The sequence below is a fragment of the Typopeltis vanoorti genome, chromosome 14, assembly GCF_054136105.1.
Source record: "Typopeltis vanoorti isolate ZY-2024b chromosome 14, IOZ_Tvanoo_1.0, whole genome shotgun sequence".
Classification (NCBI taxonomy): Eukaryota; Metazoa; Arthropoda; class Arachnida; order Uropygi; family Thelyphonidae; genus Typopeltis; species Typopeltis vanoorti.
This window is the reverse complement of record NC_143562.1, coordinates 48,255,457-48,399,635: the sequence shown is the minus strand read 5'-3', so window position 1 is coordinate 48,399,635 and position 144,179 is coordinate 48,255,457. Positions and strand designations below refer to the sequence as shown.

General features: G+C 35.1%; 1 protein-coding gene across 1 annotated transcript; it reads left to right on the top strand.

The window, feature by feature from the left end:
* The first annotated feature begins 24,233 nt into the window (after positions 1 to 24,233).
* LOC150099437 (cytochrome P450 4c3-like) lies at positions 24,234 to 104,755 on the top strand. The gene is made up of 8 exons (XM_090404351.1): positions 24,234 to 24,355; positions 82,674 to 82,864; positions 85,898 to 85,967; positions 94,427 to 94,535; positions 95,336 to 95,509; positions 97,573 to 97,639; positions 98,674 to 98,853; positions 104,577 to 104,755. Exons 1-8 carry the CDS (start codon positions 24,234 to 24,236, stop codon positions 104,753 to 104,755), a joined length of 1,092 nt encoding a protein of 363 aa, XP_090260477.1.
* Positions 104,756 to 144,179: the final 39,424 nt, after the last annotated feature.

The following is a 144,179-nucleotide window of genomic DNA, read 5'->3' as shown; positions in this document are numbered from 1 at the left end:
TGTCCTAGCCTTGGATAAGTGAGAACAGGTGACTTAGTCAAAGCCAAGTTCAGGGATTGGTAGGCACACTGTTGTTCCTCCCTCCCCCACACACACATACACGTGAATTTTAAACCTTTCTTTGTCAGCCTTACTATGGGCTCCATCGATTTAGAATACTCAGGAATGAACATTCGGTAGAAGCTAACCATACCTAAGTATCTCCGAACTTGCCTCACAGTGGTGGGGATTCTGGCCTTCAATAAAGCGGTTACATTGGTCTTGGTTGGAACTGTTCCAGTCTCACTCACCATGTGTCCTAGGTACTCCACCTCCCTTAGGAAGAGGTGACACTTTTGAGCACTTTAGAGAAAGACAGGCTCCACTCAATCTATCCAGAACTCCCAAGATTTCCCTGTGTACCTTTAAATTAGACGAGTTGACTAGCAGATTGTCCTGGAAGCATATGGCCCCTTCCCCAATATATCAGAAAGGATATTAGTTATGAATCAATCGGGAACCTTGGATTTTGTCGGGTCTCTCGATCCTTGCAGTTCTTTCCACAGATCATTCCTTCTTCTTCTTCACAGTTGTTTTTTTCCATTGGCCATCATGGAACTCATAATAATGAATTATCCCCCTGCGATGTAGACGAGAACAGCTCTGCTTAAGTTGGTCCACGTGGTCTAGCTTTACGATCAGCTTCCGTTGATTCTCCCGCTTTATTGATGAAATATCCCCCACTTGGCTCGCTACTCGCGTAACTGACTCTAGACATTGTTCTGTTGATTGCACTCAAGTATTCATCTCAGTGTATTTCTCGAGCTTTGCCCCTCGAGTGATCTGCGCCAAAATTGAGAGAAAAAGAAGCCCTAGAGAGAGAGAGAGAGCAAGATAGCGGCGTCAATTTTTTTATATCGTACCTTGATATAAAAGGTACACCTATAACGATCCTACAGCGTCATACCTGTCCGCCCGGCACTACTCCTTTGCACGTGGTTCCGGTCCTTCTACTCGCTTCTCCCCGCAAACTCCTGGGTGCAACTTATTCCGTGCCTACGTTACTGCCGTGGGACACTTACTAATCCAAATGTCTTGTTTGGGAACTTTGAACTCACTTTTACATAATAACATAATTCTCATCAAATTTTTTTCCATTGTTAAATTTACAAGAACAGGTAATATTTTGTTACCTAGAATAGTCCAATATTAAAAGATGTTTATTTAAAAATTTTCAAGCAATTAACATCTCTATTTATATACAAATATTTCTCTCATTGTTTTGATGCTTGTAAAATCCTGAATGAGATATTTCACAACGAAATCTCTTCATTCAAGATTTAACGTTGGTAACATCATGTACTTTATGATAGTTTTGTTTGTTTTCATTAAACAGGAAGCTCTCCGTTTATATCCCCTGTTCCAGTAATCTTCCGTTCTTGTAGAAAAGAATTCTCTTTGGGTAAGTAATATTGGAAAATAAATAAGAGTCAGAAGATATGTACCCACTGAGAATGTTAGGACATTTTAACACGAAAGTGAAGTAGGCAAATATTAATGGAGAAATGAGATGTGGATCACAGCATTGGTCAGAATAATATGCAATATTGTCTACTGATGCAAGATTTTAAAAATTAATCAAATAATAATAATAATGCGAAATAAAAAGAAAGTGTTAAGTGAATAAAATTTTCTTTATTAGTACTTTACAGGATTATATTTAACTAAAGTATTATTGATACAGGTAAATTTTATAATCTATTCTGATAAAGTCATTGCCCCATGTGTGTGTGTGTGTGTTTGTGTGTGTGTGTCATTATTATTAACACTGGCAATAAAGTCTTGGTGAAAACAAAAGTTTATAACGAATAATAACTACTACATTTGATGTCGACAGCATATAGTTATTCGTGCACTTCATATTTGAATATGGTAAACCCTAATGAAATCATTTGAACATTACCAATCTAATATATTAGTTAGTTCAGTTAAAATTGGATTAAAAGAGAAAATTTCAGTGAAATGTCTATGTTTAACCTATTGGTGATAATTAATTAAACGATTCCTAAGAGAGAGAGAGAGAGAGAGAGAGAGAGAATGGGGGGATATTTCTTTCTAAACGTGAATGGAATTTTTGATCCTTTTTTTTTTTCATCAAAGAATTAACGAAATACATAATAATCTATTCAACTACTGTCATTTGCTATCAACCTTTAAAACAAACTAAAGCAAAGAAATCGAAAAATTAAATTAAATTACAAAAACTTTTTGAAGATTCATGTGCTTTCTGACAGACATTCCAGTTTAGAATTAATTGATTTCAGACGATCACATAATTCCTAATATTTCAGACGATCACATAATTCCTAATATTTCAGACGATCACATAATTCCTAAGGATACAACCATTGGCATTCACATTATCCAAATGCATCATGATGAAGTATTTCCCAATGTAAAAGTCTTCGATCCAACGAGATTCGAATCAGAAGAAAGCAGTAATCGCCATCCTTATAGCTATCTTCCTTTCTCTGTTGGTCAAAGAAACTGCATTGGTAAAGTAGAACACTTCTTATTGCACATTTCTTAGAAAAGTGTGTTAATTCCCAGCTTGTTTTTATTATTATAATTAATTATTATTATTATTATTTATTATTATTATTATTATTATTATTATTATTATTATTATTATTATTATCCATAATCACACGCCATATACAAACAAGGATAAAGAAATTTAATCAGCAATTACAGACCCATAGCAACACTACCAATTATAAATCAAATTATGGAGCGGATCATACTGAAGAAACTCACAGCATACACTGAGATATGTCATATTATCCCCAAAACACAATATGGTTTTCAGAAAAAATAAGGGAACAACATCTCTCTTGGAAGACTTTACAGACGTAATTAATACCGCCTTAGACAAAAACAAAATTGCTGCGAAGTCTGTATCGATTTAACTAAAGCATTTGACACACTGACACATCAAACCTTGTTAGAAAAGCTGAAGCATGTTGGAATAGACGGGCCTCTTCACAGGTGGTTTACCAACTATCTTCAAAATAGAAAGCACATTACAGTATCGGTTCAAACCGAAGCAGAGAGCTACCCGTATCCTGTGGAGTACACAGGGAGCTGTTCTCTCCCCAGCTCTATTCAACATTTACAAGCATGATATTAATCAGCTACCAATCAAAGGTAAGATATTCCGATACGAAGACGATACAGCAATAATATCCATCCATAATAACGCAAGTATAGTGCAAACAAATATGCAACCTGACATAAATCTGATCATAGACTGGCTCACGAAAAACTCCATACACCTAAACTCAGAAAAGACAAAATTGATGATATTCAGAAATCCACTGACTCGACCAGTTGATAACAAATATATAACCATCCAACATCCACTTTCCAACACAGAAAACATACAGAACAGCAAAACCACTACAATCACTCAGGTTGAAACAATACGATACCTTGAAATTTACTTCGATGCAGATATGAACTGGAATAGCCACATAAACCATCTACACAACAAACTCCGTACAATAAGTTGCAAACTCTACAGGTTAAAAGACAGTTCCCATACGCCTAAAAACACTAATATACAAAGCACTATGCCAAAATATACTAAGATAGGCTATAACAACGTATGCTTTCTGTGCTCTCTACAAATTAAATAGATTAATGTCGTTACAGTACAAAATGACAAAACTTATCTTCTGGGAACAAAGAGAAAATCACGACCTTATAAACATTGCAATGTCAGAACACAAAATACTGACAGCAAAACATTTATGCCACTATGCAGCCTTGCTTAAACATTATTTCGATGCCAACTACAGGACAGTTAGAAATACATACCGTATAACAAGACCTCAGACTACTAATTTTATCACATATAAATACAATAATCACTACGGAAAGGCCACGCGAAACTTCTACATCTCAAACAAGATAAACAAATTACCTTTTGAATACAGAAACCTTACAAACTACAATTGACTGAAAAGAGCTCTAAGGGCATACTATGAACAAGAAACACGCACCCAAAATACCATACAAACTTAATGAAACATTGTATTCGTTCAGGCTTCCAGTTCAGCGACGCATCAATACATTTCAAGTTTTTGTGTGTGTGTGTGTGTGTGTGTGCGCGTGCGCGCGCGCGTGAATTTCTCAATCATCGATTTCGTAGCTTCCCAAAACAAAAAACAAAAAAAAAACAATACATAATAAGGAAATGGTGTCATCCTCAGATAAGCTTACAAATAAGCTTCAAGGATGAAAGCAAAGAAATTAGTTCTCATCCAAGATGTATCATATGTAACCAAATGCATGTAATGTACGTATCACATGAAACCAATGTACGTAATGTAAATATCACACATAAACAAATGTAAGTAATGTATCATACGTAAAACAAATGAATGTAATGTATATAATAATTGTAACAAATGTATGCAATGTAAAAAAAAAAAATCTTTTAAAAGTAAATCATGAGTTTACAAGTTTGTGAAAATAAGGAAACATTGTATTCAGATTGCATACGTGTAAATACTGTATAATAATCACACCTTTTCCAACTTGGAAAACAAAATATCACACAACAACATGTAATATTATACAACTTATGTAACTCTGAACAATATAATTGTAAATTATTATTATGATTGTTATATATATATATATATAAAAACTGTTATCATCATTACTATTTAAATCTCATTATATGTAGCACAAAGTGCTGAACCTTGTAAAATAATATACTGAGTAGATGATCATTGTACATATGTAAATATTTGAAAGAACAATAAAAAAAATTATTATTATTATTAAAAAAAATTACTATTTTTATTATTATTATTACAACAACAACTACTTCTACTACTACTCAATACACACCAGGAAATAACCGAATCCCAAATGGCTAAACACAAAATATTGAGAAGAAAGAATCTAAGAGAAAGCTATCGCATAACCCGATCAAACACAGCCAAGCGTTACAACAATTTGTATAATCCACTGTGAGGGAACATCCTATACTCACATAACTCAAATTTGCGTATAAATTAAAACATCTGAACAGTTACAAATTCTATCAGCACACTTTAGAACTGCAAGAGTTACCATACATTTTGCATAAAACATGTTAGCAAATGCTAATAAAAAGGAAAAAAAAAATGGTTTATTTAACCCACTGTCCTCAGAAATACAAACTCAAGCTTCGAAATTAGTGGATTATCCCGCCTCATCATCCTTTTACTGCGAATATTAGCACTAAATGATTTCTATAAATGATTTAAATATTTACATTACCCTGTTATGCATGTAATGTAATCTACAATTATTATTATTATTATTATTGGAGCAACGTGAAGGAAACTCGTATTCATTATTATATCATTTCCATTCCTTGACTTCACTTTAGACACACACGCACGCACGCACGCACGCACACACATAATCAAATATACTTAATTATTCAAATAATGTTTTTAGTCTTTATAAACCTTATTTTTAGTGATCCAGAAAATGAAGTATTTATTGAATAATAAACAATGAAATTAATAGTAATATTAAAATTACTAAATATAGCGTAATAACATTTCTAGGTAAAATGTTACAATTACTATGTATAATGTAATAATCTTATTATATAATATATCATTATATAACCTTATCTATCACTCCTATGACTCGAGGTTTTCCTGGCTGTATCCCTGTGTGTTCACGGTGGCGGTTTGCGAGATGAAAAACGCTAGAAAAAAACCTTGCTGTTCAAGCCCAAGACCGGCTAACTTGGCAATGGCTGGGAAAGGTCCTCAAGTTCCTCACATCTTCGACGGGTATCGAGCCGGGAACAGTCCAACCGCAGTCATATGGTTGCGAAGCGCAAAACCACTAGGCTAATAGCGCGGACTCATTATTACTATGCATAATGTAATAATATTACTATGTAATGTATGAAAATACAATGTAATAAACATTCCTCTTCCTCATTTATGTAGACCCACACTTCACAGTGTAGGCGTTCGAAGCCGAAATCCTATGGAATAAGTTGATTAATCCTTATTATTATTGTTTCACTTCCAGGGAGTCCATAGAGGGAAGACACCACTCTACAGCTCTCTGTTTCTACCACTCATTCCACCAACTACAACAACGTCATCTACCGTCTAGCACCACCACTATCATTTCACAGACAATTACAAAAATCCATGCCCCACGATGTGATTCAAACCCGCAACCTTTTGGCTGGAGCGCAGATGCGCTAACCACGCGGCCAACCAGACTAGCCGATTTTCTATCTTTATATCTCTATATTTATATCTCTACATGTGTGTTCATTGGCTGGTTTGTCTGTTTCCGACCAAAGGGCTTCATCTATACTGACTGAGCTACTGGAAGCTCTAATAAAACATTATTATTACTGAAAATGTTTGTAAATAATAAATTTACTTTGTACTGTATGATTGTACGAAACAGTAGGAAATATAATATTTTAATTGTAAATGTCAATACAGCGTATAATCATACTTTCTCAAACTTTGAAGAAAACATTGATGTGGACTGCAACATGCAATATTGACTTATGTAATCCTGAATTCTGTGTGGTAAATTATCACTGAGTTTGTTATTAATAATAGGAAGTCGTGGATGATTATTTTATACTATTTTTTATACCATTTAAACATTGCACTGAACCGCAAGTAGTAAAATGTACAGTATTATCGTTGTCTAAATTCTACAGGTATGTGCATGTAATTACATGTAATTTATTTGCAAGGTAATAATTCGTGTATTAAAAAAAGAAACATTTAGTAATTTAAGATTTAAATTACTAAATTTAAATTACTGCCAGATTTAAGGTGACTAGGGGTGCACTTCAGGGTTTATTGTAGAACCATTGTTGTTCAATATATTAATGACATTAAGAAGGATCTAACAGGAGATTTTCAATTGTTTCCTGATGAGGCAAACATAGGCAGGGCAATCAGACATGCTACTGATATTCAGGACTTACAAAATTGTTTGAATAAGCTCGAAATTGGGGCAATTAAAATGGCGATCAGCAATGTTAGTAAGCGTAAAGTGATGCACTTTCTCGTGATGATATTTCCAACGGCATATCATTCAAGAAACCGATGAAGTTAGAGATCATGGCGTAATGGTAGATAAGAATTTGAAGTTCAAAGGTAACATAGGAAATTTGCAAATAGAGTTCAGAGGATAATTGTGATGTTGATACGAACATTGACATGTAAGCATAAGGAAGTCATTTTGTCTCTTTATAAGATCTTGATACGACCACATCTGGATTAATGTGCGCATATATGGAACCGGTGCAATGAAGGATTACAAAGATTACATCTGGATTATCGGATTTAGATTAATAAGACAGCTTTCCAGTGTGTGGATTGTAGACTATTATTAACACGAGCAAGTTGGGTGATATGATAGAGGTGTATAAACCTCTGAAGATGTGTTAGAGGATATTGCCTGATGAATTTTTTCGTTATAAGGAACGTGAAGAAATGACAAAATTTCATCGGTGAAATTTAAGTGAGGATAATAAAGGGGTGAGAGCAAGATTCTTCTCTCACAGAGAATCGGGTGAGAGGAACAATTGCCTGTTGAAGTCCTTAGTCAATCATTATGAATGAGTTCATATTCTAAAACAAGTAATGGTAACAGACGCACGTGATCTCGACCTTCCTCTGAGTTTATTTCCTGGAGGTTTCTGATGGTGATAATAATTTATGTATGACTTAATAAGGTTATTAGAATATTATAGTATGCATATTTATGAATACTAATTTTTGTACTATGGATATAAAGTTTTTTCCTAATTTTGTGAGTAAAGGAGTCAACAAACTTTAATAAAATTTCCAAAGATAAACTTTGGATTAGTGAGGGGATAGTTTTTTTTTTCTACTCTTAAAAACCAATAGGCTGTAGGTTGAAATGCAACTTGGGGTTTTAGTGTGTAAAAGCTTGCGCCAGTGGAAAAATGTCTTAACTGGTGTAATACCTGAAGCCGTTCGAAGTGTACTGAAGGCCTGAGGTGACTTGAAAATTTTCTATATTTGGCGTCAAGATCAGTGTTTCGCATTACTTAAAAAATAAATGAAGAAAACAAAAATATATTATATTAAAATTAAAAATAACTGTCTGCTAAACAGGCACAAAAGTATTTGGGGACTACATCATGGGCAAAGATGATGTCAGCGGTTACAAAACGTCATGTGCGATTGTGTTCTTTAGCAGCACCAGAATGTTTGTTGTTTTTATCTTCTGACATTCTGTGATGTGTGTGTGTGTGTGTGTGTGTGTGTGTGTGTGTGTGTGTGTGTGTGTGTGTGTGTATAGCCTAAAGTGATTCTGCAATTGCGTTCTAGAAGGGACCGTATTGTCTGCAAATGAAGTCTGTTCTACTAGATGGTATTTCAGACAACGAAATAGAATTAAAAACCATGCCGTCTATATAGGTGATTTTGGCTAAATCATCTTCAGTTGGAAAGACTGGATTCTATCCTTGGGTTTTGTGTTAACCACGGAGTCTCCTCATCCTTCGGACTTCATTCTGAATGGTGTGTAGCAACAAATTTCCTTCTGTGTATCACGTGTACTTAACCATAACTACCATGAGCAACAACAGGGAAGTTACAGCGAAGACCTTAGTAATGGAGAAAGTTCGAATGTGCTCTTTCCAAACTCAGAACACTTTTTCTTCGTATCATCATCATCTGATAGCGAACTCAAAAAAAAGTTGTAAACGTACAGTGTACATTTTTATAAGAGCAGTTTACTTTAAATTACTACTTATAAAAAACGGAATTAATTTTAAGCGAGTAATTTTGATGACATTATTTAAAGAGATCATAACGGTATTTTCCAAAATACGGATAAAATATTAGATAACCAATAATTGAAAATTATGTTGCAGCTACAAATGGCAGAGATCATTAGAAACTCAATTGATTTCATTAAAATTATTTGTTCAATTAAAGTTTTAAAACCATTTCTTAAATTGAAACACTCTTCATTTTATGTTTCAGGTCAAAAATTTGCTACTTGGGAAATGAAGATTGCTTTAACTAGCATTCTTAGGAAGTTTAACCTCAAGTCTCTGGACCCTCCAAATAAAGTGCATTATTTGATAGAAATTGTACTTCGGCCAATGAATAAGCTTCGAATACAATTTAGCCCAAGACGAAGAAATGCGATCAGCTCTTAATCAACACTTTAATATTAATCTAATAGTCTATAATCAGTCTATAATCGACATTAACAGATGGTAATAATAATAATAATAATAATAATAATAATAATAATAATAATAATAATAATAATAATAATAATAATAATTTTTTTTTTAAAAAAAACATTTTATTATGTCTCAGTATAAGTTACATACAATAATAATATTTACAGTATTTGCAATAAGGATTATACAGAATTTTTTTTTTTTATGTCTCAGATGAATTGCATACATAGTTGCTGTAGTAATTATATATATATAATATTTATAACGCATTACAAGTGTGTATAACAGATACTTGCAAGTTAGTAATTTTCTTCCTCGAAGCTTAGCAGAGCTTATCTGAGGAAAATAATAGATGACAGAGGGTGGTGGTTTCATGGTTGTGTTCCTATACTGGTCAAAAGCCAGGTGTTCATTTTACTGTTTGTTGGTAGGTGCTTGAAAGACTTCGACTACTATTACAGTTTAACTTTTTTTTTTGTGTAAATAGGGTTGGATTTAGACAGGGTGTGTTTGTTTCTTTGTGTTCTTGTAGCGATAGTTTTTGAGAGGTGGGGGTTGTCATAGGTTTGTGTGTGTGTGTGTGTGTGTGTGTATGTGTGGTGGGGGAGAGAGAAACAGGAATTGCTCTAATTTTCATTCTCGCTATAATACTTATACAGTGCCTGTTTCAGCTCTCTGTATGTTCTTAGGTTTCTATTGCCGAACAGCAGTTTGTTTATCATGTCAGGTACGTAGAAGTTTCGGGTGGCATTGCCGTAGTGATTGTTGTACAGTTTGTTGACTGTGGTCTTGTTATTTGATATGTTGTTCTGGTTACTCTATATGTTGGGCTGTAGTAGTGTTTGAACATGACTATGTAGTGGCATAAGTGTTTCACCTTAAATATTTTGTGTTTTGTCCGTGCTTCCTGCATAAGGGTGGGTTGTTCCCAGAATATCAGTTTTATCATTTTATCTTGCAACCATTGTAGCCTGTTAAGTCTGTAGTCTGCGCAGAATGCGTATGATGCGATTGCATATCTTAAAATGTTTTCACATAATGCTTTATAGATTAGTATTTTTATGAGGGTTGGCGCAAAGTCTTTTAATCTGTATAGTTTGCCTGCTATTATCCTAAGCTTGGTAAGTAGGTAGTTTGTATGGCTATTCCAACTTTGATCAGAATCGAAGTGAAGTCCAAGGTAGCGTGTTGTTTTCACCTGTGTGATGGTTGTGATTTTAGGTTCTGCACTTTGTGTATAGGAGGATGAATGTTTGATTGTGAGATATTTAGTTTCTATGGGCTGGGTTTGGGGGTTTTTGAATATCATTAGCTTTGTTTTTCCTGGGTTTATATATATGCCGTTTTCGGTTAACCAGTTAGTGATTTGATTGATGTCGTGTTGCATATTTTTGTAAGAGATATTTACGTTGTTGTGAATGGATACTATGACAGTGTCGTCTGCATACTGGAAGAGTTTACTTTTTAGGGAGAATTGCCTTATGTCGTGTGTGTATATGTTAAATAGAATGGGAGATAGGACAGCACCTTGCGCTACTACACAGGTTACATGTACCTCTTTGCTGTGTGCTGATCCTATACGTGTGATATGCTTTCTGTTTTTCGTGTATGCTATAAACCACTAGAGTATACGACCTCCAATTCCGATATGGGTAAGTTTCGTTAACAAGGTTTTATGTGTTAGTGTGTCAAATGCTTTTGTTAGGTCAATGAATACCAGTAATGTTATTCTGTTTTTATCCAATACAGCGTTTATTAGATCTGTGAAATCTTCCAGGAGTGTTGCTGTTCCTTTATTTTTTTGAAAGCAATATTGTGTTTTGGGTATGATTTGAAACATCGGAAACTCTCCACAACGTATGTGGAGAGTTTCCGATGTACAATGCGCTCCACGATTTGTTTGATTACAGGCAACGGGGCGATAGGTCTGTAATTAGTTATAATGTTTCTTTTTCCCTGTTTGTGTATGGGTGTGATTAATGCAGTCTTTAGTGTTTCAGGTATGTGTCCCGTTTCGAAGATTTTATTTAACAGTTTTTGTATAACTGGAAGTAGGTCGGTCGAGTGTTTCTTGATGTCTTTTGGTCTGATTCAGTCTATCCCCGGTCCTTTGTTAGGATTAATTTGTTGAATTGCCAGTGATAGTTCTTCTTTTGTTACTGTGGGGAACCACATCGACTGGGTTGCTCGTGGACCTAGTGGAGAAGGTTCGTTTGTGTGAGGAAAGGTTGTTTCTTGTAGCTATTGGACAGAGTTCACGAAGAGCTGATTAAAGTTGTTTGCCAACTGTTTGAGGGATTTGGGGTCGCAGGCAAAGCTGTGTTTTATTGTTTCTGTGGCAGTGGTCCTCTGTATATTGTCCAGCATTTCATTAATCAGGTGCCAGGTTTCCTTTATGTCATTCTGTGCTGTTGTTAATTTGTTGCTTTAAAGTTTCTTTTTACCGTTCGAATCTGGGTTGTTAGGAGATTCCGTTTTCTTTTGTATTCAGCTTTTAAAGCGATATTGTTCGGCGGCTTCTTAAGTTGTTTCCATAGGGCATCTTTTCTTTGTATGTCTCTTAGTATGTTGTCTGTTATCAATGGATTTTGTTTCGTTTGGGGCCGTATTTTTATTTGCGTTAATGCTTTGTTGTATATTTTGTTAAATGCAAGTTAAAAATTATATACAGCTTCAGCAGAGTCTAAAGATGCTATCTGCATCCAGTCTGTTTTTCTGATTTCATCGTTCACTATTGCTTCGTTTACAATGCTATGATACTGTTTTGTAGTCTCAGTGATTTTTATGGGTTCTGGTTCAGTGTGTAACTGCAATGCTGTGAAATAATGGTCTGTTAGTTTGCATGTTATGACGGCTGATGTGTGGCTGTTTGGAGGGGCTCTTATATTTATATGATCAATGCAGGTTGTGGTTATGTTATATGCCGATAATAGGTCTAGGTATTGTTGTGTGTTGTTATTTATGTTCCTAATGTGTATATTAATGTCTCCTATTATTATCAAGTATTTTGAGGTGCCTACTTTCGTGGCTGAAAGCCATCTGTTTAGTTCTTCTAGGAATTTTGTGGTGCTTAAGTTGGGTGGTCTGTATATTTCGTTTAATATCAGGGAGTTTTCTTGTTTGATGTTTTTAATTTCGATGCATATGTTTTCTGCGTATTCTAATTTATAGTTTATTTCTGTTACTTCTAGTTTATGTTTGGTAAATGTTATTATACCACCGCCTCGTTTTCTTTGTCTGCAGTGTTTGTGTTGTTGGAAGTGTGGCATTTGGTAGGAGGATGCCTCTTCGTTTGTCGTGGATACTTCAGTCAGTATTAAAATGTCTATTTCGTCTATATCTTCCTTCAGATAAGCTTGCAAGTTAAGCCAGTATTTTTGAATGCTTCTGATGTTGATGTGGAGAATAGATAGTCCTTTTTTGGGGATTGTCAGTTGTTTCCATTCTGATATTGATTTCAGAATGTGGCAATTATCATGTTCCGGGGTGATTACGTCTGCTTGATGGTGTGCATTCATGTTGGTTGGGGTGCTGGTCCTTCTTTACGAGTTGTCAATATTCCTTTCAATGTGACAGCCTGTTGAGGTCGTCTACGGATTTTATGTTGATTGGTTTTGCGTCTTGTGTCTTTCTAAGGAATATCTTGCTGTCTCTTATCTATATAAACTGTTAATTGTTTTCTGTTTTTACTTTCCTTGCTTGGTAGAATATTTTCTGATAGTGTGGGGTAAGGTATTCAGACAAGTATATTGGGGTGTTGTCGTGGTCTCCTTTCAGATCCTTTAATACTGGATTTTTAATCCTGCTAGCTTTTCTAAGTGTAGTTTTTGTTAGGCTGTTGGTGAATCGCACTACGACGGGAGAAGGACGGGTATTATTTTTTCTTTTCCTTTTTTGTGGTAACCGATGCACTGAATCCATGTCTCTTGATTCAATGGAATAGCCGATTTTTTGGCTTAGTTGTATTACAGTGTCTCTTAGATGTTCCGTAGCTATTTCTGGGAGACCATTTATGAGGAGGTCATTTTTGTGCTGCTGTTGGTTTGCGAGCTCGTACTGTTGCTTTAGATTGTTTAGTTTTTGCCGTAGTTCCGTTGTCTCTTTAATTAAATTATGCTGTCTTTCAGTTAGCTCTTTGACACAGTTTTTAATTTCTCTAACTGTCTGTAACATACCTTCTATCGAGTTATTATTAAATTTAATAAATTTTTCATTCCCCAATAATAATAATAATAATAATAATAATAATAATAATAATAATAATAATAAGTATATAAACAGAATTAATTAATAATAATAGCAACATGTAGATTGCTCATTTCTTATTAATATCAAATAATATCATATGAAATGAAACTTAATGACAGTTAATGTAGTAAGTAAAATTAAATATGTTATTATAGCAATAAAACAGCAGCTGTTGTAGTTTGCAAATATGATAACATATAAACAATTAATAAATTGAAATGACTGTTAAAGTTGAATTAGTTGTTTTTTGGGTGATGCAGTCTTACCAATTCATCAACACTTCTTGCGCCATCTATGTTCAATAAATTGAACCAAATTGTATTATTTAACATATAAAAATTAGTAGATTATAAATAATTGAATACGTATAGCCAGAGAAATAATACAACAGAAATATGATAAAGTGAAGTCACAAGGCGTACAAATGATGGAGTTATATTTCACTATTAGTCTGAAGAAAATTATCTCGATTCCACTCACACAAACAAAAAAAAATAATAAATTCTGAAGGTATTTGTACGTATATATATTGAAAATATGAAAATCATGTATGATATAACTTATTTCACTTAACTTACGAAGCAGATCTGAACTCTGCTGTTGTTTGTAATATAAATTGTGAAAATAATTAAATATGGTTGGGTTTATCAACTGTATTTCATTCATATTAAAAAAATAAAATAACAAACATCTTTATAGCCAACAGAAGATTCTGATATAAGCGAATTTATTTGTGATTAGAACAAGCAGTTTTTCTGATTAAATGTGTCGTAACCAAATTGCATTACTACGGAAATGTCAAGTATTTAACATAAAAGCTTTCACACATTCATCATAAATAATGTAATAGTAATATATTTTAATTAATAAATTGAGAATTAAGGGAAAACACTGCTTATAATTGTGATTTCATATTATTAAGAAAAAGAATATATAAAACCACCAGTAATTATATATATAGTTACTGGTCGTTTTATAAAAAATCCTGATGTAATTTCTGCTATTACATCAGAATTTTTTATGCTATAATTAGACAGCAAGAGCTAGTTTTGCATTTTCGTGCTGGGATTGCTATGGCTAGTTAGATGCAGTTAAATGTCTCAGAAAATGTGTGATTCAAGCTTTGAATAGAGAAGGTTATTATCGTGAAATAACTAAAAGGTTGTCCTGTAGCCAATTTACTGGTACTGCTGCTGTTTAAATTAGAGGAAACTGGTCTGCTCAAAGGAATAAGGGGACAGGAAGAAAGCCACTTTCTACACCATGCCATGTTCGAGTTCTAAAGTGTCTCTGCCTCACAAATCTCCATGAGTCGACTGGAGTACAGACACGATACTATAAAGAACAAACGGGAGTTGTGGAAAGCTCTGTAACTGTCAGGACAGGACTCATTACAAGGACTGATAGCCATGTGCTCTAAAAAAGAAGCCCTTATTAACTAAAAAAATTAGGTCGGTTCTATTAAATTGGTTCAAAGAGCATGCCAAATAGAGTCCTGATCAGAGAAAAGAGTAAGTTTTTTCTAACGAGAAGAAGTGTAATCGGACGCTGACGGTAGACAGACAGGTCGAAGACGATCAAGGGAAAAAAATTCAACTCACTGTTTGCCGTCAACATTTACATTCTCAACCAGTCAGATTATTTTGAGCTTCATGTCGAATTATGGTGCTGGTCAATTGCATCTCACAAAAGGTTCAGTGAATGCACAAGTGTACTAGAAAATTTTCGAAGAATTGCTGTACTATCAGAGGCCACTTTACCGAAACAACGAACTGCATCTTTTTGTCATAGGGCAAAAATTATAAATGATGCTATTATAACCGTAAAATATACCGTACGAATTGAGTTTAGTACTCAAAAAAGCTTTAGTGTTTGTTGCAGGTTATTAAGTGGCTCAATGAACAGTCAATTCAGCGACTGCCAAGGCCAGGAAACAGCCCACATCTCAAACCCATTGAGAATTTGTGGTTCCAAATGCAATTGAAATGCACGAGAAGATACCAGAAACACTTCTACCCTTCTGGAGCTCCAAGAAGCCATTATACATGTTGGGTATAGAACCATGAATTGGCAGTTACATCCATCAGGAAATTGATTTTGTCAATTTCCCGTTGATTCCAAGCCGTAATAAAGGAAAGAGGACCCATGAAATACTAAACAGCAAAAAGTGAATTATTAGTTTGATTGTTAGTAGAACTGTGTAGTTGAACTAAATTTTGATACCGATATTTGTTTTTTCATTGAACATATCGCTCTGAACTCCATTATGAAATATTTGCATATTTTTCAAGTTTGTTGTCAGTTACTAATTATATCACACATTAAGAGCCAAATATTAAATCGAAAATAAAACTTTTATATTACCTCCTTCCTTAATCGTGATAATTATTATGTTATTATCCCTTTCCAAATAGACATTGAAATTTAATTACCAAATAACATGCTACAGTTACGGTTTCTATCAACATGAGTGTATGTACGTAAGTTTATGTTGAAATGGAAGCGGCTTCTTCATGATGAGCGTTAGCTCTTCATAAAACGTAATTGAGTAATTGATTAAAGACATATATATATACTAATAAAATTCTTTTCAGAAATAAAAAACTTAGGTCTTTCAAAAAACATTATACCTATTTGTAAAAGCTATAAATAAAATATATATGTATAAGTTAGAAGTCAAAATAATTTTTTATTTCCAGCTTTATGACTTTTATTGATTTATGATTAGCTTATTAAAAGCGCATGTTTTCGACATTATTTTTAGCCATTGATAGGTAGGATATTAAAAATAAACGAATTTATTCTTTCGCTATGAATTAACTTACAAATAATTGCAAATCCTAAAAATGTACTAGCAATAATGGTTACCCGAAGGCGCTACTGCAGAAAACAGTATAAAAAGACTCCGAGAAATTATGAAGGAAAATGCCAAAATTATTATAAACTAATATTGATAATCATTATTCCATTTCAAAACTTTTCAAGATTCAGTTCATTGTTTAATTGGTTATAAAACGACAACGGACGTTTACTATTCTGACCGTGAATACGGACTAAGTGAACTGTAGACTTCGCCATTGTAAAGCTGCAATTCATATTAATAATATTTTCATGTGATTTCAAATCTCGAAAAGAATGCACATTTATGGTATATTTAATACTGTAGTTATATTAGTGTGTGTGTGTGTGTGTGTGTGTGTGTGTGTGTGTGTGTGTGTGTGTGTGTGTGTGTGTGTGTGTGTGTGTGTGTGTGTGTGTGTGTGTGTGTGTGTGTGTGTGTGTGTGTGTGCGTGCGTGTGTGTGTGTGTGTGTGTGCGCGCGTGCGTGAGTGCATGCGTATGTGTGTGTGTATATATATATGGTGGGGTGGTCCGAATATATTGAATAAGGACTCGTGGACTAACAGGGCCATAAGGGGCAATCATCTTGATTGTAAGGGAAGCAGCACTCCCATGGACCCCTAGCTGGATCTATCCTCTCCTACTACTACTTTTAGGAAGACCCACTTACTTTAATCTTTCCTATAAGGCCTTTTCAGCGAATTCTTATTTTATCATCCTTATGGCTCTCGAGTACTCCAAATAGAGTAATCGAGGGCCATGGGGTCTTTTCATTTATGGCCTTACAACTATGCCCTCTCTGCAAACCTTACTATAATTCTTCTATAATCTACTCTTTCCCCATTCAGTATACCCTATTCCTCCTCTGGGTTTAAATTCGGAAGGAGGCTAGTTGAAGATTTAAGGTAGCAGCCCTATCACTGAACTATTCCATCGTCAGGCTAATCCCCTGACATGGAGTACATAATTCTACTAGTAAGCTGACAGAAAAAGATAATCGGATTGAATCTATAGGAAACGACCCTGGAATGGAAAAGGTAAAACAAAAATGGAATCGACAAAATATAATACACATAGCAAATTGGAATGTAAGGGGAATAGCATATAAAGAAATAGAATTCGACCAATTATTATACGAAAGAAATTTTAAAATAGCAGTAATCACTGGAACAAAAAAGAAATTACAAGCAACCATGAAAACTGAAATTTTAATGTGATATACAGTGGATTCGACAGAGACCAAAGCGCACAAGCAGGAGTCATGATTTGGATTGTTAACTCCCTTTCAAAACAGTTAAAACATTATAAATTATGGAATGAAAGAATAATAGAAGCTAGAATAAATATAGATAGAGGCTATTTAACAATAATTGGTTTATATGCCCCAGAAGAGGGAAGACAAAAGGATAATATTGATTTTTATAATCAGCTACAAAACATATATAATAAAATAAATAAAAAAATTATGACATAATTTTAGGAGGAGACTTAAATGCAAGAATTGGAAACATGAAAATTAATAATGATATAGGACTACATGGATAACATACTCTAAACAGGAATGGTAAAAAATTGTTTTACTTTGTAGTTTATAATAACTTAAAAATAATGAATTCTTTCTCTAAATATACAGACAAACATAAATATACTTGGGCAGTAAGAGGATGAAAATCAATATTAGATTACTTTATATTAAATGAAAAGACATCAAAATTTTCACTAGATGTTAGAGTTCACAGAGGGTATGAAATAAGCAGTGACCACTTCCTTGTTAAAATAAAATTAAGATTCCCACCTAAATGGCTACACGTAACAAGAACAGAAAGAAAAATTGAAACATTTGTTTATAAATCTAGACTATTGAATGACACAAATGTACAATGGCTATATGAACAAAGAATTAACCAATATCTACATAAAATAAAACAAAATTAAGAAATAGAAATATAAATAGAATGGCTTAATATAAAAACGATACTAAATGCAGCAGCAAATTAAAGCTTAGGAAAGACCAAAAAATGCAGTAAAAGGAAAAAACTGAAGATCTGGGATGAGACAATGAAAGAAATAATCAAAAAGAAAAAAAGAATCCTATCACAAATGGTTAAGCAGTAAAAGATTAGAAGATGAAATAGAATATAAAAGAATAAGAGCCATAGCTAAAAGAGAAGTCAGAAAAAGACACAGAGAATCATGGAACAAATTTGTTTCTAATTTAGAAGATGATTTATATAAAATATGACCCAATGTATATAACATTTTGAAACACTTAAATGCAGATACCAAAGAAAACATAAAATTAAACACTGAATTGAAATTAGAAGAATTTCTAAATTTCTACACAGAATTGTGGACAGACAAATATTTTAAAAAAGACAACTGTCAATTTTTTACCATTCCTGTTTAGAATATGTTCTCCATGTATTCCTATATTATTATTAATTTTCGTGTTTCCAATTCTTGCATTTAAGTCTCCTGCTAAAATTGTGTAATAATTTTTATTTATTTATTTTATTATATATGTTTTGTAGCTGGTTATTAAATATCAATATTATCCTTTTCCCTTCCCTCTTCTGGGGCATATAAACCAATTATTGTTAAATAGCCTCTATCTATATTTATTCTAGCTTCTATTATTCTTTCATTCCATAATTTAACGAAACAGTTAACGAAAATGAAAATGAAATAACTGAAGAAGAATTAGAAATCAGCCTGAAAGAAACAAGAAACGGAAAATCACCTGGAGAAGATGAACTAGGTTCAGAAGTATATATCAATGTGCAGGAACAAGATTCAAAGAAAGATTCTTATTATTTTTAAATAAAATTTATTCAACTGGTATTCCCCCCAATAGAATGGAAAAAAGCAATTGTGGTTCCTATCTTTAAAAAAGGTAATAGAGAAGACCCTAAAAACTATAGAGGTATCAGTATACCAAATTCCTGTTACAAAATATATAGCAGAATCTTAAATAGCAAACTAATGAAATATTTTGAAAACTTTATTTTAGAAGTGCAGAAGGGATTTAGAAAAGGACGATCATGTATAGACCCGGCCTTTTGCCTAAAATTAATAATATAGAAAAAAAGAGAATGCAATTTAGAAACACATATTGCATTTATTGACTTTGAAAAAGCATTTGACAAACTTAAATGAAACAATATTTAACATTTCAAAAGAAAGACAAATAACAAATAATATGCTAAAAGCTATCACAAGTATATATGAAAATAATCAAATACAAATAAGATTATCGTGTGTGTGTGTGTGTGTGTTTAATCAGTAGAAAAATAACCCACATTGCTTGTCTAAGAGGCGTAACTGTGATCCTAAAACAGTCTGTCAGGAATGACATCGCCGTTCCCTACCCATATCTCACCGAATTGTGCACATGAAATTGAAGCGGATCGGTATTGGAAACCGCAAACCTATACGGAAACAACTGATTTCTGCGAAGACCAGGAACGTTCTTCTACAGAGGTTTCATGAACACTGTGACGTGAAACTGCAAATTGGAAAAAGCCATGTGGTCCAACAAGTCACTGTACACCTTGTTATGGAACGAAGGTAGACAGAGAGTTTTGGGGATATGTCCCATGAAGCAATGTACCCAGCTTGCCTTGTAAACTCAACTCAAGATTTTCTGCAGGTGGTGTCCTGGTGCGGAGCCTGTTCTTCTGGTACGAAACGGCTCCCTTGAAATTGCTGGAATATCGTATATCCTCCACGAATGTCTGAACATTCTTGACGATCAAGTCCATCCTACAACGTAAATTTTTTTAACCAGCAGGTGATAATTGTTTCGTGAACGACAATGCCACTGTCTATCGTGCAAGAAATATTCAAGAGTGGTTCAGCGAGCATGCAAGCAACTTATACCATCGTCACTGACCACGACCAATTCTCATTAAAAATAATTGAAAAAGGAATCGGCGGACAAAGGCCTCTTCCTTGAAATCTGAGCCAGTTAGAAAACTGTCTGCTGAACGCATGGTATGTTGTAGATGAACATGCAACTCAGCACCTTGTGGAATCTATGCCAAACTGCATATGTGCTCTAATTCGGGCTAAAGGAGGCCCACATCGGTATTAAATAACGTTTGTCATTCAGGAAAAGTGTATACCTATAAGGAATCCCATTTCTAAAAATTAAAATATTTCAAATTATAAAATAACACTTCCGTATTCTCATTACAACGATAAAAAAATTCTAAGTTCAAAACTAAGGTTTTACTGTCATAACTCATTTTTATTAGAGGAAGAAGAGAAAGAATATATATAGATCTATTGGTTTATTCATTGCCAAAAATATCTCACTTATACACAGTTTCTTACTTGACTTGTCACAGGATATAAGCTAAGCAGTGCCCATAGCTTATTTGATATTTCCTTTTAATAGTATTATAGTTCACAAATGTACGAATACTTGATTTGAGTTTAAAATTCAAAAATTTGCTCGTTAACAAATATTTTATGAAGTTTTCTAAAATTGAATTAATCTATAAAACTGAAAATAGTATACATGTCTGGTAAGATAAAATCATACACCTGTTATATCAGTTTATTAAACAGTTTATTAGACACGCGCTTTTAATATCACGGGTATCAGAAATTTGTGTGCCACATATTACGCATTAAACATTTAAGTACTGGCTATAGAAATGACCAATTTCAGTATTAAAAAAACGGAAATGCATATTAATAAATACATAAACAAACCTGGTCAACAAGTATTTCATAAATGGTGTGAAAAGATGTGGATTCTAGATCACAGGTACATTTTAATACAGCCTGTCCCAAACAAGGTCTCAAAACATTGAGGAAAAGTGTTTTTAAACGACATATTAATTATGTTTTTAATTAACCTCCTCAAAATGATTTTCTTCGACATCTAGACGCTTTTGAAGAAGAATCAGTAGGAACATCGAGACAGGATATATTAATTCGTTCTCGTTGTTTAGGTGTTTCAAGTTTTGCTTTTGGACAGTATAAACATTTTATTGAACACACTCTGAAACAAAACTAAAATGAGTTGAAAATGTGTTTTGATTTTAAAAAGGTAACTAACATATCTAAACATGAACTTTCTTCCATGTTTCCAGACTTTTCGGATACCTGTATATGTGCACTTGAGATCAAATACTTTAGGATTAATCAAATGTCTTGACTGTTACTTTATTAAATGATTACTGTTAAATAAAATCTGTCCACTGCTATTCTAGCCTTCCAGTAGGTCTTTTGTGAATTTAGTTTTCAATTTCCTGATGATTTGACTGCTATATTGAAACCAATGTATTGTTAAGCATTCCTTTGGGTTTTCTTTTTTTCCATTCATTTATGGGATTTAGCTGACATCCTTCAGAAATATTTTCATTTATCAAATTTTTATTTATTAACTATTTTTTTCTTAATATTTCATTTGACGTGATTTATCTATCAGCTTCAAACATGTTGTTTTGTTTCCCAAGACGTTTTCCTGAACATGTCTATCTTTTCTATGTGTATGAAACCGTGGCGTGTTTACAACATACCAAGATGTCCATTGAAGTTAATGCAGCATTTCGATATCCTTGATCCAACCTAGGTCAGTATACCATTTAATCTGATTTTCTTAATTCTGACAAAATGCTGACCGAGTAGGTAAAAGGATTCCATTGGATGTCCAAGCGAAAAAAAAAAAAAAGAAAACTTATTATCAGCAGTGGCTTGAGAAAAAACCGCAGCTTCTTTCAGAGTCTAAACTTAAACTAACACTACTTTCGAAACCAGTGTAATTTTTTTGCGTTATTCTTTATTCTTTAATTTAAACAATTGATTTTCCTTTGATATCCTGTTTGATGCCTTAGCAATTTCCAACAGTAGTATCTCAATGTATCCATTACCGTTATCCGATTTAGCTAGAACATTGTTGTTAATATAAGCAATTGACTGAGATGTGACCTACCATTAGTGTTCCTATGCTACTTCCTGAAAAGTTTAGCTTGTTGATAAACACTTTCTGCGAGATGTTCTCAACTTCTTAAAAATTTTCAATACCACTACAGAAATGACGATAAGTCGGTAAGTACACACATCAGATTTAGGACTATTATACTTCTCTTATATTTCCCTGGGATCGTTTCTGAGCTAAACCTCAAAGTACACATTTCTGCAAACCTGAACATTCAGAGCTTCTGATATTCCGTTTGTTCTAATCGCCTAATTTTTATCCTGGTTAGGCAATCGAAATCGATCCTCTAGCTCTATTGCATTAGCATCTTTTTAAAGCTTCTCTTGTATATCAAATGACCATTGGATCGAAAAAGTTTTTGTTCTTCAGCATTTCATTTCAAACAATCTTTCTAAATTGGAACGTTCATGTATTTCGCCTCTTTGCAGATAAGCACAGCATGATTTCTGTCACCAACTGGTGGTAAACAGGGTCATATTCATAAGTATGAGCTACTCTTCACGATCTAACATGACATGTTTCTGAGTTCTTTATTTTACAAGCGGTTTGCGAAAATTCTCTGAAGAGATCAGTAACCAATGTTCGTATAATTTATAGCAGCCATAACAATTACCGGTTTAAAATACTTTTCTCTACGTGTTATCTTAAAAAATGACATCGGTTGAAAAGGACGTATTCAATTTTTGTTAAAAGAAGTTATTTTAATTCAATTTTAATATTGCTATTTAAATTTAAATCTTATAGTCTAAAATTGAAACCCCACAATCCAGAAATTCTTCTCTACAGATCGAACATGGCAATTTTTCCAGATACTTCACGCATGACAGATATAGTGTATCGTTTTATAGAATGCATCAAGGTATTATGTTAACTCCAGATAATAGGCACTCCAGTCATACCATCCACTATCCGACAAACTGACTCTGGAATGAAGGATAATGAATGTAGTGGACAGATCTGATGTACTGTGAGGTAATGTGAAAGAACAAGAAATGGTAGGGGATCTTCTGAACTGAAAACTGTGTACCATAAGTAACAGAAAAGAAATGAGAGGAACATGGACAGAGAAATCAGATAATTCAGGATGGCGTGGGTTACTGCATGAAAATTATGGAGAATAGATACAGAAGTGAATGTGTTAGTGGGCAAGAAAGGGTAGAGATGTCCTGGGATGGAATGAAACGTTACGGTCTCAGGAGAGCTGTTGGTTCAAGAAGAGACTGAGGAGTGTATTGAGAAAATAGACCAGAGAACTTGTGTAGGTAGGACTTGTTATGACATCAGAAATGGTCTATGTTTTATAGACCATTTCTGAGTATCTGAAATAAGGCAAGTGAAACTGTTGCAATGATCGGGTTTATTCGCCCCAAAACCATCGGAATAAGTGAGACTTGGTTGAATAAACTTGATATCCTGACAGGAATAGAGATGGACGATTATGATAGTTTTCGTGGAGACAGTCAGAGAAGAAAGGATTGAATAGGATGAATTGTTTTAATGGTAGCAGAAGAGATATCCATTTAAGGTGAAGATATAAGGCACAAAGAGTGGGAATGGTTTTGTAGCAGTATGCTGCAAGGTAGATGTGGAGACGATGAAATATTTACTTGGGTATTGTTGCAGATCTAGTGTAACGTAGAAGGCAGTGAGTAAGAAATGTATACACAAATTTGTCTGGTAAATATGAAACGAATTATTATTATGTGTGATTTCAATTATGTTAATATTTATTGAAATGAGATACGATGATGTATCTGCGAGAAAAGAGAATGAGTTTTTGAAATTTCTGAGAGAAAACAACCCTAAGCAGAACGTAACAGACGCCACACGTTTCCAGCAATATCTTGGAAAGGCGAACTGGATGAAAGGGAGATTAATGCTTCTTGCCGAGTGCTAGTACTCAAGAACTATATACGAGAGAAAAACTAGAATGTATTCCAAACGTCAGCAGGGTAAATACGTAGGATGTGAAAGGTCTGAAATAAGGGATGAGTCAGGCACTCTGGAAGAATTTACTATGGCAGAAGCAGCAGCACAAATGGCAATAACCAGGTGCGTGACATTTCTTTGTATAAGTAATGTCGTGGAGAGGTAGAATACCTACTTGGTGAAAGTAATAACAGGCCAGTACGAGCAACGGTTAGGTCATGAGGCTGAAAAGAACCCTACTGAAATTCTTTCGATGGGTGTCGAATAGATTATATTGTTTGGTCAAAATAGTAGAATACTAACAACTGCACAGAATATAGTTGATTAAAGATTTCATCAATGTATTTCATTCTTCTGAATGTAACATCGTGCAGATGAATGCATTGGGAAGGAAGGAGAAGGAGGAAGAGGAGAGAGAGAGAGAGAGAGAGAGAGAGAGAGAGAGAGAGAGAGAGAGAGAGAGATGGTGAGTGAACAAGTAGTATATGTGGAACTAAATAAACCAACATTAGTACGGCTATAGGGCTTGATGGAATACCACGTGTTTTAACATGGCATGCCGCTGAGTTATGATAGTTTTTGATACGAGACTTGCATTGGATCGAGTTCCAAAGGCGTACAAAGAGGGTAACTCTTTCCCCTTCATAACCTAGGTGATAATAATAAAACTATTATATCTAGAATTGCAAAGGCCTTTAATAGATTGACATGTGACAAGCTGGTAATTTAACTGCTAAGAATGAAGTTGGAGAGTAGATTAGTGCGTAACTTAAGAGACTGGTTGACTGACAGGATTCAAAAAGTTGTGAATGCAGGAGCTATTTCCCAAAAGAGGAAAACTACAAGTAATGAGCCCGAAGGGTGGATGTGTTCGGTTCATTGCTGTTTAAGTTGTATTTAAACGATATTGGGAGGGGATTAAAAGGTTATATGCAAGTATTTGCAGATCAAGCAAATTTGGGGAGAACTATTAGGAGTGAAGAAGTTGTGGTGGCTTTGCAAGAGGACTTGAATGAGCTGTCTAATTTGTCGAATGAGTGGGTTACAGGTTCAGTGTTGTAAAGTGTCAAGTTTAAATTTTCGGAAACAAAAATTGGGGAGGAAGAGTATATAATTTGTGAGAATTTCTGGCAGGAAGTAGTGTAGATGAGAGATCATGAAGTGATTGTGGATAAGGACCTAAAATTTTGGGGAAACCATTTCTAAAACAGTGAGGGAAGCATAGAGGTTTATGGCAACGAAGTGAAGTATACTGAGGTGTAGAAGTCAAGATGTTATAGTTCCTTTGTATAAAGCTTGATCAAGCCACACATGGATTACTGTGCACAGATTTGGTCACCTACGTTTCAAAATGAATGAAGCGATATTGGAAACGACCCGAGGCGAATGGCAAAGATCGATTGTGATCACTAGAGTGTTGAGTAAATATGTTTCAATCACATTCCTTCTCCTACCCAACAGTCCCTGTAATTTGCACTTCCTCAATCTTTCGGATATGAATAAGGAAGTGCAGTTTAGACATCCTCAATCCTTCTGATTGAGAAGTGCAAATTGAAGAGACTATCGGATAGGAAAAGAAAGGGAATATGATTCAGACACATATGCGTTACTAAGAAGTTATTACAATCAATGTGAATGAGGTTTTAAATAGAATAGGGTATACAGGGGTAAAACTAGAGGTCATTTCGGAAGTTGTATAAGGGTATTGTGAGCAAGACGGTAGGAAGTAAGTTTTTTGCTTCCATGGAGATGTGATGATGATGATGATGATAATAATAACCATAGCTATTTTATTAATTAAATTATTTTGGCACTATATTTCGTGTTAAAGACCAAACAGACCAGTGAACATTGAGATATCTCTTTATTCAAATAACACAGTTCGTTTCATAGACTGTCATATTTCCAATATTTTAACAAATCAGTAAAACAGAATAAAGCTATTATTGGAAGGTGGTAAACAGGAACATTCTAAATTAAAGTGAGATGAATTTCGAGAGATTAAAATTAGGGATTTATATATACATTTTTTTTTCAATCAGAAAATATATATTTTAAATCTATTCGTAGGGAAGTTTTCGGCCTAATGAATTATGAGGCACACGACAACTGTACCTGATATTTTTTAATTTGGAAAAAGAAGAAAAAGACGAATAAATTCTTTCCTTTCAGTGTATTAAACAGATTTCTTTTTTAAGTGTGTGTGTGTGTGTGTGTGTGTGTGTGTGTGTGTGTGTGTGTGTGTGTGTGTGTGTGTGTGTGTGTGTGTGTGTGTGTGTGTGTGTGTGTGTGTGTGTGTGTGTGTGTGTGTGTGTGTGTGTGTGTGTGTGTGTGTGTGTGTGTGTGTGTGTGTGTGTGTGTGTGTGCCAGCTATGTTAACGATTATTGCTTTAGAAAGTAATACTGAAATGATGAAGCTAAAATTTATTAATCGCATCGCAAGTTTTTGCACTTGTCAAATGCGCATTGACACAAACAATTTTAACTTCAGAGGTAATTTTTGTGATTTCTATCGCGAAGTGTACTTATTTATTATTTTATGATGTAAAATATTTCTAATGTCAGCCTACCTCTATAAACTGCCAAAATACTTAAAACCTGCTGTGGTACGTACATTTTCACTCCGATGTGCGTGGATTTAAATAGTGTTATTAAACTGCCCTCTGAAGGAAGTTAATGCCTCATGTGCCTCATGGAAGGTAATCTTCGCATTATATTATTTTTATTGTATATATGGATAGCAAAGAAAGAAATAATAAATAATATTTGAAAAATAAAATAAACTGATACAAATCAGTAATGTTCTTTAAAAGACTTAAATTCTACTTAAAATTTAAATCCACTTTTGCTAAATTTATTATTATTATTATTATTATTATTATTATTATTATTATTATTATTATTATTATTCCCATAATTGATACACAGTCAAAACAAGATATCATTTAAACAACAATTTGACTGGTGATACAGAACAATTCAGATTATACTAAGAATCTAAGAATAGTCCGTCAGGTAGCGTTGTAAAATATGGACTGTTCCAGGTAATACTGTTTTTTTGTAGGCCATATGGGGTCACTTCGATCATGTTTAATTGCTGTAAATAATTGGATAGATTCTTTGAATTTTCACTAAGTGCACCGATAACTATTCGGATGACTTTGGTGTGTTTAAGCCACAGTCGGCCAATTTCAATTGCCCTATCCCGATATTTAGTAATTTTTTTCCAGTTCTTTGTTGTTAATGTTTATTATTGTTGTTAATTTGTTGTTAATGTTTATTAACTGGCATCTGATCAGTGAGATGCTAGATTTTGTTCCCAACACCACCGTCTCCGAAACCATAAAACACAGCTTCATGAAAGACGCAAAACCTATCCAACAACTTGCAAACGACTTTAACCAATACTTTGCAGACTCTATCCAAGAACTGCACAGCAATATTCCCCCAATCACAATACGAGACCCTCCACTTGGGCCAAAATCAAAACAGTCATTATGGTTCCCAACCATAAAAGAAGCAGAACTCCTCTCTGTAATACATCAAATCAAACCAATAAAGGCCCAGGAATTGATGGTATCAGACCTAAAGATATAAAGCAACGTGCAACTATCTTAAGTCCTATAATACTAAAATTAATAAATAAAATATTTAAAACAGGACAGATACCAACTATGCTAAAGACCGCCATATTCACACCCATATACACACACGGAAAAAGAAATTTAATCTGTAATTACAGACCCATAGCAACATTACCAATTATTAATCAAATTATGGAGCGGATCATACTGAAGAAACTCACAGCATACACTGAGATATTTCATATTATCCCCAAAACACAATATGGTTTTCAGAAAAATAAGGGAAAAAAATCTCTCTTGGAAGACTTTACAGACGTAATTAATACCGCCGTAGACAAAAACAAAATTGCTGCGGTGTGTGTATCGATTTAACTAAAGCATTTGACACACTGACACATCAAACCTTGTTAGAAAAGCTGAAGCATGTTGGAATAGACGGGCCTCTTCACAGGTGGTTTACAAACTATCTTCAAAATAGAAAGCACATTACAGTTTCGGTTCAATCCGAAGCAGAGAGCTACCAGTATCCTGTGGAGTACCACAGGGAGCTGTTCTCTCCCCAGCTCTATTCAACATTTACAAGCACGATATTAAACAGCTACCACTCAAAGGTAAGATATTCCGATACGAGGACGATACAGCAATAATATCCATCCATAATAACGCAAGTATAGTGCAAACAAATATGCAACATGATATAAATCTGATCATAGACTGGTTCAGAAAAAACTGCATACACCTAAACTCAGAAAATACAAAATTAATGATATTCAGAAAACCACCGACTCAACCAGTTGGTAACAAATATATAACCATCCGTCATCCACTTTCCAACATAGAAAACACACAGAACAGTAAAACCACTACAATCACACAGGTTGAAACAATACGATACCTTGGAATTTACTTCGATGCAGATATGAACTGGATAGCTACATAAACCATCTACAAAACAAAAACTCCGTATTTTCCACGAATAAGTGGCAAACTCTACATGTTAGAAGACATAGTTCCCATTCGCCTGAAAACACTAATATACAAAACCCTATGCCAAAATATACTAAGATACGCTATAACAGCCTATACTTTCTGTGCACCCTACAAATTAAATAGATTAATGTCGCTACAGTACAAAATGATAAAACTGATCTTTTGGGAAGAAAAAGAAAATAACGACCTTATATACATTGCAATGTCGGAACATAAAATACTGACAGCAAAACATTTATGTCACTATGTAGCTTTGCTAAAATATTATTTCGATGCCAACTACAGGACAGTCAGAAATTCATACCCTATAACACGACCTCAGACTACTAATTATATCACATATAAATACAGTAATCACTACGGAAAAGCCACGCGAAACTTCTACATCCCAGATGTAGATAATCAAATTACCTTTTAAATACAGAAACCTTACAAACTACAATAGCCTGAAAAGAGCTCTAAGGTGGGGGGGGGGGTGGGGGGGGGGGGGGGTGGGGGGGGGGGGGGGTGGGGGGGGGGGGGGGTGGGGGGGGGGGGGGGTGGGGGGGGGGGGGGGTGGGGGGGGGGGGGGGTGGGGGGGGGGGGGGGTGGGGGGGGGGGGGGGTGGGGGGGGGGGGGGGTGGGGGGGGGGGGGGGTGGGGGGGGGGGGGGGTGGGGGGGGGGGGGGGTGGGGGGGGGGGGGGGTGGGGGGGGGGGGGGGTGGGGGGGGGGGGGGGTGGGGGGGGGGGGGGGTGGGGGGGGGGGGGGGTGGGGGGGGGGGGGGGTGGGGGGGGGGGGGGGTGGGGGGGGGGGGGGGTGGGGGGGGGGGGGGGTGGGGGGGGGGGGGGGTGGGGGGGGGGGGGGGTGGGGGGGGGGGGGGGTGGGGGGGGGGGGGGGTGGGGGGGGGGGGGGGTGGGGGGGGGGGGGGGTGGGGGGGGGGGGGGGTGGGGGGGGGGGGGGGTGGGGGGGGGGGGGGGTGGGGGGGAAAATTAAAAAATAGAAGGTTAATATGGCAAAATCAAATATAAGCATAGTGAAGTACAAAAATTTAATAAGGAAAAAATATTTTGTCGTTTAATGCTTTGCATAAAGCTATTTTAATGTTTGACTATTTATTTTATTATTTTATTTTATCAAAACGTTTTCTGAATTACTTCGTTTAACTTTATCTATTACCATTTGAAATACAAAATTTCCCTTTGCTGTATTCTGTACAGAGAACCCTTCATGAGTACACTAAAAGACACACTTCTAGGAAAAAGTCAAGGACATCACAGTATGAAGGACAAACATCGATGACTGTAGTAGTATCCTACGGGACGTGCGAACAAATGCATACGATTGCTATCAATAATTTTGGACCATTCTTCCTGTAGGCATGCACAACTTAAATGCAAGGAGATCGTGGACTGTTGTAGGGTAGAAGACCCTTGAGCATGTACAGTGCAACATGGTAGCTCTTTGCACCACAGATCGACGGTGCACGTTGGCTTGAGTAATGCGAGGCTTTCGTATTGCGGTCCTACTATGAAATGTTGTGAGCCTCGCTTCTAAATGTTTTGTGGAGATTCGTGTTCCAGTCGATACCTGGAAATCCTCATTCACCATGTCGGCCGATGAATGACGCTTTTTACATATTATCCTTCGTATCACCCTACGGTCACATTCGGTGAGTGTAGTGGGTCGTCTATTGCGGGTAGACTTGCAATTGAATCCCAGAGCTTCCATCTCAGTGTGGTATCACTGATTGTTGACCTACGATGGCCCAATTTATCAACAATGTTTCGAACAGATCGGCCTGCATCATGACATCCCATCACAACGCCTCTTTCAAACTTAGAACGGCAATTACACAGGAACACAGTTACGCTGACTTGTAGTATCATATTCCTCTATTCTCCAATTTATTTCAACTACAAACACGTCACTCGTTACATTATACGATGCATCTTACTCACTGGGATGTCCAATGACTTCTTTTGAAGCAATGTACTTTCGTCAGCCAACTTGGCGACCGCTTTTTAGCCATTACGTAGTGACTGTGTATTTACTTATTCATCTTCGTCTTCCTTCTTGTCTGTCAAATAAAGGATATTAGCATTGAATCTTTTGAAGTAAGTGGAATTCAGCATTTTTTTATTAGGCATTTGTGTAACAAATCAAACTCTCGATAAGTAATATAATTATTTACTTATATTCTCCAAACGTTATCTCTCACAATCAGCAGGTGTTTTAAATGAATGATAATCGTTACCATTACTACACTGACCTTTCTGGAAAAACCTTGAGCTATGTCAAGTTTTTAAAGTCTTTCGTGAACTGAGATCCTTGGATATGGTCCAATTATTCAGTTCACGGATAGGGTGTTTTTTTTTTTTCTCTTTGAAGATGGAGAAATTCTTGACACAAGAATTCCGGACTATTGGAATCATTGTGTAATCTTGTAATCATTTTGATTACAGCATCAAAATGTACTTCAAAAAGTGAAGTCGTCAATTTTGAATTATGCACATACGAAAAATGATTTTCAGCAAGTTCCATCTATAAAATTCTGAGAAAAAGTGTTGTTCCGCATTCATAATAAATAAAATAAATCCACTAACACGTTTTATTCCCCTATATGGAGAAGGTGGGGCAGTCTGAGTCCCATCGAACTTTTTGTAAACTGAGGGAGAAATTCAATCTCCACGGGTAGGTGGTCAGCGATATCTATTTGAAGACTTCCGCTAATTATAAAAGAGATTAGCTGACGGGAAGGTTCACACGTGCTGCAATCTCGTGGTCCCTAACCATAACACAATATTTTTAATATCTGATTTAGCGTAGAGTTTTCGGGAAAGAAAAAAAAATCGCCTTGCCGTGCCAGTGATTGACTAAATTGGGAACAGGTCGAAAAAAGCTCCTCTACATAAGTGGTTCTCAATCTTTTTATGCTTCACGTACCTCACCCTCCCGGAAATGTGTATGTAACTGTCATACCTCTTGTATAGATAGCTAAGATAGATTTTATTTGCATTGTTATACTTTAAGTATAACAATGGGAATAAAATAAAACATATGCATACACATTAAATTTTGTATTCATAAATTACATATATCGATAAACACAAAGAGTGAGATGACAGTTTAACAAATCTTATAAAGTTATAAACATTTTACTGGGTAATCAGTGAGATGGTTGCGCTTGTTTACGCTTCACAGTTCATGAATGGTTGGGGTTTGCTAAGCTGGAGTCGCAAGTCATCTTCAACATCCAGCCTGTTCCAATATTTATTTTTAAAGCAGTTAAATATGAAAAACCAGTTTCACTTAAACAAATTGTGAAAGTTGACAAATATTTGACTGCAGTTTTCGACATTGGAATGGAGTAGGAATATTCGACAAAGTCGAATATTCCTACTCCATTCCAATCCAAAAACGAATCAATGGCTTTTTTGGAATGAATGTTTTTTAGACTATTGTCACAAGATATCTCATTCAATTCTTCTGTATTGGACAATGGACACTTACATTTTTTCAAACTAAATGTGAAGGTGTCGCGAATCCATTCTTGCGTTTTATTAGTGGATCGAAAATACTGCCTTATAAGAATTTTAAGAGTGCTTAAGTGAACGACTATTTGTTGTCTGATGTCTTCAAAGTCTATAATCGTTTGCTCATTTTCTTTAAGAAATAACTCTAGCCGCTGAGATCGGTAACGGATTTTTTTTTAATTCCGTTTTACCGGAGATATTTTTAAACTATGGCCTCTGTTTTCTTCTCAACATCAACATTATCTCCTTGCAATGATAAGTTACAAATATTCATTTTTTTCAACAATATCAGCTAAATAAGCTAACCGTAGAAGCCATTCTATTTAAAACTTAAAGATACATTCTAAGTCTTGTAGTCTCTAAGAAAGTCGAAACTCGTGGTCCATGAAAAAAGGCATACGTCATTGTGAAGTTCAAATAAACGGCAAAGAACATTTCTTCGTGACCACCAACATACTTCTGTGTGAAGCAATAATCTCTAATGCAGGCTGCCCATTTCTCCACAGATAATTGCAAAAAATCAAAACTTCAATGGTCGGATTTTGATGAAATTAATCATTTATACACGTTCAAGTTCCAGAACTCTTTTTAAATCGTCAGGGAGAATTTAGCTCTCAGCGCTTCACGGTGAACTTACAGGAATGAACTTACATTCTGGTGTAACGTGTTTTATACGAACTGCTAGTCCTGTGATATAACCACTCATTGCTTTTGCTCGGTCAGTACATACAGAAATATACTTTTTTTTTCAAGGTTTTTTCGGGCAAAAAAATTTATCAATCATATTAAAAATATCTTCACCCGTAGCTGAAGTTTTGAAAGGTTTACAAAATAAAATATCATAACTTGTACATATTTGGTCTGATGTATTACAATAAATAACTTTTATTATTAAAAGACCAGAAGATAAATGATAAAATATATATACAAAGAGCCAACAAGTTCCATTTTCTATCATTCACATGCTCCGTAATAGAGCCTTAAGGTCGATTTCAAAAGAAACAGAGGTACAGAGAGAACTGTCACTAATATCTAACACTCTATCGCTTAATGGATACCCTTCTAACATTTTAAACAAATGGCTATTTAAAGATAACCACCAACAACGTGTTACAGTACCCCAATATGTGTCCACAGCTGTCATTCCATATATTAATTCAGTTTCCACAAAATTGGCAAGAATTTTAAAAGCTCATAACATCAGAGTGGTTTTTAAACCAACTACCATGATCAGACAAATCTTAGGATCACCTAAAGATGAGGTACCTTTCTTCAAATATCCTGGAGTATATGAAATTCCATGCACGTATGGCTTTTCTTACATTGGTCAGACTTCGAGAAGTTTTGAAATAAGACAGAAGGAACATGTGGGGGATGTCAATCATAATAGAATCATCACATCTGGTTTAGCACATCATTTCTCAACATCAAATCACGTTATAGATTGGAAAAACAGTTCTATGGCTTACACCGAGAATGACTACAAATACAGAACTTTAAAAGAAGCAGCTGTGGTATCACGCACAGGCAATAATTTAAATAGAAATCAGGGCATTGTTCTTAAAGACATATGGAAAAACCTCATCATCTCTCTCAGTTCAACAGAATTACAATATGCAAACAACTACACAACACGTGGTCATGTACCGGTATCTGACTGAATCTTTCGAACACATGCACGCCTTCAAACAGAATGATCAAATGTAACGGCCTAACAGTTACTAAAGTGTATGTTTTTTGAAATGTAACTTAATGCATTTGTTTTCACACCAGTTCAGCCTTGAAAATGCTAGACAGTGGCTAGTGAAACTTTTTGGCTCTTTGTATATATATTTTAACATATATCTTCTGGTCTTTTAATAATAAAAGTTATTTATTTTAAAATAAAATATCTTCAAATATTGCATCCTGGAATTTTCCACGCACAAAAACAAGCAACTGAATTAGCCCAGCTACGCCTATCGACTCATCCACTTGTATAGCAATCTACGGGCTACACTTGAATAGCTTGCATGAGTTGGTCCTTAATATTACAGGCCATATCTTTCATTCTCCTGGAAACTGTGTCATTTGATAAAGCAATGGTTCTGACAAGGTTTCCCTCTTTTTGGCCTAACTTACAAGAAGCTATTTCTTCCACTGCTGGAAGAATGAGTGACTCGCCTATTGTGTGAGCCTTTTCGGCTTTCGCAGTTTGAAAGCTTACTTTGTAAGAAGCTTTAAGTGCAGTTTCATGTTCTTATACACCAGTAAAATGCTTAATGACGGTTTTTCTACCACTCAAGTCTTCTACAAGCCGTTCAAACTAGTTAAGGACTTATTTTTTAAATGTTCACTTTTTGTTTTAAAGTGTCGCCGTAAAAGAGACGGTTTCATAGAATTTTGTGACATGACCTCAGCGCAAACAACGCACTGTGAATTTATTTCTACTAAATTTTCTGTCCATGTAATGCCAAATTGTAAATATGAGTTCACGATATTTACGTTTGCTTTTTTTTATCGCTTGATTGTTTAACATTCTTTTAGTTACTGCTGAATCCACCTCTTTACTCACATGGGAAGATGACGTAGTTGTAGATGTAGAAGCAATAGACTCCACGTTACTTTTCGTCTTAATTATTCATTTATCCATGTTTCGACGCACTTTAGAAACACGTTCATTTAACTTCACAGTAAACTGACGAATAAAAAGCACAGCAAGTGAAATAAATCACAACAAATACGTAGAGCAGTAAGAAGTACATGCACTCACTTAGAAGGGATGTTTTGATTGGGCGATTAGTTGCTTGGGTCTCAGGTAGGGCAGGGGAGGAGGATTGTAGTTCATGTATGGACATGAACTACAATTCATGTCTATGTACAGACATGAACTACAGCGCTGCGCTTCGTTACTCAGTTCTCAGAAATTAATCAGTGTTGAACTTAACCACTTTGTTACTAGATCTAGCGACTTTTAAGCTCTGACTGCATACCCTCAAAAATTTTACCACATACTCCTAAGGGGTACGAGTACATCACTTTGAGAACCCCATTCTCTAGATAATTATTATGATATAATATAATATTAGCCGGCCTGGTTGGCCGAGTGGATAGCGCATCCACCCTCCATCCAAAAGGCTGCGGGTTCGAATCCCGCCGTGGGCATGGATGTTTGTGTTTATCTGTGGAAATATCAGTGGTGGTCGGCTGTAGATGGCGTTGGTGTAGTTGCGGTCAGTTGGTGATTGAATCTTGGAGACGGAGTTGTAGAGCACGTGACACCTCCCTCGATGAGTCCTTGGACTCCCTGGAGGTGTCAAAGAATAATAATAATAATAATCGAACCTTGATCATTCAACGGGCAGCCCAACTCTGTAAAGTGAAAATGCCATATGTCCACTGAGGTACACAGACTCTCAGTTACCGATTTTCAAAAAAACGATGAAAAGAAAAGTATTGTTATACAGAACGAAATGCATTCTTGGAAACCCAGGTTTTTAACACCTTGTTTCAAACATCGACCACAGAACTCACAATATTACTGACAAAATACGAGTGTTAGGGTTTATCATCACTAGATGGTGGATTTTGTTTAATATCTTTTCTTCTGAAAAGCTTTGATTCATTCGTCGTCTCGGCTCACAATTAGTAAAGGCTTGAAGAATGAAGATTGGTTAACAACTTGTCTTCAGAAACTTAACTAGTCCTAACGCAGCTCCACCTACTTCCCTTGTGGGGAACGAAAGATGTTAGAGGATTTATATTTTCTTGAAAATGAATTCCTTTGTTTGTATAGATTCTCATCATATTAATTTGTCCTATAGTAGATTAAATTAACTGTGGTTCTTGATCCTGTACGCAATACTTCATTTAATTATTAATTCAGCAATTCAAGAATAGCATGTATAAATAATACTTATTTTTCTTTATGAGTTTATCAATAATTTTATGTTCTAGATGAAGCTTTTTTTAAAATTTGAAATGCGAAGTGTATAAATAATCTGCTTCCAAATGTATGCTCTATAAACAAAAATAACTGATTACCATTCTTTACTAAAAAGACAATTTGCAAGTGTTAGAGCTAATTAGTTATATTTCTGAACTGTACAAACTGCTCATTGATGAAAATTGAGTTTTGACTGTGATGCTCCTCATATGTACCTGAACAAATTACAACTTCACGACTTTACTAAACTGTGGAAATAAATATCATCAATTATGTAGTAAACACGTTATGATGTAACTGATAAGAATCTCTCTCCTCACTCTCCTTTATGAAAGCACATCGCACACATGGAGCCATCTAGTGTCCAAGAGAAAAACTACATTTATTTATTTATTTAAAAATAAATAAATGTGTTCGAATTTCACATATTATTAAAGTGATTCAACAATTATTCTTATAAAACAAACGCTGACTAAAGAACTTGAATAAAAAGTTCATTAGAAAAAAAAAGACATTCGCATTTCAGAAATCTTCCAAGTTTTATAGCCACTAACGTGGTTCTTTAAATTCTTTACATTGTTTAAATAAAGATGCTAAGTCAACGGTAGAACTGCTTGTTCTTTATTTTAAATGCATTTAATATTTACCAGTTTTATTTGCTAATTAAAACAAATTTAGAACGACATTTTTTTCTGATTTCACGGTTTTCTGAATTTGTGATCAATCCTTACCTCACACTTATCACACATCGGGTGTGAATGACGAGATCAGTAGAATGAGAGAGAGTCAGACGAATTACTTATTCATGCATGCGTTTTATTTCTATTACGTATGGAATAAGTTTGAAGGACAATGAAGGTTTACATATGAGGAAAGAATAGCTATATGTACAATATCAAACGGATGCGAATTAAACATGTAAGTGTTTACTGCAATTCTTTTGCTATTTTTTATACTATTGGTATATTCAGTTCCTCAAACACGAACATCCGAAATTCTGACAAGATTGAGAAATTCTGACACGATTGAGATGTAGACTTATCTAATTCTTATTTTATCAACATATCAATCTTGTCAGAATTCCATACTCTAACTAACACCCACAATTACACACTCGAACCAAAGACACAACGTGGAGTCAGTGACAGATGTGTCACCCTTGGAAATTTCAAGGATTCTGTACTTTAACTCTAACCATCATCCAGAATTCCATACGCAAACAAAACCCTCATCTCACGTCACTGATGAATACTGCCACATTCCAGAATTCCATAATTAAACTATTACTCAATGACAATGACAATAACGTCCCTTTCTACTTCAAATCAATGACGTCACTTATTTACACCAAACGCACACATTTACACACACACACCCATGACACTGATATGACTTCTCCCACCCCATTTACACTATCCCTATTTGGTTTAAAGTAACCAACCAATCACGGCACGAATCCTTATCTTATCTTGATATTGATTTAGTTTAAAGTGACCCCACTACTACTAAACTACCATTCCTGCTATACACTGCTTCATAAGAAATCAACCACTCCCATGGGCAACATGCATCGTGCCATATAATGAATCACGTGCATGTAATTAGTACAAATTGGAAGAAGATGCTGCTAAGTCAATGAGACAGGTGAAAAGAAGAGAACTGACCGAGATTGAAAGAGGTGTTGTGATGGGATGCCATTTTAAAGGCTTATCTGTTCTGCAAATTGTTTACAAATTTGGCCATCCCATCAATAATCACTGAGATGGAAGCGCAAGGAGTCAACTGCAAGTGTTGCTCGCTTTGGACATCCCACCACACTCACCCAACGTGACCGTACAGTGCTACAAAGGATAATATATAAAAACTGCCATTCGTTGACCGACACGTTTTGCATGTCCCACATTATCGGAACCAAGATGCAGCATCGTCTTCTGTGGTGCAAAGAGCGTGTACAGTGGGACGTGGAAGTTTGCAAAGTTGTGTTATGGAGCGACAAATTACGTTACTCTTCAACTGAGAAGATGGAGGGTGTGTTGGATGCCTGGTGAATGTCTTTACAAAAGTGCGTAACCCCAACTATGAAATTCGAAGGTGGAGGTGTGATAATAGTTCCTGATAGAAAGGTTTGGCCTTGAACTTGGGTTTGTGGTGCTACGAACGTTCAACTCCAAGCGGTATCTGAACAATCTGGCAATGCAATGGTTCCAACTTTGTGGTGTTTCTTCGGAACTGACCATTGTTTCTTTCAGCAAGACAAGGCGTGTCATAAGGCTGCTGTTGAAACGTCGTGGTTACAATATTTTAAAATAAGAATGGAGTCGTCCCCATGCCGAAAATACATCATGAAATTACGTATAACATATTTAGTTAAAGATTTAGCCTTTGGGAATGATAAAAATAATTATCAAAAATAATTATCATTTGTATGATTTGTAATTTATGACTGGGTTTTTAAAATGCAATATATAAAAGGCCATTCTTAACTGTGACAAGAATGATAAAAAGATAAAGTGAAACGGAAGCGTTCATATTAAGTTTCTTGAAGGAGACTCAATTGTTTCTATTCTTCGCATTGAATCATAATATGCTTTTATTTGATTAAGAAATTTTCATGGTCCATGCGAAATATTAGAATTACAGTTACAGATACATTTGGTAATGAAAAGACGAAAGAAAATCTCAAATTATGAAGCATGAAAGAAGAGGAAAGTAGAAAGTTTATGTTTAATTCTATGATCCAATCTAACCCAAAAAGAATGCTCTTGTAAGCCGAATCAAACGGTGCATTTCTGCTCTGTCCCCCCCCCCATTTATTATTATTACTGTTATTAGTAGTTGAAACTTCTATCTCAGTCCTCACCTGCATCCCAGACACAGCACTGATGTGCTTGTAGGTTCTTTCAAGCTATCATCGGATTAATATAAAAAATAAAGAAGAATTGAGAATAATCCCATCCCTTAAAGTGTGTTAGCATATAATTACATGCTTTTAACTGTGGGTTAGATAATCTTGAGTTCCATGTTAGAAAGTTAACATGGAACTTCAGTTTTCCAAGAGGCAGTGTGAAAGTGATGATAGCACTAATCGTTCCCGTGAAGATATTTTTAGATCCACTCGACGAGATTCTAAACAGTCTTTTTACTACCTGGTAGACTACACACTCACCAAACTGCTTCTCAGAACGAAACATGCACACCAATGACAGCCTCCACAGCTCAGTAGGTTTGAGGATGCTCTTTGATTAGAAAGAAGAGGATTCGAATACTTCCAAAACATGAGGTACCTTTCTCAGAGCTTTTCGACCTTAAGATAACATAGCCAATCTCGTTCTGGGGTTTTAACTCTCGCATCTTACAAAACAGACGATTAGAAAAAACTCAACTAACAGATATACTGCACAGGTCTCATAACCTGAGTTTATTCGACCATAAATCTAGACCAACTAACCACTCACATTCTTCCTTTTACTTTCATCCCACTTTATTATTTCCTTTCATTTTATTTTGAATTTTATTTATGCACAGAAACAGTAATAAAATCTTTTTAAAATTATAAAAAAAAATCCGCAAACCTCTTTTATTCTTCTCAATGGAAGTAGACTAGATCCTTCGGGGTTACTGCGGTTGTCAAGATAATGGAAGCACCTACAGATTTTTGGAAAATGTTATATGAATAAGCTGTAAGCCCGCCTCGAGCTGTTAGAACACCATGAATTCGAAGTGGAATAGATTGCTACAAGTTATGCACTATAGCTAATGGAATTTGAGACTATTCTTCCTCAAAAATATGTCCAAACTCTGCCAGTGATGTTGGAAATAATGCGGTTGAACCTTGGAAAACCGATTGGAGACGATGTCTTGTCCGTTTCCATATCTTCTCGTAATCTTCGATACTGTGGAACAAGGAACAAGCGTACTGTCTACGTATCGAGTACGTAGACAGTACTGTATTATTAGTTGAAAGCTGATGTGCTTGTTTCTGTGCATGCTGTTCCCAATTCGAATGTGAAGGGGATCAAATAATGATTGCAATAGTATAAGAAGTAGTGTAATATGAAACAAACCTTACAAATAAGTTGATAAATGCACGTGCAAACCTGAAGGTAAGAGAATTTACACATATTGAAAAGATGAAAATTATGTTTGATATAAATTATTAACTTAGGAAACAGATTAGAACTCTTCTTTGTAATGTAAACTATGTAAAACAATTAATCATGGTTGGGTTTATCAATTTGTATTTTATTGGTATTAAAAAAATAAAAGAACATCTTTATAGCCAACAAAAGATTCTGATACAAGCCGACATATTTGTGGTTGGAACAGGCAGTTTTTCTGATTAAATATATCGTAACCAAATTGTATTACTAAGGCAATGTCAAGTATTTAACATAATCGATTTCGAACTTCTGCATAATTAAAGTGTTAGTAAAAATGAAATTAGTACGTTGACACTTAAGGGATATTACTGCTTTGATTTGTATTTTTCTTTTATTCAGAAAAAGTTATCCATAAAACCATCTGTTTCACGAATATACACAAGCAAAAATGTCCACTTCTCGAGTACTTTCTATTTTCTTAAAGAAACAGGAGGAATTCTTTCATCCTAGCTAAGTTGTGGAAGTCGGTTAGCATCCTGTTTACCTGTTATTGATAGCAGAACGCATGGCTAAACACCAATAATTTTAAAGGTATCCGGCAGAGAATAAGACGGACAGCTACTGCCATCACCAGATCCTAAACCTTAACTCGAACTGGTGTTTGAAATCATAAGTTACAGAGTTCATATTTCTGTGATATAGGATTAAAATCCGAAGTCCCTAGGAAGGATAAAATAATCTATTCGCCTTGACAATGCCATAACTCAGCATAGGAACTTTTTCTATTTATACGTATGCATTGTGAGAAAAGTTAATCACTTTTTTAACATTGTTTAAAAAAAATAAATAAATAAATAAAATAATAAGAATAAAAGAAATAAATGTCCTCCCAAATTCTTCGATTAAAGAACGTTCGCTTAATGAAAAAAATTTCTTATTTATATGCCTTTTTATTTAATATAATACGGTTATGTTGAAATGAAGGAGTCTTCGTGAAAATAAGAGTCAGTTCTTCATAAGGCTCTGTTTCTATACAAATATACCTTTCTGTGAAACATATAAATAAAATATATAACTAAAAGTTAGATATCAAAATAATTATAATTTATAACCTATAGTTATAATGGCAAATACTAAAATTGCAATTTTCTAAATTACAAATATTTAAAATATAGTATCAATAATGCCTAAGAGATGGCGATATTGTAGAAACCATGTCATAACCAAGACTGCGAGAAATTACATGAAAGAAAATGCCAAAATTACTTTAAACTGCTATTGATAATCATTTTTTTCCATTTCGAAACTTTTTAAGCTTGAAAGGTATAAATTGTTTGTTTAATCGGCTTTAAATAACAATATTTTTTTAATTATTTTTATTTTGTATATGTGCCAAGTAAACTGTAGCTCCATTATTTTAAAGTTGCAGGTAGCCCAGGAAGGCAATCCAGAAACTTATTCATATACACAAAAAATGGTGTTTTCAAGGATGTCTGCCTACTATGAGACAGGTATTGTCTACCATCTAAAGAATGACATGAATATCTACGGCCACAGCCTGTTTGGTTGAAGAGTGCATATGCTGTGGAATTGTAACGTATTGAATACCTAATATAATCGCCAATTCTCCAAAGCGAATATAAATTGAAATTAAGTCATAACTTGGAAAAAGATCTCATAGATGTAGCCACTAACTGATCACTGTTAAGAAGACCTGTAGTACTCGAGACAGTACACCTCAGATAAAATGAAGCATTGGATACTACCGTACCAAACGTCACGAACGATATGGAACAATTACACTATGGAACAATAGATTAATTGTTGATATTCGGCTTGATTGGAATGTGGGAAAATTCTTTGGAACTGATTTGTGTAGAAATTTGGTGAAAATGAATAAAATTATAGTTGTCTTTGATAGAAATAAGAATTATTAGGTTTCTCTGCTAGAACTGATACTTTCAAGATAACTGCTTTTGGATAATACTTATGCCAGTGAGAAATTGAAACAAGTGCATTATGTCTGTTAATTGCGTATGTTCTTTTAGCTCGTTTGCCTGTTTTGTAGGAGGGAATAATAAGCATATAGAAATTTAATTTTTCCATTCCAGTTCTATTATAAACAATTTATTGTTGATTGTGTGTGTGTGTGTGTGTGTGTGTGTGTGTGTGTGTGTGTGTGTGTGTGTGTGTGTGTGTGTGTGTGTGTGTGTGTGTGTGTGTGTGTGTGTGTGTGTGTAAAACACACACACACACACACATGAAAGGTTGCTAAACCCCCTAATTCATTGGGCAGTGATTAGGCTTAAAATTGTTATTTTATATATTTTTCCAAGTTTTTTTTTAACCTAAACGGAATCTTTGCCTGCTCGAATGAAGGATAATGAATCTAATGAGCAGATCTGATGTACTGCGAGGTGATGTGAAAGAACAAGAAATGTAGGGGATCTTCTTAACTGAAAGCTCTATAGCATAAGTAACAGAAAAGAAAAGATAGGAACATGGACAGAGAAATCAGATAATTCAGGAAGGTGGGGGTTACTGCATGAAAATAATGGAGAATAGATACAGAAGTGAATGTGTTAGTGAGAAAGAAAGGGTAGAGATGACCTGGGATGGAATGAAACGTTAGGGCCCGAGTAGAGCTGTTGGTTCAAGAAGAGACCGAGGAGTGTATTGCGAAAATAGACCAGAGAACTGGTGTAGGTAGGGCTTGTTATGAAATCAGAAATGGTCTATGTTTTATAGACCATTTCTGAGTATCCGAAATAAGGGAAGTGAAACTGTTGCAATGATCGGGTTTATTCTCCCCAAAACCATCGGAATAAGTGAGACTTGGTTGAATAAACTTGATTTCCTGACAGGAATAGAGATGGACGATTATGATAGTTTTCGTGGAGACAGTCAGAGAAGAAAGGATTGAACGGGATGAAGTCTTTTAATGGTAGCAGAAGAGTTATGTCCATTTAAGGTGAAGATATAAGGTACAAATAGTGGGAATGGCTTTGTAGCCGTATGCTGCAAGGTAGATGTGGAGACGATGAAATATTTACTTGGTATTGTTGCAGATGTAGTGTAACGTAGAAGGCAGTGAGTAAGAAATGTATACACAAATTTGTCTGGTAAATATGAAACGAATTATCATTATGAGTAATTTCAATTATGTTAATATTTATTGGAATGATACGATGATGTATCTGCGAGAAAAGAGAATGAGTTTTTGAAATTTCTGAGAGGAAACAACCCTAAGCGGAACGTAACAGACGCCACATGTTTCTAGCAATATCTTGGAAAGACGAACTGGATGGGAGGGAGATTAATGCTTCCTGCGCAGTGCTAGTACTCAAGAACTATATACGTGAGAAAACTAGAATGCATCCCAAAAGTCAATAGGGTAAATACGTATGGTGTGAAAGGGATGAATTAAGGGATGAGTCATGCCCTCTGAAAGACTTTACTATGCCAGCAGCAGCAGCACAAGTAGCAATAACCAGGTGCGTGACATTTCTTTGTATATGTAATGTCGTGGTGAGGTAGAATACCTACTTGGTTAAACTAATAACAGGCCAGTACGAGCAACGGTTAGGTCATGAGGCTGAATAGAACCCTACTGAAATTCTTTCGATGCCTGTCGAATAGATTATATTGTTTTGTCAAAATGGTAGAATACTAAAAACAGCACAGAATATAGTTGAGTAGTTGAGTAAACATTCCATCAATGCATTTCATTCTTCTGAATGTAACATCATGCAGATGAATGCATTGGGAAGGAAGGAGAATGTTGAAGAGGAGAGAGAGAGAGATGGTGAGTGAACAAGTAGTATGTGAGGAACTAAGTAAACCTAATGTTAGTACAGCTATAGGGCTTGATGGAATACCACATGTTTTAACGTCGTATGCCAGTGAGTTATGATAGTTTTTGATATGCGTCTTGCATTGGATCGAGATCCAAAGGCGTACAAAGAGGGTTGCTCTTTCCCCTTCATACCTAAAGTGATATGAATAAAACTATTATATCTAGAATTGCAAATTCCTTTGATAGATTGCCATATGACCAGCTGGTAATTTAACTGCAAAGAATGTAGTTGCAGAGTAGATTAGTGCGTAGCTTAAGAGACTGGTTGACTGAGAGGTATCAACAAGTTGAGAATGCAGGAGCTATTTCCCAAAAGAGGAAAACTACAAGTAATGAACCCGAAAGGTGTGTGTGTGTTCGGTTCATTGCTCTTTAATTTGTATTTAAACGATATTGGGAGGGGATTTAAAGGTTATATGCAAGTGTTTGCAGATCAAGCAAATTTGGGAAGAACTATTAGGAGCGAAATAGTTGTGGTGGCTTTTCAAGAGGACTTGAATGAGCTGTCTAATTTGTCGAATGGGTGGGTTACAGGTTCAGTGTTGTAAAGTGTCAAGTTTAAATTTTCGGAAACAAAAATGGGAGGAAGAGTATATAATTGGTGAGAATTTCTGGAAGGAAGTAGTGTAGATGAGAGATCATGAAGTGATTGTGGATAAGGACCTAAAATTTTGGGGAAATCATTTCTAAAACCGTGAGGAAAGCACAGAGGTTTATGGCAACGAAGTGGAGGATAGTGAAGTGTAGAAGTCAAGATTCAAGATGGTATATTTCCACTGTATATAGCTTGATCACACATGGATTACTGTGCACAGATTTGGTCGCCTACTTTTCAATAATAATGAAGCGATATTGGAAAGGACCCGAGGCGAATGGCAAAGATCGTTTCTGATCTCTGGAGTGTTGAGTAAATATGTTTCAAGCATATTCCTTCTCCTACGCGACAGTCCCTGTAATTTGCACTTCCTCAATCTTTCGGATATGATTGAGGAAATGCAATTTAGACGTCCTCAATCCTTCTGATTAAGAAGTGCAAATTGAAGAGACTATCGGATAGGAAAAGAAAGGGAATATGATTCAGACACATATGAGTTACTACGAAGTTATTACAATCGATGTGAATGAGGTTTTAAATAGAAATAGGGTAAACAGGAGTAAAACTAGAGGTCATTTCGGAAGTTGTATAAGGATATTGTGAGCCAGAGGGTAGGAAGTAAGTTTTTTGCTTAGAGAGAGGTGGGTGATTGGAAAACATTGCCTGAGAGTATAGGGATTTCGATGGCGGTGCATATATTTAAGGCACGGTATGATGAACTGCGTGTGTTTATGAATGTGTGATAGTCGGACCTCTTCCGAACAGACGTTTGCTTCCATGGAGATGCGATGATGATGATAATAATAGCCATAGCCATTTTATTAATTAATTATTTTGGCACTATATTTCCTGTTAAAGCTCAAAACAGAACAGAACAGTGAACATTGAGATATCTCTTTATAAAAATAACACAATTCGTTTCAAAGACTGACATATTTCCAATATTTTAACAAATCAGTAAAAAAGAATAAAGCTATTATTGGAAGGTGGTAAACAGGAACTTTCTGAATTAAAGTGAGATGCATTTTGAGAGATAAAAATTAGGGATTTATATATATGTTTTTTTTTTTCAATCAGGAAATATATTTTTTAAATCTATTCGTACGGAAGTTTTCGTTCTAATCAATTATGAGGAACACGACAACTGTACCTGATATTTTTTAATTTTGGGAAAAGAAGAAAAAAAGACGAATAAATTCTTTCCTTTCAGTGTATTAAACAGATTTATTTTTTTAAGTGTGTGTGTGTGTGTGTGTGCCAGCTATGTTAACGATTATTGATTTAGAAATTAATACTGAAATGATGTTAGTTAAAATTCATTAATCGCATCGCAAGATTTTTGCACTTGTGAAATGCGCAGTGATACAAACGATTCTAACTTCGGAGGTAATTTTTGTGATTTCTATCGCGAATTGTACTTATTTAAATATCTCAAATGGCAGCCTGCCTGCAGAAATTGCCTAAAACACTTAAAACCTGCTGTGGTACGTACATTTCACTCCGATGTGCGTGGGGTTAAATAGTCTTATTAAACTGACTACAGAAGGACGATAATGCCTCATGAGCCTCATGGAAGGTAATCTTCGCATTATATTCTTTTTATTGTATATATACAGTATATAACAAACAAAGTAATAATAAATAATATTTGAAAGATAAAATAAACTGATACAAATCAGTAATGTTCTTTAAAAGATTTATATTCTACTTAAGATTTAAATCCACTTTAGCTAAATTAATTATTATTATTATTATTATTATTATTATTATTATTATTATTATTATTATTATTATTATTATTATTATTATTATTATTATTCCCATAATTGATACACAGTCAAAACAAGATATCATTTAAACAACAATTTGACTGGTGATACAGAACAATTCAGATTATACTAAGAATCTAAGAATAGTCGTCAGGTAGCGTTGTAAAATATGGACTGTTACGGGTAATGCTGTTTTTTGTAAGCCATATGGGGTCACTTCGTTCATGTTTAATTGCTATAAATAGCTGGATAGCTTCTTTGAAGTTGCACAGTGTGCACCGATAACTATTGGGATGATTTTGGTTGTTTAAGCCACAGTTGGCCAACCTCGATTGCCAGATCTCGATATTTAGCAATTTTTTTCGAGTTCTTTATGAATTGTTTTATTTCGAGTTGTTAATGTTTATTATTGTTGTTAATTTGTTGTTAATATTTATTATTGTTGTTAATTTGTTGTTAATGTTTATTATTATTATTATTATTATTATTATTATTATTATTATTATTATTATTACAGGCATCTACAGAGGGCGCTGTGTAGGCAGATGGATGCATGTATGCTGTATCGCTGTTGCTGATTTTATAGGTTTAGAGTGTTAATTTACTCATGTTTCTAACTTGAAAGTGCTACTATTTAATTCTACTAGTCACGCTGAAAACAGGGACGTTCAAATTACGAAAATCGGATAAGTAAGATTCAAATTGTCAGTGTTGGAAGTTCATAGAGCGTACCGCAGTCACCAGCCAACGAAGAACAAAGGACGTCGCCATTTTAAAAGTCGCACTATAGTCGCTAACGGGAAGAAAGGCTAAAGGTCACGGAGACAGCGAAATTCAAACAAAATGAGCTGTAACAAATGCAATAAGCCATTAAGCGATGAAGGAGACGGGGATGCATTGTTCCGGATGTAACAAAAAACAACACTTTCACTGTTCAGAGATCTCAGAAAGCACGTGGAAAGCAAAAGGAGCTGTGAAACGGACCGAATGGCGATGTCAACAGTACCGTGAGAAAACGAAGAACAAAGACCAGACACCAAAGAAAAGTAACGACGCACATTAAGGTAAGCCGCTTTCAGATCCTAAAACTATAGATAACTTTGATTCATTTAAACTCATGGTGAAAGACTTATTAAATGCACACATGGATAAAATTAACAAAAAATTCGTGGAGTATGAACATTACATACAGTTCAATAACGAGACCACTGAAGAAATGTCAGGAACCGTGCGAGAAATAAAGACGAAATTAACGGTAGCGATAGAAACGCAAGAAACAGTCCAACGCGAAAATCAAGAATTGTGGAAAGAAGTAAACACACTCAAGTGTCAAATGGAACACATGCTACAAAAAGAAAGAAAAAAAAGAACTTCAAATTGAGGGAATAACGAAAGAAAATTCAGAAGACTTAAGCAAAATAATGCAAGTAATCGGCAGTAAAATTGGAATTCATATCGCAACCACAGATATCACCTATATCAACCGAGGCCCACACAAAAAATAAAGAGAGACCGCCACCAATCATCGCTCGTTTTACCAACAGAAATCTGAGAGACTCCATTCTTACAGCAAGCAAGAAAACAAGGCCGACAACAACGATCCTAACTGATAAGAAACTCCCAACACCAATCTGTATAACGGAACACTGGGCTCCATACTTCAAAAATCTTCTATACCAAGCAAGGAAGACAAAAACAGAGAAAAACTACAAGTTCCTGTGGACAAAGAATTCCCAGATATTATTGAGAAAGAATGAAAACTCTCGAGTATACATAATTACAAGTGAATCCGACTTACACAGCCTAGCAATATAAACCACTAACTCTTTACATCCTTAAAAATAAGATTAGAACATTTAAAAACTATATAATGGAGATCTCAAACATAGGAGAACATATCCAGTCAGACAACATAAACTTCAAGGTCTTTGACTCTTTAAGAAATGGTCAGACAACATTTCCACCAACATCATACACACAAACATAAGAAGTATAAAAAAACACTGGCTAACGTTGATAACATAGCTCAATTATACCATGATAAACATAGATGCGCTAATACTGACCGAAGTTGCAATAAATGACACAGAAATTTATGCATACAACATAAATAATTATCAAACCTACAACTTATGTAGACCAAACAAAAGAGGAGGTGGAATTGTGGCATTAATCAAAGAAAAATACAATGTGACAGAAAAACAAACTCACTTTGAACATGCGGAAACACTAATTTGGAACTCAGAAATAGCCAAAATAGTATCAAATACATAATAAACACAATATACAGACCCCCAGATAATAATCCACTCAGTTTTCTTCACGAGTTAGAAATATGGCTAAGCGGCATCGAACCGCGTACAACACAGGCTCATCCTAATAGGAGACATTAACATAAATACTCTTGCCCACGCTTCGTCAGCCCCTAACACATATCTTGATATACTAAGTCAGTACAACATAAACCCTACCATTAACTCCCCAACAAGAGAAGAAATACTCAATAACTCACTGACACAGTAATGCATTGATCATATCAACATACGGGCTCCCATCCATACATATATAGATCATCGGTAATTAACGAAAAAATTGCCGATCACTGCTTTGTCTCAACTTCGTTTTGTTACGTTTCCTACCTCCCACTCCCACCGCCATAAAAGTCAACAAAACTCGATCATACTAAAGAGCATTGGCGATAACCAAGTAAAAAATACGGACTGGAATTCCCTACTTAAAATAAACGATCCTGTAACATTATACGAGAAGTTTCAACTAACGTTCACAGAAATATACAAAAATGCAACAAAACCTACACAAACGAGGCGACAAACAGACAACAATCCATGGATAAATGACGACATACTAAATACTATTACTGAAAAAGAAAATCTATGGAAAAAATTAAAAATTCAACCAGTAACACAAATTTATAAACCTTATACAAAAACACAAGAAATAAACTAACAACAAAAATTCGTAGGGCAAAAAGACGCTACTACTTCCAAAAATTCATGGAATATAACGACAACATTAAGCAAACATGGGCTACACTCAACGAATTAGTAACACGAAAAGAGAAAACTTCAGCACAAGATTTTATTGCAAAAAGCTTCGGTCAGGACAAAAACCAAGAGGAACTAATAGAATCATTCAACCATGCTTTCACAAACAACATCACACAACTCAAAAAAGACAAACTACCATCGATCAACAAAAAGCTACCGACACCAAGTTAACAACAAACGATGTATTTTCCACCCATAACAAAACTGGAACTGAAAGAAGCATTCCTACAACTAAAACCAAAAACCTCACCAGGAATAGACCAAATAAGACTCACAGACCTTATAACATATTTTGAACAAATAAATCCAATACTTTTGAAACTCGTAAACATAATATTCGACACAGGCATTATTCCGCAACAACTAAAAACTGCTGTAATTACGCCATACAAACACGGCAAAAGAAACGATACTGAGAACTACAGACCAATAGCTACACTACCAGTCATCTCAAAAATTCTAGAAAAAATAACACCCCAACAGACTACAGAACTATTTACAGAAGTACAACATCATCTTACAAAACCAATGCGGCTTTCAGAAAACAAAAAGCACCATTACTTTATTAGATGACATCGCCGACACAATAAAACAAGTACGGCGTCCTTATACTCCTGGACCTAACCAAAGCATTTGACACACTTGAACATGACATACTACTCACCAAACTATACTCAATAGGTTTAAGAGGAACACTGCATAAATGGTTCAAGAACTACCTCTGAAACAGAACACAAGTAACAAAAACAGGTACATGTCACAGTCGGAGTATACAAGTAAAATACGGTGTACCTCAAGGTGCCATATTATCACCTACACTATTCAAGATATATATCAACGATGTTCATAACATATCCATAAGAAGTCAAATATTTCAATGCGCAGATGATACGCCACTACTAGCAATCCACACAGACATTAACACAGCTCTCTGCAAAGCACAAGAAGACCTAAATGAAATGATAACATACTTCCACCAAAACGCAATTCTAATTAACGGCACCAAAACACAGATGTTGATAATACACAACCCAAGAATCATGCACCCTGCATCACTAGCAATACATAGCCACACACACCGCTGCATTAACAACAAAAATACCTGCCAATGTTCCGAAATCAAACCTGTAACACACGCAAAATACCTTGGTCTCTATATAGATTCCCACCTTAAATGGACAAAACATATAGAATACCTACAAACCAAACTCCGGACCATCGCAGCAAAACTCTTCCAAGTTAAAGATATTATTCCACCCAACATAAAAAAAAAACTCCTATATCACGGTATCTGCGAATCTCTACTCAGATACCGAATAACAGTCTATGCAAATACATCAAACAGCCACCTGACAAAATTAGAAACACTACACAGGAAAATCGTGTCAACAGTGATCTGGGCACCTTACACGCAACAACCAATATCTAAAACAACTAAAACACAATGCCTTGTTAACGAATCTAACCCATATAGGAATTGGAGGTCGTCTACTCCGGTGGTTTAAAGCATACATAAAAAATAGAAAGCAAAAAACACGTATAGGATCAGCGTACAGCTAAGAGGTACATGCAACCTGTGGAGTACTACAAGGAGCTGTCCTATCTCCCATTCTATTTAACATATACACACGCGACATAAGCCAACTCCCCCTAAAAAGTAAAATCTTCCAGTACGCAGACGACACTGCAATAGTATCCATTCACAACAATGCAAATATTGCTTACACAAATATGCAACACGACATCACTGAAATCACTAACTGGTTAACTGAAACGGCATATATATAAACCCAGGGAAAACAAAGCTAATGGTATTCAAAAACCGCCAAACCCTGTCCATAGAAACTAAATATCTCACTGTGCAACATTCATCCTCCTATACAAAAATTTTGTAGAAACCTAAAATCACAACCATCACGCAGGTGAAAACAACACGCTATCTTGGACTTCACTTCGATGCTGATCAAAGTTGGAATAGCCATAAAAACTACCTTCATACCAAGCTTAGGATAATAGCAAGCAAACTATACAGATTAAAAGATATTGCCCCAACCCACATAAAAATACTAATCTATAAAGCATTATGTGAAAACATTTTAAGATATGCAATCACATCATACGCATTCTGCACAGACTACAGACTTAACAGGCTACAATGGTTGCAAGATAAAATGATAAAACTGATATTCTGGGAACAACCCACTCTTATGCAGGAAGCACGGACAAAACACAAAATATTCAAGGTGAAACACTTATGCCACTACACAGTCATGTTAGAACACTACTACAGCCCAACATATAGAGTAACCAGAACAACATATCAAATAACAAGACCACAGTCAACAAATTACATAACAGATAAGTACAACAATCAGAACGGCAAAGCCACCCCAAACTTCTATGTACCTGACATGATAAACAAACTGCTGTTTGACAACAGAAACCTAGGAATATACAGAGAGCTGAAACAGGCACTATATAAATATTATAGCGAGAATGAAAATTAGAGCAATTCCTGTTTCTCTCTCTTTCTCCTACATGCACACACGCACAAACCTATGACAAACCCCCTCTCAAAAACCATCACTACAAGAACAGAGAGAAACAAATACACCATGTCTAAATCCAACCCTATTTTCACAAAAAAAAGAAAAAAAACAAAGATAAACTGTAATAGCAGATGAAGTCTTCCAAGCACGTATCATCAGACAGAAAAATCAATACCTGGCTTTTGACCATTACAGGAACACAACCATGAAACCACCACCCTCCGTCATCTATTATCTTCCTCAGATAAGCTCTGCTAAGCTTCGAGGAAGAAAATTATTAACTTGCAAGTATCTGTTAATCACAATTGTAACATGTTATAAATATTATATATATATATATAATTATTACAGCATCTATGTATGCAATTTATCTGAGACATAAAAAAAAAATAATAAAAAAATAATAAAAATAATAATGATAAATAAATAAATAAATTATTATTATTATTATTATGTATATTCTATATTCAAAAATTCTGTATAATCTTTATTGTAAATAAAGTCACTCAATATGTTGAAAAAATTATTATTATTATTATTATTATTATTATTATTATTATTATTATTATTATTATTATTATTATTAACATTATTATATTAGCCATTCATTATACAGAAAATTCTGTACAATCTTCATTGTTAATATTCGAAGAACATATGTTGTAAATATATAATATAGAGGCAAAAATTGAAATTTGTAATTGAAATCCAATGTAGAAAATTAATCATATATGCAGCTTAGTTCTGAATTTTGTAAACATTATAAGTTCGAATGTCACTCAAGATGATCATTGTATATGTGTATATATTTTAGAAATCAATAAAATAAAATATTATTATTATTATTATTATTTTATACACATAATTGATGTTTTGACATCACAGTGAAAAGAAAATATTATTTAAAACAACAATTTGACTGGTGATACAGAACAATTCATATTATGCTTAGAATCTAAGAATAGTCCGTCAGATAGCTCCTGAAATATGGACTGTTCCAAGTAATGCTGTTTTTTGTAGGTCATGTGGGGGTCACTTCACTGATTTTTAATTGCTGTAAATAGTTGGACTGCTTCTGTTGTGCCAAGTGCACCGATAACTATTGGGATGAATTTGGTGTGTTTAAGCCACAGTCGGCCCACTTAGATTGCCAGAACTCGATATTTAGTAAGTTTTCCAGTTCTTTGCTGTTAATGTTATTATCACTGGGTACTGCGATATCGATAATCCAAATCTGTCGATGTTCGAAAATTGTGATGTCAGGTCTATTGTGTTCCAAATGAATGCCGATCAGTTTGTATTCTAAAGTCCCAGTGAATTTTTGCTGTTTCGTTTTCCAATACAGTGTCTATTTTATGCCACCACCAGTTATCAGAAGTAGGGAAGCCTTTTTTTTTTTTTTTCCGCATACATGCCAATGAATTATTTTGACCACTTGTTCATCGTCATATTTACAGTCGCTTTGAGCTTTCTGCTGAAGGCACTGAATAGATGTTCCACAGTCTCACCTTTCTGATCGCATAATCTGCATTTGCTGTCATTATTGATGTTCAAAATCTTTGCTTTTATTACATTAGTTTCTAATGCCTGTTGTTGAGCTGCTAGAATATATTCTTCTGTTTCTTTTTTAATATACTCATATTGTAGCTATTGCCACGTTTTGTTGACGTCAATTTTGTTCTCAGTGTCTCTAAGAAATTGGACATGCAAAGTTTATTTTTCCAGCGCACATATATCTGTTATTTTGCTGTTCCTTTCTGTAATCACATTTGTTTCCTGTTGCTTTTATTTTTTAGAAGGCCCTTTTGTGTAACTGCTTGAAGCATTTACTCAGAGCTGTTGTTGATGTAACTTTTTAAGCTAATTTCTTCTTCTTGCAAAGTTTGTCTCACTTGCAGCAGGCCACCTCCACCTATTCTCCTCGGTAAGTACAACCGGTCAACACCTCGTGGATGTAACGCATGATGCATAGTTATTAATTTTTTAGTTTTGCAGTCCAATTTGTCCAGGTCTTCTTTTGTCTAAGCTATTATGCCAGCTGTGTATCAGATCACCGGAATAGCCCAAGAATTCATTGCTCTAATTGTGTTTAATCCATGTAGTTTTGTTTTCAGAATATTTCTAACTCTTTTGGTGTATGTGCTGCCTGTTATATAACTTTCTAGTGGAGAATATCACTGGCTTCTAATATTCCTAGAGTGTCTATAGTGTTCGTCAGCTGAAATTGCTTTTATATATTTCTCTTGATCAAAATTAAAATTTCCAGTATCATTAGTTTTTCATAGTTTAATAGATAAAATTGCGCATTTATCTAAACCAAATTCCATTATTCTTATTATTATTCGTAGTAGTAATAGTAGTAGTAGTAGTAGTAGTAGTAGTAGTATTGTTATATTATTATAACTAATTTCTCTCGAAAATAAATAGTATGCAAAATCGCAGATATGTTAAAGATCACGTGCTTTTTCTTCAAATACATTTCTAGAACGTTTCAGGTAAAAATTTCAAAAATATTAATTCGTCACTTACGTGATATAAATGTTTTAATTCTTGACGTCCTGGAAAATGAAGCCTTTAATACCAATAGACTAGCAAAGGGTTAAAGTGCAGTCTTCAATAAAATAACTACCGTAATTAAATTTGAATCAAGAATAAAATAAATATTTTTCGAATATATAATATTCGAAAAAAAAATTCGCTTCGTCATTCGTGAATAAGATCATAAGGAGTCATCCTGATGTGTGTGTGTGTGTGTATGTATGTTAAGAATATACACAGTTGTCGCATCTATCATAATGCTAACCCTTCATTGTCTTCCATTACTTGTTGATGGAAAAAAAGTTCAATCTTGAACTATTTTTTGTTGTTTTTATTCAGGAAAAGAATACGACAGTTGATTCAAAACAAGAAGTTAAAGATGACTTCGGGCCAATAGTTTGGAACACAGTTCTCTTATGCATTCTTCTGCAGTTAGTGAATTCCACTCTTATTGTTTTGTACGGATATTCTTGGATAATTATGATACTTTCCTCGAGATAAACCACTGAAGTTCAGTTAGCCAATCATATTCAGAAACGGCAGTGTTGCTTTTCTGGGCGAAATTATGGATTTTCTTCAGAAAAACAGATAAGATCGCCAATGCACATAAATCTGTTCAGTTCAACGTGCATGACGGAAAACGAAAATAGGATTGAATGTCCTGTGTTAATAAAAATTACTGTTTGTGCTAATCACAAACTAATAAAAAAATTATTAGTTTGTGATTAGCAATAGAATAGATAAAGCAATCTTGTTTTTTTTTCCAAATCGTACTCATTTTTTTTAATCATTTCTTATCTGAGATCGGAAGGGGTAGCAGCATTAAGCAATACTTTTCGCCACTTTTCATTTCTTTTTCTAGATTGACTCGAGAACGTCGAGATGGGAAAGCAAATCCTGTTCATGTGTATAACTAATATTTAGAAAGAAATGCATAAAAAGGATTCTAGAAAGACGAAACTCTTTTGTGAATTGTTGCAGTAAAATAATTGTAACCAAAAGCGTCTCCTCAATTGTTAATTCTCCGGAATTTAGAAAACATCACCGTACTAGTCAACAGTAATCTGATTTTAACGGTTTACAATATTACTAATATTTAATGTTTGATGTTGAGAAATGATGAGCTAACCAGATGTGATGATTCTATTATGATTAACATCCCCCACATGTTCCTTCTGTCTTATTTCAAAACTTCTAGTAATCTGACCAATGTAAGAAAGGCCACACGTTGTGTTTAAATAGCCATTTGTTTAAATTGTTAGAAGGGTATCCATTAAGAGATAGAGTGTTAGCTATTGGTGACAGTTCTCTCTGCACATCTGTTTCTTTTGAAATAGACGTTAAGGCTCTATTACGGAGCATGTGAATGATGCTGTGTTTTTGTGATCTATGATGGTTGGACGAATAATGCAGATATCTACCAGTATCTGTGGGTTTCTTTTAAATGGACAGTTGGAAATTGTTATCTTCTCTCCTCACTAGGATGTCAAGAAAAGGAAGTTCTTTGTTCTTCTCTAGTTCTATAGTGAATTTGATCTTATTGTGTGGTGAGTTGATTTTGTTCAGAAACACGAGAAGGTTTTCCATGGTATCTTTCCAGATGATGAACACGTCATCGACATATCTCCACCAAATTGATGGTTTTGTTACAATGGTGGAAAGAATATCCTTTTCAAGTTTTTCCATAAAAAGGTCTGAACATGGTGGTGACAGAGGACTACCCATGGCTAGACCTTCCAATTGTTTGTATACAGTGTTGTTAAATTTGAAGAAATTTGATTTCAGCCAATGATAAAACAGCTGTGTAATGTCTTGAGGGAAAAGATCTTTCAGAATGTTAACCACCTCTACGATCGGTACATTAGTGAATGTGTCCACAGCTGTCATTCCATATATTAATTCAGTTTCCACAAAATTGGCGAGAATGTTAAAAGCTCATAACATCAGAGTGGTTTTTAAACCAACTACCATGATCAGACAAATCTTAAGATCACCTAAAGATGAGGTACCTTTCTTCAAATGTCTTGCAGTATATGAAATTCCATGCACGTGTGGCCTTTCTTACATTGGTCAGACTTCTAGAAGTTTTGAAATAAGACAGAAGGAACATGTGGGGGATGTCAATCATAATAGAATCATCACATCTGGTTTAGCACATCATTTCTCAACATCAAATCACGTTATAGATTGGAAAAACAGTTCTATGCCTTACATCGAGAATGACTACAAACACAGAACTTTAAAAGAAGCAGCTGTGGTATTACGCACAGGCAATAATTTAAATAGAAATCAGGGTATTATTCTTAAAGACATATGGAAAAATCTCATCATCTATCTCAGTTCGACAGAATTACAATATGCAAAAAACTACACAACACGTGGTCATGTATTGGATTCTGACTGAAGCTTTCGAACACATGCACGCCTTCAAACACAATGATCAAATGTAACGGCCTACCAGTTACTGAAGTGTATGTTTGAAATGTAACTTAATGCATTTGTTTTCACACCAGTTCAGCCTTGAAAATGCTAGACAGTGGCTAATGAAACTTGTTGGCTCTTTGTATATTTTATCATTTATCTTCTGGTCTTTTAATAATAAAAGTTCTTTATTTTAATAAGCCTTTTATTGAACTCCGAAAGATCCATTGTTTTCCCTCCTTGTGATCAACACTATTGTTAATCAATGATTAGGGGTAATCTTAAATAGTTGCCTAGAACACTTGGTGACGCAAATTACGATGTATTTAATATGCTTCGTAAATGACGTTTACGTATATCTGCATAAATGTTTCTAATACAGTAGTCGGTAAGTGCAGTTCTCTCATCGCACCCAGAATATCTCTTTAGGAATTTGATGTTGATGATGATAATTCATCAGAGAATGCAATGAGTTGGATCATTATTATTTGAAACATCTTTTTTCTTTGGAGCCCATAATAGATGATGGAAATTTGTTAGCCTAAGTATTGTAAGGCACGGAACCCCAAAAATATGAGCAGTTGTAACATTGGTCAACACAATCTCAACCAAAGTGCATTTATTGCGTTTCTTTTTCCTTCTACTGTATTTTATAGTTTCCAAAAGGTTACCTTTCGTATGTGCATTATTGAGTAATGATAAAAAATCACTACTCGGTTATTCCGTAATACTATCTGTCCATCAGAATGAGAACCGTACAAAGATATGGCATTGAAACAGTGCCAAGAAGAATACGAAAACCTGGAAGCTTAAAGAGTGTTCAGAAATATGCCTTATATAATTCATAAACTTCTCGTATTATTAAATATGACTTAGTAGAAAATTTTTACGCAACATTAAATATTATTGACATTTAAAAAATCAGATCGGATGAGAGTTGGTCAGTATACGGATTGTTTAGAATTCGGTTGTCCTATGATTGCAGCAAAGCCTTTTTGGTTTGAGAATTTTTTACACTTAAGACAGTTGACAGTATTCAAATAATTGTTAAAAACAAACTGCACTTTTATCAATTTATGAGATGGATGTTTTGAGCTCTTACTCCGTTATATATCTTGCTTTTAAAGTTCGGTTAATCAAAGAATAACGACTATTGCAAGGTTGATGTTTTTGGGCTTATCTATAGAATGTATGGTAAACTTGTGCGAAACGGTAATGTTTATGTAGCTTGTTCCGCTATTAGCAAACTTTGGGAATGGATATAGTGGATACATTTACTCGTATATATAAACTAAACACATTATTTAAAATAACAACTTATTTGCTAATCGTTATATCATTTTTAAAGCATAAAGATAAAAGGACACTTAAATGTAAGTTACATGTAATGTTCATCAGATTGAAGATCCGAATAACACCAATGTGTTATTGTATGATCTTCTAAAATATATTTTTCCTGTTTCTGCATGTTGCTAACCAATTTTGATATCGCTAATATCGGCACATTACGCAAATAATTAAATCCACCAAGCATGAAGGCATCATTCAGAATTGTACAAAAAAATAAAATAAATAATTATCGTGAATAACTCATATGTACAATTAACTGTTTGCAAGTTCTGTACCGATTTCACGATAAAGTTTGCGTGAATAATAGGTTACTATCTACAGTTTTCTTCAAAATAAATTGGAAGTCAGATCGCCAATATTTTCACAGAATATATTTCTCTCCTTGGCTATCCTATTAAAAATGTCCACATTTGGTCATGCACTTTTGGTCAGACATCGCGTCGTCACGTGACGTCAAACATATGTTTACCCCATCTTTATTTCCCTGTACTGTTCACAAACCATTCTACTTGAGATTATAGTTGGTAGCTGAACTGGACCTATATTAATGCGCAGTATCCAAAATCGCTGCCAGCTGCTACTTTGATTCTGCTTCATATACAAAGCATTACGAACATACCACACACACACACACACGCACGCACGCACGCATGCACACACGCACGCACGCACGCACGCACGCACACACACACACACGCACACGCACACACACACGCGCGCGCACACACACACACACACACACACACACACATACACACACACGAGTCGCTGGAAATTGAACTACTGTTGAACAATCATTTCTGAGGTAGGTTACGATGCAGCCCAATTTCTGATCATTTATAATCTGTTTTCGATAACAGCGACAGAATACTAATTTCTTCTCTTTGTAAATTAAAGAGATAGCCTTTCCTATGGTATTTTATGTCATATTCTTTCTTACGTAACTTTATTGCCCGTTTAGACAGCTCATGCGTGTGATTTTATCTTTTCGGAAGTGTACCTTGCTTTTTCTGAACAAAACGAAAAAAAAAGGTTTAGGATCCATATAACCGTCACCAAAACTGCGAAAGATGTGTCAATAATTTGTTGTGTTCAGCACACAAACGAGTATGTAGAGACAGCTTGTTTTAATTTCTTATATTCTTATGCGATGATGGAGCGAAGAATAACATTTGCATTTTTATTTCGTTTTATTCATTCAAGATATTTTTGTTATTTTATTCAAGGTGGCTGTTAATACTTCGCTAGTCTACAGTCATCAGATTGCCTCAATTTTTAGAGAATTATTACACGAATTATGAATTAATCCGTAGCCAAGATTCCTTATTGTTACCTGTTCCTAATGAGTTACTATTTTCTTGTTTTCCTACTTACTTAAAACTACTGAGCTGCAGGAGAGCTGCTCACTTTCTTAAGAATCAAGAACAATATGGAAGATATCAGCAAGCTGTCGGTTAAACAAGACAATGTTTACCTCCCTGAAGTTTTAACAACTGCATTTTTAATAATGTTGATAATACTTGCTGTATGGATGTATTCGGTTCGATCCAAACATTTACTTGCGAATATACCCGGAACTCCACCTCATTTTATTTTAGGTAATATGGATATTTTTTACAAATGCTACATGAAAAGTGGAAAACGTGGCTTCATTTGTGGTGAGTATATGATCTTCACCATATCAATTCATCAGAGATTTTTTACTAGACAAATGCTGTTTTAATTTTAAATCTCACCATAGAATTTTATATGAACAAAAATGTAATCAATTTAAAAATTAATATAGGATGTGGAATTGTTGGAATTAATACGAATTCAACAGTATTGTGGTTGAGACCAAAACAAAAATTTGGAAATTAAAAAAAAAAACATCCAGAACTGAGTACAATATTTTATAAAATTATTTCATAAAACGAATAAAATAAAAAATGAAATAAAAATAATTTTATTTCATAAAATTATTTCATAAAACGTTTATGCCAATAATACTTTTTTAAATCTGTAGCATTGAAGCAAGAACTGCTAATGTGGAACAAGCAGTTTTATAAAGAAAATCTGACAGTAATATCGTTTTTCATGTATGCTTGGCTATTAGTAAATAACTGGAAATTGACAAATGTAAGTGGCTAATACATCTTTAATTATTCGTTTCATGATTTGCAGATATGTTAATTTAGTGAAGATTTACAATGCAATTTAATTATATATATATATATATATATACAGTATATATATATATAGAGAGAGAGAGAGAGGGGGGGGGGAGTTTTTTACCTTGGGTATATTATACTTTAAAGATACTAAGTAATTTTTTGAGTTGATTTTAATCCTTTTTCCCAAGTAAGCAAACAGACAAGTTACTTGTTTGTTTGCTTACTTGGGATAAAGGATTAAAACCAAGTTTAAAAGATTACTTGGTATCTTTAACGTATAGTATACCAAAGATAAAATACTTTCTTCCTCTTTCTCTTATCCTGAGATTTTATTAAATAAGGTCAAAGTACCTTGTGGCAACTTGTTTAGGTAAAATCTATAAACTCTGTATTACTTCAGCCTGGCTACCACTGATGAGACCTGAATAAAGGTCGAAACCGGTCTGGGTAGTGACCGTTGTCTTTAATGCATAGCATCATACATCTACACTAGGGGATGTGCTTTACATTAGGGGGAAATACTAATGAAAGTGATCAGAGCTTAATGCACCTTTACCACGAGTTGCCTCAGACTTGCAGTATATGTAGGCACAAACTTGACTTACTTGTCTGTTTCCTTACTTGGGAAAAAGGATTCAAACCAACATTAAAACGTTACTTGGAATCTTGGTATTTATGTATTATTATTTTTATTATTATTATTATTATTATTATTATTATTATTATTATTATTATTATTATTATTATTATTATTATTATTATTATTATTACCGGGGATAGACGGAATCAGACCAAAAGACATCAAGAAATACTCAACCGACCTACTTCCAGTTATACAAAAAATGTTAAATAAAATCTTCGAAACGGGACACATACCTGAAACACTGAAGACTGCATTAATCACACCCATACACAAACAGGAAAAAAGAAACATAATAAGTAATTACAGACCTATCGCCACGCTGCCTGTAATCAACCAAATCCTGGAGCGCATCGTGCATCAGCAACTCTCCACATACGTTGAAAAATTTCAAATCATACCCAAAACACAATATGGCTTTCAACAAAATAAAGGAACAGCAACACGCCTGGAAGATTTCACAGATCTAATAAACGCTGCATTGGATAAAAACAGAATAACATTAGTGGTATTCATTGACCTAACAAAAGCATTTGACACACTAACACATAAAACCTTGTTAATGAAACTTACCTATATCGGAATTGGAGGTCGTCTACTCCAGTAGTTTAAAGCATACACGAAAAACAGAAAGCGCATCATACGTATAGCAAAGAGGTACATGTAACCTGTGGAGTACCGCAAGGAGCTGTCCTATCTCCCATTCTATTTAACATATACACACACGACATAAGCCAACTCCCCTAAAAAGTAAAATCTTACAGTATGCAGACGACACCGCCATAGTATCCATTCACAACAATGCAAATATCGCTTACAAAAATATGCAACACGACATCAATCAAATCACTAACTGGTTAACCGAAAACGGCATATATATAAACCCTGGAAAAACAAAGCTAATAATATTCAAAAACACCGAAACCATGCCCATAGAAACTAAATATCTCACTATCAAACATTGGATCAAGTAATAATTTTTTTTTAAACATTTTATTATGTCTCACTATAAGTTACATACAATAATAATATTTACAGTATTTACAATAAGGATTATAGAGAATTTTTTTTTGTCTCAGATGAATTGCATACATAGTTAATGTAGTAATTATACTGTATATAATATTTATAACGCATTACAAGTATGTATAATAGATACTTGGAAGTTAGTAATTTTCTTCCTCGAAGCTTAGCAGAGCTTATCTGAGGAAGATAATAGATGACAGAGGATGGTGGTTTTAACATTCATCCTCCTATACACAAAGTGCAGAACCTAAAATCACAACCATCACACAGGTGAAAACAACACTCTTCCTTGGACTTCACTTCGATGCTGATCAAAGTTGGAATAACGCATTACAAGTGTGTATAATAGATACTTGGAAGTTAGTAATTTTCTTCCTCGAAGCTTAGCAGAGCTTATCCGAGGAAGATAATAGATGACAGAGGATGGTGGTTTCATGGTTGTGTTCCTATACTAGTCACAAGCCAGGTGTTGATTTTATTTTTTGTTGGTACGTGGTTGAAAGACTTCGACTGCTATTACAGTTTAACTCTTTTTTTTGTGCAAATAGGGTTGGATTTAGACATGGTGTGTTTGTTACTTTGTGTTTTTGTAGTGATAGTTTTCAAGAGGGGGGGGGTTGTCATAGATTTGTGTGTGTGTGTATGTGTGGTGGGGGAGAGAGAAACAGGAATTGCTCTAATTTTCATTCTCGCTATAATATTTATATAGTGCCTGTTTCAGCTCTCTGTATGTTCCTAGGTTTCTGTTGTCAAACGGCAGTTTGTTTATCATGTCAGGTACGTAGAAGTTTCGGGTGGCTTTGCCGTTCTGATTGTTGTACTTATAAGTTATGTAGTTTGTTGACTGTGGTCTTGTTATTTGATATGTTGTTCTGGTTACTATATATGTTGGGCTGTAGTAGTGTTTTAACATGACTGTGTAGTGGCGTAAGTGTTTCACCTGAAATATTTTGTGTTTTGTCTGTGCTTCCTGCATAAGAGTGGGTTGTTCCCAGAATATCAGTTTTATCATTTTATCTTGCAACCATTGTAGCCTGTTAAGTCTGTAGTCTGCGCAGAATGCGTATGATGTGATTGCATATCTTAAAATGTTTTCACATAATGCTTTATAGATTAGTATTTTTATGTGGATTGGGGCAATGTCTTTTAATCTGTATAGTTTGCTTGCTATTATTCTAAGCTTGGTATGTAGGAAGTTTGTATGGCTATTCCAACTTTGATCAGCATCGAAGTGAAGTCCAAGGAAGAGTGTTGTTTTCACCTGTGTGATGGTTGTGATTTTAGGTTCTGCACTTTGTGTATAGGAGGATGAATGTTAAAACCACCATCCTCTGTCATCTATTATCTTCCTCAGATAAGCTCTGCTAAGCTTCGAGGAAGAAAATTACTAACTTACAAGTATCTATTATACACACTTGTAATGCGTTATAAATATTATATACAGTATAATTACTACATTAACTATGTATGCAATTCATCTGAGACATAAAAAAAAATTCTCTATAATCCTTATTGTAAATACTGTATAATAATATTTACAGTATTTACAATAAGGATTATAGAGAATTTTTTTTTATGTCTTAGATGAATTGCATACCTAGTTGCTGTAGTAATTATATATATATATAATATTTATAACGCATTACAAGTGTGTATAATAGATACTTGGAAGTTAGTAATTTTCTTCCTCGAAGCTTAGCAGAGCTTATCTGAGGAAGATAATAGATGACAGAGGATGGTGGTTTTAACATTCATCCTCCTATACACAAAGTGCAGAACCTAAAATCACAACCATCACACAGGTGAAAACAACACTCTTCCTTGGACTTCACTTCGATGCTGATCAAAGTTGGAATAGCCATATAAACTTCTTACATCCCAAGCAAGCAAACTATACAGATTAAAAGACATTGCCCCAATCCACATAAAAATACTAATCTATAAAGCATTATGTGAAAACATTTTAAGATATGCAATCACATCATATGCATTCTGCGCAGACTACAGACTTAACAGGCTACAATGGTTGCAAGATAAAATGATAAAACTGATATTCTGGGAACAACCCACTCTTATGCAGGAAGCACGGACAAAACACAAAATATTTCAGGTGAAACACTTACGCCACTACACAGTCATGTTAAAACACTACTACAGCCCAACATATAGAGTAACCAGAACAACATATCAAATAACAAGACCACAGTCAACAAACTACATAACATATAAGTACAACAATCATTACGGCAAAGCCACCCGAAACTTCTACGTACCTGACATGATAAACAAACTGCCGTTTGACAACAGAAACCTAGGAACATACAGAGAGCTGAAACAGGCACTATATAAATATTATAGCGAGAATGAAAATTAGAGCAATTCCTGTTTCTCTCTCCCCCACCACACATACACACACACACAAATCTATGACAACCCCCCCCTCTCAAAAACTATCACTACAAAAACACAAAGTAACAAACACACCATGTCTAAATCCAACCCTATTTGCACAAAAAAAAGAGTTAAACTGTAATAGCAGTCGAAGTCTTTCAACCACGTACCAACAAACAATAAAATCAACACCTGGCTTGTGACTAGTATAGGTTGGGGGGGGGGGGGGGTGGGGGGGGGGGGGGGTGGGGGGGGGGGGGGGTGGGGGGGGGGGGGGGTGGGGGGGGGGGGGGGTGGGGGGGGGGGGGGGTGGGGGGGGGGGGGGGTGGGGGGGGGGGGGGGTGGGGGGGGGGGGGGGTGGGGGGGGGGGGGGGTGGGGGGGGGGGGGGGTGGGGGGGGGGGGGGGTGGGGGGGGGGGGGGGTGGGGGGGGGGGGGGGTGGGGGGGGGGGGGGGTGGGGGGGGGGGGGGGTGGGGGGGGGGGGGGGTGGGGGGGGGGGGGGGTGGGGGGGGGGGGGGGTGGGGGGGGGGGGGGGTGGGGGGGGGGGGGGGTGGGGGGGGGGGGGGGTGGGGGGGGGGGGGGGTGGGGGGGGGGGGGGGTGGGGGGGGGGGGGGGTGGGGGGGGGGGGGGGTGGGGGGGGGGGGGGGTGGGGGGGGGGGGGGGTGGGGGGGGGGGGGGGTGGGGGGGGGGGGGGGTGGGGGGGGGGGGGGGTGGGTTCCCATTAAGGCCCAAACAGAACAGTGAACATTGAGATATCTCTTTATTCAAATAACACAGTTCGTTTAGTAGACTGTCATATTTCCAATATTTTAACAAATCAGTAAAACAGAATAAAGCTATTATTGGAAGTTGGTAAACAGGAACTTTATGAATTAAAGTGAGATGCATTTCGAGAGATTAAAATTAGGGATTTATATATACGCTTTTTTTTTCAATGAGGAAATATATATTTTAAATCTATTCGTAGGGAAGTTTTCGGCCTAATGAATTATGAGGCACACGACAACTGTACCTGATATTTTTTAATTTGGGAAAAGAAGAAAAACGACGAAGAAATTCTTTCCTTTCAGTGTATTAAACAGATTTCTTTTTTAAGTGTGTGTATGTGTACCAGCTATGTTAACGATTATGACTTTAGAAAGTAATACTGAAATGATGAAGGTAAAATTCATTAATCGCATCGCAAGATTTTTGCACTTGTGAAATGCGCATTGACACAAACAATTTTAACTTCGGAGGTAATTTTTGTGATTTCTATCGCGAAGTGTACTTATTTATTATTTTATGTCGTGAAATATCTCAAATGGCAGCCTACCTCCATAAACTGCCTAAAATACTTAAAACCTGCTGTGGTACGTACATTTTCACTCCGATGTGCGTGGATTTAAATAGTGTTATTAAACTGCCTACTGAAGGAAGTTAATGCCTCATGTGCCTCATGGAAGGTAATCTTCGCATTATATTCTTTTTATGGTATATATGGACAGCAAACAAGGTAATAATTAATAATATTTGAAAGATAAAATAAACTGATACAAATCAGTAATGTTCTTTAAAAGACTTTCATTCTACTTAAGATTTAAATCCACTTTTGCTAAGTTTGCGCTGTGTAGGCATACGAACAGTCGCACGGTGATATCGCTTCTCCAGTTTTTTATAGTTTTAAAGTGGTTCCAACTCCTGTTTTAAGTTTAAAATGCTCCCAAGTAACCCTGCTTATCACGCCGAAGAGCGAAAGGCTTCGAGGAAGAAAATTATTAACTTGCAAGTATCTGTTATTCACAATTGTAATGCGTTATAAATATTATATACATATAATTACTACATCAACTATATATGCAATTCATCTGAGACAAAAAAAAATAATAATAAATAAATAAATAAATAAATAAATAAAATAAATTATTATTATTATTCTTATAATTATTTATATTCTACATTCAAAAATTCTGTATAATCTTTATTGTAAATATTACAAGAACATGTGTTGTAAATACATAATATAGAGGCAAAAAAGTATTTTTTAAAAAACATTTTTAATTGAAATCCAATGTAGAAAATGTAGCAATTTGTGCTGAATTCTCTAAAATTTTAAGTTGCAATGTCACTCAATTTGTTTATTGTATGTGTAAATATTTTCGCAGATCAATAAAAATATTATCATATAAAAAAATATTATTATTATTATTACAGGCATCTCCAAGGAGTCCTAAGACTCATGAAGGGAGGTCCTAAACATCATGTCGACCATTATCCAACATTTGCGCCCAGTATCTATCATACTTTGTTTTGAACTCATGCACAGTCATGGCACCCACAACAGACCCTGGTCACCTATTCCACTCATTCGCCACCCTCCAAGGAAAAAAATCTAGTTCTGACACCCTTGCTAACTACACTCTAGCTCACTTTCCAATGATAGCCCATAGCTCTCCAAGCAACACACCTGTTCTGAAAATTTTTCTGTGTATTACTATTGTAAAATCCCTTAAGTAATTTGAATGTCTCAATCATATCACCACTTTTCCGTCTGTCAACCAATTTCCGTAACCCACAAATCTTCAACCTGTTCTCATAAAGTTCATTCCTTACACCCACTACCAACTTGGTCACTCACCTCTCTATGAAAGAGGTGGACTCTTTCTCATCACCAACAAGAAACGGAGGTGAACAGATTTGAAAGAAGTGTTCTAGATGAGGTCTTATCAAGGCTCGGACAAGAGGAATAAAAATATGCTTGTCTGTGCTCATCAAAGTATTATTCAATAACCAAGTAATCTGATGAGCTGCTTTGGTCACTTTTGTTATGTGACCAAAATCTTCGTCAATTTCCTTGAGTACAGTTCCACCAATGTGGTATACTGCTGATCATCTTTCTACCCCAAAATGCATAACCTTATTCTTCGCCACATTAAACTGACATCCATTCACCTTTGTGGAAACTGCCAGTCTATCCAAATCAACCTGCAAAATTTTAACATCATCTGTATTAACTATTGCTCCATCCAATTTTATATCATCGTCAAACAACTGAACAGTTCCTCTCAGATTCTTGATCTATATTATTAATGTACAAATTAAACAGTAACAGAGCTCTATGGCACGTCATTATACACAGGCCTTCTTCTGTATTCTATTCCTGAACAAACTACTCCCTTATATTTCTCCATCAATCACCCTCTTTTCCACCTCACTAACCCTGAATCGGAACGTAACTGGGAGAAAGCAATTTATTGGTCATAAATTTCAGAAATAAATCTTCTCTATTGCTTATCAGAATTATAATTGTTTACTTAGTACTTCAAGGAAATTGCACAATATCTGATGAGGAAAGTGCAGTAAATCCCCAAGGTCAAACCATCTAATAATATGGTAATATAGTGTGATTACAAGTTTAAATCTGAGATTATTCAGTTATATTTTCCTTCTTTCTGGCATGAATTGCCATATGAGGACTCCCGGAGGTAATTCTTATCACTGTTAGATGTTATTCAAAAAACCAAATGTCTGATACACCTACCAATCATTGAATTTGAAATCTTTAGGCAGATGTAAGTAAACGTCACTTACGCAATGTATATGCAAAATACTTACGTCACTAGTGTCGATTACAATGGGAAAAACAAAGGATATTTAAGAGTTCTAGAAAGGGCTCATGTGGCTACCGGTCTGGCCCTGGAGCCACAATTTTGAACAGCAGAACTGACTGGTTTTTTCAAAAGATGAGATATCCCGGGTGTTTAATCAGTGTAAAAATAACCATAACCAACATTGCTTGTCTGAGAGGCGTATCTATGGTCCTCAGACAGTCCCTCAGCAGCGAGTTCGCTGTCGTCCGAGAAGGTTTGTGCTGACAAACACAACTTCCTGTGTGCGCAACAATTGAACCGAAATCTTTAAAGAAAACGGTTCACGACCACCCATCTCTCACAAACTGTGCACAGAAAATTGAAGAGGATCGGTATTGACATTCGCATGCTTATTTGGATGCAACTGATGAATCGAAATTTCTAATTCAGTGGCCGATATGTGTATTTAATAATAATATTGGCTATAATTTTTTTCTTCTTTTCCTTTTTTTAATCGCTTAGAATTAAAATGAATTTTTTAACCTTGGATATTTTCCTTTTCCCCTAAGTCGGATAAAAATCCACGCTTTAAAAAATCGAAAGCTCATATTGCGCAGATTTGGAGAAGAAAAAGAAATCGTCAATTTCAAGAATAACACCTTACATAAAAAGCCAATAAAATTATTTTCTACTCATTGTTCGTAGCCATGCCAACTATATTCTTTTTCAGCAACATAATAAACGCTACCGCTTATAAATATGACATTCATAGTCAGCTGCAGCAAAATGAACTTACTACAGCGAAGTTGTAGAGATCACAGACAGAATAGTTGTTTATAGAGTATCATTTCGTAAAGTGAATTTCCTTTAAAATTGTATTTAAATTGTATTATTGTTTTTTTCATTTGAAACTTTTGTCTGTTTTCTAACATCGGATAGAAAGCTCTCCAAAATTTGTACTTCCATGAAGTTTTTAACAAGAAATCAGCTGTCTGTGAACAATCATTTCAAAATTACCTCTAAATTGTCACATGATAATATGATAATTATATTTAAGATTATTTTCGAATAAAATTTTAAAATGAATGAACCATTCACTCGTTCTTATTGTTGGTGTTAGGATGTCTTTTCGTGTTAGGATGTTAGAATATCTCTTCTCCAGTTGAGATGTTCTTTATGTTTGTAAAACTTAAAAAAATAAATAATATAAAATAAAATAAAATATTTTTTTTTGTTTCTGTCCTCCAAATGTTTTAGAGATACATTATAGAAAATTGAGATAATTTTGTTACAAACTAAATAACGTTTCTCGACGTTTTCTATTTATTGCGTTATTATAATAATAATTATTATTATTATTTTATACACATAATTGATGTTTTGACATCACGGTCAAAAGAAGATATTATTTAAAACAACAATTTGACTGGTGATACAGAACAATTCAGATTATACTAAGAATCTAAGAATAGTCCGTCAGGTACCATCGTAAATTATGGACTGTTCCAAGTAATGATGTTTTTTGTAGGTCATATGGGGTCACTTCATTGATTTTAATTGCTGTAAATAGCTGGACAGGTTCTTTGAAATTGCGCCAAGTGCACCGACAACTATTGGGATGACTTTGGTGTGTTTAAGCCACAGTCGGCCCACTTCGATTGCCAGATCTCGATATTTAGTAATTTTTTTTACAGTTCTTTGTTGTTATCACTGGGTACTATGATATCGATAATCCAAACCTGTCTGATGTTCGATAATTGTGATATCAGGTCTATTGTGTTCCAACTGCTGACTAGTTTGTATTCTAAAGTCCCAAAGAATTTTTGCTGTTTCATTTTCCAATACAGTCTCTATTTTATGCTGCCACCAGTCATCCGAAGTAGAAAAGCCATTTTTTTTTTTTTTTTGCATATATGCAAATTAATTATTTTGACCACTTGATCGTGGTGGTATTTACAGTCGGTTTGAGCTTCCTTGCTGCAGGCACTGATCAGATGTTCCGCAGTCTCATCTTTCTGATCGGATCGCCTAATCTGCATTTGTTGTCATTATTGATGTTCAAAATTTTTGCTTTCATTGCATTAGTTTGTAATGCCTGTTGTTGAGCTGCTAGAATATATCCTTCTGTTTCTTTTTTAATATACTCATATTGTAGCTATTCCCACGTTTTCTTCACGTCAATTTTGTTCTCAGTGTCTTGAAGAAATTGGCCGTGCAAAATTTATTTTTCCAGCGCACATATATCTGTTATTTTGCTGTTCCTTTCTGTAATCAGACTTGTTTCCCATTGCTTTTGTTTTTTAGAAGGCTCTCTTGTGTGACTGCTTGAAGCATTTGCTCAGAGCTATTGTTGATGTAACTTTTTAAGCTAATTTCTTCTTCTTGCACAGTTTGTCTCAATTGCAGCAGACCACCTCCACCTATCCTCCTCGGTATGTACAACCAGTCAACATCACTTCGTGGATGTAACACATGATGCATAGTTATTAATTTTTTAGTTTTGCGGTCCAATTTGTCCAGGTCTTCTTTTCTCCAATCTGTTATTCCAGCTGTGTGTTGGATCACTGGTATAGTCCAAGAATTCATTTCTCTAATTGTGTTTAATCCATGTAGTTTTGTTTTCAGAATATTTCTAACTCTTTTAATGTATTCTGATGCTGCCTGTTGTTTAACTTTCGAGTGGAGAATATCACTGGCTTCTAATATTCCTAAGTGTCTATAGTGTTCGTCAGCTGAAATTGCTTTTATATATTTCTCTTGATCATATTTGAAATTTCTAGTGTCATTAATTTTTCCTAGTATAATAGATAAAATTGCGCATTTATCTAAACCAAATTCCATTATTATTATTATTAGTAGTAGTAGTTGTAGTAGAAGTATTGTTATATTATTATAACTAATTTCTGTCGAAACTAAATATTATGTAATATCACAGATATATTAAAAATCACGTGATTTTTCTTCAAATATATTTCTTGAAAATTTCAGGTAAAAATTTCAGAAATATTAATTCGTCACTTACGTGATATAAATGTTTTAATTCTTGACGTCCTGGAAATTGAAGCCTTTAATACCAGTAGACTAGTAAAGGGTTAAAGTGCAGTCTTCAAAAAATTAACTACCGTAATTAAATTTGAATCAAGAAACTAAAATAAATATTTTTCAAATATATAATATTCGAAAAAAAATTCGCTTCACCATTTGTGAATAATATTATAAGGCGGCATCCTGACGTACGTGTGTGTGTGTGTGTGTGTGTGTGTGTGTGTGTGTGTGTGTGTGTGTGTGTGTGTGTGTGTGTGTGTGTGTGTGTGTGTGTGTGTGTGTGTGTGTGTGTGTGTGTGTGTGTGTGTGTGTGTGTGTGTGTGTGTGTGTGTGTGTGTGTGTGTGTGTGTGTGTGTGTTAAGAATATACACAGCTGTCACATGTATCATAATGCTAACCGTTCATTGTCTTCCATTATTTGTTGATTGAAAAAAAGTTCAATCTTGAACTAAAAGAATACGAACAATTGATTCAAAACAAGAAGTTAAAATTTACATATATCATAGGAAATAAAATTATTATTCTCCTTTACTTTTTACTAAGAGAAGTGTAATATTCTACCGCCTTATCGCGGTCAGATTGCAAATTATTCGAAATCATAAGCATTTAGTTTGTCAGAAATTTTAAAAGTATCTTTGGTTGCTCAACATTAAGTTATTCCCTAACTACTCCCGGATATCATGTTCATAATATTCGAGGCAGAACTAAGTAGCATCCACTAATGATTTAATACAAGGTATTAGCATAAGCTCCTATTTAGCCAAGGCTTATTGTTACTTGAGCATGTGTGGAGCACTGACGTCGAGCCAATAGTTTGGAACACAGTTCTCTTATGCATTCTTCTGCAGTTAATGGATTCCACTCTTATTGTTTTGTACGGATTTTCTTGGATAATTATGATACCTTCCACCTAGATAAACCACTGAAGTTCAGTTAGCCAATCATATTCAGAAACGGCATTGTTGTTTTTCTGGACGAAATTATGGATTTTATTTAGAGAAACATGTAAAATCGCCAATGCACATAAATCTGTTCAGTTCAGCGTGCATGACGGAAAAGGAAAATAGGATTGATTATCCTGTGTTAGCAAAAATTACTGTTAAGAAATTTTCCAACTACTTTGATGTAAAAGGCCATTCATCCTAATACGTACCTTAAAAATTAGTTTTTGATTAACAATAGAATAGATAAAGCAATCTTGGTTTTTTTCAAATCGTACTCAGTTTTTTTTTTTTTTTTAATAATTTCTTATCTGAATTTTGCAGAGATCGGAAGGGGAAGCGGCATTAAGCAATACTTTCCGCCACTTTTCATTTCTTTTTCTAGATTGACTTTCTAGAGAACATCGAGCTGGGAAAGTAAATCTTGTTCATGTGTATAACTAAAATTTAGAAAGAAATGCATAAAAAGGATTCTCGAAAAACGAAACTCTTTTGTGAATTGTTGCAGTAAAATATTTGAAACCAAAAGAGTCTCCTCAATTGTTAGGTCTCCTGAATTTAGAAAGCATCCCCATAGTAGTCAACGGTAATCTGATTTTAACTGTTTACAATGTTACTAATATTTAATATTAATTAAATAGTCTTCCACTCTTAATCAATTGGAGCATAACATGAAACCTTTATGAAAAATACATCATTTTGGGCCTTCTACAACATCCTCTGTGATTCAACGCTATTTACATTATTTTAGGTCTACTTCAACGCATGCGTGGTTTTCCCTTCAAACGAAAAGTACTTCAAGGTAATCAGTCTTCTATTTTAGTTAATTATTCATATTCGTTCGTGGCGAGTAGTGCGTTCTGTGCATTGTGATCCTCTGGCTAACAAATTTCCATTATCTAAAATGGGTCAAAAAAAAGATCTTCCATAATCCTTACAAATACTGATGATCAATTTCATTGCGTTCCCTGATGAATTATCATCACGACCATCATAAATTAATGAGGAGTGATCAGGGTGATATTACAGTTACAGAACTATATGAAGGTTTACATCACTGCTTACTTCAGTTAAACAATTCCCCCCCCAAAAAAAAAAAAATTAACCTCTTATCTGTCAGCTCTGTCAAATGTTATATTTTGTTCATTGAAAGTACTTCTAACTCCAACAATTCGCACTGATTTTGCTCTGGCATTTTCCCTATTATTCTATCATTAAACAATATTTTGCAGCCATTGCGTCACCCAATCTGTTAAAGGGATTTTCTAGTCTTCCAGTGTCTAGTCTCACTATTCATGACACCACCGTAGACGAACCTTCCGGTTATTTGCAGAAATCAGTGAATTCCTTATAGGCATGCGACTGTCAATCCTGACCCCCCCCTTCAGTTGTCTGCACACAGTTCGGTGAGATATCATTCATTATTTCTGTTAAATGCTGCATACAGGAAGTTCTGTTTGTCAGTACAAGCGTTCTCAGATAACCGTTCTCGTTCTGAACGGTTCCTGTCTTAGCACCACAGATAAGCCTTTTAGACAAGCAATGTGGTTTATTTTTCCATTGGTTAAACACTCGGGATATCTCACCTTTTGAGAAACCAGTCAGCTCTGATGTTTCAAAATCGTCTCTCCAGCCAGACAGGTACCAACAATAAGCCTTTTATTGAACTCCGAAAGATCCACTGTTTTCCCTCCTTGTGATCAACACTATTGAGAATGAATGATCAGCGGTAATCTTAAATAGCTGCCTAGAACACGTGGTGATGCAAGTTACGATGTATTTTAATATGCTTCGTAAGTGACGGTTACGTATATCTGCATAAACATTTCTAATGCAGTAGTCGGTCAGTGCAGTTCTATCATCGCACCCCGAACATCTCTTTAGGAATTTGATGTTGATGATGACAATTCATCAGAGAATGCAATGAGTTGGATCATCATTATTTGAAACATCTTTTTGCTTTGGAGCCCATAATAGATGATGGAAATTTGTTAGCCTAAGTATTGTAAGGCACGGAACCTCAAAAATATGAGCAGTTGTAACATTGGTCAACTCAACCTCAACCAAAGTGCATTTATTCGTTTCTTTTTCCTTCTACTGTCTTTTATAGTTTCCAAAAGGTTACCTTTCGTACGTGCATTATTTTGAATAATGATATAAAATCACTATTCGGTTATTCCGTAATCCTATCTGTCCATCAGAATGAGAACAGTACAAAGATATGGCATTGAAACAGTCCCAAGTAGAATATGAAAACCAGGAAGCTTAAAGGGTGTTTAGAAATATCCCTTATATAATTCATAAACTTCTCGTATTATTAACGAGGACTTGGTAGACAATTTCTACACAATATTAAATATTATTGACATTTAAAAAATCAGATTGGATGAGAGTTGGTCAGTATATGGATTGTTTAGATTTCGGTTGTCCTATGATTGCAGCAAATAGCCTTTTTGGTTTCAGAATTTTTTTACACTTAAGACCGTTGACAATATTCAAATAATTGAAAAAAGCAAACAGCACTTTTATCAATTTATGAGATGGATGTTTTGAGCTCTTACTCCGTTATATATCTTGCTTTTTAAATTTCGGTTAATCAAAGAATAACGACTATTGCAAGGTTGATGTTTTTGGGCTTATCTATAGAATGTATGGTAAACTTGTGCGAAACGGTAATATTTATGCAGCTTGTTCAACTATTAGATTTTGGGAATGGATATAATGGATACATATACTCGTATATATAAATTAACATATTATTTAAAATATCAACTCATTTGCTAATCGTTATATCATTTTTAAAGCATAACAATAAAAGGACTCTTAAATCGAAGTTACATGTACTGTTCATCAGATTAAAGATCCGAATAATACCAATGTGTTAGTGTATGATCTTCTAAAATATATTTTTCCTATTTCTGCATATTTCTAACCAATTTTGATATTGTTAATATCGGCACATTACGCAAATAATTATATCCACCAAGCAAGAAGGCATCATTCAGAATTGTACAAAAAAATAAAATAAATGAATTATCGTGAATAACTCATATGTACTCGTAAACTGTTTGCAAGTTCTGTACTGATTTCATGATAAAGTTTGCGTGAATAATAGGTTACTATCAACAGTTTTCTTCCAAATACATTTGAAGTCAGATCACCAATATTTTCACAGAATATATTTCTCTGCTTGGCTATCCTATCAAAAATGTCCACATTTGGTCAGGCACTTTTGGTCAGACATCGCGTCGTCACGTGACGTCAAACATATGTTTTCCCCATCTTTATTTCCCTATACTGTTCACAAACCATTCTACTTGATATAATAGTTGGTATCTGAACTGGACCTATGTTAATGCGCAGTATCCAAAATCGCTGACAGCTGCTACTTTTATCTGCTTCATATACACAGCATTATGAACATGACACACATACACATGAGTCGCTGGAAATTAATCTATTGTTGAACAATCATTTCTGAGGTAGGTTACGATGCAGCCCAATTTCTGATTATTTATAATCTGTTTTCATTAACAGTGACAGAATATTAATTTCTTCTCTTTCTGTAAATTAAAGAGATTTTATGCCGTCTTCTTTCTTACGTAACTTAATTGCCCGCTTAGACAGATCATGCATGTCATTTTATCTTTTCGAAGGTGTCCCTTGCTTTTTCTGAACAAAACGAAAAAAATCGTTTAGGAGCAAAACTGCGAAAGATGTGTCAACTATTTGTTGTGTTCAGCACACAAACAGGTATGTGGAGACAGCTTGTTTTAATTTCTTATATTCTTATGCGATGATGGAGCGAAGAATAACATTTGTATTTTTATTTCATTTTATTCATTCAAGATATTTTTGTTATTTTATTCAAGGCGGCTGTTAATACTTCGCTGGTCTACAGGTATCAGATTGGCTCAATTTTTATAGAATTATTACAAGAATTATGAATTCTTGTAATAATACGAAATCCGTAGCCAAGATTTCTTATTGGTACCTGTTCCTAATGAGATACTATTTTCTTGTTTTCCTACTTATTTAAAACTACTGAGCTGCAGGAGAGCTGCTCACTTTCTTAAGAATCAGGAACAATATGGAAGATATCAGCAGGCTGTCGGGTAAACAAGACAATGTTTACCTCCGTGAAATTTTAACAACTGCATTTTTAATAATGTTGATAATATTTGCTGTATGGGTGTATTCGGTTCGATCCAAACATTTACTTGCGAATATACCTGGACCTCCACCTCATTTGTTTTTAGGTAATATGGATATTTTTTACAAATGCTACAAGAAAAGTGGAAAACATGGCTTCAGTTATGGTGAGTATGTGATCTTCACCATATCAATTCATCAGTGATTTTTTACTAGACAAATGCTGTTTTAATTTTAGATCTCACCATATAATTTTATATGGAAAAAACTGTAATTAATTTAAAATTAACATAAGATGTGGAATTGGGATTAATAGGAATTCAACAGTATTGTGGTTGAAACCAAAGCAAAAAATTGGAAATTAAAAAAAAAAAACATCGAGAACTGAGAACAATATTTTATAAAATTATTTTATAACACTTTTATAATAAGAATACTTTTTTAAATCTGTAGCGTTGAAGCACGAACTGCTAAGGTGGAACAAGCAGTATTCTAAAGAAAATCTAATAGTAATATGGTTTTTCATGTATCCTTGGCTATTAGCAAATAACTGGAAATTGGCACATGTGAGTGGCTAATATATCTTTAATTGTTGGTTTCATGATTTGCAGATATGTTAATTTAGTGAAGATTTACAATGCAATTTAATTATATATATAATAGAATGATCATTGACTCGGTTAACATACATACTTTTTAAAAGATTTGAATGACTAGAACCGAGATTTAAGTAAAAAGATTTTAATATAAAAACACTACTAGTTTTGGCCTGTAACAGTCTTCTTCAGGTAACATTATAAAAGAAAGAAAAAACACTAAACATTGAGGGTTAAAAGACTATGAACAACATAGACAGTCTCTATACATAATTTTTGTTCTAGTCATTCAAATCTTTAAAAAAAAAATATATATATATAATAAAGAGAGAAAGACAGAGAAAGTTTTTTACCTTATGTATACTATACTTTAAAGATACCAAGTAATTGTTTTTTAACTTGGTTTTAATCCTTTTTCCCAAGTAAGCAAACAGACAAGTTACTTGTCTGCTTGCTTATTTGGGGAAAAGGATTAAGACAGGCAAGTTACTTATCTGTTTGCTTACTTGGGATAATGGATTAAAACCAAGTTTAAAAGATTACTTGCTATCTTTAATGTATAGTATACCCAAGGTAAAAAACTTTCTACCTCTTTCTCTTATCCTGAGATTTTATTAAATAAAGTCAAAGCACCTTGTGGCAACTTGTTTATGTAAAATATATAAGCTCTGTATTACTTCACCCTTGGCATCTTTTGAGCTTGGCTACTACTAGGTTTTTGCCTGTCTCTGAGTGGAGCCACCGCTGAGTTGGACAGTCCGTGGGTCACTTGTAGGGAGTGGTCTGGGGGACCAGCTAATTTTTAGAGAGGTCTTTACTTAAACAGCACCTCAATAAAGGTCAAAACCGGTCGGGTTAATGATCCTTCCCATAATATATAGCATTATACATATCCGTAAGGATATGTGCTTTGTATTATTTGATACTTAGGCAAATCATCAGATGTTAGGCCAACTTTACCACGAGTTGCTTCAGACCCGATAATAGTTCAGGCAAACATAGTTAACTTGCTTGTTTGCTTACTGGGGAAAAAAGAATTAAAACCAAGTTAATAAAATTTCTTGGTATCTTTAACGTATAGTATACCTGTGGTAAAATTTTTCTACATATATATATATATATATATATCTTAAACTTTTATATTGACTTTCATGCAATTCTATATTTTATGAACAAATAAATGTTTAAATTAAGGGTTGTGTTTTTGAATAAATAAACATAATGACTGACCAGTTATCTCTTCCGAGGAAGATAGAGTGCCCGAAATAATAAGATGCATAAAATAGCTGTAATTAAATTAATTTAAATCAAGTTAAAATTAAATTTAAAAATAAATATAAATAAAAACAAATAGAAAAGACATTCAGTAAGTCTCAAGATTACGATGCTTTTAATAATTCAAGAAAGTTGTATAGATCTTTTGCAACACACTTATACAGAATTCACATTTTTTCTCACTACTGGTTGGTTGAATGCATGGTTTCATAAAATTACACATATTGCCTTTTCGAAACACTTCTCTCCCTTTAACAGTACATTTTGATTTTGAACAGTGTTTCATTTTTTTTATTCATTAGAATGCTTCGTTGATTATTTTATTCTCTCTTTATAAATTTTCATTACCGCACCAAAATATTTTCTGTCTTATTCATTTCTGTCTCAGAGTGTGTAAAAACGATATTCACTCAGACAAACAGAGAATTCCAATGATTAGATTCATACCTATATCAATAACATAGTTAAATATTTTTAAGGTAGCATTCTCTAGAAGGAATTAGCGATTGAAAAATAGAAATTTAAAAAATGCTAGCATTGTAGCATGTGATTGTTTCCTTCTGCTTTAGACTATTCTCAGCAACACCTCTATCGTGATCAAGCCAAAAGAGTACAGGTTTTTCAAGCCATGGCTCAATGAAGGACTATTTACTAGGTATGTATATTACATGACTCCCTAATTTTAATAATAAACCTTCCTTTCAAAATAAATAAATAAACCGATATAATGCTTTTATTAAAAGCATTTTATCGGTTTGTTTTTTCGAATATGGATTAGTTAAGTTTGAGTTAATATTAAAGCAACCCAAGTTACACTTCGGTATACGAAAATGGAACAACAATCATAATGAAATGAAATAAAAAAAAATACAAAAATTCTGATTTAGCTGGAAAAATATGTCACTGCAGGAATCCTCTCTAGAATTTGAAGAACTTTTGGAAGATTTTACAAATTATCGTTTATTGTTCTCATAGAGTAGAGGAAAGTTTTTTCTGCTTTAAAATCAGGTGTTTCGTTTAGCAAAAAAAAAACCCACCAAAGACATGCGATTTACGGACAAAATATATTTGAATAGCCTAAGACCATCGCAGCAATTGTTTATTTTTGAAGTCATTCAAATCTAAACCGAAGATTAAATTATCTTAATAATATTTTACACAATCTACTGTTTTTGCAACTGTCATTAAACTGGCATATTCGTCTTGTGATACAAAATCCAGCATTTAATCCACTATTGATAAAATATTCTGAAGTGCTATATTTCTGATGATTCCACATTACATATTCCAATACGTTTGTGGATTCATTCGACAAAGATCATACTTCAAATTTCCCAGCAGTGTTTGCCATGATATAATTCAAGTAATTTTATGAATCAAGTACGCAGACATCAGGCGTAAAATGAAAGCCTCAATATTTCCCCAATGGTCAAAGATTTTTTGAGGACCTTTGAGGAAATTTCATACTATGAAGATCATACTTCAAAAGGGGTGCTTAAGGGTCAAAGCTGTATAACTGAGAGGAGAACTCCACATAACCTTTAAGAAATGCGGAAAACCGACCAGGGCTTCTGACCTAATGCCCGATCCTCACCTTCTCCTGGTGCAACCTGTTGGGTATCTACCTGGATACTGATCGAACGAGGATGGGCTGGCAATTTGGGATTTAGCCGACCAAATTGTATTCTTATTGCTTGAACCAATATACAAAATGATGGTAAAACATGACAAAATTTCATGCTGCTGGGGCTTTGACCGGTTAAACAAGGCCCCCGTTGTTTTCGCCAGGGAACCAGGGAGAACCGCTAAAAGTCAGCTACTGGAAGAAATCTGAAATCACACCCGAACTCAACATCACCAGTGTTAAAGATCGGTACTATCAACATAAGAAGCCTGGAGTGAGACAAGGATGTACATTATCCCCTCTGTTATTCATTATCTATATGGATCACATTATGAAGAAAAGTGGTATTAAACATGATATCAGAATTGGAGGTGTTAATATCAGCTCTTTGCTTTATGCGAACGATGTTATACTTCTAAATAAATCCGCTACAATTTTGCAAGATTCCCTGACTAAATTGAATAACTGTTGTAATATACTGTATATGGTATGAAGGTCAGCATTAAAAAGACATAGACAATGAAAATAGGTAGAATTGTTGAAAATGTCAACTGTGTTGTTAACGGGGAACCTGTTGAACACGTAAAACATTTCAGCTACTTAGGCACGATTTTTACTGCAGATGGTGAATTAAACATAGAAATAGACAACAGAATCAACAAAGCTTGTATGTTAGGCAGTCAATTGAATAAATTCATATGGAATAAGAGAGACATTAGTCGGAACACTAAATTAGCTGTATGCAAGACAGTGTTCAAACCAGTTTTAACTTATGGATCTGAGAGCTGGGTCAGAAGTAAAACACTTGACCAAAGACTAGAGATCGCAGATATGTGAGTCCTGAGAAAGATTAGACGCGTGAACAGATGGCATTAATGGCAATATCATATTAAAAACAAGGATATTACGAATGATCTTGACATTGTCAGCATCCAGGAATGCGTTAACAGAGCTAATCTCAGGCGATATGGTCACTTAAACAGAATGGGCGAGGAAAGATTAGCAAAACAAGTGTTTTCTGCCAGTTTGGCAGGAAAACGACCCAGAAGAAGACCAAGATATAGGTGGCTTTATACGGTAGAAAGTTCCTTAGACGATACATATATAGAATCTGATAATGTTGGAGTCTTGACAAGTAACAGACTGATTTGTAGGAAAAATTGTAGATAGGACGTTAGTAATGATAGGACGTTAAATTTTTCATGTATCCAATCATATCCTGTATATTTCCTATATACTATCATATCCTGTACACCCTTTGAGGGTACATGTCAGCAATTTGATGGTGATGATGATGATATTCCAATACGTTTATTCGACGAAGTTCATACGTCAAATTTCCCAGCAGTGTTTGTCATGATATAATTCAGGTAATTTTATGAATCAAGTACGCAGTCATCAGGCGTAAGATGAAGGCCTTATTATTTCCTCAAAGGTCAAGGATTTGCAGTAATGCTAAATTTATCCCGACTGCTGTGAGAGGTTTCAATATAACTTTTTCTGTTCCATAATCAGAATATAATAGAGAGAACGTCCTATAAAATAAAGTAAATAAAGTTCCATATCCAAAATTCATCCTCATGGCCACTGAACCAAAGATAAAATTTCAAGACTATAGAACCAGCAACCGACCATAACACTTTTTCAACCAGATTTTCCACTTCTGTTGGTGTCGTTGTTGTTTTCTAGTCCATTGAAGAGCTCCTGGATATGACCGTGTGCCTGTAGACCTGACTTGGCAATCTGTTGAACTTTGATGGAATAGAGCTTTTCTATAGGGTTATTGTCGATTTTCTATAGAGCAGCGGCAATTACTGGACAATCGTAGATGTGGGCAAGTATTAATTCGACTCCTGAACATTTCTTGCATATTTCATACCTTCTAGTACCATCCGACTGAAATTTCATGGCTATAAAATGTTCCGTCCTTAGTCTGGTGATGATTGCGGTTATTTCTCTATTTTCATTAATTTCACTGATTCCATTCTTCTTCTTGATAGTTTGTTTTAACAGTTTTATTCTGTCGACAGAGTTAGCCTCCGTTAGTGATAGTGGGTGCAATTTTCGAGGTGAATATCTTGCTTCTTTGGCTAGACTCTCTGCTCTCTCATTGCCTTGAATATTTGCATGGGCTGGTATCCATTGCAGTATAAGAAACACTTATTGGTTTGTCTCGTTTAAAGATGTTAGATGTTCATGAATTTCCTGCGTGAGTTTGTTTTTTTTCAATATTAATGCTTTAATTTCGATTTTGAGTCGTAGGTGGCTGTTCCTTCTGTAATGTTTATTACTGGATTAGAGAGATCAAACTTGACATTTGCTTGTATGACCGTTAATTCACTAGTGAAGGTTGAAGCTATTTTACCAGCTGTGGATTTAATTTGCATTTCCTCACTTCCAGGTGGAATTAATAAAATCTCTGCCTCTACTTGCTTGAGGGCTTCGTCAGTTCAGCTGATGTAATCGCAATTAGGCTTTCCTGAAACATACGTTTCTCACACACCCAAACATCCTTTTTAACTATTTTCAATTTAGTAATGCAGAGATTAACCAATCATATAAAAAGGACATCATTGGGATCTTTTGTTATAGTGATACCTATTCGAAATTTCTGGTTCTAAAGTCTTCTTCATACAGCTCACAATATATACATGTAAACACTCAATGAGCAGATCCATCTGTTTATTATCTCAGTTAGTTTAAAATAATAAAATGAATTTAAAATCGTCACTAGTATATTATCTAATCCACTTGAAATCTGTTTGATTTATAGTTCCGATAAAAAATGGAAAACCAGCAGAAAGCTGTTGACACCTGCATTCCATTTTAATGTACTCGAAAGCTTTGTGCAAACTTTTAACGAGCAGTCTTGGATACTCGTAGAAAAGTTAAATCTCGCAGCCGAGAAAGACTGGGTCGATGTCGTTCCACTCATCACCTCATTTTCGCTGGATGTTATTTGTGGTAAGTGAAAAGTGATTTAATATGTTTAATGGAAATTATGTGTTTAGCTTTCATTAAATTCGTTATGTAAAATAAGTAAAAAAATCGGCTATCGCATGTAATTCGTAGCAAAAGAAGTAGAGAACGTCGTTAAGCCATAATATATTATTCTTTATTTCTATATACACTGGTTTAAATAAATTAAGGAAAAATCGCAATCATTCAGGAGGAAAAAGACCAAGGTCAGACAAATTAGGTAAAAAATAACGCTGTTCCGTTGTCATATGCAAATGAGTGACGCTGTCAGCGGTATACACAAAACGAGCTAAAAAACCAACATTCTGGAGTGGCTTTCCATCTAGAATGAGAACAAGACATTTCGTGATAGCCAAGTTCTTGGATCTTGCTGCCGGACATCATGTAACAGATGAATTCGGGTGGCAAACCCTTGTAAGAATAAAAGTCGGCCAAAGTCAGGAGAGGGCAGCCAGATAGCTATATGTCAATCGTTCTCTGGTTTACCGACTGTGGAAACAATTCCATCAGTCACAATCAGCATCCCGGAAATATAATGAAAGAAGGCCACAATCTATAACAGTAGCAGATTACCGATATCTCCGATTAGCTGCTCGCCTAAAGAGGAGTACTGTCCAGTGTCATGGTTTCTGCACAGAAAGCTTCACAATATGGCCTGTATGCTAGGCAACCGTAGTCTATATGCCCTTATCATCAAGTCATAGCAGAGAACGTTTGAAATCAGCCAGACTTCACGTCAACTGGACCCAAGATCAATGGGTTCGGCACAGTTTACAGGGTCCCGAGATGCTCTGAAAATCGACATCATCAATGCACTGAACTAAGGAGATCAAGGGACACGTTATAATCCCTCTGATATCCATGAAAGGACTACTTATAATGGAAACAGTGTGATGGTGTTTGAGGTAAATCTCGTTCAGTAGACCACCAATTGAGTTCATGGAGCTCTAAGTTTTTTCCATATATGGGTGCGCTTGGAGAGACATTTTTATCCTACAAGTTAATAACTCTCCACTTTGAGCGAAACTCGTGGATCAATGTCTTCAAGAAGAGACTAGTGTATGTATCTATCGGCCTGCCAGAACTCCTTACCTTAATCCTATTGAGTATGTCTATGATGCTCTAGGTGTTGCTGCTCTCTGTCCATCTTCCCAAAATTATGACGAATTTATCAGACCTTATTTAGTAGAATTTAGTAGATGTATTGCTCTTATTTAGTAGATGTATTGACCTTGTTTAATAGAATTTAGTAGATGATGGACAGATTCCTTATTAATGCACTTTGACGATCTCAGTTTAAGATCTTATTTTGGTACGGGAAATGTACAGAAATGTGAAGACAAGCGTTCGGACCTGTCTGGGACAGACAGAAAGTTTTCAAGTAACAGTTGGCTTGCGTCAATGGTCAGCATTAAGTCCGTTTCTGTTTAATATTGTGATGGAGGTGGTAACAGAGGAGGTGAGATATGATGCGCTTTGGACAATGTTGTATGCAAATGACATCTTGCTGTGTACAGATTCAATAGAAGAAGCGGGAACTTAACTGGAAAGATGGAGAAAAGTACTGGAAGAGAGAGGTATGAGACTGAGCAGAAGTAAGACAGTATATGTGTTGCACAGTGGGTGGCGGACAGGAGAGAGAGATCTGGAGCAGGAAGGAAATGTCATCAAGAAGGTGAGAGACTTTAGATATTTAGGTTCAACAGTGGAAAAAGATGGAGGAGCTGGAAAGGAAGTGGGATGCAAGATACAAGAGGGTTGGAAGAACTAGAGGGAGATGGCTGGAGTGTTATGCTATAATAGGGTGCCGATGAATCCGAAAGGCAAAATCTATAGTACAGTAGTGAGGCCAGCTATGATATATGCTATAGAAACTGTGGCTCTGAGCAAAAATAACATCAGCAGGATGGAAGTAGCAGAGATCCGAATGCTTAGGTGGATGTGCGGTGTGACCAGAAAGTATCGTCTGAGAAATGACTATGTCAGGGGAACAGTGAAAGTTACGAACTTAGGAGCGAAAATACAGCAGGCAAGGTTGAGATGGTTTGGCCATGTGATGAAGAGGGAAGACGAATATGTGGGAAGAAGGGTCATGCAGATGGATGTGCAAGGAAGGCGGAAGTGTGGGCGGCCAAAGAAGTGATGGAGGGAGCTGGTAGAAGAGGATTTAAGGATTAAGAACTTGGATGTGGTGAGAGCCCAAGACAGGAAGGTGTTGAGGAGACTCATTATCAACAGTGACCCCACTTAAGTGGAAGAAGCTGCAGAAGAAGAAGAAGAAGAAGTTAAGATCTTATTTTCTGCCATTGGTTATGTACACATTTGCTTCCGAACTAACATGTCCATTCACAGTTTGTATAGAGGTTCCTTTCACATTTCATATCACACTGATTTTCACCGAACGTTATAAGAATTCATCATACAGATTTTGAGCGATCGGGAGTTTTATCTTTATTTCCTTTACGGAAACCAGAGAATCCATCGATTATATTCCAGCAAATAATGTATATCGTTAGGGTTATGGACCACAAGATGATGACAAAAGCGTTCTATATTCACAGGAGGGCTTAAGCCGCCTCGCCTAACACCCCTTTGAGTATTTATGCCTCTTCGTTCTTTAGCGAAATCAATGAGACTGCAATACACTCTCGCGATCTAATCTGTGATATTCATTTTTACTTGTAAAATAATTTGTTTTGGGACCAAATGAGAATCACTGATTACTTGAAATATGCAATTTGTTAAAGGCGTAGTTTATTATTTACTTTCAGAAATGTAAATGTTTCTCTATAATTTAACGATCTACATTTTGAGAAAGCAAGCTTTAATTATTATTATTAACCAATCAGTACTTAGAATGAGGATCATTTTAAATTTCACTGTCAGAGTTAATAAATAACTTACATCGGCAGTTTTTCAAATAAATCATTTCTTACCTGATAACGAAAGATAAGTTCATAACAAAAGAAGGTATTATGTTAGAACTGTTCATTTTCATTAAAATGATATATTTCACAGAGACATCAATAGGTATCAAGATCAACGCTGAAGATGGCAACAGCCAAGAATACATCAATGCAATTCACAAGTGAGTGATAAAATATGTTGATAAGGAAATAAATATATAGATGAGATATAAATGGCATTCATGTTTATATGAAAATATCAACAAGTATCTTAAACACCCATGATGCCCACCTTAATAAGATGTACGACCACCTTTCGCTATGATGACTTCAGGAATCCCAAGGGGCATACTTTCCATAAGCTCACGATAGTGAACAATGGGTATTTTGGACCATTCTGCATGAAGGCATGTAATGAGGTCCTGGACAGTTGTGGAAAGTCCTCACCCAACGCTTCAGTTCATCCCATGGACGACTGATATAGTTCTGTAGAGGGCAATCGAGCATGTTTAAACACATTTCCATAAAGACAAGCAGTCGCAGCAGCCTTATGACACAGTGCATTGTCTTGTTGAAAGAGATAAGGACAATTCCGTAGAAACGGAATTAGTAGGAAGTAACGCCACAAAGTAGGAAGCATTGCATTGCCCAAAATATTCAGATATTTCTCGGAATTCAATGTTCGTGACCCACAAACACAAGTCCGAGGCCAAACAAGGAAAATCGGGACCATGCAGCATACTAACTCCTCCGAATTTCATAGTCGTGGTTACGCACTCTTAAGATACGTTCACCGGGCATCTGCCACACCAGCCCATTTGCTTTATAGAGGGTACAGCGTAATTCGTCGCTCCTACAAAGAACGTATGCAGTGGAATATGGAAGCTTGGAAAGTTTCCACGTCCCACTGTATACGTTCTTTGCACCACTGAAGACGAAGCTGTATGTCAGCTCGGATAATGTGGGGCGTACATATTGAGGCCCTACCATGGAAATCCATGATGTTAGCATTAGGTCTGATTTTTTTTTGTTTGTTCAAATTTGTGTTCCTGTTGATGCCCATGACTCATCATTCAACGCATCGGTCGACGAATGGTAGTTTTTTATTATCCTTCATATCACCCTACGGTCATGTTCGGTGAGTGTGTTGTGTCGTGGGCTGCTGGCAGCACTTGCAGTTAACTCCCTTCTCTACTGAGTATGGTATGACTAATTGTTCACCCAAATTTGTCAAACATTTGTCAATCAGATTATCTTGCAACATGACATCCTATCACAAGTATATCAAACTTCTTCAGTTCCCGTCTCGCCGCCCTTTCACCCGGATGCATTTCTGACTTGGGAGCATCATATCCTTCGAAACTATACTTGCTAGAAACAAGTGACTCGATACATGGCATGATGCTCCTTTTTCCCATGGATTTGTCCATTGACTTCTTTCCAAGCAGTCTATAAGCACACCATACTCTTATTAAGAGGCACCGCACATCTACCAGCACGGTAGATGATCATGACTCCGTACTCCTAAGCACTCCGTTCCTCCCAATCACAGAGGACAGTAGGGTGAAATATACAGGATGTGCGACAGTAGCCTGTTACATCATATCAGTTACTTAATCATCAGAAAGAACGACGACAGTAAGCTCCTAAATGACATGCCCTCATGACAACCAGTTACTTAATGACTATTTATTCAAGATCACACTATAAGATATTCACACAGAAATACCGCCCTTTGCGAAATCTGAACCGACGGGCAAGTTTACATCAAATAAACTATCGGCAGCACTCTAATCATCGAATTCAGAGGAATATCAATCACTGGAAATTGCAATTCAGTGTTGTTTTGGAGATCTCGTCATAAGCATAATAAACCTTACGGATGTACCAAAAATATTTTTACTACTTAGAGAAACGTCAGTTCCCATTCACCAAATTTAATGACATAAGAGCAGATAACTGAATCATCACAACTACAAAAACATATATATGCACCCTACGTTACAGAGCTACCACTCACGCTACATGACCCGAGGAAGCACATGGCCTTCTTATCGAAGGATGACTCTCCATGGAGAGACAGCCTTACCAGCGAACGTTCCCAGACCTTCTGGAAACAACTCGGGCTCCCCTGAATAGAATGTACATTGAAGGTTGCACTACAGACTTCTCAAGGGGAATGATATCATTCATCAAATATCTACAATTCACTCAATTGGAAAACTGCCATTCCATCTCAATCATCAATACTGATTGCAAATTAATATGGAAAGTTCGGAAAGTCATCGCTAATAGGAATAAACCTGCACTAGACGAGATCATAGACAACCACTTAAAGCTAGATCGACTCACAACAATCTGCACCACATGAGAGGTCTGACATGCCTTTTCCAAAAAGCAACAACAGCATGGGCCTTATAACACTGGATAAGGAGGAGGGCTTTTAGTGCCCTGAACATGTCTACTTGTATAACTAACCAAAAGGGTATGGATTCATCTTCGACATCATTCTTGCATTCAAGTTGCTGCATTCCAATGCTCACTTCTGCCTAAAAATAAACAACAGACTCATCACACCTGTACCATACCAGAGGGAATAAAACATCCTCCCACTACCTGTTCTACCTTACATAACTGCCGTAGAGGCTTTTCCTAAACATATTAAACACCAACCTCTTAGGACGCACCGGCCTTGATAGCCTAAGCTGATGTCAACATAGTAATATTTAAGAAGGAAGACTTTTTATAGACATTCAAAAACAGCAAATCTAGGCATATCCATTATACCTAAGCAGATATAAGAGATAAATTTAAATCACAGAGAACTACAGGATTGTGGTGATGAATATGGAAACGTATAGCTGACTTACCATATCATGAAAAGCCACAGAAACAGACACAGGATACATCTTTTCGCAAACTTTGAATATAAAAACGAAGCTCAAACAGATGGACTCTATCAAATATTTGTTTCAGAATACATTGCCTTTGCAACCAGGAAATAAAACGTAGAAAACCCGACGTTTGCTTATCTCTTCGCTAACTGGTAATTCCATGGTAGCATTCAACTCGTCCAACATGCAAAAGCTGTATACTATTTTAATCCAACGTCACTGACCAAAATCCACCTATTTTGCAACTATCTCTATATCAGTCTAACAGAGGAGATATGTAACTTCTATTTTGGCACAAAAGAGTAGATCCCATCGTTAATTCACATAGAGAAACAGCCTTCAAAAAATATATATAAAGAAACAGATATCTTCTCCACGATCATCGTCAACACATTAAGAACATCACTCAATCATCGAAGTCAGCGATGCTGTTAAAACTTTCCTCTATCTTGAAGCCAGAATCCAAGTCGACTTACTCAGAAAGCACCTAAAATAAAACACTCTACCAAAAGTTCCAAAATGTACGAAATGTTCAATAGAATTCGTTCTACTACCTACTGTTATTAAATTTAAATCGGAAATGACGTGCAAACTTCTTTTAGTGAGATATATTTGCAATAGATTTAAAATTACTTTAATCTGCCCTTATAAATTTAAAATATAAATGCATATGAGATACATGTAGTTCAAAACTTCTGTTTTATGTGCTACTTTTTTTTTTAAATGTCATTCTACATTTTTAAAAAAATTATCAATAGAATCAATCTGGTCACCTGATAACCAGATTAGTTAATTCTTCTAAAGGTAACGTTATCAATTTTGTCTTCGTTTTATCTTCGAAAATGTTTGCGACGAATTTTCCTACGGCAAAAATGTTTACCGGTGAATTTTCCGGTCACGAGCGGTTCTAGGAAAATTCGCCCAAACATTTTCTCCTTAAACATTTACTCCCTAAGACATTTTGCATTAAACCACGCTACCGACTAATACGTCTATAGACGTCACGGTTATCATGGATGAGTAGTGCATACAAAAATTGTAATACCGTTGATATTACATTGAAATTTATGATGGATAAGAAGCGTTTTAGGATGTGTATTTGATCCATAATAGGCAGGTAAGGTGGTTAATTTTTGTAAATGATCAATAGATGATAAAGGGTATTATAAATTCATTAAAAAGGCAAAGCTTTATTAATGTGCATGTCAGTAATAAATAACATAATGAAATGATTTAAAAATTGTGCAAATTAAAAGTGATGCTGGGTAAATAATTAATTTTTTGATGCGGTTCGTCAATTCAACAAATCAATCAGTAACGTCGCTCATTGGAAGAAAACCTAATTCTGTGAAACATTTCATTTTCGTGATGAATTCAGCATCTGTTTCATAGCGTAACTTCAAACCAATAGCAACAATTTTGCGATAAAGATTTTGTGCCATATGAAATAAACAACCTCTTATAGTTGTTGATTTAAATATGTCAAAAATGCGTTGATACTTGCTTTGTAGAAGTCAACCATTAATGTTTCGGGATCTAATGATGAATGTAAGCCCTTTAAGGCACTGAATAATCTGCTGTAAGTTAATTCTTATTTGTCAGGAAGCTAAGCAAAAAGCCGCCATGGAATCCTTAGAGGTCTCATGCCAGTCATAAGTCTGGATAAAGGAGGAGGGCCAGTGAGATGGGTGTCGATGCTCTGACTGTAAAGAAAAAACAGGATTGATTTCTGATGCATATAGGATCAACAGCTACGGTTCGGACGTCTCCCGGATCAACAAGGTCCGCGATACCAATCGAGCGTTTCCATAGCATACTCATTACCTGGTGGTGATATCTGCCTTCAATTCTTCAGTCAGTTTCCCAACGTTATGTAAATCTAGTTTTTTATTTTCATATAACTCACTACAGTATCTTGTCCATCGCTGTAAAATTTTATCTTTATTCATTAATACTTTGCCTTTTTCGCCTTTAACCTCTGTTCTGTTTCGGTTGCTACCTTCTATTAATGGTTCTAATCATTTTGTACACCTCCCTAGTTTTATGCTCTCCATAGCGCTGTTCTATATTATTGCACTGAGCTTCTAACCATTTCATCGTATCCTGCTAACTGCATTTTTCCCCTCATTACATTTTCTTCTATATTGCTCCTCTATTTGTTCTGATGAATCCCTTCTTATCTTCAACATTCTTTTCTCTCTGTACAAACTTCAGTTTCTTGTCTAATCTATTTCTTCTTGATCATTTCTTCTTCAGGTATTGTTTCTTCAACTGCATCTTCTAGTGCCTTCATTACTCCTTTGATCTCTTAGATTCGAATTTTTTTTTTAGCCACACTTTTAAGTTTCTCCTCTAACACAGTTCTGTACCTTTTTCATATTTCTGCTTCACTTATTCGTGCTGTATCACTTCTATTCTGATGTTGGGGCTTAGATTTTCTTTTTTAATTTCATCTTGATGTTTGAAATCACTAAACTATGATCCGAGTCTATATGCGCTCCTTGAAAAGTTCTACACTGCTGTTCTGATGTTATTCATCTTGTTTTAATCATAATCATATCAATCACGTTCTTGTTTTCCCATCATTTGATCGCCACGTCCATTTTCTACACTCCTTTTGCTGAAATCTTGTGTTACAGATCATCATATCGTGGTCCATAGCAAAATATAACATTTTTTCACCTCGTTTATTTATTTCTCCGAAATCATCTTTTCCCATGACTCTTTTCCCAACCATCATTATATATTCAGACTTTGGAATTCCAACCTCCTTCAATAATTACTACATCTTGCTTTGGTATTGTTTCTATTGTCTCTGTCAGATCTTTGTAAAATAAGTCAATAAGCTCATCTGTGCTGTCAGATGTGGGTGCATATATGTGAACTATTGATATATTAAATGGTTTTGCGTGAAATCCTTCTGCTATCATTCGGTCATTGACTGGTTTGTAGCCTCAGAGTGATTTTATAGATTTTTTGTAAAGAAAGAAACCAACTCCTGCTTCATTCTTGGTGTACTGCCATGACTTCGCACCTATTTATCTTTCCTACTGATGTCCATCGCAACTTCGCCAGTCGTAGTATATCACACCGATATCTCTTCATTTCCTCGCGACGTAATTCTAGTTTACTTGCCATTCAAAGTGTCAATACATTCGATGTTCCTACTGATAATAGTTCTGTTAGTTTCAGCTTCTGTTTCCTTTCGGTATCCCACTTTTCAATTCAACAACACCCGATCGTTCGATTGGTATCGCGGACCTTGTTGATCCGGGCGACGTCTAAGTCGGCATGTTGAAGATGTTGATCGTGCAGGCATCAGATTACAAACTTGTTTTTTCTTTACAGTGAGAGCATCGACACTCATCTGACAGACCCTCCTCCTTTATCCAGGCTTGGAACTGGCATGAAACCCCCCTAAGGATTCCACGACAGCTTTTTGCTTACTTCCTGGCAAATCAGAATTAACTTACAGTACATTATTCACTGCCTTAAAGTGCTTACGTTCATCATCATCATTAAATTCCAAAACTTTAATGGTCAACTTAGAGAAAGCAACTGTCAACTCTTTTTCTAACATATTTACACCAACAACTATAATAGACTGTCCATTTCATATGGCACAAAATCTTTATCACAAAATTGTTGCCATTGGTTTGAAGTTACGTCATCAAACAGATGCTGAATTCAACACGAAAATTAAATGCTTCGTTGAGCCTCCCTCGATGAGTCTAAGGACTCCTTGTAGTTGCCAGTAATAATAATAATAATATTAATAATAATAATAGCATTAGCATTTTTTCAAATGAGCGATATTACTGATGTACTTGTTGAGTGGACGATACGTAGCAAAAAGGCAATTATTTACGCAGCATCTATTTTAATTTGCACAATATTTAAATGATTTCATTATGTTATGTATCACTGAGATCGCCTTAATAAAGATTTGCCTTTTGATGAATTTATAATACCCTTTATCATCCATTGATTATTTACAAAGATTAGTGCAAAATGGCTTACGGCGAAAATGTTTTATGGCGAAAATGTCTTACGGCGTAAATGTTTACGGAGAAAATGTTTGCTGCGAATTTTCCGGTCACGATTACTTCGGTTTAAAGTTGATTTTGCTCTTTTAATTAAAATGATATAAAATACCCTTGTATTCTTTTCTTTCATTCATCTGGATAATTACATTTCTTTGTAATTTAGATTAAAAAAACATATTTTACGTCGATTAGTCTCTCCATGGTTATGGTCCGATTTCATCTTCTTCAACTTCACACCTTCAGGATGGCAGTTCAAGAAAGACTTGCACGTTGCTCATGAGTTTACCAGGAATGTCAGTATAGTCTAAATACTAATACTTATCATTCATAATGAAACTATTCTTGTAAACAATGTTTGAATTGTTTTAATTTAATTTACCTTTTGGTGTCATTGCTACCTGCCTTATACTGTATATAAAGTTCTGTTTACTGTATATTAAAGGTTGCTATAAGTAATAAGGGTTAAATATAAATTCCATACTCTAGAAGTAGCTGACTTAGTCATAGGCTGCCACCAGGCCACAACAACTTGGTACTGGAATTTTAAAGGGGGGGAGGATTTAAAATAATCAGCGTGTAGGACCACCAAATCCTAAAGCGGCTGGCGCAGGAGTATCGGATGTCCTCGGTTGAAATTCTCGCTGCTATGGTGTTCCGAAATGCCTCTGAAAGCAACACCAGTAACGGAAGTGAACGCCCAAAGCTGAAGAACACGTTTCTATAACCGCTAAACTACACAGAACGATATCAGTAAGGGCAACACCAAGCGACGGGTGGAGTAACGTTAAGTTTACGGCTATTGGACTCTGCAGTAGTGGAAGAGCATTCCCTGGAGTGATTATTCAGGATTAAGCATTCTGTCAGTCTGAATGATGAACCTGGTTTTGGCGGATGATAGGAGAACTCTACATGATCGAACTGTGTTGTGTTATCTGTGAAGTTTGACGAAGGAGTCATCATGGTGTGAGGCCGTTGGTCATAGGCTGGGCCTCCTGGTTCCAGTGAAGATATATCATTTGCACTTCAGTCATTAAGTCATTATTGACAATTATTTTCTTCTATCCTTATGGAAATTCAGTGAAGACCTTCTTCTTAACCAACAAGACAATGCACGGAGGTAGCTCAATACAGGAATGGTTTGATGAAAAAATGTTGAAGAACTTGACTGGCCTACACGGGATCCTTATCTCAACTCCATCGAGCAGCTGGAAGATGAATGGGAACGCCGATTGGATCTTTTAGAAGAATGGAGGGGAATCCTTTAAATAAAACAGTTCATCTGGATTTCTATAAACTTTCTACCTAGTAAAACATATTCATCGGTTTACTCAATATTGTTTACTTAAACAGCAAAATAGAAAAAATTTCTTCATAGGATAAAGAATGTTTTGTTAGGATTAAATATAAGATTAGAGGTTGAGAACAGTTTTTTTTTTAGAAATTAAATGCAATTATCTTTATTAACTTCTCTTTCTAGCAGGTGAGGAATCGGTTGTAAATTATTTCTGTATGGTGGTAGGGATTACTAATAAAATACAAGTCCAAAATTTAACCAATATTTAAGCAGATATAAACTTATTTTCTGTTGATTGTCGACCGTCTGTTCATTTTTATCCAGGTAATCAAGGAAAGGAAGACTTCTTCTATAGAGAATGTTGCCAACACAGAAGAGAATTCATCCGACCATAATATATATTTCAGGAAAGGCAAGAAGATGGCGTTGATGGATATTTTGCTGCATCAGCATGCTATTGATCCATCTGTTACTGAGGAAGACATCAGAGAAGAAGTGGATACTTTTGTTTTTGCTGTAAGTTTTAGTTCTCTCAGATTCAACCAGTGGCTGCCGGTAGATAAGCACTGCGACACTGCAGCATCCCAAAAGAAAAAATGAAAAATTTTAATTTTGTTTGTGTTTTTATATAATAACACTACTTAAAACATTATATAAATGCAATACAACATGTTGAAGGTTACAGCTTATGTTTTGACATTGATTGAATAGTTAATAATTGGAATTGTTCGATCAGCGCTTTAGATTACGAAACAGATGCACTGCGATCTAACGCCGATATTCGTTTGCGCTTTGCATTGCATGTTAGCATTCAGACACTGCTCAAACGGCAGTGTATTTTTCGTATCCTTACTCACGTTATTTCTGTGAGATATGAAACGTTTATTATTGATGCGTGTGTGCGGTGAAGTATTTTTTGTAAATCTTATTTCATTTTGTTAAAATAACATATAATTATTTCCTTATTATAGATACAAGGCTGAATTACGAGGAGTGTCATTTTTGAAAATATGAAAATAATTATATTTTTTCAATTATCGTTACAATAAACAAATGCACTGCGATCTAACGCCGATATTCTTTTGCGCTTGTCATCGTTGTTGATACGAAACTTTTATTATTGGTGTTTGTTCGTGGTGAGAATGAAATATTTTTAATAAAGCAATTTTTAATATGTAAATTTATTTATTAATAAATTCGTTACTGATTAGGGAAAGAAAGTTTTTTTTTCTGTTCTTCTTTATATGGACTATTCAATCTTAGACTGAAAATAAAAATGAAGTCTTCATTTAATTGTCTTTCATTAAATTATTTAGGGTCATGATACGACATCTAATGGCTTAAGCTGGGCTTTGTATTGTATTGGGTGGCATTCCAATGTTCAGGAGAAGATCCATGAAGAAATTGATTCTATCTTTGGAGATGATATTGATCGCAGTGCAACGCTAGATGATATTAAGGAAATGAATTACTTGGATTGTGTATTAAAGGTGTGCTCCCATCATTTACTTCTCGTGTATACAGTTATCTATGGAAACCGTTTAAAGGCACAAGTTCATGTGCTCGCAACTTTCTTATTTTTCTTAAAGAATAGTTTACATATATATTTTCAAAGAATGATGTTCTTATGTTTAGCTACCATTTATATTGTAATTTCTTGAAATTCGAAATACAGCTACGGTTCAAGATGGGACAGCTTGCCATAACAACCCCAAGGTTTTCGTTTCACTTGAATTGTTCTAATTCGGATTCAATGAATTAGAACTAGAAATGTTACAATTCTGGCGCTAAATCTGGTTTATTATATTGCGATATTTCTGAATTATTGTCGTATTAATCAGTACGTTTTTATTAATATAACTTTGCGAAATGTTTGCTGGAAACTGATTAAGGAAAACGTAGTCACGTGTCCATGTTTTCCTTGAACTTCATTCAACCATACATCAGTCTGTATGGTTGATACTTTTCCACCATACAAAATGATGCGGTGATTGCTTTCTTGATTATTTTATTGGGCTCTTTACAATTGAGCACTTTTTGGTGTTATTTATGTTGTGTCCTTTATTTGTTATTGTTATGATCTAAGATGTCTTTATTCAGGTAGAGGAATCATTTCTTTACTATTCCTCTTTATCTGTCCTATCGATAGTCAAACTACCTATCAATTCTGTGGCCGTCACTTAGATTATTCACGTGTGTGAATTCGATAAACAAAGAAACTGCCCCTGGGTTGACCCAATTTCTTTAATTGAAAATCTGGAGCTGAGTCCTCCTTGGGTCCTGGAAAATTCTTTGTTAATGCCGCGCCATCCGGAACTCTTAGATTAGAAAAGGCTTCTTAATCAAGGAGTGAACTCTCAGCGTGGCACACGGTCATATAATCTATATAGTAGCAGTTAGCAAGTTAACTAAATCCCTTATTTTAAATTCTCATTACAGTCATAATCTTCCCCAATTATCTAGTCCCGCTCAGGTTCTGCTTGATGAGTGGTGCATTCGATTCATTCATCAGGCAATTTGTTAGGTAAAAGAAAAAGGATTTATTTATCAAACTATCACAATACAAATTTACAAGTCATATAACTAAAGTAAATCTTTCTTCTAAGTTAACAGGCTTAACTATATTCAATATTCCTAGTTGAATTCTACCATGAGACATTATTAGTTATGCATCAATCGGAAACCTTGGACTTTGTCTGGTCTATCTCTCGATCCTTGCAGTTCTTTCCACAGATCATTCCTTCTTCTTCACAGTTGTTTTTTCGATGGGCCAGCCTGGAACTCACAATCATGAATTATCCTATCCGATGCAGACGAGAACAGCTCTGCTTAAGTTGGTCAGCGTGGTCTATATGATGATTAGCTTCCGTTGATTCTCCCGCTTTATTGACGAACAGCCCCCACTTGGCTTGCTACTCGCATAACTGCGTCTAGACATCGTTCTGTTCACCACTCTCACGTATTCATCTCTGGGAATTACTCGATCTTGGCCCCTCGAGTGACCTGCGCCAAGATTGAGAGAAGAAAAAGGCCTACGAGAGAGAGCAAGCAAGCGGGGTCAAGCATTTTATATCGTATCTTGATATAAAAAGGCACTCCTACAGCGGAGCTGCTACAGCGTCATACCTCCGCCCGGCACTACTCCTTTGCACCTGGTTCCGATCCTTTTCCTCGCTTTTCCCGGGAAACTCCTGTCCGCAACTTAGTCTGTGCCCACGTGACTGCCGTGGGGCAGTTACTAATCCGAGTGTCTCGTTTGCGAACTTTGAACTCACTTTTACATGATAACATAATTCTCATCAAATTTTTTTCCATTGTTAAATTTACAAGAACTGGTAATATTTTCTCACATACACTAGTGCAATATTAAAAGGCATTTATTTAAAAATTATCAAGCAATTAACATCTCTACTTATATACAAGTATTTCTCTCATTGTTTTGACGTTTGTAAAATCCTGAATGAGATATTTCACAACGAAATCTCTTCATTCAAGATTTAACGTTGGTAACATCATGTACTTTATGATAGTTTTGTTTGTTTTTATTAAACAGGAAGCGCTCCGTTTATATCCCCCTGCTCCAGCAATCTTTCGCTCTTGTAGAAAAGACTTCTGTGTTGGTAAGTAATATTGGAAAATAAATAAGAGTCAGAAGATATGTACCCACTTAGAATGTTAGGACACTTTAACTCCAAAGCGAAGCAGACAAATATTAATGGTGAAATGAGTGCATTGGTCAGAATAATACGCAATATGGCCTACTGATAGAAGATTTTAAAGATTAATCAAATAATAATAATAATAATAATAATAATAATAAATGCGAAATAAAAAGAAAGTGTTAAATAAATAAAATTCTCTTTATTAATACTTTACAGGATTACATTTAACTAAAGTATTATTGATACAGGTAAATTTTATACTCTATTCTGAGAAACTCACTGCCCCACATTGTGTGTGTGTGTGTGTGTGTGTGTGTGTGTGTGTGTGTGTGTGTGTGTGTGTGTGTGTGTGTGTGTGTGTGTGTGTGTGTGTGTGTGTGTGTGTGTGTGTGTGTGTGTGTGTGTGTGTGTGTGTGTGTGTGTGTGTGTGTGTGTGTGTGTGTGTGTGTGTGTGTGTGTGTGTGTGTGTGTGTGTCATTATTAACACTGGCAATAAAGTCTTGGTGAAAACAAAAGTTTATAACGCATAATAACTACTACATTTGATGGCGATAGCATATAGTTATTCGTGTACTTCATATTTCAATATATGGTAAACCCTAATGAAATCATTTGAACAATACCAATCTAATATCTCAGTAGTTCAGTTAAAATTGAATGAAAAGAGAGCTATTTCAGTGGAATGTCTATGTTTAATCTATTGGTGATAATTAATCAAATGATTTCTAAGAGAAAGAGAGAGAGGTCGGGGGATATTTCTTTCTAAACTTAAATGGAATTTTTGTTCCTCTTTTTTATTTATTTTATTTTATTATTTTTTTTTTCATCAACGAATTAGCGAAATACATAATAGTTTATTCAGCTACTGTCAGTTGACGGCTATCAAACTTTAAAACAAACTAAAGCAAACAAATTGAAAAATTGAATGACAAAAACTTTTTGATTCATATGCTGTCTGACAGACAGTCCAGTTTAGAATTAATTGATTTCAGACCATCACGTAATTCCTAAGGATACAACCATTGTCATTCACATTAACCAAATGCATCATGATGAAGAAGTATTTCCTAATGCAAAAGTCTTCGATCCATCGAGATTCGAATCAGAAGAAAGCAGTAAATGCCATCCTTACAGCTATCTTCCTTTCTCTGTTGGTCCAAGAAACTGCATCGGTAAAGTAGAACACTTCTTATTGCATATTTCTTAGAAAAGTGTGTTAATTACCAGCTTCTTTTTATTATTATTATTACTACTACTACTACTAGTAGTAGTACTCAATACACACCAGGAAATAACCGAATCCCTAATGGATATACACAAAATACTGAGAAGAAAGAATCTAAGAGAAAGGTATCGTATAACCCGATCAAACACAACCCTCTACACAACCAAGCGTTATAACAATTTGTATAATTCACTGTGAAGGAACATCCTATACTCACATTACTCAACCATTTGCGTATAAATTAAAACATCTGAACAGTTACAAATTCTATCAGCACACTTTAGAACTGCAACAGTTACCATACATTTTGCATAAAACATGTTAGCAAATGCTAATAAAAAGGGGAAAAAAGTTTACTTAATTGTTAATCCCACTGGCTTCAGAAATGCTAAATCAATCTTCGAAATTAGTGGATAATCCCGCCTCATCATCCTTTTACTGCGAATATTAGCATTTAAATCATTTTTATAAATGATTTAAATGCTTACATCACATTACTCTGTTACGCATGTAATCTAATCTACAATTATTATTATTATTATTATTGGAGCAACGTGGAGATAACTCATATTCATTAATATATCATTTCCATTCCTTTACTTCCCTTTAGACACACACGCGCGCGCGCGTGTAATCAAATATACTTAATTATTCAAATAATGTTCTTAGTCTTTATAAACCTTATTTTTAGTGAACCAAAAAATGAAGTATTTATTGAGTAATACACAATTAAATTAATAGTAATATTAAAATTACTAAATGCAACGTAATAACATTACTAGGTAAAATGTTACTATTACTATACATAGTGTAATAATCTTATTATATAATATATCATTATTACTATCTATCACAATGGCTTTAATAGACCTTTAAGGCCCACAACCCTCCAAGCATGCTTGGATTTCGTAACCGAAATACCAGGATAGAATGATCACCCCTATGTCTCGAGGTTTTCCTGTCTGTATCCTTGTGTGTATACGGGTCGGTTTGCGGGATGAAAAACGCCAGATAAAGTGGCGGAAAAAAATAGGCTAACCGCGCAGACTCATTATTACTATGCATAATGTAATAATATTACTATGTAATGTATGAAAATACAATGTAATAAACATTCCTGTCCTCATTTACGCTCATGTGTAGGCCCATACTTCACAGTGTAGGCGTTCACTGTGAAGTATGGGATTCGAGCCCGCAGCCTTTTGGCTGGATAGTGGATGCGCTAACCACTCGGCCAACCAGACTAGCCGATTTTCTATCTTTATATCTCTATATTTAAATCTGTGCATGTGTGTTCATTGGCTGGTTTGCCTGTTCTGAGCGACGAAAAACCCGAGTTTCTGGGTAAAAAAAAAACCTCTGTGAGACAGGCTAATTCCCCTTCAGTCGAAAGAGACCAGATAAAGGTTCCTCACGTCACTGACATGAATCGAACCCAGGTCTTTCGACTAAAGGGCTTCATCTATAATGACTGAGCTACTGGAAGCTGTAATAAAACATTATTATTACTAAAAATGTTTGTAAATAATAAATTTACTTTGTATTTGTATGATTGTACGAAATAGTAGGAAATATAATATTTCAATTGTAAATGTAAATACAGCGTATAATCATACTTTCTCAAACTTTGAAGAAAACTTTGATGTGGACTGCAACATGCAATATTAACTTATGTAATCGTGAATTCTATGTGGTAAATTATCCTTTACCACATAGAATTAAATTATCACTGAGGTTGTTATTAATAATAGGAATTCGTGGATGATTATTTCATACTATTTTTTATACCATTTAAACATTGCACTGAACCACAAGTAGTAAAATGTACAGTAGTATTGTTGTCTAAATTCTATAGGGTATATGCATATAATTACATGTAATTTAATTGAGAGATAATAATTTGTGTATTAAAAAAAAAAGAAACATTTGGTAACCTCCATGGAGTCAACAGATTATTCGTTCACAGATTTCAATTCTGCTTATTGTATCAAACGTGTGTCAATTTTTGTTTATCTGTTTTTTTTTGAGCATGTAGTTTCATTGAAAGTGAATATACATTAAAATATTAAATTATTATTATTATTATTATTATTATTATTATTATTATTATTATTATTAAGACAGAAGGTTGGATTTAGTGTCATTCTACAATGCAAAATTTACGATAATGAAATTAATATGGCATTTTTCTTAAAGGAATTCAGCATAAAAGTGAAATATTATTATTAAAATATTGAAACAAATAACTATCTATTTGAATAAAATTGTGAAGCAATAGGTTCTTCAACAATCAACAATAGAGTCGTTTTGAGCGGATAGATCATCATTATCATTATCATCCATTTAAGGCGAGTTGCAACTATTTGCAACCTTTCCAGTTGCAAACAAGTTGCAAACTTTCCAGCCTAGGATCCGAAACTATGAGAAACTCCGAAGAATTCTATCCTTGGTTTCGTGATATCAGTTACTGAATAGGAAAGATATCAGCACACTTGCAGAGCTTATAAAAGGTGCTTAAATGAGGCAGTTTCTGAATATGTCCCTAGAGTTTGAAGAACAAATAGGGTGGGAGTGAAATGGATGCCCAACCTGTTGAAGAAAGAGAACTATAAGAAGATTGAAAATAATAAAATTTCTTTTATTGTGAATATTGTACAGACAGCTAAATACGCGGATGAAAATAAATTGGATGAGAAAGCGAACGGAAACAATACCTAAATTTATCACTATACCTCACGTAAATAGAAAATAAATATTGACGAATAACTTCAGAAAATGCGGAAGGCATTCTTGTGTCAAAAGCAGTTAAGCAGATGGAATTGTTCAGTTAATGAGTGCTCACTTTGCTGAGATGTATCAACCAGATGTGTATAACATAGTGCACAGTGCTACTGCCTCATTGAATAAAGAGTTACACGTGCATGAAAATGAGGTTGAAAAACTGTTGCATAACCTCGATAAGAATTTATCTATAGGGACAGATGGAATATCAGCCCATTTGCTGGGCTTTGTTTGCATAACCTGAGTCTCACCTCAGAAAACATATTTCGGGAATGGAAAGAATGTGTATTTCCGTTGTACCATGGTAATGCAAACGATGTATCTGACTATAGACCTCTCGTTATCTCTGGTCTGGTGGTGAAGATTTTAGAGAAGTAGGTAAGAACGTGCGTAGAGTCTGAGCGAAACAGCATGGGTTTACTAATATCAGTTCATATTTTAGCAATTTGCTCACAATTTATAACAATATTATTGCCGAGTTGGATGTAAGGATTGGATACACGACGATACTGTTTGGTTTGCTAAGGCATTTAATAGAGACTACATGAAAGGTTGTTGCATAAACTGGAGAATATCAAATTGGAATATAAACTCTTGTCCTGGATAAATGGACGGCTGACAGATAGATATCAAAACATTGTATACGGCTGGTGTGAATCTGCCAGATTTAAGGTGACCAGGGGTGCACTTTAGGGTTCATTGTAGAACCATTGTTGTTCAATATATTAATGACATTAAGAAGGATGTAACAGGAGCTTTTCAATTGTTTCCTGATGATGCAAACATGGGCAGGGCAATAAGACATGCTACTGATATTCAGGACTCACAAAATTGTTTGAATAAGCTGGAAATTGGGGCAATTAAAACGGCGATCAGCAATGTTAGTAAGCGTAAAGTTATGCACTTTCTCGTGATGATATTTCCAACGGCATAATCATACAAGAAACCGATGACGTTAGAGATCATAGCGTAATGGTGGATACGAATTTGAAGTTCAAAGGTCACATAGGAAATTTGGAAATAGAGTTCAGAGGATAATTGTGATGTTGATATGAACCTTGATATGTAAGGATAAGGAAGTCATTTTGTCTCTTTATAAGACCTTGATGCGACCACATCTGGATTATCGTGCGCATATATGGAAACGGTGCAATGGAAGATTACAAAGATTACATCTGGATTATGGGATTTAGATTAATAAGAAAGACTGCGAGTATGTGGATTGAAGACTCTTGTTAACACGAGCAAGATGGGTGATATGATAGAGGTGAATAAACTTCTGAAGATGTGTTAGAGGATATAGTCTGATGATTTTTTCGTTATAAGGAACGTGAAGAAATATACAAAATTTCATCGGTGAAAGTTACGTGCGGATAATAAAGGGGTGAGAGCAAGATTCTTCTCTCACAGAGCAGCAAGTGAGAGGAACAATTGCCTGTTAAAATCCTTAGTCAATCATTATGAAAGAGTCTAAAACAAGTAATGGTAACAGGTGCACGTGATCTCGACCTTCCTCTGAGTTTACTTCCTGGAGGTTTCTGATGGTGATAATAATTTATGTATGACTTAATAAAGTTTTTAGAATATAGTATGCATATTTATGAAAACAACATTGAGTACTATGGATATAAAGTTTTTTCCTAATTTTGTGAGTAAAGGAGTCAACAAACTTTAATAAAATTTATAATGGCAAACTTTGGAAGAGTGAGTGGATAGGTTTTTCTACACTTTAAAACCAATAGGCTGTGGGTTGAAATGCAAATTGGGGTTCTAGTGTGTGAAAGCTTGCGATAGTGGATAAATGTCTTCGCTGGTGTAATAACTGAAGCGGTTTGAAGTGTACTGAAGGCCTGAGGTGACTTGAAAATTTTCTATATTTGGCGTCAAGATCAGTGTTTCGCATTACTTAAAAAATAAATGAAGAAAACAAAAATATATTATATTAAAATTAAAAATAACTGCCTGCTGTAAACAGGCACAAAAATATTTGGGGACTACATCGTGGACAAAGATGATGTCAGCGATTTCAAATGATATGAGAGGTCCAATTGGCTCTTCAAGTATATCGGTGATTGTCGACTTGCTAGTAAACAACGTCACACATCATGTGCGATCGTGTTCTTTAGCAGCACCAGAATGTTTGTTGTTTTTATCTTTTGACATGTTGTGGTGTGTGTGGTGTTGATGTAATCATCTGAGCATGTAGTCTAAAGTGTTTCTGCAATTGCGTTCTAGAACGGACCGTATTGTCTGCAAATTAAGTCTGTCCTACCAGATGGTATTTCCGCCAACGAAATAGAAATAATACCATGCGGTCTCTATATGTGATTTTGGCTAAATCATCTTCAGTTGGAAAGACTGGATTCTAACCTTGGGTTTTGTGTTCACCACAGAGTCTCCTCATCCGTCTGACTTCATTCTGATTGGTGAGCTGCAACAAATTTCCTTGTGTATATCACGTGTACTTAATCTCAATTATCATGGGCAACAACAGGGAAGTTTAGCGAAGAGCTTAGCAATGGAGAAAGTTCGAATGGGCTCTTTCCAAACTCAGAACAATTTTTCTTCGTATCATCATCATCTGATAGCGAAATCAAAAAAAAGTTTCAAACATATAGTGTACATTTTTAATAGAGCAGTTTACTTTAAATGACTACTTATAAAAAATGGGATTAATATCAAGCGAGTAATTTTGTTGACATTATTCAAAAAGATCATAACACTATTTTTAAAAAATACGAATAAAATATTAGATAACCAATAATTGAAAATTATAGTGCAGCTAGAAATGGCAAATATCATTAGAAACTCAATTCATTAAAATTATTTGTTTAATTAAAGTTTTAAAACCATTTCTTAAATTGAAACTTTATTCATTTTATGTTTCAGGTCAAAGATTTGCTACTTGGGAAATGAAGATTGCTTTAACTAACATTCTTAGGAAGTTTAACCTCAAGTCTCTGGACTCTCCAAATAAAGTGCATTATTTGGTAGAACTTGTTCTTCGGCCAATGAATAAGCTTCGAATACAATTTAGACCAAGACGAAGAAATGCGATGAGCTCTTAATCAACACTTTAATATTAATCTAATAGTCTATAATCAGTCTATAATCGACAATAACAGATGTTAATAATAATAATAATAATAATAATAATAATAATAATAATAATAATAATAATAATAATAATAATATAACAAACCTCAGTATATATGTTACCGCTACAGCTCGAAAGTCGTTAATGTGCACATTACCTGGCTAATCAGCAGATTAACTGATTTGCTCCGTTAACATGCGGAATCAAGAGTTTTCCGCATTTCACCTAGGTAATGTGCACATTAACGGCTTCCGTATCGTTAAAGTTCAAAAGTTTGTTTCTCCTTTCCCTACTCCTTCCCCCCTCCCCCTCCACTTTTAGTTTGGTTTCGCCAGTGTCATATGTTTTGCAAATTCATATCCTTAATTGTAATAATATTTTAAACCGTTTGATTCTTTGTATTATAGTTTTTTAATTGATTGATGATTGATTCTATCAACTAATTTGTTGATTGTTTGATTGTATTAACTTGATTCTTTAGATATCGAAAAATAAATAAATAACATTACGTTAATTTAAGCTACAGAAACGTTGCTGTTGTTCCAGCAAAGATCTTATTTGCACTTTAACGAGTGCCTAGTAGGTAATGTGCAGATTACCTAGGTAATTTGAGAAAAGAAACAATTTTCCGCACGTTAACGGATCACTCTAGTTAATCTGCACAATACCTAGATAATCTGCAGAATAACTGATTTCTGCACATCAGCGGTAACATATATACAAAATTAATTAATAATAATAGCAACATGTAGATTGCTCATTTCTTCTTAATATCAAATAATATCATATTAAATGAAACTTAATGACAGTTAATGTAGTAAGTAAAATTAAATATGTTATTATAGCAATAAATCTGCAGCATGTTGTAGTTTGCGAGTATGATAACATATAAACAATTAATAAATTGAAATGACTGTTGAAGTTGAATTAGTTGTTTTGTGCGTGATGCAGTCATACCAATTCATCAACACTTCTTGCGCCATCTATGTCCATTAAATTGAAGCGAGTTATTTTATTTAACAGATAAAAATTAGTAGATTATAAATAATTCAATACGTATAGCCAGAGAAATAATACAACAGAAATATTATAAAGTGAAGTCACAATGCGTATAAATGATGGAGTTATATTTCACTATTAGTCTGAAGAAAAATATCTCGATTCCACTCACACAAACAAAAAAAAATAATAAATTCTGAAGGTATTTCAATGTATATATATTGAAAATATGAAAATCATGTATGATATAACTTATTTCACTTAACTTACGAAGCAGATCTGAATTGTACTTTTGTTTGTAATATAAATTGTGTAAAATAATTAAACATGGTTGGGTTTATGAACTGTATTTCATTGATATTAAAAAATAAAATAATAAACATCTTTATAGCCAACAGAAGATTCTGATATAAGCGAATTTATTTGTAATTAGAACAAGCAGTTTTTCTGATTAAATATGTCGTAACCAAATGGCATTACTACGGCAATGTCAAGTATTTAACATAATAGCTTTCACATATTCAGCATAAATAAAGTAATAATAGTACATTTTAATTAATATATTGAGAATTAAGGGATAACACTGCTTCTAATTGTGATTTGATGTTATTAAGAAAAAAATATATATAAAACCACCAGCAACTATATATATATATATATATATATATATATATATATATACGTAAAAAGTATTTTACCTTGGGTTTAATAAATGTTAAAGATGCCAAGCTATTTTAAACCTGCTGTTTTACTCCATTTCCCAAGTAAGCAAACAGACAAACAAGTCAAGTTTGCGCCTGCAAGTGTTGCAAGTCTAGCTGACCCCTGCAAAACATGGTAAAAGTAGAATAAGCTCTGATCACTAATCTTAATATTTACCCTTAATGCAAAGCACATCTCCTCGAGGAGATGTATGATGGCAGATGTACGAACTGTCTGTCTACCGCCGACGGTAGACAGACACTTCGAAGATGATCGAAGGAAAAAAAATCAACTCGCTGTTTGACGACAACATTTACATTCTCAACCAGTCAGATTATTTCGAGCTTCATGTCGTATCATGAAATTTCAATGTGATATACAGTGGAGTCGATAGAGACCAAAGAGCACAAGCAGGGATCATGATTTGGATTCATAACTCCCTTTCAAAATAGTTAAAACATTATAAAGTACGGAATGAAAGAATAATTGAAATAGAATAAATATAGATAGAGGGTATTTAACAATAATTGGTTTATATGTCACGGAAGAGGGAAGAGAACAGGATAATATCGATTGTTATAATCAGCTACAAAACATATATAATAAAATAAATAAAAAATTATTGCATAATTTTAGGAGGAGACTTAAATGCAAGAATTAGAAATACGAAAATTAATAATAATATAGGAATACACGGATAACATACTCTAAACAGGAATGGTAAAAATCGATTCAGTTTGTAGTTTATAATAACCTAAAAATAATGAATTCCTTCTATAAACATAAAGACATACATAAATATATTTGGGCAGCAAGAGGGTGGAGATCAATATTAGATTACTTTATATTAAATGAAAAGACATCAAAATTTTCACTAGATGTTAGAGTTCACAGAGGATATGAAATATGCAGTGACCACTTCCTTGTTAAAATAAAATTAAGATTACCACCTAAATGGCTACAAGTAACAAGAAGAGAAAGAAAAATTGAAACATTTGTTTATAATACTACACTATTGAATGACACAAATGGCTATATGAACAAAGAATTAACCAATATCTATATAAAATAAAACAAAATGAAGAAATAGAATTAGAATGGCTTATTATAAAAACGATACTAAAGGCAGCAGCAAATGAAAGCTTAGGAAAGACCACAAAATTCAATAAAAGGAAAAAAGATCTGAAGATCTGGGATGACACAATGAAAGAAATAATCAAAAAGAAAAAAGAATCCTATCACAAATGGTTAAGCAGTAAAAGATTAGAAGATGAAATAGAATATAAAAGAATAAGAGCCATAGCTAAAAGAGAAGTCAGAAAAAGACACAGAGAATCATGAAACAAATTTGTTTCTAATTTAGAACATGATTTATATAAAATAAAACCCAATGTATATAAACTTTTGGAACACTTAAATGCAGATACCAAAGAAAACATAAAATTAAACACTGAATTGAAATTAGAAGAATTTCTAAATTACTACACACAATTGTGGAACAGACAAATATTTTTAAAAAGACAACTAGCAAACAATTAACGAAAATGAAAAGGAAATAACTAAAGAAGAATTAGAAATCAGCCTGAAAGAAACAAGAAATGGAAAATCACCTGGAGAAGATAAGCTAGGTTCAGAAATATATCAATGTGCAGAAACAAGATTCAGAGAAAGACTCTTATTATTTTTAAATAAAATTTATTCAACTGTAAAAATGCAATTGTGATTCCTATCTTTAAAAAAGGTAATAGAGAAGACCCTAAAAACTATAGAGAATTCAGTATACCAAATTCCTGTTAAAAAATATATAGCAGAATCTTAAATAGTAAAGTAATTAAATATTCCGAAAACTGTATTTTAGAAGTACAGAATGGATTTAGAAAAGGACAATAATGTATAGACAATTAATAATAGAGAAAAGAAGAGAATAAAATTTAGAAACACATATTGCATTTATTGACTTTGAAAAAGCATTTGACAAAGTTAAAAGAAACGTGTTATTTAACATATTAAAAGAAAGACAAATTACCAAATAATATCCTAAAAGCTATCAGGTATATATGAAAATGATCAAATACAAATAAGATTAAATCACGAGCTATCATATACGAGAGAGATAAACCAAGGGGTCCGACAGGGATATCCCCTCTCAGCAACTCCTTTTAATATCTACTTAAATGAAATAATAATAAAATGGAATAAAAATTTACATCAAGGAATTAAACTTTCTCCTACAGTTAACTTAAACACTCTCCTCTTTGCCGACGACCAAATAATAATTACAAATTCTGAAGATAAACTACAGGAAGCTATTTTAAATCTAAATGATATTATCATATAAATGATATATTATCATACCTAAGAATATGGTATGATAATATCAACGGAAAAGTTAAAAACTATGGCCTTTAAAGGAGCAAGAACTAAAATAGTAATAGATAACAAGATCTTGGAAAACGTGAATTCATTTAACTTCCTAGGATGTATGATCACATATGAAAATGAAAAAGATATAAACCTAAAAATTGCAAAATATTTAAAAATAACAGGTGTAATTAACTCTATATTTAAACCAAATCTAGTTCAAAAACAAACCAGACTGAAAGTGTACAATATATTAGCCCTACCCATCTTAATGTATGGAAGCGAAATCTGGAAAATAAAACAAAACAAAAAAAAAGACAAACAAAAATTAACAACAGCAGAAATGAAGTTTATGAGAAAAACTGCAAAGTATACCCTATTTGATCACAAAAGAAATGAAGAAATTATGAAAGAATTAAACCAAGAAACAGTAATACAAAAAATTAAAAAATATAAACATAAATAGATGGAACACGTTCAAAGAAGGAAAAACAGAAAGAATACCAAAACAAGCCTTAAAGTACAAGCCATTAGGAAAAAGAAAACCAGGACGTCCTCTTAAACGATTCAACGATGACTTCTAAGGCCGGAACAGGCCACTCTAGCCTAAATTCTTGATACGCATGATGATGATGATGATGAGATATGTTAGAGAGATTATCCTGAAAGCTGCTTCATATACATGAATCATGTAGTATTTTCAAGCTGCTTACCCACCTGGGAGACAAGTATTGTCTATCCATAGACTTTCATTATATTCATGGCCACAGAACAACTGGGACCCGTAGTCTGTTGCTTGAAGATTCCATATGCTAAGGGAATTGCAACGTATTGTATATCTAACCTAATCTCCAATTCTTAGCGAAAATAAATTAAAATTAAATCATTAGTTGATAAAATTGTTCATAGATGGAGCCATTATCTAAAGGATGCAGATGTGAAAGAGGCATTGGAAACTTCGATACCGAATGTCAAGACACACCTGAGCGATTACTTGGGTACAGCGAAGACTGTTTCGTGTGAAGGCAATGGAACGATAGTTTAATTATTAATCTGCAGCTTCATCGGAATGTAGCAAAATTCTTTGGAACTGATATGTGTGGAAATCTTGGTTAATTGAATAAAATTACAGTTGTGCTTGAGAGAAATGCGAATTATTAGGTTTCTCTTCTGGCACTGATATTTCTCAGATAATTGACTTCGGATTAATAATTATTTCAGAGATGGACTGGAACTTAGAGGAAGATGTTTCTGAAAGTCTTTGTATTATATTTGTTTACTGCGTGTGTTCTTTTTGCCGTTTGCATGGTTTGCGTGGCAGATTGAAAAACCATACAGACAATTATATTTATTTTTTATAGTTTAAATTCAAATTTAAAACATAAAATTATATATTAAATTATTATGTTTTAAGGAAAAATTAAAATACTTGAACAATGTGTGTGTCTCTGTACTTAATTCATATTTGCCATTCTCCTAGTGTTCTCATAAACAATTTATTGTTGATAACTGGTATATAATACTTGAGAGCCTTATCTCCGTACGTCTCCTCTATTCAGCCAGCCAGTGTAAGTTTCGAATTCTATTGTGTCATAAACATTTGTCATACTCTTTATTGATTGATTTATTTTGACAACTTTCAATGTCCGATATTAGTTAACTAATTATTGTAAAGCTGAAGTGGATCGAAAAGCACTGTGATTAACAACGGTATTTATTGTATAAATTGTTTATGGCGTGATAACCAGTTTATATCTGAAAGGTTGGATGAATGGTCTGTGTATCCGTTCGCCAACACAGACTATATTTACAGTCCTACCCTTACCAACATCGTGAATACATTTAGGTGTCAATTTCGTCGTCTAGTAGAAAATTAAGAGCTGAATTTAATGTTCGATGCATAAGTGGCTTGGACAGTTCCAAGTTTGGACTCTACAGTAGATATAGCAGATCATGTGACTTATTACCCAGTCTTTCAAAGAAAATACACTGCTCAGCAAAATCAACAAAACATCACGTAAAGTAAGGTAACTGGTGCCGTTTGTGATAAATCAGGGCAAGACCATTCACCACCACACCAAATGTTGCCGTGTATAATAGAAGAACGATGGAATGGGTATACAGCAAGGAGCTCGATAGTTCCGACTCACCCGGAACTGTGAGTCGAAACTATCGAGTTCCGATAGTTCCGATTAATTTTAAATGCTGACTTTTTCACTGGTAGATCAATTCCTGTTAAATATTTGGGAATGGCATGCCAAAATGCCTATGATATCAAAAATAACCTTCGGAGACACTGTTAAAAATAAAATATTCATGAGAAACATTTTTCGGTTCATTTTGTTTATTCGTCTCTCCTACGTAGAGAAGAGGAGAAAGTAGCCAGTGTAGGGATTATCTTGTGGAGATATTTTACAGGAATATTTTTATTTTGAAACTAAATTCCGCTTAATTGTGCTTGGAGCGCTTCTTTGTAAAGTGATAAAATTCCGATGCTCGACATCTGTCAACGATTTCGCGGTTCTAGAGTTGTTCTGAATCTCCTGGGATCATTGCCCTAAAAAGAAGTGGGCCAGATGTATATTTAAGCGGATGGCTGCTAATAATGGAAGTTTTTTTTCGCTAGCCTGTTATTAAATCTTTACCAGCACACCACTGACTCTGGGATCATACCTAAATAAAATAAAAAAAATTGTTCTTATTTTATACATACATACATACATACATCTTCAAGACCCACTCTTCCTAATTGGGTTGTGGGGGCAAAAGCTGCAAGAGGAACTTCCAATGGTCACGATCCTCTTCCACCAAGCTCAGGTGTTCTGGTGGGATTCCAAAAGGTGTCCACCCGAGGTTTAGGATATAATCTATCCAGCGAGTCCTTGGCCTTCCACGTGGCCTCCAACCCTCTGGCTTGGCAAAGTGGGCCTGCTGAGGGAGCCTCTCTTGTGGCATTCTGACCAGGTGCCTGTACCAGCGTAACTGTGATCTCTAAACACGGAGAAGCAGCGGTTGAGTATTGAGGGCTTCCCCGAATTGCAGAGCTTCTGACTCTGTCGAGTTTTGTCAGCCCCGCAACCCCTCGAAGGAACCTCATTTCAGCCGCTTGGATTCGCGTCCGCATTCTTTCGGTCATTACCCAACTCTCATGACCATAGGTGAGGATGGGGACATAGACTGTATTGAAGACAGCCAGCTTTGCCTTCTGGCTTAACTCCCGCCTCAATACTACCGAACGGCCAAGCTTCCGCATATTGAGCTTGCTAAGCCAATTCGAATATCTAGCTCTACGTCCCATTTTCCATCATTCGTGAATATGGACCCAAGGTATTTAAACTTTTCCACCTGTTTCATTGGGACTCCACTCTCATTTAGAGTGCACTGGGATGGTTGTCTTGAGATCACAAATGTTTCAGTTTTGGCCACACTAATCTTCATTCCGGCGTCTTCACAAACATCTACAAATCTATCCAGGGTTCGCTGGAGGTCATCTGTGGAAGAGCTAAGCAGAACTAGGTCATCTGCAAAAAGCAGACGTCCAATGCTACATCTTCCAATTCTGACACACTCACTGCCTCGGCTGTGTCTATCAATCCAGTCCATAAATATTATGAAAAGGAGGGGTGACAAAACACACCCTTGGCGGAGGCCAACGGAGACTGTGAAAGGTTCAGACTTTGTGCTGCTTACCCTGACAGAAAACTCTGGGCATTCATACTGGGTCTTGATGGCAGCTAATAGTTGGCCATCCACTCCATACTCCTTTACTACTTGCCAAAGCTTATCCTGAGGAACCCGGTCATATGCCTTCTCCAAGTACACAAAACATGTGTAGACATTCTTGGCATATTCTCAAGATTTCTCAAAGACTTGCCTTAAAGTGAAGATTTGGTCAGTTGTGCTTCTTCCAGGACGAAATCCACATTGTTCTTCCTGGAACTTTGACTCAACTATGCTCCTGTACCGTCTTTCCAAGCACTTAGCATACATACACTTTCCCAGGCAGGCTGAGCAGAGAGATGCCACGATAGTTACTGCAATCCTTCTGGTCTCCCTTCTTAAAGACTGGTATTATTATGCCTGTCTGCCATTGCTTTGGTGCTCGTCCAGATATCCAAGCAGCCTGACACACTCGAGTCAGCCAGAGAACAACGTCTCGATTTAAGGCTTTTAGCATTTCGGGCCGAATTTCATCATCGCCAGCAGCCTTTCCCGATTTTAGCGATTTTATTGCTAAATGGACCCCTTCTACTGTGAGATTAGTCATTGCCCCGATCTGCACCTCTTGGATGTCCACAACTGCTGGGCTACCTGGGTTAAGAAGGCTCTCAAAGTATTCCCTCCATCTGTGGAGGATATCCGTCTCGGTTGTTAAAAGTGCACCATCAGAGGCCTTAATTACCCTTGCTGTGCACGATTTCCTCCCTCGAAGGCGGCGAATGGTCTGCCAGAATACTTTGTTTGCATTTGCATAGGATGAATCTAATCTTTCTCCAAAGGATTCCCAAGCATTCTGCTTTGCTGTCTTTACTGCCTTAACAGCAGCTTTTCGTACCTCAGCATACTGCAAACGCATCTCAGGTGACCTGACTCGAAGCCATGTTAGGTAGGACTCCTTTTTTGCCCGGACAGTTTTTCGGACTTCTTGGTTCCACCAAGGTGTCCTTTTCTCAATGCCCGTTGCCACGCCGAGCCACTTTCTGCCACACCGTGAGAGTGCAGAGGCAGTGACGGCTGTTCTGAACAGCTTCCATTCCTCCTCAACATCTGCAGTATGCTTGGGAATCTCTTTGAACCTGGAGGAAATGTCATCTGCAAAATTCTTCCTCATAGCCTCATTTTCCAATGCCTCCCATTTCAAGCGGTATAGCTTCTTAGGCCTACCAGCGTTGATGGTAGCATCTGGTTTCTGAAGCCGTAGAGTGCACACAACAAGGTGGTGGACGGTTGACAGCTCTGCCTCTCTTCTCACACGAACGTCCAACACTGAGGAAAATAGGTCTGCTGAGACTCTAAAGAAGTCAATCAGAGACCTTTGTTCTAGGGCATCCCTGTACCAGGTATACTTATGGACTTCTCGGTGCTGGAAGAAGGAATTCATTATGGACAAGCTGATAGTACAGCAGAAGTCCAATAATTTCAACCCATTCGCGTTAAGGTCAGGGGCACCGTTCCTCCCAACCACACCCCTGCATGTCTGGTCATCTGTTCCAACATGTGCATTGAAGTTGCCCATTAGCAGGACTGATTCCATGTCTGCCACCCTGTCAAAAGCAGCATCCACTTCCTCTAGGAAGGCAGAGTATTCTGACTCCAGATTAGGTGCATAGGCTTGCACCACAGCCAAATCATGGTTTTTCATCTGAAGCCTTAACACGCATACACGTCCGCCCAGTGTGTTGCTGAGTGGGATCCACTCAGCAACACAGTCAGACAGCTGGGGGCTTGTGAGTGTCCCCACACCCGCCTGAGCAGACATTGTCGGGCTCACATCCTAGTAGTAGAGCTTCCATCCCTTATCCAGGTCGACAGTTCCAGAGCCTCTCCTCTTGGTTGAAAAAAGCCCGACTAAGTCTAACCGGTAGCGATTGGTTTCCTCAACCAGTTCTAACTCCTTCCCTGTCAGAGAGAAGATGTTCCAGTTTCCTAAAGCCATAGTCTGATGTCGTTGTCGTTGCCATTTCCATCCTTTTGCAGAACCATTTCTTTGCGCTGCCCCTAAACACCTCCCCAAACGAGTAGCGGGCCCATTGATGAAGTTTCCTCTAGCAGAGTGCTGAGGAGTGGTGTCTAAGGGAGACTGTAACATATTTTTCGAACAGGTCTCTCTGCCTAAAACCCTACGCGTACCTTGGTAACCCGCTCGACGGACGATGCGGTATGAACATTTTTTAATGGCCTGATCATGTTACAGTGTTTGATAATGTCCTCTTAGCACAAGACGAAATGACAGAAAAATAGGAAAGATTCCCCTCGAATACTCTAATAGCATTCGGGAGAAGGAGCAAGAAGAGAAGAAAGAAAGAATCAAGGGAGGAAGAGGGGGAACCAGTCTACAGATAACATAACAGATGTATATTACATGAAGTAAGGCATGGTCCAGCATCAGGTACCTCGGGTTTGCCACACCCGTACTACAAAAGTGAGCCCCTGAGGATTTTATTAGTTCTTATTTTATATAATTTTTATATTTTTATTTATTTTACAAAAACAGAAAACTTTGTCTCTAGAGAATAAAGATAGAACACGTTTAAGTCACTTCAGCCCTGTAATAAGCAGGACCGTGTTCTTACAGCGAGTAACGAAATGCATCTACTAACTAAACTTCTCGAAGCTTTTGCAGAAGAAGCGCAGTTTCGCTGTATTCCACGGAGCATCAGTAATAAGTTAGAGACAGAGGATATTAATTCCCTCTTGTCTTTCAGTTGTTCCAATTATAGATTTGTCAGAATAAATATTTTCTTTAACAAACATTCTGAAAAAGAATTCTGAAAACAGTCTGAAAACAGAAATTTTTATTTGTTAAACGTAACTCTGACCTGTTCTTTAAAATTGAATTTCCCCCCACGTTTCCAATGTTTTCTTTTATCTTATTTATGTACATTTGGTTACAAATGTACATAAACAAGAATTAATCAAATATCTTTGCTGTCACTTTGTTACTTTATTAAATACTACTCGCTAAAATATATCTACGGTAATTCTAGTGTTCCAGTAGGTCTTTTGTGAATTGCCTTTTCAATTTCGTACTCATTTATGTACTGTATTGAATCCATTGCGTTGATAAAAGCTCGTTTATTTTCTTGGATTTATTTTTTCCATTCATTTATGAGTTTTAACTGACATCCTTCTAAACGCTTTTCATTTGTCTTTCAATTTTTTTTATTTTGTTGACTGTTTTTCTAGGATATTCATTTTACGTGATTTATTTTTCTGCTTAAAATCTGCTGTTTTGTTTCTTGTTTTAGAGCCTAATCATAAAATCCGCTGAATAAGAATTAGGCTATTTGAAATTCGGCCATCACTACAATTCTTAACTCAGTTAAAATATGTCCATCACATTCCAAGTTGTAAAAGAATGCTCTATTACTCATACGTTTTTAAATATTAATGTTATGTTAACGACCCTTGTCGGTATTTCTTCCATTAGTTTCCTTATTCCTCCTGTAAATATCATCATAATTATTTTTTCCGCATGTGTTTGGTGGTGTTGTTTCTCTCAATTCATCAGTTAACCTATTTTAAACTTCATAATCTTCACGTGTCTCATAAACCTCTGAGCAGCATCTTGTCCATCTCTCTCCTATTTCTTCTGAGTTCATCAAGATGTCACCATTTTCATCTTTTACAGTGTTCTGCTTTGGACACAATTTCCTGTCGATGTTTCTGATCATCTTATATGAGGCTCTTGTTCACTACAGAATGGATATATCGTAGCATTATTTCCCCTAACTAATTTGATTTGTCTCATCTAACAGCCTTCTTCGCTTCGCTTCACTTCGCTTCGCTCTGTACTGCACATCCATATCCACAGATATCTCTCTCCTAATCTTCAATGTTCATTTTTCTTGAATTATCTTTAATGTCTCCTGTGAGATCCATCTCATCTTTGGCTTCTCTGAAAGATAGGACAACACTACTTTGTTTTCTCTCTCTTCCAGTCCCTTTACCGCAGATTATTTTAGTTCTTCTTCGAATACTTTCCTGAAATTATTCTGTGATTTTTTCCCTCAGAGCCCTCATTTTTCTAATGAGTTACTGCACGATCTGAACTCCGATGATATTCTATAATTAATAGGATCCCTCCTTTTCCTCTTGCTTTCCTATTTCTACTCTTTGTCCTGAAAACAGCACATCCTCTACTCGATTTCAGTGCTAAATTTGACTCTGAGAGCCAACTTTCACTAATATCAGCGAACTTAGGGCATAACATATTCAATCCGAATGGGAGGATTCAGTGCTTCTATTTTGGCACGGCCTTGGATGCCATCTGATCTAACATTAGACTTTTGGACGGCAAGCATTTAGGAGCTAGAAAAATGTTCAATCGATTCATCAACATTGAAAAGTAAAATCTTAAAAAGGTTTTACCTTTTTATCTATAATGGACCTTTATTCAAAAATTTAAAAATGTTAATGTTATATTTTCATTACAATTACAAAATAAAAAATATTTAAATTCTAGAAACACTAAATATTAATGTAGCTTTATTTAGTTCTTTATTTGGTAATTATATGAGCAAGACTTCTAAAGTGCTGCACCATATTTTCAAATCCAAAAACAATTTCTTATATTCTTTCATCTGCATATCTTTATTTTTTTTTAATTATTGCAATGCTTCGTTTCTGGTCAGTAACTATGCATAATATGCATCTCTGCCTTTCGTCATTTTATGCACTCCATCTATTAATTTCCACGTATCGGGGTGTTCCAGGCTAAATCCGCATTTTAGTGTCGATAGTTGACTGCCTACGCATGATTTTGAGGGATCCTCCTTAGAAATTCTGTACACATCTTAGTTTATAAAATTTTTTCTCTACAGTTTAATGTTCCTGGATAAAGATTCTAAATTTATTGAAACAAACAAAAAAAGAGAGATTTTAGTCTTCTAATACCTTTCGTTCTGCATTACATTTTTTTTTTTTTTTTTGGTAAGTTTTGAAAATAGGTTAAATATCCAGTCATCGCCAGTGATCATCACTGGTAGTCGAGCAGAGTTAGCATGTAAGAAAGACGTTGATAACAGTAGCAATCTCACTTTGATTTACTAGTTTATATTATATCCTGAAATAACGTAAGTTCTAAGACCGATTTTTCTGAACTGAGTGATTCAAATAATTTTTCTTGGGGAAAAAAACTTTCGCCACTACAAAAGATCAATTCCCTGTACATCATAGGGGGAAAAAATGCTCAAAAAAATGACTTATTTTTCAGGATTATCTTTCGCGTAAAAGTCTTTACGCTGCTATTCTTGGATTAAATATTAATGAATGAAAAACAACAAATTTCTTTCAGTGAGATAACTGGAGCTGATTAAAAATTAATTTTTATGCAATCGGACAATTCTAATAAAAATATGTAAATAAATAAAAGACGAAGCTAATAGTTTTCCCCCTTACTTGAGTATATCAATTTTCTGAAGTGTATTTGGATATTTTAATTAAAATCACATAAATTGCTCTTCATAAAAGCTGACATATCTAAGGACTGCATAATCGGTCTTAGCTGAATAATCAGTCCATAGCCAAGGTTGCCACTTCAGGAAAGACGTAATGGTTTCACAAGGAAGATCGGTATAGGAAGTTTAACAACCATCATTGATTATAAACGGCTGATTATGCGAGATAACTTTGGTAGAATATAAGTGTGTTTTTCTTTACAGATTATATCTATTATCGTTCATACATCTTTTATCAGTTTTATCTATTATGACAAAAGCCTCTTATGAAAAGGCCTAATTCTACTTATTCAAGATTACTCAAGGATTCGTTTCTAATACCCTTTAATTGACGGGAAAGAAGGAAGCCAAAGTTCAAATTTTAAATCAACAATCACTGCGCATTCGCTTAAAGCTGCTCACAAAGTTGCCCCACGCAGCCGTCCGTGTATTGTAATCAGAAAGGCTTCGCTAATTGGAAATACTGCACAATGAAATTCTATATGGATATTCTTTGCGTTGTATTTTCAGTGGAAGACGTATTTCAAGAGGGAAGTCGTAAAGTAAAATGGAGAGATTTAGAAAATGATAAACAGAAGGATTAATTTACAACCATTAGAAAATGAATTACTTTATGTTGATCTTAACCTTTGCTTTCTCTCTTTGGATGTCATGTTTAAGTTTATTTTTTAGTTCATTAGTTTTTCTCTCTTCATTCTTATTAGTGTAGAGTTTGATTTTATCATATTTAAAAAAAAATATTTCTGCTATTTACCATTATTTTTAATATTTTCAATATTCATAAAACGTTTTAAAATAATATTAATGAATCAAATTTATAATTGAAAATCAATATTTTGAAAACTTAATATCAGGGGAGATCAGGTAGGATACCTGAGCACCTCTGCACCCTTTTTCGATTGGCCGGAAAAGGGTGCAGTGGGTATGGCGTGAATTGCTAATGCATGTTTGTGCATTACGTGAAGAGTAAAATTTGATGGCAGACAGATAGTGGTCGGAAGCTGTTTCCCTTATTAAGAAGTCATCTATTATGGAAGACACTCTTCTTTCAACAAGATAAAGTATCTGTTTAAGTTTTATTCGAGATCCTGTGAGAAATGAGAAACGTTGTAGTAAAATATGATTGGCATAAAAATTGGTGGAAAATAGGGTTAGGTGAGAAGTTGGAATGCAGAAAATGTCCTTCATTTTGCTTTTTTTAAAAACAGAGGTTCCGAAAATGTCTTTATTCTGGGCGCCTTGACTGTCTGAGTAATTTTTTCAAGGCTCTCCTAAGTCAAAAGATATACCTACGGTTCCATTTATTCAGTAGTTAAGTCCAAACTAATAACTAACTACAATTATCCTAATACATTAGTAGCCGTTTAGAAAAATAATACACAAACGTGAGTTCTCTTCTTTTTCTTCGAGGAGCCTCTTGCAGAAGAAGAGAACTCACGTTTGTGTTCAGACGTTTGCTAACCACTGCTTTGTAATATAGTGGTTTCTATGATACTTAACCATACTGCACGTAAATAATACTCTTAAACGCAAAAAATTATTTCTCATTAAAGTTTATTAGTTTATAAATTCTTTGAAGTCTGCTATTACTCGAAGAGAATGTTTAAACTCATCAGGAATGTTTTTCGTGATTGTATTTATGTTGCATTTCTAAAACTTTAAAACGAAATACAGGGTGTTCGGGATAAATTTGACATATTTATAATTAATTATATTTTTCCGTAAGTTACATGTATTAACACACACTTCTCTTCATTTAAAAGTTTGGACCCTTCTTCATTCATATACAAGATGTCAGAAAGGATGGATAGCTGGAACCCACCTGAATCATGGAAGAGAATAACTTGTATCATGATGATTCGTGCCCGCCATCAAAATAAGGATATTACGACTGCTGCCCAATGCTCCCTGAATACAGTAAAAACAATCAGGCATGAACTAGAGACTTGCAATGGTGACTACGAGGATGTAGCAAGAAGAAAGATCCCTAGCAGACGATCTGATTGCGTTCGTACAGCAGAATTCCTCGCAAATCTGCAGGAACAGGTGTTGAAGAACCCTGGCATTGGAATTCGGGCTTTGTTCGTGGAGTTGCTAACTGTAGTCAAGCCCTGGATAACAAGGGTAGCCAATGGTAGGCCGTATGTATGGCAGCAGGATTCGGCCCCTTGCCACACCTCTGGGAAAAGTCAAAAGTGGTTGTCTGAAAATTTCTACGACTTCACCAGTCCAAATGTTTGGCCTCCAAACTACCCAGACCTTAACCCCATGGATTATTTTGTATGGGGCGCAGTTGAAAAAGACACCAATCGCACTTCCAGTAATACAAAAGCCCAGTTAATGGATAAAATTAAAACAGTTTTTGCGGCCCTTCCCAGGGAGACTGTAGCATCAGCTTGTTCGAGGTTCCGAAGCAGAATTGAAGCTGTGATCGATGCTAATGGTGGTTATTTTGAGTAAATCTTGTCGATAGTATTGTAATTAACTCTGCCTGTAATGTTTTTTTTGTCAATTCATTAAATTTAATAGATACATAGAAGATTTTCTTTTTCCTTACGAAACTGTCAAATTTATCCCGAACACCCTGTATATAATAAGGAAAGAGGGAGGGATAGAAGCCATCCCTGGAAATTACGTAAGGACATGGTGAATTGGACGATGAGAAGTATCTCTTTTACGTGGAAAGTGGTGGGTGAGCGGAATGCATTGCTTGAGTATGTTGAGAATGCTAAGAGTGTGAATGAGTTTAAGCTTTGGTATGATAGATATGTTGTAGGAAGGAGAGATTTTCAGTAAGTTTGAGGAGTTGTTTATAATGTATATAATTGTTGATGGTATTTCTTTCTCTCTCTCTCTCTCTCTCTCTCTCTCTCTCTCGATGAGTCTTTGCCTCCAGGAGAGTTAATGTGTTAATGTAACCATCATAATAAATGTTACAACAGTGGCCAGGGTAATATTTCTGTTATTATGGCAGTCCAAACAAAACGAAAAATGTAAATAAGCAGAAATTTGATGTTAATAATTTTCGGATACGCACTACTTTAAATCAGTAGAGCGTATAAAATGGTTTGTGTGTATCGTTGCCTTAAATTTATATGGCAGACAGAACTCCCTAAAATTAAATGTTTTGATCTGACAGAAAGTAGTTTCAGTAAAACTGAGAAATACTCTTCCAGTCTATTTGTGAGCAGTCGCATGAGACATTCTCTAACGTTCTAGTTTTGCTTATAATGTATTTGCACCCCTTCATCAGAGAATTAATTTTTTCCCTCGTTTTTCTATAAACAGCTTTCTTTCTCTACAAATTCGGAATCTCTTCTCTGCAAAACACGATATTCAGCAAAACAAACGCTAGCAACATCGGGAAGATGTATTATCGGACGATTAATACAAAATCAAGGGATTGTGATTATTTTTTAACTCTAACTCTAGATGCTCCTACACTTAATTCACTTCTCTGTGAGTAGTGATGACCTATAAAATATTAAATCGGGAATTGAAGCTATATCTGAATAAACAAAACGCATTTCTTGTAAATAAAAAGTACTTGATATGTGTTGTGAGTGTGTCCACCTGATGCATGATAGATTGTAAAACCTACAGTGCTTCAGTACGCTAGGATACGACTACAGAATATTTAATTATTTTATTTATATTTTGCATTTTTTTAATTTCATAGCCGGAAAAGCCTGGTCTAGAGACTAAACACGCAAAATATAAATACGATAATTAAAATATTCTGTAGCGAAATACAGAATGAAAGATGAGGTTTAAAATTCATCTCAGTTGAAAGCTGAATGAAGAATCTAGAGCGCATTAATGCCAATTCAGGGGATGAATCTAGAGGGGATGAATGCCAATACTTTGCGAGAATATGTAAAGTATTACACTGCTTTTGTATGTTTTGAGACTTCCAGAATTTGGAAGCTTCCGTAGGTCGGTTGGTTGGGAGCAGAAGTGAGGGAGCTGGTCTCACATGGAAGTGAAGTTTTCGTTTCTTTTTTTCACGGAAAATCTTGTTTATCAAATCAGGTAAACCGTATCTACAAACACACATCTACAGACATAAAACACAATTGGACAAGGAAAGCAACACAAAACGTGCAAAGAGATATCGCTATCTCGCATTGTAAAGACTGATAGTTGTAAATATTAGCAAAATTGTATTTTATGGAAATTTCTTTAGAAGTTACCCAATTTTGTTCAGAAACCAATGATAAAAGTTAAGAAAAATTGGTGTCATTTATAAATAGAAGCAGTCTATATTGTCAACAACATTTCTCGTCATTTGTGTTTAGGAATATACAACTTCCCAAACACTTAATTTATTTAATACAAAATAAAGATAAAATAAATGTTTACGTGAGTGTAAAGATCCATTTACGTTTACTTTTTTCTTTGCAAATAGTCTTTCTCTCTCTCTCTCTTTCTCTCTAACTAACTCAAGTTAGCCGTCAAGAAACACATTCTGGGCGAAAAGTACCTAAAAGCTAGTAAATGCATTAAATTGAAAATGCTCTTGGCAGAAGCAAATACGTTTAGCCTTGCGATAGGCTTTATAAGCATGTGTCTTGTGGCGAAGTGGATATGGGCGCTTTGTAGGAAAAGACACGTGACTTCAACGTTTCACAGTAAATCTAGGCTGAGTAGATCTGAAGACGCGAGTGTTGACCTCCAGAGGGAGTTAAACGATGTGATAGAAACACCTTCTGGCGATATTTACATCGAGGATGAATTTCATCTCCAGCTTTCGTCCAACTACTCTCCTTATGATTCCTTTACTAATGATGACTTGAAGATTAGAAGTTACCCATCTCCTATTGAACCTCTTACTTATATCGATTGGTAATTAGAAATACAAAGGAAAAAATTTCGAGACGAGTGTGAAGATAGATTTTAGTTAACCATTGTAAAGACTGTTATTTAAATAAATTTTTCCTTTGTTAAAACTATTGTTTGCAATTATTTTTTATATATATTTGGAAATTTATTGAGCAGGTCAAACATCAGTTGGATGTTTAAACAAGTTTCTGGTTTACTGACTGAGAGGATAGTGAGGGAAAGACTGATAGTTTAAATTGCAATGGGAGATACAGATGTCTGTAAATGTTCTTTAGGTTGGATATGAATATTTTTTTTTCTTCCAGTGTTAAACCGGCATTTTGATCTAAGGTATTCTGCGTCATATCACTGAAGCAACAGGTATGGTTGAATATCTTTTATACTTTTCTGCTTCAAGTATATCGAACCGACCTTATTCTCCTGTTTCTCCGACTCCAACCTCTGGTTGCTTATGAAAATTATAAAGGAATTCCTTCGTGCTTCATTACCACTAGCCCATAACGCCATACACTAATATACTTATGATTTCTGCAACCTCCCACCAATTTTGCTGATATTAAATTTTTCTTTTTCTTCTTCTCACTAGATGATCATGAATACTTATCTCGACATTTCAGACGAAAATCTTAATTGGAAAGATCATAAAATGTTTCTTAAATTATAATAAATCACTTCAGAGCCACAAACTTGGTAATTTTGACTGTTGACTTCATCGCAGATAGCAGATCTTTCATTACCGATTTACCCTTTACGAAACCAGGGTGTTCATGTGAACACTGCGATTCCTGTAAAAAATATCGTCCTTCCTCAAGAATTAATGCTTTTGACCGAGAATGAATACAGAAGTTTTTAGAGTTTACAGAAGTATGAATTTGATGCGTTTATTTCAGCATCAGCTAGATGTGAAAATCATAAAAAAAAACAATTACTCATGACTCGTGATTTGAACATTATCTACAGTAAGAAGGACTGAAGAAAGATCATTCTTATAGGAAAGACTGACTGCGCTTTCTTTTGATAGCAAACAAATGAACTATATTTTCTTTAGTCCAATTGTGAATGGTAAGGAGAACAACTTTTCACACAATGGATTAGAAATATCTTGAAAGATGAATCATTTGATTATTACAAAGTTTCTCGATTGAGAGAGAGAGACAGAAAGAGAGAGAGAGAGAGAGAGAGAGAGAGAGAGAGAGAGAGAGAGTCATTGGTATACAGAATAGTGTGTGTGTGTAAAGAATCCTAGGGTACTTCAGCATCGATAACGAAAGCTGATGAGAGGAAATTATCCACTCTGACACATAATAAATGATTAGACTGGTTGCAAGATACGATCATATAGCCCTTCCGTTTCTTCAAATCTTTCCGTGGCCTGTATACATGCAAATTTTAGCGCACTTGAAAGGTATTAACAAGATTTATTAATATCAAGACTACTGAGAACTGAATTTTCTGTTGTTCGTCTTGAAAGTGACCATGAAAGCTTTCTTCTTGGAGTTTGTGGATAGATGGCAGAGATTTGTGGATAGAAAACATGCTAGTAACCAGGTAACGCCACCAAACGCCACCAACATATTTCAGCTGTCCATGAAAACATACAGATTAAAAATGTAAATATCATTTTTTCTAGCTAGGAAACATATGCGTATAAGATGACAACAGTCGCTTTACCAAAGCCCCATTCGTGGAAACAGACAAAACCATGGGAATGTGAAGTTGGCTTCACGAGCAGATATATTTATTACATAATACCCGGCTATTTATATTTTAAATGAGAATACCAGTCAAAAAGATCTACACATTTTTGGACAGAAATCGCTCTTTGATATGGTTATGTTAAAGGAAAATTAATTATGATAGATCTGCTTTTAAGATCTAGTTTTAATGATGATTCCACAAAGGCAATAGACCTAGGTAATTGATATGATTCGCAGAAAAAGTCTGAATCTGCTCAGTGTTGTGAACAAAATAATTGAAACTTTATTTCCATGATGTGGCTTAGAAAGCCATTTGTCCTTGAACCAGAATAGCATAGATTAATTTACAGATTAATATACAAATCCAAATATATTAACAGTCAGAAATGAACAGTACTTAGTGAACTGCGTCTCTCTTCGCCAACCTGCCAGTTCCATTCTCGCTGTGGCATGGACATTTTCAATACGTTTTAAGTGGTAAATTATTTTCATAATTTGGTGTGACACTACTGTCATAGCTGTTAGATGTGTGAAGTCAGAAACAAAATTCCATGTTTGGTGTTGACAGCAAAATAGATTAAATGTGTAGACCAATTTCTTTCCTGTAATTCAACAGAATGGTATCCATCGCGAAATTCTTTGGCAAAGCCTACAGTTATGGTATTCGTCAAATACGAGAATTCCACATTCCACATCGATGTGAGAATTGAAAAGAGCTGCAATTCGAAAAAGGTATGTTGAACTAGACCACTGCCCTTTTGGCGCATTTTTAACATGCGCATTGAATATCTCGTTCACTTTATTGTATCAAAGTTTTTCAATACCTTACAAATGTTTAGATCATCAACCAATAACAACTGATTCTCATATCTACCAGTTCCCCAGCGATGAATCGAGTCGTTTTTTCCCTGTTTATATAATACCCGCTGGCAAATATGGTTGCATACTAATCCTAATCCAATTAGTATGGTTGCATACTAATCCAAGTGGATTCTAAATGCAGTTGTTTTCAACCGCATTCAGAAAATATAAGGATGCAGGTTATAGAAAATGCTGTCTTATCTTATATATACTTTTGAAAGCAAGGATTCAGTCAAAATTTTCAACAACTTTGCAGAATTTGTTGTGTGTTACAGAAAAGGGATGTGATGTTATTTATAATGAATACCCCAAACCATGGTAAGAAAAATTTAACGGACTACTTGAATGCGTACTGTTTCAACTAGTGATAGAGGAGACCTTTAAAGTCAGGAAAATGAAATAAGGGAATAAGTCGGAACTTAGTCGTAGGATAACAATGAAAATGGTATTGACAACTGAATATAAGATAAAAATGAATGAAAGATAAAAATCTTTCTACGAAAAGTAAACATTTGGAAAGATAAAATTAAAGAAGAAAAACGACACGTAATATTAAAATTAAAATTGTAATCAGTACACATCTCCAACGAACATGACATACACACACATGATTCGCTGGAAATTAAAGTATTGTTGAACAATCATTTCTGAGGTAGGTTACGATGCAGCCCAATTTCTGATTATTTATAATCTGTTTTCATTAACAGTGACAGAATACTAATTTCTTCTCTTTCTGTAAATTAAAATGATTTTATGCCGTATTCTTTCTTACGTAACTTAATTGCCCGTTTAGACAATCTGTCTAAACGGGCAATGCATGTGATTTTATCTTTTCGAAAGTGTCCCTTGCTTTTTCTGAACAAAAAGAAAAAAAGGTTTAGGATCCATATAACCGTCAGCAAAACTGCGAAAGATGTGTCAATAATTTGTTGTGTTCAGCACACAAACGAGTATGCAGAGACAGCTTGTTTTAATTTCTTATATTCTTATGCGATGATGGAGCGAAGAATAACATTTGTATTTTTATTTCATGTTATTTATTCAAGATATTTTTGTTATTTTATTCAAGGTGGCTGTTAATACTTCGCCAGTCTATAGGTATCAGATTGGCTCAATATTTAGAGAATTATTACAAGAATTATGAATTAATCCGTAGCCAAGTTTCCTTATTGGTACCTGTTCCTAATGAGATACTATTTTCTTGTTTTCCTACTTATTTAAAACTACTGAGCTGCAGGAGAGCTGCTCACTTTCTTAAGAATCAGGAACAATATGGAAGATATCAGCAAGCTGTCGGTTAAACAAGACAATGTTTACCTCCCTGAAATTTTAACAACTGCATTTTTAATAATGTTGATAATATTTGCTGTATGGGTGTATTCGGTTCGATCCAAACACTTACTTGCGAATATACCCGGACCTCCACCTCATTTTATTTTAGGTAATATGGATATTTTTTACAAATGCTACATGAAAAGTGGAAAACGCGGCTTCATTTGTGGTGAGTATGTGATCTTCACCATATCAATTCATCAGTGATTTTTTACTAGACAACTGCTGTTTTAATTTTAAATCTCACCATAGAATTTTATATGAACAAAAAATGTAATCAATTTAAAATTAATACACGATGTAAATTGTAGGAATTAATAGGAATTCAACAGTATTGTGGTTGAGACCAAAACAAAAAATCGGAAATTAAAAAAAAAAAAACATCGAGAACTGAGTACAATATTTTATAAAATTATTTTATAAAACTTTTATGATAAGAATACTTTTTTAAATCTGTAGCTTTGAAGCACGAACTGCTAAGGTGGAACAAGCAGTTTTATAAAGAAAATCTAACAGTAATATGGTTTTTCATGTATCCTTGGCTATTAGTAAATAACTGGAAATTGGCACAGGTAAGTGGCTAATGTATCTTTAATTGTTGGTATATTTTATATATTATATATGTTATATTATATATGGTATATATATATATATATATATAATAGAGAAAGAGAGAGAGAAAGTTTTTACCTTCGGTATACTATACTTTAAACATACCAAGTGTTTGCTTACTTGGGATAAAGGATTAAAACCAAGTTTAAAAAATTGCTTGGTATCTTTCACGTATAGTAGACTCAAAGTAAAACATTTTGTACCTCTTTCTCTTATCCTGCGATTTTATTAAATAAGATCAAAGCACCTTGTGGCAACTTGTTTAGGTAAAATCTATATGCTCTGTATTACCTCACCCTTGGCATCTTTTGAGCCTGGCTACCACTGATGAGACCTCAATAAAGGTCAAAACCGGTCTGGGTAGTTACTGTTGTCTTTAATGCATAACATCATACATCTTCACTAGAGGATGCGCTTTGCATTAGGGGCAAATACTAAGGAAAGTGATCAGATCTTAATGCACCTTTACCACGAGTTGCCTCAGACTTGCAGTATGTGCAGGCGCAAACATGACTTACTTGTCTGTTTGCTTACTTGGGAAAAAGGATTCAACCAAGTTTAAAAAATTACTTGGTATCTTGGTATCTTCATATATATTATTATTATTATTATTATTATTATTATTATTATTATTATTATTATTATTACTTACTTACTTACTTACAGCAAAATAATAAATCATTATTAACTCTACATGACTACCTGTTGCATTTAAATAGTAATACCTTAGAGCAGGGGGGTCTTCAGCGCATGGCTTGCGGAGCACTTTGAAAAATAACTACTTAATATTAAACCACAATTAAATAAAAAATTATTTCAATGATGCCCGCGGGCCACTAAGCTACACTGCGGTATTTAGAATTGTAAGATGCTTTCCAGATTCACAAGGAATACTGTGCATTCGATACTTTACATAAAATCATATAAAAATAAATATTAAATAGAAATGCTTCTTCAGCCATCTACCAGCGCCAAACGGTACTTAAGTACTAGTACTAACGTCGCAGGTAGATGGCTGATGCAGTAGTTCGTTAGAATGGGCTGTCTAGTGCCTTCCAGATACATCTCGAAGGTTCTCGATACTTCGTTAGTTTCACATAAATACAAGAGAATGTTATCCACAGTCAGTCAGTCATTCGAGAACAGTGTAATATTCCTGTATAAGCGCACACAGGTTCGTCGTGTCAGCCATAGCCTATTGTGGTTTTATATTGCCAGACCGTTTCATTAATGTGCGATATATTCAGTGGATAATAACCGTTACATTTTAGATCATTTTTTGGATTCACCTTCCATGACTATGGCGTCTGCGAGAAAAAAGCGTAAATCAGTGATTCTTGTCCGGTTTTTAATGAACAGTGGACCAATTTGTACTTTGTTATTTTTAAAAATAACAAAATATTTTATTTTGTTATTTTCAAAATAAAATATTTTGTTATTTTCAAAATAAAAAATAAAAATAAAATATCCAAAGAATACAATATAAAACGACACTATGAGACAAAGCATGCGTCCAATTTCTATCACTTTCACGTGCGGCTTCGTGTGGACAAAGTGAACTGTCTCCAAATTGATTTAAAACGCCAGAAGGGTACTTTTAAAAGGCAGAGGGAAGAGAGCGAAGGGTGGGTCAAAGTGGTTTTATATTGCCAGACTTTGAAAAAAGAAATGTTAAAATATCAAAATCCTTCTTGGTCAGCGAGATTGTAAAAGAGTGTCTCATTGCTGTTGGGGAAATTCTGTGCCCAAATAATAATCAAATTTTTAACAAACCGAGTTTATCTGGGTAACTGTAGCACGACGTTCGAAGAACCTGCCAATGACATTGAAGTAACTTTTGACAAACGGTCGTCGGAATTTACGTTATATTCGCTTGCTTTAGATAAGAGCACAGATGTCAAGGATAGAGCACAACTGGCTAACTAAGAACTGCTAACGCTCGTTATTCTTGAAGTTGTTAAGAAAATGCTCCAGCGTTTCGACCTCAGCTTAACCAACCTCAAGGGTGTGGTAACTGATGGTGCCGCTGCTATTTTCCCACTGATGGTGGGAAAGAACGGAGGGTTTATTGCGCTGCTATGGAAAGAACCGGAACTAGAAGAAAATGATTTCGTCCTTTACCACTATTTAATTCACGAGGAGAATTTGTGCCCGAAAACTATTGGATTTGAGAATGTCATAAAAGTTATTGTGACTGTCGTCAACATTATTAGGACAAGAAGATTGAATCATCGTCAATTCCAAGAGATTATGACCAACAGTGCGAAGTGGATCACGGTTATATGGTTTGTTATGGTGATGTGCGTTGGTTGAGCACAGGGAAGGTTCTTAAAAGAGTCTTTGACTTAAGCAGCGAAATATAGCAGTTCATGCAAACCAAGTGGAAGCCGATTCCATAATTCAACAATCCGAAGTGGATGAGAGACTTTGACTTTGTTACCGACATCTCAATTTGGAATTTTTGAAAGATCTAGCATTAATGATTAATATCCTACAGGAATTATCATATCTGTCAGAAGCTCGACAATGTCCCAATAAAGTATTAAAAGGCTAAGTTAGCCCTTTCTTAAGCGAGCCCTTTGTTAAAATTTCCATAGCTCACCACTGGAGGTAACCCCGCACGTAAAACATATACGGAAATGGTTGCTTTTCCTGAAATGAGAGAGGCTCTGCTTGGAGGGAGGTTTTTGCCTGTCTCTGAGTGGGGCCACCGCTGAGTTGGACACTCCGTTGGTCACTTGTAGGGAGTAGTCTGGTGGACCGCCTAATTTTTAGAGAGGTCTTTACTTAAACAGCACCTCAATAAAGGTCGAAACCGGTCGGGATAATGATCCTTCCCATAATAGATAGCATTATACATGTCCGTAAGGATATGTGCTTTGTAGTATGGAATACTTAGGCAAGTGATCAGAGTTTATGCCACCTTTACCACGAGTTGCTTCAGACCCGAAAATACTTCAAGCAAAAATTACTTGCTTGTTTGCTTACTTGGGAAAAAAGGATTAAAACCAAGTTTATAAAATTTCTTGGTATCTTTAACGTATAGTATACCTGTGGTAAAGATTTTCTACATATCTACACACACACACACACACACACACACACACACACATGTATATATATATATATATATATATATATATCTTAAAATTTTATATTGACTTTTATGCATTTCTATATTTTATGAACATCTAAATGTTTAAATTAAGGGTTGTGTTTTTCAGTAAATAAATATAATGACTGGCCAGTTATCGCTTCCGAGGAAGATAGAGTGCCCGAAATAACAGATGCATAAAATAACTGTAATTAAATTAATTTAAATCAAGTTAAAATTAAATATAAATAAAAACAAACAGTAAAGACATTCCGTAAGTCTCAAGATTACGCTGCTTTTAATAATGCAAGAAAGTTGTATAGATCTTTTGGAACACACTTATACAGAATTCACATTTTTTTTTCACTACTGGTTGGTTGAATGCATGGTTCATAAAATTACACACATTGGCTTTTCGAAACAGTTCTCTCACTTTAACAGTGCATTTTAATTCTGAACAGTGTTTCATTTTTTTATTCATTAGAATGCTTCGTTGATTATTTTATTCTCTCTTTATAAATTTTCATTACCGTCCCAAAATATTTTCTGTCTTAGTCATTTCTCTCTCAGAGTGAGTCGAAACGATATTGACTCAGACAAACGAGAATTCCAATGATTAGATTCATACCTATATCAATAACATAGTTACATATTATTAAGGGAACATTCTCTGGAAGGAATTAGCAATTGCAAAATAGAAACTTAAAAAATGCTAACATTGTAGCATGTGATTGTTTCCTTCTGCTTTAGACTATTCTCAGCAACACCTCTATCGTGACCAAGCCAAAAGAGTACAGGTTTTTCAAGTCATGGCTCAATGAAGGACTATCAACTTGGTATGTATATTACATGACTAATTTTAATAATAAACCTTCCTTTCAAAATAAATAAATAAACCGATAAAATGCTTTTATTAAAAGCATTTTAACGGTTTGTTTCAGAATATGGTTTAGATAAGTTTGAGTTAATATTAAAGCAACCCAAGTTACACTGCGGTATAGGAAGATGGGAAAACAATCATAATGAAATGAAACAAAATAAAATGCAATAATTCTGATTTAGCTGAAAAAATATGGCTCTGCAGGAATCCTCTCTAGAACTTGAAGAACTTTTCGAAGATTTTACAAAATATCGTTTATCGTTCTCATAGAGTGGAGGAACGTTTTTTCTGCTTTAAAGTCAGGTGTTTCGTTTAGCAAAAAAAAAAAAAAACATAAAAACCGTCCAAAGACATGCGATTTATGGACAAAATATATTTGAATAGCCAAAGACCATCGAAGCAATTAAAAACTGTATTTTTTGACTTTGTTGTGTTTATTTTTGAAGTCATTCATTTCTAAACCGAAGATTAAATTATCTTAATAATATTTTACACAATCTAATGTTTTTGTAACCATCGTTAAACTGGCATATTCGACATGTGATACAAAATCCAGCATTTAATCCACTATTGATAAAATATTCTGAAGTGCTATATTTCTGATGATTCCACATTACATATCCCAATACGTTTATGGATTCATTCGACGAAGATCATACTTCAAATTTCCCAGCAGTGTTTGTCATGATATAATTCAAGTAATTAAATGAATCAAGTAAGTAGACATCAGGCTTAAGTGAAGGCCTCGATATTTCCCCAAAGGTCGAATCCTTGACCTTTGAGGAAATATCATACTATGAAGATCATACTTCAAAAGGGGTGATTAAGGATCACCCCAGAGCTGTATAACTGAGAGGAGACCTCCACATAACCTTTAAGGAATGTGGAGAACCGACCAGGGCTTCTGACATAATGTCCAGTCCTCACCTTCTCGTGGTGCACCCTGTTGGGTACCTACCTGGATATTGAACGAACGAGGATGGGCTGGCAATTTGGGATTTAGCCGAACAAATTGTATTCTTATTGGCTTAAACCAATATACAAAATGATGGTAAAACATGACAAAATTTCATGCCGGCTGGGGCGTTGCCCGGTTAAACAAGGACCCCGTTGTTTTCGCCAGGTAACCAGGGCGAACAGCGAAAAGTCAGCTACTGGAACAAATCTGAAAAACACCCCAACTCAACATCACCAGAGTTAAAGATCGGTACTATCAACATAAGAAGCCTGAATGGCAAAGAAATGGAGCTAGCTGAAGAATTAGATAATTACCAAATCGACATAATAGGGGTGACTGAAACAAAAAGACAAAAACTGGTCAGATATTTCTGAGCAAAAAATATAAAATGTTATATTCAGGAAATGACAATCAAGGAAAAGAAGGAGTAGCCATAGTATTCAACACAAAATACGAGGCTAATCTTCTTGAATGGCTGGCAGTCTCAAGTAGAGTGATGTGGGCAAATATCAGAATGAGGAATTGGACAATGAGGCTTATTTGTGCCTATGGTCCCGCAGAAGGTTCTACTAAGGTAGAAGTGGAGGAATTTTTTGAGGCTTTAGAAAAAGCAACTGACACAATGAAAAAGGAAAAGTTTGTCCTTGTTGGGGATCTAAATAGCAGAGTAGGAAATGATTGTGAGACATACAAAAATATTTTGGGAAAATTTGGAGAAAAGAGCAAAGCTAATAATAATAGCAAATACCTGTTGGATTTCTGCTCAAGACATGGACTGGTTATTACTAACCCCAAATTAAAACATAAAATTGTGCACAAATTCACATGGAGAGAAGAAGCAAGGAATACGAAGTCTCATTGACTATGTTGTTGTTGATAGTGATGTTTTCTCCCTGGTGCAGGACACCAAAGTGTAGAGAGGATTTGAAATTGGAAGTGATCACTATTTAATCTTGAGCAGGATAAAATTGAATTTCATATTGAAAAGAATAACATGTAAGAAAGTTCTAAAGCGAATAAAAGTTGAGCAGCTCTCAGAGGTGAACTGTAGACTAAACTACACAAATATTATTGAAGAAAAAATGAAATAGTCTGAAAACAGGAACCAAACCTTGGAGATTCAGCGGCAAGCCTTGAAGAAAACCCTGATTAATTCAGCCAGAGAGGCATGTGGTGAGGTGGTCTGGAATGATAGAAAAATATGGTGGACACATGAAGTTAAAGAGGCAGTGAAGGAAAAGAAGAAAGCATATCAAAATTTCCTGGCAAATAAGTCAGCTTTTGCTCTTAGAGAATACAGAGACGAATCTAAGAAAGCGAAACACTGTATAAAATTAGCTAAACAAAAGTCATGGGAGGACTTTGGCAAGAACATAGAAAACAAATATCAAGAAGGTGGTAGAATATTCTGGAGGTTGTTGAAGAAGAGAAGTGGAGGAAAGAGTGCTGTAAAAGGAGTTAGAGATGACAAAGGTGACATGAAAACAGGAGAAAAAAGATATCCTTGAATTATGGAGTAATTACTTTGAAATAATCGCTAAATGAAACAAGCACCGATAGCACAGTGGTAACAAACACTCAACAGGCATACAGTCAGAAATACATATCCATACTTGAAGTAGAAAAAGCCATCAAAGGCTTAAAATGTGGAAAGGCAGCAGGAGTAGATGATATTCGAAAAGAAATGCCGACGTATGGTGGTATAAAAGTCTTACATAATTCAGAAATCCTGGAGAGAGGGGCGAATTCTCGATGAATGGAGTACAACTCTAATACTACCAATATATAAAAAGGGAAATAAAACTGAATGTGAGAATTACAGACGTATTTCCCTACTGAGTGTTCCTGGCAAGATCTGTGCAAGTATACTTGAGAAACGGTTGAGAGCAATTGTGGAAGAAAAGCTAGGTGAAGAACAAACTGGATTCATGGCAAATAAAGGCTGTCAGGATCAGATCTTCACTTTACGACAAATAGTTGAGAAAGCATGGGAATATAACAAAGATTTGTATTTAAATTTTGTCGATCTGGAAAAGGCATATGACAAGGTGCCAAGAGAGAAGCTATTCAACACGCTACAGTTATATGGTGTCAATGGGGCATTATATCAAGCAATACTTTGTCTGTATTTGAATTGTAAGTCAGCAGTTGGAATTGATGGTAGTGCAGGAAGATGGTTTAATGTTAAATCTGGTGTGAGACAAGGATGTACATTATCCCCCTCTGTTATTCATTATCTATATGGATCACATTATGAAGGAAAGTGGTATTAAACATGATATCAGAATTGGAGATGTTAATGTCAGCTCTTTGCTTTATGTGGACGATGTTATACTTCTGTATAAATCCGCTACAAGTTTGCAAGATTCCCTGACTAAATTGAATAACTTGTAATAGATATGGTATGAAGGTCATCATTAAACAGACATAGACAATGAAAATAGGTAAATAATTGTTGAAAATGTCAACTGTGTTGTGAACGGGGAACCTGTGGAACAAGTAAAACATTTCAGCTACTTAAGCACGATTTTTACTGAAGATGGTAAATTAAATATAGAAATAGACAACAGAATCAACAAAGCTGGTATGGTGGGAAATCAATTAAATAAATTCATAGGAAATAAGAGAGAAATTAGTCGGAACAATAAATTAGCTGTATAAAAGACAGTGTTCAAAGCAGTTTTAACTTATGGATCTGAGAGCTGGGTCAGAAGTAAAACACTTGACCAAACACTAGAGATCGCAGATATGAGACTCTTGAGAAAGATTAGAGGCGTGAACGAATGGCTTCAATGGCAATATCATATTAAAAACGAGGATATTAGGAAAGAACTTGACATTGTCAGCATCCACGAATGCGTTAGCAGAGCTAATCTTAGGTGGTATGGTCACTTAAACAGAATGAGTGAGGAAAGATAAGCAAAACAAGTGTTCTCTGCCAGGTTGGCAGGAAAACGACCTAGAGGAAGACCAAGATATAGATGGATTGATACGGTACAATGTGCCTTAGACGATAGATATATAGGATCTGATAATGTTTCTTGACATAACAGAGTGATTTGAAGGAAAATTGTAGATAGGACGTTAGTAATGATGTACATTATTCATGTAGTACTATCATATCCTGTACACCCTTTGAGGTTAAATGTCAGCAATTTGATGATGATGATATTCCAATACGTTTATGGATTCATACGACAAAGTTCATACTTCAAATTTCCCAGCAGTGTTTGTCATGATATAGTTCAGGTAATTTTAAAATCAAGCACGCTGTCATCAGGCGTAAGATAAAGGCCTCAACATTTTCTCAAAGGTCAAGGATTTGCAGTACTGCTAAATTTATCCCAATTCTTGCAAAATGCTGTGAGCGGTTGAAATATAAATTTTTCTACTCCATAACATAATAGAGAAAACGCCCTAAAAGTAGTAGACCAGCCAATAGTGACCAAATGCTTCCAGTGGGCATGGCTTCAGGAGTTAGGAATGTCAGGAATTTCCCTGTGTGCATATGTGTCAATGGCTTCAGTTCTTGTGTTTTGGTTCATGTATTGCATTATGGGTGATGATAGAGATAAGGATTCGTGTTGTGATTGGTAGTGCACTAGTGACCAGATCAAGATCAAGATAAGATAAGGTTCGTGTGGTGGATGTGTGTTGTTATCAGATGTAGATAAGTGACGTCATTTGTTATTTGTAAAGAAATGAGGTTGTTGTATTGAATGGAAAGGGATATATTACTGTATAAGAAATCGTGTCGTGATTGGTGGGACAGTTCTGACCAGATCAAGATCAAGATAAGAGAAGGAATCGTGACGTGGTTATTTGTTGTTATTGATTTTGGAATGTTTGGTATTTTGCTGCCCCCACCCCTGCTGTCAGTAACGTCACATGGTGTTTTTGGTTCGATGTTTGCATTGTGGGTGATATTTAGTGATAAGAATCGTGACGTTATGTTTGGAAATTTCTGGGGAACATATGTCTCTCTCTCTGTGATATCACATTGTGTTTTGGTCTGGCTATGGAATTGTGGGCGATGTTTTTGAGATAAGATATCTTGGAATTTATCCAGGGTGATACACATCCATCATTGTCATCATGTTGGTTGTCTATAGATGGTTGTACTAATTTCCAATACTTTATGGAGTATTTCTTTCCTCTTAAAGATTGAAAATTCTTAGAGTAATTCGTGATGGCGGGTGTGATTAGGTTTGCTGAATAATTTATTATATACTGGTGTCGTTAAACACACACACACACACACACACACACAAAAAAAAAAAAAAAACACATACACATTAGACATGAAAAGTCGCTAATGTATCCATTTTGATACTCTAATATGTACCCTATGATTTTTCTTATGTAAAAAAAACTATTCAGTATTAGAATTACGCTTACCAAAAACATATGATCTATGATTATTGAAATTACAATTATCAATTGTTATGTTCAAGTTAAAAAAAAATAGCTTACATTTCTTTCCAGAATGGGAACATCTTGGTACTATCTAGGTTTTCTGAATATTCCAAATTGTTGATTATTAACCTATATTCACAGAACACAAACACAAGTCTGAAAATGCAGTTGACTTTTTCATTATAGGTTACTTGGCTAACATATATTCACACCACAAAACAGACAAAACATAGGAGTTGAAAGATATTTCGGTAAATAAAGAAAAGCTAGTTGACTACTTAATTTAGATTACTGTCCGATTGGTTCGCTGTATTAATTCTTTCCCACTGTTGGTCATACTATGATTTCCCAAGAATATTTTCGAATTCCGATTGCTGTTAGAGTATGGAATTCTGACAAGTGAAATTATTATTATTTTTTTTTTAAATTGATTGGTTATTTTCTGTATTTTACTTTTAAAGGTCATATGCTAACAGCACAGATTTTCGATTATGTGAAGGAATTGTTTTCAGATAACTCAAATATTGTCAATAGGTAGCATTAGACAATTTCTAAAATAATCAATACATGGATATTAGTTTTCAAAACTTTTTCCCGTCCTGGCATTAATTGCACAGTTGTGATTTTTTTTAAAATAATTAAACAGAATTACATTAAGATATAAATTTGTGGATTTAAATATCAAGTTCTAATCAGAATAACAGAGCAAAAATTCACTGTGAAAAAACACAACAAGAAAAGCACACATATTTGTTCATTTATGTTTACAGATGTATATTTTCTTTTGCTGAAATACTATTTACAAGTATATTCACAGGAGAAAAATTTGAAACATGTAATTACCTAAAATATTTCACAATATTTAGTTTAGACTCTTAACATTTTCCAAAGAGTTCAATGAATAAAATTTTTGTTACTCACTGTTTCTTGGTTACATTACATCAAAATAGCTGGTCATGCAAAAGAATTTTTAAATCAGATACCATGGTAACTACACTTCCATTCATTTGATATTGTGTCAGTCTGGAAATGAAACCTTGCCTCCCTAAAAATTCTGTGTATTCTTTTGTCAGCAAATATACACAAACAGTTTTCGTAAAAGTTTCGTAAATGTCCCAAAATAAAGAATCTTTATCCTAATGCTATTTTTTCCCATCCCAACAATTTCCGACATATGAATGAGAGAAATAGTCACATGGTCTAACATCAATAACACTTTTTGAGTATAAAATACTTAACATAATAAGGACATATAATATAGAATACCCTTCGAGCCACAGAGATAAGATTTGCCCTATGATTTCTCAAAGTAAGATAAGCTCACATCAACATCATATCCAACAGCACGTAGAAATATGTCCATGAATCATCTGCGTAAAAGTTTCATTTTGGCAGGAACGGTCAGGGTTAAGGGTCAGGTAAACAGTACTATAAGGAAAAATAAAGAGTCAAGTGTCTTTACTTGCCAAAGGAAAAGAAAAATCAAAAACATTTACGAGGATAATATGGGGCCTGTTCTTGATTTAAATGAAATTGGATGCCCAAAACATGAAAACATAACGTGTACATATAAATGCTTTTGGAAACATAACGAAAGATTCTGTGCTTTTAATAATATATGTTAAATAATATATATAGTTCATTACTAACATATATTTAAAAAATATATGTTAGTAATCAACAATTTGGAATATTCAGAAAACTTAGATAGTATCAAGATGTTCCCATTCGGGAAAGAAATGTAAGTTACTTTTTTTTAACTTGAAAATAACAATTGATAACTGTAATTTCAATAATCATACCTCATATGTTTTTGGTAAGCATAATTCTAATAGTGAATAGATGTTTTCATAAGAATAATCATAGGGTACATATTAGAGTATCAACATGGATTCATTAGCGACTTTTCATGTCTAATATGTGTGTGTGTGGGGGGGGGTGTTTAAGGACACCAGTATACAATAAATTATTCATAAAACCTATCACGCCCGTCATCACGACTTACTCTAATAATTCTCATCCTTTAACAGGAAAGAAATACCCCATAATGTATTGGAAATTAGTGCACCCATCTATAGATAACCAAACAAAACATGACGACAATGATGGATGTGTGTCACCCTGGAAATATTCCAAGATATTTTATCTCAAAAAAATCGCCCACAATTCCATAACCAAACCAAAACACCATGTAATATCACAGAGAGAGAGAGAGAGAGAGAGAGACATATGTTCCCCAGAAATTTCCAAACACACAAGGTCACGATTCTTATCTCTAAATATCACCCACAATGCAAAAAACGAGCCAAAAACACCACGTGATGTTACTAACAGAAGGGGGGGGCAGCGAATTACTAAACATTCCAAAATCAATAACAACAAATATCCACGTCACGATTCCTTATCTTATCTTGATCTTGACCTGGTCAGAACTGTCCAACCAATCACGACACGATTCCTTATACACTAGTATATCCCTTTCCATTCAAAACAACAACGTCATTTATTTACAAATAACAAATGACGTCACTTATCTACATCTGATAACAACACACACCCACCACACGATCCTTATCTTATCTTGACCTTGATCTGGTCATTAGTGTACCACCAATCACAACACGAATCCTTATCTCTATCATCACCCATAATGCCTTACGCGAACCAAACACAAGAACCTAAGCCATTGACACATATGCCCACAGGAAATACCAAACATTCCATACTCATGACGTCACACAGAATGACGTCATCAACCAATCACGTCACGATTCCTTATCTTATCTTGATCTTGATCTGGTCACTAGTGCACCACCAATCACAACACGAATCCTTATCTCTATCATCGCCCATAATGCCATACACGAACCAAAACGCAAGAACTGAAGCCATTGACACATATGACATAATTTCCCTTAGAGAAATTACTGACATTCCTAACTCATAAAGCCACTCCCACGGGAATGGTTTGGTCACTAGTGGCTGGTATACTATTCCTATAAAATAAAGTAAATAAAGTTTCATATACGAAATTCATCCTCATAGCCACTGAACCAAAGTTAAATTTTCAAGACTATAGAACCCGTAGCCGACCATAACCCTTTCTCAACCAGATTTTCCAGTTTTCTTGATGTTGTTGTTGTTTTCTAGTCCATTGAAGAGCTCCTGGATATGACCGTGTGCCTATAGATCTGCCTTGGCAATCTGTTGAACTTTGATGGAGTAGAGATTTTCTATAGGGTTATTGTCGATTTTCTATAGAGCAGCGGCAATTGCTGGACAATAGTAGATGTGGGCAAGTATTAGTTCGACTCCTGGACAGTTCTTGCATATTTCATACCTTCTAGTACCATCTGACTGAAATTTCATGGCTATAAAATGTCCCGTCCTTAGTCTGGTGATGATTGCGGTTATTTCTCTATTTTCATTAATTTCACTGATTCCATTCTTTTTCTTGATAGTTTGTTTTTACAGTCTTATTTTGTCAACAGAGTTAGTCTCCGTTAGTGAGAGTGGGTGCAATTTTCGAGGTGAATAACTTGCTTCTTTGGCTAGGCTCTCTGCTCTCTCATTGCCTTTAATATTTGCATGGGCTGGTATCCATTGCAGTATAAGAAACACTAATTGGTTTTTCTAGTTTAAAGATGTTAGATGTTCATGAATTTACTGTGCGAGTTTTTTTTTTTTTTCAATATTAATGCTTCAATTTCGATTTTGAGTCATTGTAGATGGTTATTCCTTCTGTAATGTTTATTACTGGATTAGAGAGATAAAATTTATAAAATTAATTTATAAAATTATATATAACTTGAGAGCTGCTTATATGACTGTTAATTTACAACTGAAGTTTGAAGCTATTTTACCAGCTGGGGATTTAATTTGCGTTTCCTCCCTCCAGGTGGAATTAATAAAATCTCTGCCTTTCCTTGCTTGAGTGCTTCGTCAGTTCAGCTGATGTAATCGCAATAAGGCTTTCCTGAAACATACGTTGCTCACACCCAAACATCCTTTTTTATCTATTTTCAATTTAGTAATGCAGAGTTTAAGCAATCATATAAAAAGGACATAATTGGAATCTTTTGTTATAGTGAAAACCTTTCGAAATTTCTGGTTCTAAAGTCTTCTTCATACAGCTCACAATATACACATGTAAAGTCATTGAGCAGATGCATCTCTTTATTATCTCAGTTAGTTTTAAAAATAAAATGAATTTAAAATCGTCACTAGTATATTATCTCATCCACTTGAAATCTATTTGATTTATAGTTCCGATAAAAAATGGAAAACCAGCAGAAAGCTGTTCACACCTGCATTCCATTTTAATGTACTTGAAGGCTTTGTGCAAAATTTTAACGAGCAGTCTTGGGTACTCGTAGAAAAGTTAAATCTCGCAGCTGAGAAAGACTGGGTAGATGTCGTCCCACTCGTCACCTCATTTTCGCTGGATGTTATTTGTGGTAAGTGAAAAGTGATTTAATATATTTAATGGAAATTATATGTTTAGCTTTCATTAAACTCGTTATGTAAAATAAGCAAAAAAATCGGCTATCGCATGTAATTCGCAACAAAAGAAGTAGAAAACGTCGTTAAGCCGTAATATATTATTGTTTATTTCTACATATACTGGTTTAAATAAATTAAGGAAAAATCGCAATCATTCAGGAGGAAAAAGACCAAAACATATGAAGGTCAGACATATTAGGTAAAAAATGACGCTGTTCCGTTGTCATATGAAAATGAGTGACGCTGTCAGTCAGCGATATACGCAAAATGAGCTAAACAAAACAACATTCTCAAGTGGTTTTCCATCTAGAATGACAACAAGACATTTCGTGATAGCCAAGTTCTTGGATCTTGCTGCGAGACATCATGTAACAGATGAATTCGGGTGGCAAACCCTTGTAAGAATAAAAGTCGGCCAAAGTCAGGAGAGGGCAGCCAGATAGCTATATGTCAATCGTTCTCTGGTTTACCGACTGTGGAAACAATTCCATCAGTCACAATCAGCATCCCGGAAATATAATGAAAGAAGGCCACAATCTATAACAGTAGCAGATTACCGATATCTCCGATTAGCTGCTCGCCTGAAGAGGAGTACAGTCCAGTGTCATGGTTTCTGCACAGAAAGATTCACGATATGGCCTGTATGGTAGGCAACCGTAGTCTACATGCCCGTATCCTCTAGTCACAGCAGAGAATGTTTGAAATCAGCCACACTCCACGTCAAGTGGACCCAAGACCAATGGGTTCGGCATAGTTTACAGGGTCCCGAGATGCTCTGAAAAGCGATATCATTCATGCTCTGAACTAAAGAGATCAAGGAACACGTTATCATCCCTCTAATATTCATGAAAGGGATACTTATAATGGAAACAGTGTGATGGTTTGAGTAAATCTCGTTCAGTAGCCCACCAATTGAGTTCATGGATTTCTGTTTTTTCTGTATATGGTTGCGGTTGGAGAGACATTTTTATCCTACAAGATAACACTGTCCATTTTGAAGGAAACTCGTGGATCAATGTCTTCAAGTAGAGACTCGTGTATGTATAGACCTGCCTGCCAGGACTCCTTACCTTAATCCTATTGAGTATGTCTAGGATGCTCTAGGTGTTGCCGCTCTCTGTCCATCTTCCCAAAATTCTGAGGAATTTAGTAGACCTTTGTGTCTCAGTTGTTGTTACCCATTCAGACACCATTTAATCAGTGTGAACCATCGATGTCAATGATGTATTGCTGTGATGAACAAGCACATTCCTTATTAAGGCACTTTGACGATCTCGGTTTGAGATCTTCTTTTCTACCATTGCTTATGTACACATTTGCTTCCGAACAAACCTGTTCATTGACAGTTTGTATAGATGTTCCTTTCACATTTCATATCACACTGATTTTCACCGAACTTTATAAGAATTCATCATACAGATTTTGAGCGATCGGGAGTTTTATCTTTATTCCCTTTACGGAAATCGGAGAAGCCATCGATTATATTTCTGCAAATAATATATATCGTTAGGGTTATGGACCACGAGATGATGACAAAAGCGTTCTATATTCAGAGAAGGGCTTAAACCATCTCGCCTAACACCCCTTTCAGCAATATAACCGTTAGGAGTATTTATGCCTCTTCGTTCTTTAGAGAAATCAATGAGACTGCAATACACTCTCGCGATCTAATCTGTGATATTCATTTTTACTTGTAAAATAATTTGTTTTGGGACCAAATGAGAATCGCTGATTACTTGAAACTTGCAATTTGTTAAAGGAGTAGTTTATTCATTTTCAGAAATGATATTTCTGAAAGGTAATAAACTTATTTATTACTTTTCAGAGATTTTTTACTTATTTATTACTTTTTAGTAGATCGTTAAATTATAGAGAAATGCAAACATTTCTATATAATTTAACGATCTACGTTTTGAGAACGCCAGCTTTAATTATTATTATTAACTAATCAATACTTAGAATAAGGATTATTTTAAATTTCACTGTCAGCGTTAATAAATAACTTACATCGGCAATTTTTCGAATAAATCATTTCTTACCTGATAACGAAAGATAAGTTCATAACAAAAGAAGGTATTATGTTAGAACTGTTGATTTTCATTAAAATGATATTTCACAGAGACATTAACGGGTATCAAGATCAACGCTGAAGATGGCAACAGCCAAGAATACATCAATGCAATTCACAGGTGAGTGATAAAATATGTTGATAAGGAAATAAATATATAGATGAGATATAAATGACATTCATGTTTATATGGAAATATCAACAAGTATCTTAAACACCCATGATGCCCACCTTAATAAAATGTAGGACCTCCTTTCGCTATGATGACTTCAGGAATCCCAAGATGGCATACTCTCCATAAGCTCACGATCGTGACCAGTAGGGATTTTGGACCATTGTGCACGAAGGCATGTAATGAGGTCATGGACTGTTGTGGAAAGTCCTCACCCAACGCTTGAGTTCATCCAATGGATGACTAATATGGTTCTGTGGAGGCCAATCGAGCATGCTTAAACACATTTCCATAAAGACAAGCAGTCCCAGCAGCCTTTTGATGACACAGTGCATTGTCTTGTTGAAAGAGATAATGTTAATTCTGTAGAAACGGAATTAGTAGGAAGGAACGCCACAAACTAGGAAGAATTGCATTGCCCAAAATATTCATATACTTCTCGGAATTCAATGTTCGTGACCCACAAACACAGGTCCGAATCCAAACAAAGAAAAACGGGACCATGCAGCATATTACCTCCTCCGAATTTCATAGTCGTTGTTATGCACTCGTAAGATACGTTCACCGGGCATCTGCCACACCAGTCCATTTCCTTTATAGAGGGTACAGCGTAATTCGTCTCACCATGCAAAGAACGTATACAGTGGAATAGGGCAGCTTGGAAAGTTTCCACGTCCCACTGTATACGTTCTTTGCACCACCGAAGACGAAGCTGTATG

Coding starts and splice junctions, on each gene's coding strand:
- LOC150099437 (XM_090404351.1), top strand. CDS start 24,234: ATGTATTCCAAACGTCAGCAGGGTAAATACGTAGGATGTGAAAGGTCT. Junction 82,865..85,897: donor TTCGCTGGATGTTATTTGTG/GTAAGTGAAAAG, acceptor TATATTTCACAG/AGACATCAATAGGTATCAAG. Junction 98,854..104,576: donor TGGTCCAAGAAACTGCATCG/GTAAAGTAGAAC, acceptor TTTATGTTTCAG/GTCAAAGATTTGCTACTTGG.